At 36.2% G+C, this 120,740-nt stretch overlaps 9 protein-coding genes and 2 long non-coding RNA genes across 11 annotated transcripts; 4 read left to right on the forward strand and 7 right to left on the reverse strand.

Moving 5' to 3' along the window:
- Positions 1-1,028: 1,028 nt before the first annotated feature.
- Positions 1,029-17,882, reverse strand: LOC146158046 (synergin gamma-like). Its single transcript, XM_083383706.1, has 12 exons — positions 17,631-17,882; positions 16,391-16,631; positions 14,885-14,973; positions 13,947-14,328; positions 12,861-12,976; positions 11,726-11,911; positions 10,000-11,217; positions 9,422-9,563; positions 8,607-8,879; positions 4,884-5,090; positions 3,140-3,288; positions 1,029-2,205 (listed from the first exon to the last, which is right to left on the reverse strand). The coding sequence occupies exons 1-12, from the start codon at positions 17,766-17,768 to the stop codon at positions 2,038-2,040; spliced, it is 3,309 nt and encodes a 1,102-aa protein (XP_083239832.1). The 5' UTR covers positions 17,769-17,882; the 3' UTR covers positions 1,029-2,037.
- Positions 17,883-18,273: 391 nt separating this feature from the next.
- Positions 18,274-49,388, reverse strand: LOC146158047 (immunoglobulin-like and fibronectin type III domain-containing protein 1). The gene is made up of 26 exons (XM_083383530.1): positions 49,275-49,388; positions 47,719-47,881; positions 46,657-46,722; positions 45,596-45,765; positions 43,426-43,564; positions 40,776-40,924; positions 39,885-40,115; positions 38,871-39,081; positions 36,857-37,020; positions 35,770-35,899; positions 34,713-34,861; positions 32,452-32,602; positions 31,414-31,566; positions 30,014-30,157; positions 29,113-29,267; positions 28,711-28,861; positions 28,224-28,325; positions 27,262-27,462; positions 25,270-25,457; positions 24,097-24,211; positions 23,535-23,623; positions 22,152-22,344; positions 20,738-20,859; positions 20,029-20,206; positions 19,614-19,775; positions 18,274-18,756 (listed from the first exon to the last, which is right to left on the reverse strand). The coding sequence occupies exons 1-26, from the start codon at positions 49,359-49,361 to the stop codon at positions 18,584-18,586; spliced, it is 3,936 nt and encodes a 1,311-aa protein (XP_083239656.1). The 5' UTR covers positions 49,362-49,388; the 3' UTR covers positions 18,274-18,583.
- A 4,379-nt stretch (positions 49,389-53,767) lies between these two features.
- Positions 53,768-56,920, reverse strand: LOC146158048 (uncharacterized). Its single transcript, XM_083385674.1, has 5 exons — positions 56,806-56,920; positions 56,519-56,683; positions 56,084-56,206; positions 55,059-55,622; positions 53,768-54,905 (listed from the first exon to the last, which is right to left on the reverse strand). Exons 1-5 carry the CDS (start codon positions 56,854-56,856, stop codon positions 54,765-54,767), a joined length of 1,044 nt encoding a protein of 347 aa, XP_083241800.1. The 5' UTR covers positions 56,857-56,920; the 3' UTR covers positions 53,768-54,764.
- Positions 56,921-57,731: 811 nt separating this feature from the next.
- Positions 57,732-61,599, reverse strand: LOC146158049 (uncharacterized). Its single transcript, XM_083384588.1, has 7 exons — positions 61,493-61,599; positions 60,162-60,283; positions 59,408-59,971; positions 58,947-59,255; positions 58,464-58,766; positions 58,178-58,315; positions 57,732-58,106 (listed from the first exon to the last, which is right to left on the reverse strand). The coding sequence occupies exons 2-5, from the start codon at positions 60,231-60,233 to the stop codon at positions 58,545-58,547; spliced, it is 1,167 nt and encodes a 388-aa protein (XP_083240714.1). The 5' UTR covers positions 60,234-60,283; positions 61,493-61,599; the 3' UTR covers positions 57,732-58,106; positions 58,178-58,315; positions 58,464-58,544.
- A 6,728-nt stretch (positions 61,600-68,327) lies between these two features.
- LOC146158050 (uncharacterized) lies at positions 68,328-69,070 on the reverse strand. The gene is made up of 2 exons (XM_083383709.1): positions 68,711-69,070; positions 68,328-68,629 (listed from the first exon to the last, which is right to left on the reverse strand). The coding sequence occupies exons 1-2, from the start codon at positions 68,991-68,993 to the stop codon at positions 68,328-68,330; spliced, it is 585 nt and encodes a 194-aa protein (XP_083239835.1). The 5' UTR covers positions 68,994-69,070.
- A 3,542-nt stretch (positions 69,071-72,612) lies between these two features.
- On the reverse strand, positions 72,613-78,861 carry LOC146158051 (uncharacterized). Its single transcript, XM_083383711.1, has one exon. The coding sequence runs from the start codon at positions 78,859-78,861 to the stop codon at positions 72,613-72,615; it is 6,249 nt and encodes a 2,082-aa protein (XP_083239837.1).
- Positions 78,862-81,049: 2,188 nt separating this feature from the next.
- LOC146158052 (uncharacterized) lies at positions 81,050-82,917 on the reverse strand. The gene is made up of 3 exons (XM_083383712.1): positions 82,563-82,917; positions 82,228-82,481; positions 81,050-81,250 (listed from the first exon to the last, which is right to left on the reverse strand). Exons 1-3 carry the CDS (start codon positions 82,843-82,845, stop codon positions 81,050-81,052), a joined length of 738 nt encoding a protein of 245 aa, XP_083239838.1. The 5' UTR covers positions 82,846-82,917.
- A 3,784-nt stretch (positions 82,918-86,701) lies between these two features.
- LOC146158053 (uncharacterized) lies at positions 86,702-89,367 on the forward strand. The gene is made up of 4 exons (XR_014494648.1): positions 86,702-86,798; positions 86,937-86,955; positions 88,255-88,374; positions 89,192-89,367. It is a non-coding gene; the product is annotated as an uncharacterized LOC146158053 (long non-coding RNA).
- A 5,823-nt stretch (positions 89,368-95,190) lies between these two features.
- LOC146158054 (uncharacterized) lies at positions 95,191-101,991 on the forward strand. Its single transcript, XM_083383714.1, has 9 exons — positions 95,191-95,990; positions 96,371-96,454; positions 97,116-97,226; positions 97,892-98,072; positions 99,020-99,146; positions 100,054-100,199; positions 100,480-100,629; positions 101,080-101,224; positions 101,485-101,991. Exons 1-9 carry the CDS (start codon positions 95,870-95,872, stop codon positions 101,989-101,991), a joined length of 1,572 nt encoding a protein of 523 aa, XP_083239840.1. The 5' UTR covers positions 95,191-95,869.
- Positions 101,992-106,037: 4,046 nt separating this feature from the next.
- Positions 106,038-109,112, forward strand: LOC146158055 (uncharacterized). Its single transcript, XR_014494644.1, has 4 exons — positions 106,038-106,186; positions 106,715-106,746; positions 106,905-107,011; positions 108,976-109,112. It is a non-coding gene; the product is annotated as an uncharacterized LOC146158055 (long non-coding RNA).
- Positions 109,113-112,042: 2,930 nt separating this feature from the next.
- LOC146158056 (uncharacterized) lies at positions 112,043-113,595 on the forward strand. Its single transcript, XM_083385889.1, has 3 exons — positions 112,043-112,503; positions 113,213-113,244; positions 113,567-113,595. Exons 1-3 carry the CDS (start codon positions 112,194-112,196, stop codon positions 113,579-113,581), a joined length of 357 nt encoding a protein of 118 aa, XP_083242015.1. The 5' UTR covers positions 112,043-112,193; the 3' UTR covers positions 113,582-113,595.
- Positions 113,596-120,740: the final 7,145 nt, after the last annotated feature.

Raw genomic sequence — 120,740 nt, forward strand, 5'->3', positions numbered from 1 at the left:
CGGACGAGTATCGATACTACCACTTGGCATCGGGTATCGGCTCCGATCCGATATTATCGGACGAGTATCGATACTACCACTTGGCATCGGGTATCGGCTCCGATCCGATATTATCGGACGAGTACCGATACTACCACTTGGCATCGGGTATCGACTCTGATCAGATATTATCGGACGAGTACCGATACTACCACTTGGCATCGAGTATCGGCTCCGATCCGATATTATCGGACGAGTATCGATACTACCACTTGGCATCGGGTATCGGCTACGATCCGATATTATCGGACGAGTATCGATACTACCACTTGGTATCGAGTATCGGCTACGATCCGATATTATCGGACCTCCCTAGTAACATGTGACAAAAATATTTCGAACAAATTCTGATGGACCAGGTTTTTAACAGATTGGAATGTAGGATTCGGAATATCGCGGATGGACAAATAAAATAAAATGTACAGCATTGTCACACGCATAGGGCCTGAGCGTGCATTTAAAACTATATGATTCTCCGAAAAAAGTAGGCAATTTAAAAGGAATTTTAATTTTGTCCTCTTAAAAACTTTTATTTTGGTGTAAATGGGAGCACCATAAAAATAGCTCATTTTATTGGATTTTTAATTTTTGTATTTGGATTGTTACTGTTTTAGCTCTTATTTAAAAAGTGGCACCAAACAAACAACTTTAAAATAATATAATAGGTCTTTGCAATTTTTTTTATGTCCCAGTTAATATGAAAATATGGCAAGATACATTATCTATAAATTATTGAATCATACTTTTTAAACAATAAAAAAATCTAGGCCAACGTATTGTAAATCCACTGTAATGTCACGAGCCTATATATAACTCGAAATGCAATGTTTTTTTCAATAACTTAGACCAGCGGTTCTCAACCAGTGGGCCATGGCTCACTGATGGGCCAAGAACATTTAAGGTGGACCACACACCAACTTAAAACAAACTAGATTTAGTTTCATTTGTTTCACTATATTTAATTTGTAATTCACAGTTATTTATTTTACAGAAATAATGGCTTGGGGAAGAATTAAAAAGGAATGTAAATTGATTGTTAACCGCAGGTATCTCACTAATGCACGGTTGAATAAATAATCTGTTTTGAAATATGTTCTGCTGTGTTTTGTTCTAAACCTATTTTACAGTTTTTTCTTTCATAAAAATTTATTTCCAAGAGATTTTTTTTGCAACGTTAATGGGCCACGAAGAAAAAAGGTTGAGAACCACTGACTTAGACATAAGAATTGTGTAAAACTGTAAACAGTTTTATATGGGTGTACGGAGGGCCATTGTAACACTGTAATTTCTATTACAAGAACCTTAAATATATATTAGGTAAACGCGAAAGGCGACTTTTCCTCAAAAATCTAATTTGACGGGCGCGTAATTCAAAATTTTCCGAATTTACCTTTAAAGTCTAAACCGCTAAGTTGGATCACAAACCAATGATGTAGCGCCCAATTAGTCTGGCTTGGGATTACTACAAATACCGCCCTAGTAACAAAAAATAAATAAAAGGAAATACTCGTGAAAGTTTGCCAAATTTTTACTGAAGCTTTATATTATTGTAAATCATTTAACAGACAATCTCTATCAAAGTTCACAAACTTTATTCTCCTAAAGTTTTCACTTTATTGTGGCAAATTTATAGTGTACGAAACTTTAAGTCTAGCGCTCTAGTTTGTTAGTCGCAGTTCCAAGTTCGCACACGAAAGACGGAAATGTACTTTTTCTAAACCGTTTTTATTAATATGGTTTTAATTTACCCAACCTTTTTGGCTTGACATTTATTTTCAAGATACCACTTGGCATCGGGTATCGGCTCCGATCCGATATTATCGGCTATCACATGGTATTTAAATTTTTGTTAACAACTAATTTTTTAAAACCGCCCGCTTATAGAATTTCACATTAGAATTTTTTATCCAAACGCCAACTCTACCAAACTGAAATTACGGCCTCAAAAACACATAAAAATGTGGTCAAATTGAGGGCAAACCTTCACCTTACAGTGCATCAGCGAACACGCAAGGCAGGTAATATTGAAGCGACGCAGTTGACCCAGAAATTGGCGCATGGTGCGTGATAGTGACTTCCAGCGTAGCTCAGCTTGTCTTGGTGGATTTTGAGAAGACACACTCCGCAGAAATCGCTGTTTTCTTGCGACAAACTAGATTCGACGTCCTGCAGAAACAAAAGAAAATTAACAAAACATTGTTTTTTTTTGTGCTTAATGGCTGAAGGTTGTAGTTAGACATATATTAAGTTTATGACCATACAGAAGTAGGTATCATTTTATGAATGTTTCGACTAAATATAAAGATAATGGATGGAGGTTGTAGTTAGACGTAGAATTAATACCAAAGCTCATTCAGAAGTGAGTAAGAAATCTTTATTCAATTTTGCCACTTCCATATTGGCATTTGTATTATTATCCCGTCTAACTGAATGTTGAAAATAAATAAGGGAGTTATTCGGAACTTTCAAAATGCTACCTTCTTCTAAATAGGACTTTTTTTGCTATTCTTACTTTTAGTATCAATATATCGCCTTGGCAACACTAGGTTTATTAATTACTTTCCCAAGATTAAGTTAATACCGTCCCGTAACACTTTTTGAGGCCGACATCCCAGGGGAACACGATTAGTCAAACCACAGGTATTTAAATTTGCCAGGAATCAGACCAACACACTTATTTTCGTTTTGGCAAACGTTTACACCAAAAGAAGTGAATATAAAACAATACTACCTTATTCTAAAATAAATTCATTTAAATATACACGAATTGTTTATTTAAAAATAAACTCAAAATTTGGCTTTTGTATTTGGATTTATTTGCCGTGTGTTCTTGGGTAAAAAAAAACATTCTTGGGTTCTTTAGATATGACGTATTTCATTTATTAAAAATTCAGGAAGAGTCATAACGTTAAAAAACTCCTCCACTACAATCAGTTCTCTTTTTGTGTGATGAAAAGGCACCATCAAATAGGGCACGATTTCGAAAAACAAAAAGGCTTCACTTGCAACATTGTAGCTTATGATAAAATTATAAATTAATGTATTGGCATTGGCAAATTTAGCTATCAAAGGAGTTAAAAAAACAGCCAGAACCACTTACGTTTGCAGGAAGGCCAGGACAGAAAGCAATCAAGTTGTTCCAGGCGAGCTGGATTTGTTTGTGAAGATGTTTCAGTGTTTTCTTTTGCAGATCCAAGTCCTGTGCACTCTTGAATACTTTACAAGCAACTCCATAAACCTCACTCAAGTCTGGAAAGGTAAAAAGTAAATAAGTATAATATCAACTAGGGATGTCTGATAATATTAACAATACTTGTCTGTTGTCTGTATATTAGCGTTTAAACTTCGCTTTATTCAATACAAGCCAAAGCATTTAAATACATATTTTTGACCATGTTACAAATAGGCTGCAGGCTTTTAGAGAAACAAATCCCGCCCAATTTTGGTGGTAAGTAAGAATTTCTGTAAGCAGTTAAAATAAGCGAAACAAAATTCAACCTAGATTCTGTTTTACAATGGTGAGCCACAAAACCTTATTCAAGTGGCAGCATCCGTACTCGTCCGAAGGTAAACTTATCAAAAAATAGTAGGTTAACAACTGATTGCAATTCAACTTCTTCGCACTAAAGCGACGTTTCACCTAATTAGACTATTTTATTTGTTTTAGAATAGTTATGATGTCATCGGTATAGAATCGCATTGCAGTACTTATATATCCAAGACCATCTTCAACAAAAATAAAAATATAATGAAAACCAAAATCTAATAAAGGTTTTTAGCTTGCGAAGAAAAACTGTTTGCATTTGCGCGTTTAAAATACTTAACGAAACGCTTTTAGGCCAGAATTTTTTAAAAGTATTTATTCGTCAAACAATCATAGCTTACCAGGTAGGGTTTTAAACTGGAATAGCTAAATCAAATTTTTATTAAAAAACGAAGTATAAAAACTGAAAATTGGTTTTGAATCCATGCTATTGCTCATATAAATTGCTATGCTTTGCAATCCAACGCAGCTGTTCTACTTTGAAGGGCAAATTTATAAAAATATGATACATTGACTGTAACTGTAACTAAACTTAGGAGCATAATGGTTGGAGATTGTAGTAAGACGTAATAAGAATATCATGGCACATACAGATATAGGTATCATTTTAAACGTTTGAAATAACTCTTATTCATTTTCAACATGGAGAGAAGGCACTGATAGTAAATGTATATATACCGCTGAGGCAGACGTCTGAAAGAAGGAAACGAGAGATGTACATGCACTATTATAGTATATACACTTACTATCAGTGCCTAGTAACCTAAAAACACAAAATTAACTTTTAATTGCATCTAATTTCCTTGTTTGAACATAGTACTGACATCATTTGGTATAAGATCAAGATACCGTTAGTAGAAAATATCAGATTCAAGCAAAACCACAAAGGTTGTAAAAAGATCCAAAACAACTTTATTCAACAAAAGCACAACGAAACACCAAAATTATAATTATATTATATAATTTTGGTGTTTTGTTGTGTTTGTAGAATATTAGCAGAACTGACGATGCTTTTTGCGTAACTATATAGTATTCTGCTCTTGTTGAGTAAAGTTCTTTTTTATAATCTTTGTGGGTTTGTTTGGATCTTATGATATGGAAAAAAGATCAACAACTAGAAATGTCGGAGCAGGCTTAGATCCCGATATTAACAAAAATAATAATAATATTCTTATTATTTCATCAATTAAAAAAAAAATAGAAAAAATCAGGTATCAGAGTAAAACAGTTAGTATCAGGCATTCCTAGTCAGCATGTTAACAAGTAAAATATTCATTTTATCACAAAATTCCTGTTCTACCTGCAATGAATTGATGCCCGCTTGCCGAGTTTATGACTTCGCTACAGAGATTCGGAGATTGGATCGAGCTGAGTATTTCGTTGCTGCTGGCAATTATGTTGTAACAATGGCTCAAGCACTTCTCCCATTGGTCGACGCACTCGTCACGGTTGGCTGCCTCGGAAAGACCATTGGCCGGCGATGCGCGATCAATCCCAGTGAGAGTTTCTAGATAATGACAAAATTGTTGTTAGTTTGCAAATTGCAATGGAAATACTTTTTTAAAAGTGTATTTTTAGTGAGCTTTATTGCATAGTAAACAGCATATTTATAACCACTAGAGTTTCTACAGAAAGTTAAAATTGTTGTTAAAATAGTTAACTTATCTAAAAAAAATTTTTTGTTAAATGATCATGGTGCTTCATTGCATACATGCGTAAACAACATAAACTTTCAGAAAAAATATGTAACTCCTAACACTAATCAATAAAGTTAGAGTATGACAAAATAAGACACAACATAACTTTGTATACGCTCCAAACCTTAACAAAACACCACAGTCCACAAGGGGTGTAATTTCAAGAACATAAATCACTCCTACTAAAATAAAAATTGAAAAGCGTCCGAAATGTTGGGCATAGAATCTAATCTGACAATATTTAAAAATTACAACTTGTTTGGTCTAGTTATATAAACTACACAATGCACAGGAATAACAGAAATATTTGATACACTAAAATCTTTAGCATAACACCACATACATGTTAAGATAACCTGTAAAATCACAAAAAAACAGTGATGAAAAATATTAAAGTTGAATCTGTTTGACAGTTTGTTAAATTGATAAACTGTTTGTCTAAGAAAAGAACTTCATTCAACACAATGCCTTACAAAACCAACAGGTAGATTTAACCAAACTATATAAAGTTTGTGAGCACTTTGGGGCATAATGGCTGGAGGTAGATGTTAAAAAGATATCAAAGCCCACAAAGAACTATATTTATAAAATAATTAAATAATTTTATAAAATAATTAAATAATGCTACAAACTTTTTAAGGGCTGTGATATTCATTCTACATCTAGCTATAAAGTTTTTACCAAATCCTATAAAAACAGCCAAAAAACTTACCTTCGAAGTAATACTTTCTATCCATTACACCCAACGCTCACAACAGACAACAACGCAAACTACGACAGCAGTGTGCCCCACATAAGCACCACTGAACTAGAGCAAACGTTTGTATTGTGCGGCAAGCAAACAAGGGCACTTGAGCATAAAAGCACGCTCCACCGACCGTACCACTGACGATACTGTTTAATTTAAAAGTTGACAAAGAACAGCCGGCAAAAAAATAAACTTTTTGGAGTGGTGCCTAGGCGATAGCGTGTCTTTGTAGACTGAGTTGGATAAATTACCTTATTTTGGTGGTACATGGTTATTGTTGGGGTTAAGACCGAATTTTTATATATGTTTACTTATTGGGTTGGGCCTGTCTGTGAAACATTGTGGTTAAGCTGTGGGTTTATCATGTTTTGAAGAGGATTTTTGGTGAAATATTTGCAGAATGGTAATCTTTAAGGGCACACAAACAATCTTTGCACAACAAAATAACCTTTTTTTTATAAATAAATAATTAAAAAATAAGACACATTCTGAGGAATTTTACGAACTGATCCAATTTAATTAGAATACTTAATTATAAGTAACACAAAGCACAACAATTGGTTTTACCATCACTCAGTGTGCAAAGAGAAGCAAGTAGTTTTTGTTTGATTAATGTTGTCGGGGTGTCTATGCAGACTGAGTTGAATAAATGACAATACTTTGTGGGTGAATTACAGGTTCCGAACTGAACATGAATTTTTATTTTTGTTTACTTTTGGGGTTGGGCCTGTCTGTGAAACATTGTGGTTAAGTTCTGGTTTTATTGTGTTTTTAGGAGAATTTTTGGTGAAATATTTGCATATTGGTAGCCATTAAGGAAAAAAAATCTTTACACAACAAAATTAGGGTTTTAAATAAAAAAGTAAAGTGTGTAAAAAAAATTCAAAAAAATAGAATCTAAAGAATTTTATGAACTGCTGTCAAAATTAATGAAAACTTTTAATTTGAAAAGCACTGCATAGCACAACACTTTGTTCAGTCATTGTTTGTTGTGCAAACAATAAGGAGTGCATTTTGTCTTGTATTTTATCTTTAAGGAGTGCATTTTGTCCTTTAATTTGTTCTAGAAAACATCAGTTGTAACATTGTAATTTTTGCTGCCACATAGTTACAGGTTTATAATTACAGGAACTAAATTCAGCTTTGTCAAATCAAAATTTGAATGCTTGGCAAAGATATTTTAAAACAGTTATTGGCATGAAAATGTCTCAAATATAAATTTTATATTTTTTTACATTTTTCTAATTCTTTAAAGCATTCTAAGAGTGTAGGTACTGAGCAGCAAAATATCCTGGCAAATTATTACCAACAACACTGCATTGCATTTCAACACAAGCATACACTGTAAGATTATTAAGTGAAACATCACATAAAAAAAAAAAAAAAAAAACATTTCCACTTTCACATCTTATCTTTGCCCAACAAAGAATGTTTTGAATATTTGTTGCTAGCATTTGTTTATGAACAAACTAAATTAGCTTTGTCAAATCAAAATTTGAATGCTCGGCGAAGATATTTTAAAACAACTTTAATGGGCATGAAAATATCTAAATATAAATTTGTTTTTACATTTTCCTAATTAGTAAAACATTTTAAAAGGTGCGGTTATTTAGCTGCAGACCCAATCCTGTTAAGTTTCAAATTAAACTACCAGCCACACCGCATTTCGTCAAAACACGAATACTGTAAGATTAATAATAACATGTCGTAAGAAAAATTACCAAAAAACAACATTTTCACTGCTCTTATTTATCTTTGCCAACAAAGAACGTTTTCCTGATTTGCCTAGTCAGGAATATTTTAAACAAGAAAAAAGACTGTTAGCCACCATAAAGTGATAATGAATGTTTATGTAAGGTTACTGGGTGTACAGCTGTATGCCACCAAAGCACTAACCGGACAATTTCACATTTTAGTCAGTTTTTTTAAATGAGATATAGAAGTATTCCAATTCTTAAAAACTATAAATTATACTAAAATCTAAATTAACATTACTTTTTAATAAAATCCTATTTTGTGGAAAGCTGAGCGAATTTCAAAGATTAGAACAACAAGTTTGGCATTTTTAGGGCTATTTAATCACGGACATGCTGAAAATTTGTTCCATTTTTGTCAAAAACTAAATTGGATTAGAATTAGAACATAGTATCAATTCACCAATTATATTAGAATTAAAATTCGCAACAAATTGCTCTAATTCTTCGAGTCATTTAGCCATATTCAATAAATATATAAGAATTCTCAAACCATTCAAAACTTCCACATATAATTTAAGAATTTTACAAAAAAATTAAATACTGAAAATCAAAATAAATTGAGCTTTGTCCCTTTGCTCTTTGTGATATAAATAACCAACAGCAAATCGAATTGTATTGGTGGTTACTTACAGACAATAAAAAAGGCTGGCTCTTAGATATCATAATATGTACAATGTACTTTAACATTTACAAAGTTGCACATTACAATTTTGCCAAAATATTATGACATCAAAATCAAAATCAAGCAAACTTAATTTGCCTTTGGCTTTACGTGGTATAAATAACAAACAGCAAAACTAAAAATTTTATTGGTTACTTACGAACAATTCTTTTCTCCAGTTCTGACACAGGAGATTCATCTTCGGTTGCAACTTTTGGTTCAAAGGTTGCTGGAATTTCTTCTGGTGCTGTCACTACAGGGTCAAAGGTCATAGGTTTTGGTTCCACAATTGGATCTTGAAAATCCGACATGTTGGGGACAATTTTTAACTCTTTTGGGGGTGATGTGTTGGATTCTTGCTCCGATTCTTTAATCTTTGTGGAATGATTAAAAGAAAGCTTCACACTTTTATCTTCATCTGGGAGTTTTTCGTCTAAACCAAACAAATAACATAAAAAATGATTTTTGGGAAAAGAAGTGTTTCAAGCTTTCTATAAAAGAAGTACAGTTAGAGATAACCAAATGTGTTTAAGAAATATTTCATGCAAGGCATACTAGTTGAAAAGTAACACATAAATCAAGTGTTTTAAAAAAAACGGAGATGGCATGGATCAGGCTTGGCATGACAGTTTTTCAAGATGTTATAAAAGAAGTGAACTTAAGAAACCTGCTATTTTCAGTGGAATGCAGCCAAAATATGGAACTAAAACAGAGTCTGTATAAGTCATAGGACAAAACTATTTTTTTCTTTTTATTAACTTTGTTTAAAATTAAAGTGTCCCATTTTTCAAATTATACACATTTGTTTTACTAAGTTCTTCACGGACACCCAAAACTATTTCACAGGGTCCAGTTTAGGAACACCTCACATAATCAAAATATAAGTCCAGTGGTGGCATTATTAGTTTTGTAACTTTATTTAGTTGTATTTGACTGTCAGTATAAAACGAAATTGCTATTGATCAAAATTACTACCTTTAGTTATCTGTGGTGATTTAGGCATCACAATTTTTGGCGGTGGCTTTTTATTTTCCTCGTTATATTCGAAAGCGTCAAACGCAGCCAGTGTGGAATGGCCATCCTGGAAATCGTCAAAATCATCGTCGTACGAGTCAGGCTGCAAAAGAATACATAAATGTAGATATATACCACTTTCTTATTAAAAAACTACCAACGACAAAGATTTCTGTGCGCAGCTGGGAGAAAAATGGTTGCGGAATACAAACAAATACATAAAGCAGTTTTGTAAAGAAGTCATTTTATGATGCAAATTTATCATCAAAAAAATACAAAAAAATATTCGGATCACTGCTTTCCAGCTTTTTTTGGTTTACGGCACCCTACAAAAAGAAAATTTGTACACAAAAAATGGTATCAAAAAGCTCCGAAATAAAGCAAACTAGAATCCCAAAGAATCAAAAATATATCTTTGGACCGATCGAGAATTGGAAATTCTGTTTTGGTTGGGAACCACTGATTTAGATCTCTATTATTTTGCTAATATTGACACAAACACCTAACGCCTTTTACAATCTAAACATTGTAAATCTTACCACTTCCGGGGGCATTGCGAAGTCGTCGAAATCATTTCCCACATCGAGGCCGTAATTAGTGTCTGGTTGCAGTACGTCGCCATTGGCAACCGGGTCTTTTTCTGCCGTGGCCGTCCCCAACGAGGCTTGCAGTATAGAGTGCGACAAATTTGTAAGTTCCAAACTTTTGACCGAGTTTGTGTCGGATTTTATCGAGAGAGTGTCGCTTTTGAACGGGGAATCAATTTTGAAGGCAGAGTATTTATCGTTGGGGTGAGAATCTGTTTGTTTCGGCGAAGCGAACATCGATTGATTGGAAACGCCGAGGCGCGTCAAACTTTTGGGAAGTTCAATTGTTGTCGGCACTCTTGTCGAACTCACATTTTCCGTTGAAGGAAATGTTTCTTTTGATTGCAAGTTAGAGTTGTTGCTTTGCGGTGGTTGTTCTAAAATGGCGCTGATATCAAAGTGCGGCCGCTTCGATGTATTTGCCGGTACCGGGGCATTTAAAACGGATTTGAAATCGCCAAAATCGTCATTTGACGGATCGTTTTTAGGCGATTGACTTTCAACATTCAAAGCAGTTGGTGAAGTTTTGAAAAGTGTCTGATACGACGGTGGATTTGATTTTGGAAACAAAACGTTTTCTTGATTGAAGGTAGTCGCGTCTAACGATGGTTTGGTGAAAGTATCGTCCGCTTTTGTTGAAAAACCTTCAAAAGCTGAATACTTATCGTCGCTGAAACTTGAAACCTGACTAGTCTCAGATGATTGTACTTTAAAGTCAGTTACCGTCGCCTGGTTTTCATTTGTTGCAGAAGAAACAACTGGGGTTGAAAACGCAGCAAAAGCGGAATACTTATCATCTGAAGAATGGGAGAAATCTTGCCAATCCGTGTTCTGAGAATTCGCGTTTTCATGATTTAAAGGTGTCGGTGGAGAAATAACGGCAGGAGGGTTTAAAATTTTAGGGGTAATATCGGATTTTATGTTGGATGCAGTTGGATTCACGGAATGGTTTTGAATGTTGGCAAAATCACCGGCCACTGATTGGAAGTCTTGGAAATCATCAAAATCATCGTCAACTTGCGCTGGTGCTTGAGAATAATTGGTTTGTTGGGGTGAGGCGCTAAAACTTTGCGGTTTTTCGTTGTTTTTGGAAGGAACGACGTTGAAGTCTGGGATTGGAGCTTCTTGGAAGCTAAACACCGACTGTACAGAGATAACTGGATGTCCTTTCTGCAAAACAGAATATACGCTACACTTCAGACTCTAAATTAAGGTTTTTACCAAAAATTTATGATACAATATTTTTTTCCCAAAAAATTTTTTTTCGTAGCAATTAGCGGCATGATATTAAACATTAATTTTGTACAGATATAGAGAAAACATTTTGAGGTCATATATTCCTATTTTTACTGCCAAACCAATTAATTTTTTTAAAATATACATCTGACTAGTGACTGGTATTAATCGGCAATTAGGAGCACTATATGAATTTTCACAATTAAAAACCGAAAGTAAATTTAACCAAATAAGTTAAATTGGCCAGGGTTTGAAATAGAACAGATATTATATTGTTGCTTTGACCGAGTGGTTATTTTTTCATATATAACCATTTTGCTGAAGTTTTTGTTTCTATAGTGAATGACATGAAATATAGTGTTTAGTTTATTGGCTTTAAATATCATGTTTTAAAGAACTGTATTTCTAGTTTCCACTGGATTCATCTATAACATAGAAATACCTGTGTGAGAGCGATAAGTGCAAGAAGGATGTTCATTTCTTGCTGGTTTAACCGTCCGGGAACAGACTTGTTTGCCATCGACCACAAATTACCAAGGACTTCGTTTGAGAGCTGCGACTTCAAGAGGATCGGATACAAACGACCAGTGTCCAATAAACCATCAGGAGTAATACAAGCTTCAAAAACCTGAAAATTTTAATAAAAACAATTGTAGTTTAATGTAAAATCTAGTGCTTTCCAATTTTTTTATGTATTTAAAAAATCGTACAATAGCGCTATATGATTTATGATTTAAAATATTTAGATAAGTGTGTCTATTTTATTTGGGTTGTAGTGGTAAAATGTTTGTGTAACACCTAAATTTTGAAAAATTAAGAAAACCACGGCTAATTCAGGGGGCACCAGGCAATTACCCTTCTAAAATTATTTTTTTTGCTAACTTGGTATACAAATTTCAACAGGATGAGATATAATCGTTCGGTGTCCAATAAACAGTATGGGGACAAGGTTTAAAAATCTGCATAGGTTCATGAAAATAAAGGTAAGTGGATGTTGTATTGACTGCCTTTTAGAACTGCTAGTTAAAAACCTGCACATTTTTAAAATCGCTACTTTTGTCACAATAAATTGAAATACAGAAGTTGAATAATATTTAAAACTCAAAATTTCAGAAAAACAATTTTTTCAAGCACATAAATTAGGCACAACAAAACAACGCATATTTGGAAATTCTAAATTCTATTTCCATGAGCCTTTATTTATTTTCCATGCTTGCTGCAAAGTAATTAGGTTTGCATTATTAAGAAAAATACAATATATATCGTGGAGCTATGTAAAAAATATCTGGTAGACAGTAAAATTCAAAAAGAAATTACTTGCAACAATGTATGAAACTTTTATTTGTTTATCATAAACAAGAAAATACAAGAAACATATTTTTAAAGACAGGAAAGGTGTATATAATTTGCATCAAAAAATGAATAAAATATCTTATTCAAAAAGATTGTAGCAAATACATGCATAATGGTGCCTAACAATGAAAAAAATATGTTTGATAATTCAGAACAATACAATGGCGGTCTTGTAGCTCAAAGTTGAATGTGTTCAAAAGCAGGAAGTGGGTAAAAGTGCTTACCTGTTTATAAATAGTGGGCGAATGTGTTGCATCAGTAATCCAGAGGGGAACTGGCTTTGTTTTATTAGTAGCAGGAGAAGGTGAACTTTCAACGACTGTAGGAAGTGCTGGGGCTACTATAAAAACAATACAAGTCGATGAAACAAGACTAGGAATGAGGGGTTCTTTGTATTTCATTTTAAAATGCCTTTACCTTTTTTTAACTTTAAATTAGAAAAAAAACATATATAAATATTATAGAACTTTTATAATCATGAAAAAAACTGAACTTTTAACAGCTATTAAAAGGGCTGGGGCAACTTAAAAACAATATAAGCTGTTGGAACTAGGACTAGAGTGACCTATGTTTTTTTATACCAAATCGACTTTTCCATTTTTGTTCAGCCAAATTCTAAACAACAAGTTCTTATTAAAAGGGTAAAAAAGGTAAACTTTCACTGACTGTAGGGAGTGTAAGGATAACGGATAAAATAATACAAAGTGGTACAAAAAGGACTTGGAATGACCAATGCTTTGTATTTTGATACTGATACACAATTTTGTGGGCACTGACATGCAATACTGATAACTATGGTATTGGTTAAATAAGCAAGTGTTAGGGTATTATTTTGCATGTTGTTAGTGCAGTGGTTCCCAAGCGAGGTTTGTGATACCCTGAGGTGCCATTTCTAATGCTTAAATGTGCTGCAAGATATTTAAGAATATTTTGAAATGAAAATAAATCAAATTGTTGGAAATCTTTAGAGAGTACGATAAATCAAATTATGTTTTCCTACGTTGGTAGAGTTGATGTGTGTAGTTCCAGTTCTATTTATTGTAACATTATAGAGAATTACAAAATTCTTTCCAGTAAGCAAGCGGATTTATCTTAAATTTTTAATATAAAAACAAAATGGGCTGTTTGGCAATTTTTCTTCACTCAAATTCCAACCTCCAAGTTAAAAAAAATTGAAAAATATTACAGGACATGGTATTATCATGTTAAAAGCAAAAAAAACTATTTACCGAAGGATAGATTAACTAATATTGCAATAGTATTTGGGGACCTATCATACTAATGACATAAAAACTTATAAATATATGTACCATAAAAGTCATTTTGTTCCACATTCATATTGGACCAATCAGCCGCTTTCATGCTCGCTTGGAAGGTCTTTCCCTCCGTTTTCGATGTAATGTCAACCAACGACGGCTTAAACTTGCGAGACGCTTGCTGCATTGAATTTAAATCCAATGAGGCGAGCATTTTCGATTGAAGGTCGACGCTAGCTTGTGGTTGTTTCACAGGCTTAGTTTGTTCTGTGTGGGTTACACTCAAGTTGGATGTATTGTTGCTTGATGGAGCAGGGGTTGGAGTAGAAGGGCTTGTACTGTTGTGTTGTACAGGTGCTGGTAAGTTGGATGCGTTGGGTGATGGGCTGGGGGAAGGATGGACCATCGGAGCTTGGAGAAAATCACCAAAGTCATCCTGTATCAAACAAAACAACATTACTTCTAAAACCTTTGTGGTAATCCAGTTTAGTCGTAAACAAACAGAGGCATTATCGGTTATAATAACAAAAACTTCCACAGTAACTTGTGAACCACAACCACAGTAACTTGAACCACAACCACAGTAACTTGTGCAACTTATTTAAATCAATATAAAACAACAATGCTATATTAAACAAGTATATATAATAATGATAAACCATTTGAAATCAATTTGTTAATCTGTGCTTTTAAGGTTCTATAATTGCGTAAATCGCTAACATTATTCGCTTGCTATCGACAAAAAAATAAACAAGTGCAACGGACAAGGTTAGCAGTCCTATGCATTCAATAGTACGGAAAACAACCAAGGCCCCTATTAGAACTATGTAAAAGCACAGAAGCTAAAGACAGGTTTGATCAATGATTAATGATTAAACAACTAGAACAAAAATTACAACACAGCATTGCAATATTTTTAGCAGGTGCTAATTAATAGACCATCAGCCGCCTGGCGAGTGCAAATTTTAATTTACTGTCAACCCTCTACTTACCGATTCTTTTTCTGGAGCAGGTTTTTTCGTGGAAGTGCTCACAATGTTGTTTAACATGGAATCGATACTTGTCTTCTTATATGATTGACCTGAAAAAAAAGGATATTAAGTTTATATTAACAACAGCTTGCAACATATTGCCATTTACATTTGTCAATATTGATTCAAAATTAAAGCCAAGTGGAAAAATAGATGTCTAAGCAAAACAGGTCGAATTTAAATAGACAACCATCTTCAGTAAGATGTTTCGATATATACTTTTATCATCATTAGTTAGAATAACTGGAATGTTTTTAATGCTAGTTATAATTAGGTGGAATGCAATTCTTAACACTGGAAATATCCTTTTAAAAGTGGTCATTGAATGCATTGCAGTCAATTCTAACTGATGATGATATAAGTGAGTATCAAAATATCTTTATTAAGTTAGATATCTAGACCATTTGGCTTTGAGGTTTACATTGAGGATACCTAACAGTTCCGTGTACTATATAGTGTACCCAAAGCAAAGTTTAGTTAGTTCTCTATATTCATTTTAAAGCTTTATCTACATAATAAAAAAGAAAGTTTGTGAGATGTGTGTATGTGTGTGGCAAGATGTTCGCCCAGTGTTACATCACAATGGAAATGTTACGTCACACTCGATGCGATTTACAAAATGTTTTTACAGAAGTTTAATTTACCTGCCGGGAAATAAAAAAATAAAACTAAGTACATTTCCTTCATAAAGTAAAATTTTAATGTTTCCAACTAAGACTTATTATGTTTAGGAATTAATTGATGCCTGTTTACGCGTAAAATTTAGGTAGAGTTCGCAAATTTACAAATAATTGAAGTTTTAAGTCGTTTGTTAGCGATAGTAATTGAGGCCAAAGCCTAATGACTTCTTACAATGTGTTTACCCACGCAATACTTAGCAGAATTCGCGAAAAAAGCTTTATTGCAGCAGTTAAGAGTAAGCATTTGTTTTTTCAATGAGCATTTTTTTTACGTTTGACGCAGTTTAGCACCGGGATTACGTATTTGCTTACATATGACGCTATTAAGTAAGTCTAAGCAATTGCTGCTTCAACCTAAAGTTTTACGTTTGGGAGTTATTCTCAATTGACAAACGTCACGGGTTTGCGTTACTTAAAAGATATTGCATGCTTAGCCAAGTGTTGTGCGCTATAGTTAACCCACTTCACATCACCTGATTTGAAATTTCCATTTAGTGACACTTAGTTTAAACGTTTAGGCAAAAGCAAATTTGTTATGACATTTAAAAAAATATGTTTGCATTATTTATGTAATATACGAAGATCTTACAAATAATCGGTAAATATTCTATTTAACCTGGGCAACGCCGGGCATTTCGTCTAGTTACATAAATGTACATAGGGTAGCGAAAACAAAGTTGAGTAGAAGTCTAGTTTTTCAAATAAAATTTGCTGCATAACCATCAATACATAGATAAAAATACCTAGCAATGATCGAAGCAATTAAATGTACAAAACATTTTCAAACCTAGATTTCGAAACTTCTGTTGCTGTTCCATCTTGTATCGCTGATGTTTATCCGGAGGTGGCTGCCGTACTGGTGCCACTGGATGGCGCATCGAAGCATTACCAGCCATATTTGCATTGTTGTGCACGTACCCAGGGTACCCTTGTAGTGGTAAGCCCCCTTGTATACCAACGTGTTGTTGGTTGTACTGCTGATATCGTTGAACCCCTTGTAATGGATAGTTGTTGTATGCCATGGCACCCTAAAGAAACCATGGTTGTAGATTTAAATTAAAGATAATATGAACAGCTTTCAAGGTTTTGTATTACACAATCGGACAAAGGGATGTCCGACAATATGGAAGTTTCCAACAGTGATCTAAGGTACACAGTTAATTTATCACTCCTAATTTAACTAACTTTCCGTGCAGGTAAATAGCCAGCCCTATCCCAAAGTAATATAGTGAAAGCATAAAATGGACTTTTTGGGATGCTACACTAGAATCTTAAAGTTCAGCGTGTAAACAATAAGAATTCAACGCGTAATATTTATGTTAGGCCTAAGGTTACGCTTGGGTGTTATAATGAGGGTGGCTCAAGTAATATTATATTTGGGTAGACTATGCACGGATCTGTAATGTAGCTTAATAATAAATTTCAAAGCCAAAAAGGTCGAGTAGATGGACATCATCTTGATTAAGACGTTTCGATACGAACTTGTATCATCTTCAGTTAGTGTGACTGAAGATGTTCACTAACTGAAGATGATACAAGTTCACATCGAAACGTCTCAATCAAGATGCTGTCGATCTACTCGACCTTTTTGGCTTTGAAATTTATTATTAAGCAATATTATATTTATTATTAAATATTATTGCTTAACCTACTCAAACCCAAACTCGCACCCTAACCAAAATATTAATTTTTGCTGTGGTTGGATTCTAGACGTCCTTTGTGGCTGTAAGATTAGACAGAGGTTGGAAGTTTTGATGAATTGTGCTAAGAGGTGTGCACCCAAAAAGGTTAAGAACCTCTGGTTTACACCAAATTGTCTAATTTTTATATTTGAACAACATTGTTTGCAATATGAAAAGAGAATACACTACAAATACGTGTGCAGTTTCACAAACATTCAAACACATATGTGTGCACCAACCACTGTAATCTAGCGCTTCTAGAGTCGCTTTTTGACCAGCGTATTATTACAAACTATTACCACAAAATCGGCTAACACTTCCATTAAACTTTACAAGTTAACTAACCTGCGGCATTTGCATTCCTTGATTCATAACAGGCGGCATTGCACCGAATGATTGTTGTCCATAGGATTGAAAACCGTTTGCATTGGGGACGTTATTAAAATGCTGGTAATTTCCACTAAAATTGTTGTTGGGCTGCATGTTCTTTTTGGGGGGTTTGTAGAGGTTAAATGAACCTCAATTTTTTTACACAACTTTTCTACATTCTATTAGATAAGCTTTTAACTAAAACCAAAAAACGCTGACGAATTTCCAATTGACAGTTTCTAATTGCAACATAAAAATACTTTAACATATCAAAAACAGTCTGAATCTAAAATCATACTAATTCGTAAAACAAAAACAAAAAAGCTTAACAAGATATTTAAAAACAGTCTTATAAAAAATGTGAATTTTATGTTAAATTTGTCTTTGATTTGACAAAGCAAGCTAAATGTTAATCTAAGTTACATTAAATGCCATACAACCTCAACAGCTTAAAATACGTACATGTAACACGTACGATGTTTCTTTTCGGGACTAATTTACAAAGTCAACAGAGTGAGACAATTACATCCACTATTTGTCTGACCTTAATCTACTTTTTATGTAAGCTACACTTTAATAACAACAAAAAGATTAAAACCTCTTTGAATAATACAAAACAAAACGTGTTTTTTTATTTATTCAAGCATTTCTTGTTCATTGTAGCAAAGTATCTAAATTAAGTTCAAAACAGCTTTTAACGAAGTGATTGCATTTTTACCTCTCAATAAGTAGCCTAGTTGAAGTTTTTTCAAAAAATATACGCGTTTATTTTTATTTTCAAGTTCTTGCAAACAGCGTGGCAACGCAATTCTATCGTCAAAAGCGGCAGATTCACTATTGCAAAAACAAAGCAAAACCGAACCGTATATGCGGACTATATCAACAACGACAGCACAAAGAGAGCAAGCAGAAGGCAAACAACAGACACACTATAAGGTCAAAACGGCCAAATTGGCCTCGCTAACGGCTTTTCCAGTCGGGTTGGTGACCTCAACCTTGTACATTGCAGCATCTCTAGCCCTGCAGTCGAATATAGTCAGGGTGCACACCCCGTAGTTGTTGATCATTGAGTACTTGTTGTTAGCGTGTATGCGGACGTTATCTGCAAGAAGATTTATAAATTGAAAATAGTTCTTTATGATTGACAAATTAACAAAACTTTGTGTTTAGAACTACGATACCGGTAGATCGACAAAAGTTGGATTGGCTTCACTGCATTTTAGTCAATTAAGCCATTGCTTTTTTATATGATTTCCTTTGGTACACGAAGTGTCTTGACTGAATACATTTTTGTTAAAATTTACGGTGCTTTACGTAAAACAGTTTACATGATATTTCTTTAGGTTTGATGATTGAGAATATTTTTAGAGATGAAACGAGTTCACCAATTTCTTTAAAGCATTTAAATTTGCTATAGCAATGACCTGGACTGGAATTTCCTCGCGTAAGTAGCATAAGTACTTGGGCTTTGGATTCGATGGGTATTCGTTGAAATTACTTGAACCTAAGTTGTTTGCAACAGACTTGACTGTGGCTTAAGTTGCTTTATAAATGACTTAACTTTGACTTAAGCCAATTAAAATGACTCAACTACAACACTGACACTAATAGCATCAGAGAACACTTACCCTTCTACCAAACGACTAAAAATGCAAATGCTTCAACTTTGACTTAAGTCAACTCAAACGACTCGTTACTACACTGACAATAAAAGCACCAGAGAGTGACCCAAGTTGTTTTTGCAAATGACTTACTGTGTCTTAAGTCAAACTCAAATAACTCGTTTTGAGCACTGATGATAATAGCATCAGAAAAGCACTTACCCTTCTACCAAACGACTTAAATGTGATGACTTAAGTTGTGTATGCAAATGCTCTAACTGTAACTTAACTATGACCTAAGTCACTTCAAATGACTCGCTTGTATCACTGATAATAATAGCCCCGGAAAAACACTTACCCTTGTACCAAGCCACTTCCGGGTCTGGTTTTCCCACGGTGGCGCACGTGAACTTGGCCGTGGCGCGCTCTTTCACTCTGATCGGCTTCAAGGCCAAGTTGATGTTGGCGCCTTTGGTCAGATTCATCTTGTTGTAAGACATCTTCTCAATCTTTAGCGGCCCTGTAAGCGGTTGAATTTAGTGTCGTAACAACGTGTTTAGTGCATTTAACTTAAGTGTACCGATACTGCGGTTAGCGTTTACCGGTAATCTAAGCATTTTTGACAAATGACTTGACTTTAGTCTATTGCTTAAATGACTTGACTTGGACTTAAGTATTTTAGCAAAATATTTCACTGGGACTTGAGTCATTTTGAAATGACTTGTTCACAACACTGTCATATTTCGAGGAAAGCAAAAGCCCTCATTTCCTACCTCTCTTTTGCACGACAGTCAGCAGGTTTGACTGGCTTCCATCCCCCCGTCCCATCTCGTTCTCTGCGATGATGCGGAAGTAGTAAGTACAACCCGGCTTGAGATCGCGCACCAAGTAACTAGTTCCCGTCACCTTGTCCTTAATCGTCTGGAAGCTTCGCGAATAAGCGTCGCGTTTCTGCACGGAAAGTTGGTAGAAAGTTGAAACAGATTGCTGGGGCGTTGGAATAGGTTGGTAAAAAGTTAGAATAAATTGATGGGTAGTTGAAATTGGCTTTTGGGAGGGCATTTGACAGTTTACCATATTCTTATAAAGCAGTTAAAAATTAAAATACCTTATTTAGAAAGTTCTGAGAGAGAGATTTACCAAGTTAAAACGGAAAATTTGTTAGTTGTACAGCATGTTGAATAGTTAGAACAATTTCAGAGAATTTGAGCAATTAATTTAGAATTATGCATATAAAGGGGAACTTAGAAAATTTATCAAGAAACTGGAAAAGGTTTCCTGTTAATGATATCAGTTTAAGAAAAATATGCGTCACTGTCTTAAAATGCTTCAGTAAAAGTTCCAACAGAGGTAAAAGTTAGTTAAAGTTAAAAAAAGGAAATAAAAAAAGTTAAAAAGATAGTTCAGAAATTGAAAAACGTCGGTTGACATATTACTAAAACGCAATGAGTGAAAACAATGATGAAAAGTACACTGAGTTACCTGAATGCAGTAATGCTTGATTGCATTTCCTCCGTTATTAGCCGGAGGATCCCAGGAGATGAGAAGAGATCCGTCATCTTGTATTTCTCCCAACTTGATGTTGCAAGGTGGATCAGGAGCGTCTGGGAGAAAAAACAACAAACAATTCTAAATAGAAATCCATCAGGCTTTCCTGTCTTAAATTACGAACTTATTAATGACTGAATAATAAGAATAAGACAGAAAAAAATAATAAGACAGAAAAGTCTCTTGATTAGGACAGATTTTTTTATTTCTAGCAGTTAAGATTTAGCTTCTAATCTTTTTAAGCTTCGGATTTTAATCCGGAGCGTCTGAGAGAAAGAAAAACATCATTATTTGTCACAAAAACCCTTTAGACTTTACTTTCTCAAAAAAAAGAACTCATAAAGGTATGACTCTGATTAAGACAGAAAGGTATTTTGATTAGGACAGTTTTTTTACTTCTAGCAGTTAAGATTTAACTGCTAATCTCAGGCTTCGGATTTTTAACAAAATAATTTATTAGTCTACGAAGGGGAATGTTTGTAAATTAATCTTTAGACTAATATACGCATACTAAGTCATGTAAAGCACATCGCTAAGTATTCTGGGAGAACGGAAAATATCAACCTATTTACACAGAAATCCTTCAGGCTTTCCTGTCTTAAATTAAGAACTTATAAATGACCTTTAAACAAAGGTATTTTCAAATGACTTAAGTCCAAGACAAGTCATTTGTAAAATAACTAAAGTTCAAATACTTGTTTGCAATACTGCTGGGAGCGAATAGGACACCTCTTATTTTCCTAAAAGACCTAAATTAGAAACAAGTCACCTTGCAAATGACTGAACTCGGACTGAAACAATATGACTTATTACAAAACTTTTGTTGCCAAATGCCACCTTTGACCACAAGATTAAAAATTCAAGTAAAACTTTTGAAAAGTGCTAATGTAAGCCACTGTGGAAATGATTTGAGTTTACTACATATAGGTCACTTAAACATTTGATATACAGGACTTAAATAAGACTTAAACAAAAATACCTTAAATGTACATTTTTGTTGTTTGCTAGAAATACCATTAACATCGAACAATATTGTTTTCTGTTGCTGAATTGCAGCATTTACTTTTCACCCCGTGATTGACTAAAATTATCTTAGGTGTACGTTTTGTTGGTTGCTAATAATCAAAATATAGACAGGATTAGACCAAATGAACATTTCTTCCTAATTTAATTTTGTATTTTTTCGCAAATGATTTGGATTTAAACTGCTGTTGGCAAAACGCAGCATTTATCTTTGACCACTATATTGAAAATTCAAGTTAAACGTTTTGAACTAGGCTAATATAAGCCACTGTTGAAATGATTTAAGTCTACGACATTTAAGTTGACTTAAAATACCAGCATTTACCTTTGACCACAAGATTGACAGCTTTCCTGATGGTTCCACTCGGGTTGTCAGCTGTCAGTTCGTATGTGCCAGAGTCGCTCTTAGCAAGGTTGCGAATGGTGAGCGTACAAACTCCATCTTGCACAGAAATCAATCCTCGCTTATCCAAGTCTATTCCCTGCTTGCTCCAACGTATAACTGGTCGGGGGCGGCCCTGGAAAAACATATTTCGCACTTGAAAGTCTTATAACTAACGTACACATTGCAACAAACTTTTATCAATTATAGGGTTTGAATTGCCAGACAATATTGAGTACGGTCCTGGGAAGTTTATTTCAGCATTTAAACGTCTTATCCAGTATTGTAAACAAGGCATTTTGAAATGACTCAAGCCAAGGTCAAGTCTTTTTGAATACATACCAAGTCAAGTCTCAGTCAAGTCTCAGTCAAGTCTCAGTCAAGTCTCAGTCAAGTCTCAGTCAAGTCTCAGTCAAGTCTCAGTCAAGTCATCTGTAAATTAACTTAAGTCCAAGTCAAGTCTTTTATAAAGTAACTTTACTCCAAGTCAAGTAATTTTGATTAAATACCAAGTCAATTGCAAGTCAAGTCCGTGTCAAAAAAATTAACGTTACCTATTAGTTGGTTAACTCGTCCGATTATGAGTAATAACTCAAATAAATAATAACAGAAACGCACCATATGGCAGTAAAACTGTTATATGTGCTTTTAGCACCAATGTCTTATGACTATTTATGAAAGTAAGCTGGAAAAAAACGGCGTTCGGCGTTGCGGTACGCTGTAAAAGTAAAATAACTGTTTTTTAGTTCTTTTTTACCAGGCAATATACCAAATGCTCTTTTTACCATATCCCTTAAATGTTCTCCCAGGTAATATGCGCCCACTCACCATTTCTTTTAAATATATATTTAAATTAAGATTTTCAGAACATGAAATTACCTGTTTTAGGCGTTCCGTTATGACGTTAATTTGTAAAGTCATCTTTGAATTTTTGCAAATTGTTTCGGTAAAAAAATATTTTACTTTTAACTTACTAATGACGAACACATCGTCACAATTTTAACTGTAAGGTGCAAACTGGAAGAATAGCAGTGTTGTAATGACATAAGTCAATTAAGTTACTGTTTTCAAATAACTTGACTTAAGTCATTTGCGCAAAATGATTATTGATACTAATGACGTGGGTAAAAATAACCGTAATCATAAAATAATTTTATAAAATTGTGCTTCTTATTTTAACTTGGGAAACTGATGAACCGGAACTTAAGTTATAGTCACTCTTTTATTTTCTAATTTTTTGCTGAAGAAAATCAGTTATAACAAATAAAATGCAAGTTATACTATTGTACAAGAGGTTAAAACGAAGCCCTTGGTCAGGTTTCTTACCGATATAGAAGCAATGAGTCTGAGTGTGCTACTGGCTTGTACTTCGACAGTCTGCTTCAGGGAAGAGTCAAACGATATCTTCGGCTGTTCTGCAATTTTAACACGTTTGTTTAGCTATACGGCATTTCTATTTTATAAGATTTTTTCGTCTAAAACGTAATTCGAGGTTAATCAATATCAATATGGCGTTTTAAAAAGCACAACATCATTTTTAAATGACAAACCGCCTAACAAAACATCTGAAATATTGACTTCCTGCCATATTAAAGTGTATGCTATTTTGGCTGCTATAGTAGAATTGTACTTTACGAAGATTTGGTTTAATTTAATTTTTGAGTTAGGCAATACATCGTTTTTAGCAGAACAGTTTGTAAATTGAAAAATAAAACACTTGTAAACAAGTGATAAAAATGGAATTGTCTGATTTTTTAAAGCATACTTGTGGAAATCTTGAAAACCATGATGTTCAAATATCTATCAAACGGAACGACTTTGCATTTTACAGCTTGACAAATTTACAGAGTGAGGGAGATCTTGTTGAACAAATATGGCGACAACTTACCGTGCCATTGCTTGATTTCCCTGAAGCTTCCAAACCCGCAAGCTTGTCCATGACCTCCATCGTTGACTGGACGGATACGGAAGTTAAACTTGGAGCCAGTTTTCAAACCTTCAACCTGCAAGAAGAACAGAAAGTGTTAAGTTTCTCCACTTCTGCAGCTTTGGATTGCAAATCATGCCAAAATTTTCTTACTTTGGTATCGGACCAGCACCGATACCACCCTAGTATCAGACGAGTACCGATACCACCCTAGTATCGGACGAGTACCGATACCACCCTAGTATCGGACGAGTACCGATACCATCCTAGTATCAGACGAGTACCGATACCATCCTAGTATCGGACGAGTACCGATACTACAACTTCGGGTATCGGCTCCGATATAATATTATCGTACATCCCTAGTAAAATAAGACAAACAAAAGTGACAATATGTAAGAACAATCATCTGTAAAATTTCAAAGCGATTCTTTCCTATTTTTTTTTCATTATTACAACTTTAGACTTGTTAGATGATATTGAATCGGAACCTATACCACCCTAGTATCGGACAAGCGCCGATACTACTACTCCACATTCGATATTATCGGACATCCCTATAGTTGCAATAATTAAGGATCACTTTGAAAATTTCAATGATAAAAAAACGTTTTCGGAATTTGTTCTGGCAAAGATAAGACATGGACACGGGAGATTGGTTCAAGCGCATAAAACAACCCTGAGGCGCCGATCTAGGATTTTCGATTGGGGAGCATAAATTTATTTTCGGAGATGACGTCACAAAGTTACGTCACAACGTAAAGTCACAATATTACGCGTCAAAAAGTAACATTTAAACGTGATGTCATAAAAAATACCCTGAAGAACAACAGACAGTTCGTTTCGTTTGTGAAAGTGTTAAGTTGTTACCTTCAATACAAAAGCAGCATTCAAAGATGTTATCGATTCACACAAAGCGAAAAAACGCCTTTAAATAGTTTATGTTGCAAAACGATTTATTGGGCGCAATGTGACGCACGCTGCCTAAAACCATTAATCAAAATTGGAAAACATTCTATAAACACCAACAAGATTTCGCGAAAATTTTAATTTGCGTAGGCCTAGAAACATAAGGAAAAATACAGTTTGTGGCCACGTGCCCCCACCCCTGGACCCGATAATCTCAGCCCTTACCTTGTAACGTGTGCTCCTGATCGGAAAATCGTTGCACGCAATCCACTTATCGGAACCTTCTTCGCACCTTTCCACGAAGTAACCGTTGAACAAGGTCGGTTCAAGGTCCTTTGGTGCCTGCCACTTGAGGGAAACTGTCTTGTCGGTCATGTCCTCGACCTCGAGGTCGGTAGGGGGCGGTGGTGGGGCTAAATATTTAAAAAATAGGGGTCTTTTTTAAATAGTCAAAGAATGCGGCCAAAAGTTGTTTTGGCAGCCAAACTTATTAATTTTGTACGGAGAAAATAACACACCTTATTTATACTAAAACTTGAAGTAGAATTTTAAACCAACTTTTATAGTGACAATAAAATCAGCATATATTTGAAAGTATCAAAACTCACTGCGTTAATTGCAACAATAATTTTGTGGTCTAAACAACATAACACCAAAATCTTCTAACCTAATTAGATTGATAAATATTTTTGTGTATGCCTAGCCACAATGTTAAAAGGGAAACCCTTTCGGCGAAAATTAAATAAAACAGGTTTTTAGGTAAAAAATATTACCCATATGAAGGTGTCAACTTAATATAACATATAAAAGGAAAGAAAAGAACATAATTCATGTTTTAAAAACAATTATTTGTAAACGAAGTAGCAACTTTATTTTTGTCGGTCATGTCGTCGATCTCACGGTCGGTAGGTGGCGGTGGTGGGGCTAAATATTAAAAAATAAAGGGGCGTTTTTTTAATGTCTAATATTAGTTTGTAAGACCTTTTACTGGTGATTGGCAAAATGTGGGCCTTTGGCATTTTTTTAGTGGGCCATGGGCCAATTATTATGGTTGGGGTTTTAAATCAATTTAACCTAAGTGTGTTGTGTGTACTAAAGTATGCTGCGCGCTGTGACCTAAAAATCTGTAAAGTACAAAAAATCTTGAATTGAATTGGTGATGCCGTTATTTCGAGCAATATTACAATCTTTTATAAATACGTGATTATATACACGCAGTTGTAGTTCGCTCGAGAATAGCAGGTGTTTAAAAGATTAATTGGTTTCTGGTATAACTTTGTGACGTTGTACCAGTGTTGTAAACAAGTCATTTAAAAATAACATTAAGTCCAAGTCAAGTCGTTTGTAAAATAACTTAAGTCCAAGTCAAGTCTTTTTGAATAAATAACAAGTCAAGTCCCAGTCCAAGTCCAAGTCATTAGTTGCGCAAGTCAAATTTAAGTCACGTCCTTGTTATAAATATAAAATGTTTTATGAGAAATAACTGAACTAAAACAAAAACAAAAACGCAACACACAGCAAGAAAATTGTTTTATGTGCAAACATTTGGATAAATTGCTCAATTTTATCAAAAACACCTAAATAAAACGCTTCATTTCAAACCCAAGTTATTTGTCCAAAAGACTTAAGTCAAGTCAAGTCATTTTGCCCAAATGACTTAAGTCAAGTCAAGTAATTTGAAAACAGCTACTAAGTGCACTTAAGTCAAGTCATTGACTTAAGTCATTACAACACTGCGTTATACCATAAGTTTCCAAGCCACCCAAGCAAAACTTCTGGTTTGCCACCGTTGTTGGACAATTTCCATGAATATTAGGCCTTAAATAGTGCTTGAAAGAGTATTTCGGGACAAAACGTCTGTCCACCACTGCAGTATAACTAGATATGGAGTGAAGGATGTTTGTTTGTTAAGGCTCAAGCTGTAGGACACAACGTTTTATCAAACCTATAATGTGCGCTATAATGACATCCATTTAGTTATTTATAACATAAATCGATTATAATCTATTTTCATTGCAAACGTATGGAAAAGTTTTGTCAAACTTATATTGCCGCAAAATTACTAAATAACTGTAACACAACTCTATAAACACCTATTAGGACGTGATTTATTAAAAATTAAGATATATTGTTACAAAGATCATCAAAACCATTTAAAAAAACTTTTTTAAAAAACAATCCAACACAACATGAATTTAAAAAAGAACTAAAACTCACGAATTGGATCCTTAGCCATGATGACGTCACTCTCTTTTCCCGTGGGTCCCGAGCCCCCCTCGTTCTCGGCTGCCACGCGGAACTGGTACTCGTAACCTTGACTGAGATCTTTGACCTTGAAAGTTCGATCGCTGATCAGTCGTCCGCCATGTTGCGGAATCCAGTTTCTTCTTCCGATTCGCTTCAGTTCCAGAATGTAGCCTGTGGACAAACAACGTGTGTGACGTAATAACAGACATTTGTGACGTAATATTGGAGTAAAAATGCGCCGTTACTGAAAAACCGTCAGATTACTTAACAGAAAAGACTTTAAACATGAATTTACTTCCACCATACAACATATCATTAGATAGGAATCGCTCTTCTGGTGTTAAAATAAGTAATAAAGCGACGTTTCGGCAGCAGCTGGCCTCATCAGGGTTAGTAATTAAAAACAAGAATTCGTGAGCTAGGTTATGTATATAAACACTTTTTTATATGTTTTTTTTTTGTATATAAACTGGCTATTGCATCCTCGGCTACTGTTTAATTTATCGCTACATGCTGCGGAAATGCTGAAAAAGGTGTCGCCAGTTTAGAAAAACGTTAATTTGCAATACACTAAAAAAAACACAATTAAAATAAAGTCGAAAAAAAGTAAAAAAAAAAAAAAATTGAGCAGAATGTTGTTTAACAAGATTAATAACAAAAAAAATGTCATACAAGAATCAAAATATTTGTAATCGACTTTTACAGCCCCCTGTGGCCTAATATAAATTAAATGATACGCATGCACAGTAGAAAAGTACTCAACCGTGAAAAAAACATCAATTAACTTTATTTAAAAACTAAACAGATAATGTTTAAAAACTACAAAGAAATTAAAAGCGGATTTTAAATATCACAGCATAGTCAGGTTAGACAAAAAATATTACTTTTAATTGAATTTCACAACCACGATCAGTCAAGATCACACAACTCACCATTAATTGCGCTTCCTCCGTCATCGGGTTCTTCCCACGTGACCACGCATGACGTTTTCGTGACGTCACTAACCACGGGGGCGCCGATCTGCGCAGGGGGCTCTATTACGAAACAAAGAGGCGGGGGTGTTTGTTGTTAATGTGCTAAAAAAGCTTGAAACGGTCATTAGGCCATGTTGTGTTCTGACGTAATTTTTCAAAGACTTAAATACACACTATTCATTACATATTAATAATTTTGAGACATTTACATATAGTTTGTCGCGTGTTAAGGGCGATCGTAAAATTACTCAATTGTTGTTCTGTTAAAAGTTTGCCGTGAAATAGTTAAGATTTTTTTAGTGTGCCACGAGCCAAAAAAGTTTGGGAATCACTGGCTAGGTGGTTACACTGTATCTTTGCCAAAAAGCCACGTATCATCTGTTAATGTCTTAATGATAATTATGATTGCTAAAAGAATCTGCTTAGACACGAAAAAATCGCTCACTGTATTTATCGTCTGCTGCAATCTCGTTAGATGTTAGGTATGGACTGTTGCCTATCGAGTTCTGGCAATTGATGCGGAACACGTACGACTTTCCCTTCTCAACGTGGTCGGTTGATATCTTCAAATCCTCACCGGGAAACACCTTTCCGACCTGAAAAATTGATGTTTTGGAAAACGGATTTGCTGGTTTAAATGATCTTAAAGCATTCATTTTCAGATTATTATTGTTTTGTTTTTTTATTTTATAATCTTTCCGACCTGTAAAAAAATTACATGTTTTCTGAAACAGTCCCGCTGGTTTAAATCATTTTGAAGCATTCATTTTTTAATTTTGGAAAAAAAAATAAGACAAAACATGGCGGACACAAGTTTTGTCGCGTAACAACGAGTAAGAACGCTCACCCTTGTCCACTCGTCATCGCCACAAGTTTGCTTCTCGATCAAATACTGGACGAGACTGAGCCCGCCGTCGTCGCTAGGGGGCGCCCAACCCACCGTGAGCGACTTCGAAGATGCCTTGATAACTTTTACAGGGCCGCCAGGGGCCATCGGCACATCTGGGAAAAATTAGAGAACCGTGTTGTCTTAAATAAAAAAATTAACCCTTGCGGAAAACAAGGAACGTTTGTTAATTTAGAGAAATATGTTTCCATTATAAATACGCTTCTTAAGTACACAGTGCACGGATCTGTAATGAAGCTTCGAACACTTTTACAGGGCACGTCTGAGAGAAATATGTACATTTGCGGGATAAACCCAAGATAGTTATTTCTACATAACATTTTTATTATTTGGAGCATAATGGTTGGAGGTTTTAGTAAAACGTAATCAGAATATCAAAGCCCATACAGAAGTAGGTATCATTTTGAACGTTTCGAATAACTCTTTATTCATTTTTCAAGATGTTGAAATAAAGGAAATATAGTATGATTATAAATAAAATTTGTTATGGATTTCCCGAATCAATACTTTAATAGGCACATTTGCGGATTAATTCAAAGATAATATATATATAATAGGGCAAAGTAGTTTTTTTCATTTCAAAATGACTTAAGACCAAGTCAACTATTTTGTTAAAACTCCGCCCTAGTCAAGTCATTATTAGAGGAAGTCATTTTTAATTCAAGTCATTAATATAAAAGTAAAACGCCGCCCAAAGTAATTTCAAAACAGTAACTCACGTGACTTAAGTCATTGATTTAAGTCGTCACCAAATTGTGTCAGGATTTTAACCTTTAATTTAACAAAACAAACAAAAGCGCACTTATCGTTAAAAACCATGAGTCTAAACACATTTCCCCACCTGTAACTTTCAAAGTGACGTCAGCAGCTGTCTCGCCCTCCATGTTTTTCAGCTGCACAGAATATTTGCCCGAATCTGATCGTTTGGCGTCAGGGAAGGCAAGTTGAACTCCAGCCTTTGACACAGTTGACACGAATCTCCCGTCTGAAACAAAACAATATGATAAGGTTTGTAGTTTATAGACTGAAAGAACATATAGAAATAGGTAGAAATGTTTTAAACGATTCAATAAACCTTATGACTGGAGGTTGTAGTTAGGCCTAGTTAAGGCCCGTTTACACTACAGCTGCACTGAGCTGAGCAAAGCGTAATTTGCATTTAAATTCTATTGTGACGAGAGTTTCAAGCTTTGCTAAACTCAAGCCCCGCGCAGCCCTGCAGCTAGCTTAAAGTTACGCTTTGGAGCGATTTTCACGCTTTGCTAAACTCAAGCCCGCAGCGCAGCTAGTGAAACATGTTACGTTTTGGGGCGATTTTTACGCCCAGCGCAGCTCACTGCAGCTGTAGTGAAAACAATTTCACGCCCAGTGCAGCTCAGCTCCGCTCAGTGCAGCTGTAGTGTAAACTGGCCTTAAGAATAACAAAGCCAATACAGAAGCAGTAGGCATTTTATGAATGTTTCAAATAAACTTAAATGATTCACGATCGTGATCCGATACCAAATGATGTCAATATTATGCTCAAACAGGCAAAATTGTGAAAATTGAAACGTTGAGAAGTATTTTTCCACGTTTAAGGCCACAATTTGTTTTCAGTTTGAGATGTTTAGTTACCATTAGTTAAACCTACTAATTTTTTGATAAGATACCCTTTAATATCAATAAAACTAACATTTCTTTATACTCAGTTACCCCATTACTTATCTTTCAGTCTAGACTCAGTAAAAACATACTATACAATATTAGAATTTACACTCTAAGTGATAATATCGTTTAAAAAAATTGCACACAAATTGCAGTTTAATTTTTACCCACAATTAAGTCCTAATTTTTTATATATAACTAATTCCGGATATTTTTACAACATTTTTGGGCCATATTTTGGACATATTGGGTATAACCTGTATAGGTCATAAATTAGCTGTAGCATGGCCATTATTTTGAACCAGAGGTGAAAAGGGAATAACCTTCCTACCGAAACGCTTGCAAATTTTTAGTTATGACGTCATGAAGTTACGTCATAACGAAACGTCTAAAACAAGTAAACTTCGTAACCTGAGGTTTTGATTTTAAGGCGTGCACTAGTATCAATCGATGACCGGCTTAAAAAAGGACTGTAGTGCCTGTTTTTTTTTTTCAAAAAAAAAGATTAGCCAGCTTGACAAAACATATTTACCGGAACATCATTGTTTTGGACTTGACGTTGAACAACAACGATTTATAAATGGCAAATCGTCAAACCTTCAGGCTTAAGTTCTTTGCCCTTGTAACTCCACACAGCAGTCGGCTTGGGAATCCCCGAAACAGGAACCTTAATGATGACGTCATCACCAGTTTTGAAGGTCACAGGGGTCGCGAGGTTCTCCCTGGCGGAGTCACTTATCACTGGAGGCTCTGGAAGTTAGTAAAAAAAACTTTAAAGTTTCCACTGAGCAACAGTAAATACAAGGCTGGAAAGCGGTTAGAATAATGGCAAATAACATCAGATTCGTTTAGAAATCCTTTACAGTTATAACAAGCAGACACGCTACACTTATCCCAGGGGGCCCTTGGAAGTCAGTTAATACTAAAAATGTTGTACATCTCTTGGCTTAGACCAGGGTTTTCATAGCTTTAAAGCCTACAGGTTATCCTGGCAATAAATGTTCTTCGCGATCCAATCATTACCGGGGCAACATCAGTGAAGACACTTACAAGTTTCTCCCATTTAATATCACTGTTGTCAAAAAATATGGCTACAACTTTAAATACATCTTCTGCTTTAGTAGTCGATTCTAGGGGTCGCTGCAAAGATAATTGGAGTTAATGAGGAACTGTGAGGCCCCAAAATGCATAAACAATTAAGTCAGGTAATATAGAAAATGGTGTACATCTCTTGGGGTAAACCAAGGTTTTCGGAGGTTATGTAAAAAAAATGACAAAACAAAGCAGTTTAACTCTTAGCAAGCAATTATGCTTTTGTGAACGAAATCAGCATTTGTGCCAAATAGTCTCCGTGTATGAAAAAATACATATAAGTTAAAGTTAAGTTGAGTTTTAACAAAACTGGCCATTTTTAGCCTCATATTTAGTTTCAGTTAATCGTAGTTTTTATAGTCCTCTTCTATGGAAAGCAAAATCATTGTTAGTTTATCTCAGAATAGCTTGAGAAGCGCACCACTTTATCTCAAAATGCTCTAAAAAGGCGAACAATTGTGAAGCGAATCCTGCATTTAGGTCCAATAGACTTCCTGTTAATTAAACAAATACATATGAAATAAATAAGATAGTTATTTGTACCTGGTGCGTCCATTGCAGTAATAGGTTTCTGAGTTTGACTCCAGGGGCTTTTGCCAGTCGAGTTTTTGGCGCAAACTTTGAACTCGTAATCGCTTTCTGCTGTCAAGTTGTCTCTCTTCGCTGTCAGTCCATCAATGCCAGAACTTCCAATCTAAACGAACAGCGAAACAAGAGTTTTTATGCTCAACAAGCACATTAAAATAATTTTTACCGCTGCAACATTTTTACACATCTCTGGTTGGATAAGCCTGTCTTTTCAAGAATTGAATACCTTACACTGACATTACCAATATACACTTAATATTATGTACGACATTTGTCTAAAAGTGTTCAAAGGCTGACACTACCACTTGGCATCAAATATCGGCCCGGGACCGGTAGTTTTGGACATAATGATGTCTAGGAATTGTACGATACTTACCCGATATCGGTAATTTTGGGTAAATCGTACAGCGACCCAAACCAATACCAATTTGGTCATTAGTACAGTATTTTACGGACAATAAGCAGGGTTGCCAGATAGAAAAAATAAAAAAAGCCAAAATTACTCTAAAAAAGGCCAAAAAAAGCCAAATCTACTACCAACTCTAACAAGCCTATGTTTTTCCTTAAATAAATAAAAAATGCAATAAATGGTCATGCTGGTACTCTGAATTTCTCTTTTTGTGGCAAATTTTCTTAATTTTTTCCTTTTTTGTAAATTTTTCTTGCCAATTTTTTTCTCTTTCTGTAAACTTTTCTTGGCAATTTTTATCTTTTTGTAATTTTTTTGGAAATTTTTTCTCTTTATGCGTTAGTTTGATATCTTCTTAACATAACACTCATAACATTTTTGAACAAAACGAAAAAAGCCAAATTTCATTAGGATTATTTTTTTGAAAAAATAAAATCCAAAGAGGTTAAAAAAAAGCCTAAATTTTCAAATTTGGCTTTAAAAAATCCTAACTGGCAACCCTAATAATAAGGCGCACAGTCAAGAAATTGCTGTGATTAGATTTTTGTTCATACATAAGGCGCACTGGGCTATAGAACGCACCCATTTTTAACGAGTAAGAGTTACCGTATAAAGCTCATTAAACAAATATGCTTAATATTTTTGATGGTTATTGTATTTTATTCAAAGAAACAATCCAACGAACAAAAATTAAAAACTCAAAACAAGTGCTTTTACCGCAGTTTATTGTGTTAGACGGTGGTTTATTTATATGATAATAGTATCGGTACTGGTTTTGAGTGTAGGCAATAAAGCACTACCGTGCTTGATCCATACATTAGGCGTACCGGCTTATAAGGCGCACGATCAATTTATGAGGAAAAAAAAAGATTTAAACTGTGCCTTAAGGTCCGTAAAATACGGTGCGCTAAAATAAAGATAAAACGGAAGCGCTATAGTGGGTCGTTTTTTCAGGTTTACTGACCAAAATTTACTTACATCCAGTTGTTAACAATGATTTTTAATACATTTAAAGTTGAAATGGCTGCGTTGGATTCATTGATGAAATCCCCATATTGATTTATATCGGATCGGCACCGATACAACCCTAGTATCGGAATTCTCGATACTTCTACATACGATCGAGTATCGGCTTCAACCCGATATTATCGGACAATCCTAGTACTGACTAACACACATTCTTTGTACTCTTTAGCTTCAACCTTGACCTTCAGTGACGTCATTTGTGACGCCGGATCGAAATTAAGATGCAAAATTTAGGGAATTGATATCGAAATAAAACGTCAAGCATCGGACACCCGCAGTGTTTATGATATTTTTAACACTTTAATAAGTTTGCCTTCGAAGATAGAAATCGTTGCTTCATATCACAAAGCATAGCTGAAATTCCTATACTAAATGATATCGGACAAGTACCGATACCACCCTAGTAGTATCGGACAAGTACCGATACCAGTGGCGTATCCAGGGGGGGTTGGGGGGCTCTGCCCCCTTTTGGTAACTGATTAGGTTTGCTTTTACTGGACGTTAATAGGCTGTTTATACGATTTTTTTTTATTATTTTATGACGTCATTACCATCGCTATTTTATGACGTCATATCCGTCACTATTTATGACGTCATTAACGTCAGACGAAAAACGGGGAATTCCCTAAGTTGAAAATTCGGGACCTCCCCTTTTTGGATTCCTGGATACGCCCCTGACAGATACTACCACTTGGTATCGGGTATCGGCTCCGATCCGATATTATCGGACACCCGCCATGATGACGTTGCACCCCCCTCAACAATGATGTCATAAATCTACCACGTTCCAGTCTCCCCCGACTTCTCTGTACTCGGCGTAGTAAGCGGTCACCGCGCTCCCCCCGTCGTTAGAGGGCGCACTCCACTTCACCTCGATGCTTGATGACGTCACTTTGCTGGCCACTGGCGCCCCTGGTGGCCCGGGTGGTCCTGGTTCCAACGAATTGTTTGGGTTAAAAAATAGACATTGAGACGTTTTAAAACTAGACATTTTCGTTTTTTCCCCCAAAAAAAAAAAATTAACCAGCTTTCTAACGAAATTATTTAAGAATTAATATTTGTTAAAACTAAACATAATAAGCTGTTTTTAAAACTAGACATTTCATTTGTTTTCCAAAACGAAAAAAAAATGCAATATTTACGATTAACTCAGATTCCTAAAAAATTTGTTCTAACCTTTTGAAAAAATATATACATATTTGTGTTAAATTTTGTTTACAAATATTGTATTTTTTTTTTTATTTTGGGAAGAAAATGAAATGTCTAGATTGTAAATAAATATTTTGTGTTAAATTTTGTTTTCTTCGAGTCGTTTAGAGTTTTAATTTTAAAATTGAAGGAAAACAAACAACTATGACGTCACATACCGCTGGCGAGAGTCTGGTTAAACGAAATGTTTAAGCTAAAAACCTAACACGATTAGCTGTTTTTAATCAGCTTAAGAACTAAAAGTTTATCGGCCCATTTGTTCCAAAAATAAAAAATGAAAATAATTAAGTAGTTGAGTAGTGACTAACAACGCATTTTAATTTATCGAACAAGAAAAAAATACTCTTAGGTTATTCTACTAAAGGGGGGGGGGGCTTTTTCTTTAAAGTAATCACATGGAAAAGCAAATCCTAAAAAGTGTAACAAATTTTTTCTAGTTTGAAATCGGTTTAAAACTAATGATAACAGCAAAAATATATAAAAATTAAAAAAAAAAATATTTCCCTGATTTTTGAAACGACAGTAAAGTTTAATCTACAACCAAGTATCAAAAGGTTTCGTGAATCTAAAGTCGTTTGAGTTTGAGTTTTAAAATTTGAAGCAAAACAAACACTTGTGGCGTCACTTACCGCTGGCCAGAGTCAATTGTGACGTCAGTGGCTTGCTCTCCCCTTCTTCGCTGAAAGCTCTGATGCGGAACGAGTACTTTAGCCCCTTGGTGAGTCCATCACTCGTATAACTCAATGTGTCCGGTGAAACCTGCGAGTCGGTATATTTGTAAACTCGTTTTACGCAAGTACTCGACACGAGTAACCCATTCTACAGTATTGATATTTTGTTATATATAAATAAGCAACTGGTAGAGGTATTTTTAGGTTTATTTTCAGACTACCCTTCCAAGTTCTGTTGACGCCGGCAAAAATAATCATATAAAACTACTTCAGTAGACCTCCTAGGAAAACAAAAAATTACCCAAGTGCTTTAAATGTAAAACGCAACTGTTAAACAACGTTTTCAGATAATTTATTCTAACTAAGTTAGCAAAATTAATAAACTTGCAAATGTAACGTTTCTCGAACTATTATTAGGCCAACATAAGTTGCGCAATATGGAGCTTAGTTACTTTTGATTGACAGATCGAAAACCTCGTCTTAAATATATCGGGGAAATAAAAATAAAAATAATAAATTTAAAACAATTTAAACAAACTTAAATTATAAAAAATCTAAAACGTTAAAAAGAAATAAAAAAATGACTAAATATATTGTCGACGAACATATATCAAGATATGCGATCTCAATATTATGCGCGTTTCGCAAAAATAATTGTTTACTTTTGAAATTGCGTCATTACTACGTCACAAAGAGCGAACAAATGTCGACAAATAAACATTCAAATATGTTATCTCACCCTCCCCAATTCAGTCCACATCGGCAAACCAACCAAATTAAATCGCGAATTGCTATGAACATTTTTAAGAGCATTGCTCGGTCTCTCGATTTCAAAAAAACGAGTCATTTCTATCTGTTCATAACGACTTTCTTTTCTGTTCAAAACGACTTTCTTTCTACTTAAGAGTATATCCTTCCCTTGTTCGTCTTGGTTTCTTGCGGCTAACTTATCGACGGAATTTGTTTACTTTTGAAATTGCGTCTTTTCTACGTCACAAAGAGCGAACAAATATCGACAAATAAACAATAAAACATGTCATCTCACCCTTCCCAGCTCTGTCCACATCGGTGACTTTGAGTCTTTCCTGTCCACGATAAAACCTTTCAGGGGACGCCCCCCGTCCGACTTGGGGGGTTTCCATGCAAACGTCATCGCCGTACTTGTGACGTCACTCATTTCAACCGGACCCCCGGGCTGCGAGGGCACATCTGTGATGTAACAATAGGTATTTGTTGTGTTTTGGCCTTATCTTATCTTACGTTGGTAATAAGACCATGGAACAGAACGTTCAGTGCTTGTAAACTAATTACTACCGAAACACTATGGCAAAGATTAGAAAGTTTAATCATACAAAGTACGATAATATCGGATCGGAGCCGATACCCGATACCAAATAACCACAAAAAATTAGCCATAAAACAAAAAATTAGCCATAAAACTATTCTACTTTGAAAAAAAATGGTAGAATAACAACTGGAGGGAACTCTTTTTCTTAAATATAAAGAAATTACCAAACATTAATTTGGAACAATTCCGTTAAATTGCAAATTATAGATAAACATTCCTATATTAGTTTGGCATCGGATTGACATCGATGCCAGCCTAGTATCGGGCGAGTACCGATACTACCACTTGGCATCGGGTATCGGCTCCGATCCGATATTATCGGACGAGTACCGATACTAACACTTGGCATCGGGTATCGGCTCCGATCCGATATTATCGGACGAGTACCGATACTAACACTTGGCATCGGGTATCGGCTCCGATCCGATATTATCGGACGAGTACCGATACTAACACTTGGCATCGGGTATCGGCTCCGATCCGATATTATCGGACGAGTACCGATACTACCACTTGGCATCAGGTATCGGCTCCGATCCGATATTATCGGACGAGTACCGATACTACCACTTGGCATCGGGTATCGGCTCCGATCCGATATTATCGGACGAGTACCGATACTACCACTTGGCATCGGGTATCGGCTCCGATCCGATATTATCGGACGAGTACCGATACTACCACTTGGCATCGGGTATCGGCTCCGATCCGATATTATCGGACGAGTACCGATACTACCACTTGGCATCGGGTATCGGCTCCGATCCGATATTATCGGACATCCTGACTGTATTTATTGCTGGAAATCAGACTTTCCAAAAAAATCGGCTTAATCGAACCTTTATTTTTGTCAAAAAACTTAAAATTTGGGCGGCACAGTTTTTAGCTATTTTACAAATGTTTACAACATAATTTCGACAAAATCTCCGCGAACAGAAAAAGGGGCGACAAAGTGCGTCATAACTTAAGTAATCAATCATAATTGTGACGGTTAATCACAAGACCGCACAGTGTTTTATCATTGATATGCAGGGCGTAGACGACAGGGCTTCACACAAGCTATCTGCACTCTTTCAAGCTTAAAGGCGACAGACAAACAATGACTAAGTCAAAATATAGACGGCATAAAGCAGATTAATGTCATGGGGGAATAACAAACATTTTAAACTGTGTTTTTGTTCTTCGTGTACTAACTACCATTTAATGGTACTTGCTTCTAAGCTTAAGACTATAGATAAATAATGGCTAAGTCAAATGAGCTACCCCTGATTTTGCACAACATTTTCTAGGAATACAAGTAAGCAAATTACACTGAGGCATATCCTAAACGTTGCCCTCTTTTGAAAAAAAATAATAGTTAATTTTATTTGGCAAGTAATGCTAAGTGAATTTTAATTCACACAATGTTGCCTGCAATATAATTAAGTTATTAGCGTTGGACCAAACGTCCTCTAAACTTACATTCAAATTTGTTTTTCCAAAAGCGAAAAACAAGATTATACCGTTCTGTAAGTGCGTTTGAACAATGTATAAACACTTTGTTATTAACACAAACTTTCATAGGGAAAAATCAGTCGTCAGTACCCGCTGACGCAGTTGCATGTGTCCGTATTCCAGCCATAAGAAATCCGCCACAATTCTTTCTCAAAATTCCCAAAATACAAAAACCGCCCCCATTTTTTTATAAAATCAATCCACTACCGCCACCTACCGATAATGACGATGTTGACCTTGGCGGTTGCACTTCCGCCCTTGTTCTTGAGCACGAGGGTGTATTCTCCACTATCATCGGCCCCAAGGCCCGAGATGGCGAACATTGTGTCTACGTCACTCGTTTCGCTCGCTATGCGCCCCCTAGCGGTGATCTTCTTGCCGTTCTTGGACCATTGCGCAATCGGAAGGGGAAAACCCACGTAAGGGATCTAAAAAAAGCGGGAGTTTTAGGATTTAAAAATAGGGCGGGAAAATAATGCTATAGCTTACATCGTGCAAAAGGACTAAGAAGTTATTTGATTAAGACGTGTAGTGCAAGTATACCAGGCTAGAAAATACCAAGCCTGTGGTGAGGTTCGAACTTATGACCTCGGCCATACTGAAAACGTTTCTCTACCAACTGAACTACGCAGGTTTTAACAGTTTTAATAAATTAAATTTACAGATTATTTTATAGCAAATTACTTGACTGATTTTCAAAGCGACTCGTTTGCAACACTGGTAGCTGTGCACTATAAACTTACCACACACGCAAAAACAAACAATCACGGCCTTTCGAAAGTCTATCCAGACTTGAGAAACTGATCTTGCAAATTTTGCCTCCCATTAATACGCTTTTAAGGATTTGGAGGTTACAAGACAACCCGTTAAAAAAACGCACAATAGCGAACAACAGTTTTCGGTTCTGGTCTAGAATCCTACCACAACGCATATTATTTGGGTTAGGGTGCGAGCTAGCGTTTGGATTTGGGTGGGTTAAGCTTATTAAATAATAAATACAATAATAATTGACTAACTCACATCCAAACGCTAACCGAAATAAGTGCGTTGATTTAATGATTGTTTTGAACTCTGTGATAGGATTCTAGACCAGCGCCAATTTTTCTACTACCTTAAAGCGAAAATTATTTGCTTTAGGCGGATTTTTTTCAGTACAACGTTTGCTCAAACAGCTAACGCCATAAAAGATCCGCTGGTAGAAATGTATATAACAAAAACAGTTTCCTCTTACCTTGAGTCGAAAATCTTTACCAGACTTGAGAAACTGGTCTCCTTTCATCTTCTCCAGCACTCCAGCGTCCAGCACCGGGCTCTGGGATGGTTTCTGGACAGTCACAGCTCTCGATTCCAACCCTTCGCTCTCCCCAGCCGCATTTGTAGCCTTGATCCTGAACGTGTACCTCTTTCCCACTTCAAGGTCAGAGATTCTTACCGCCTTGTCGCCCGGTCGAAAGGTGGCGCACTGCGGACGAAATATTTTTTGTTTAAGGGGGGTCGAAACTAAAATTGAAAAACAAGGAGTGTTTTAAATGTTTTTTTTACTAATGGTTGTGGATTTGCGCAAATAAACCTATATATTTACCAATTGGAAAGAGCGTTCAATAACCTTTTTTTTGAGTAAAAACCAGGCTTTAAAATCTGCGTTTAAATGTCCATTAAATTTAAACAATTTATTTGTGTATAAAAACCAAGTATTTACGCTCAATACTTGTTTTCAAAATTGTCCAATTAAACTAAAGTGACTCTGCCTGGTTCAGTTTTTACACAATTTAGACATTGGTTTATATAATCGCTTACTGCTGCTTATCAAAAAGTGAATAAAAGCCTTAAGATCTAGAAATAAAACCAGTTGATTTCGACACCGGACTTTTAGGTCTAAATTAATGGTACAATGTAGTACATGTTGTTGCGTGTATGCTTGCACTAACTTAGGAGAATGATGTAGGGCGATTTTTAGGTAAAGTTACAATCTAAAATAATTTAAAAAAAATGAAAAAACAGTCCTAAAAAATATTGTTAAACTGCAAATAGTTGGTATAAATTTGCTTTTTCGGTAACACTTCATATTGCCAATATCTTATGTATTAACATGCCAAAATATTTCCAAGTTATTGGCCAACACCTTATTCCACCCAGCTCCTCCATTCGCTTCGATGACGTATTCGCTGACGTCATCGCCCTTGCTTGTGGTGACGAAAGTGATGGCGAAAAGGTTGGCGGCCATGTTGTCGAACTTGATGTTGCCGGACGGTTTGGACGGGATTTCAACATCTGGAAACACAAAACACATTTTTAATTAAAAGAATTAAAGAAAAAAGCGGGCAATTTCTTTTTTGAATTTTTGTGTGCTATCTTTGACGGGTTTTCATCATCTGGAAATTCAATCAGAAAAATTATAGGCATTTGGGAAGACTAACGTTAAAACTCTATGATTCACAAAACTGACAAAAAATACCCCAGTTCTGATGTTCGAACGATTGTAAACGCACTGAACGGCCATTTAACAATAATTAACTTGCTGATAAAAATGTCTCTGTGTGAGTTATCGCGTTTTAAAATGTACGTTTTCAAAGTAAAAGATTTAACATTCTGCAAAGATGCTGGCGCAAAAAAGAAAAACAGTTAAACACTGTGTTTGCATTAAAAGAATTAGCGAAAAATGCGGCTAATTCAAATTTGTTTTGTGATTTTTTCGTGCGCTCTCTTAATGGAGATTTCGACAACTGGAAACATAAAAAACCTTTTTAAATAAAAACAATAAAAGTTTATTCTGAGTTGATTTGTGTGCTCTCTTAGACGAAATTTCGACATCTCAACACAAGGCTTCGTTTTTAATTAAAGCGAATTTTAAAAAGTACACTTCAGAGGAGATTAAAAAAACACACTTGCAAAAAATACCAAGCAAACTTGGACAAATAGATGATTCGAGTTTTTTTATTTCAAAGAATGTTAGCAGGGGTCACCCAACTATACGGTAGACAGAGTTAATTTACTGGCCAGCGATCTGTTATCATGGAAAATAGCGATTTTGTCGTATTTCTAGACTTATGTGAAGCCAAATGGTTACTGGAAAGAAAAAGTAAGCATTTTAATTGTTATTTAAAAGGAGCTTACCAACAGTATGCTGCGGAAAGATTAACTTAAACTGTTAGGTCAATTTGTGTTTTTTAGAGACTTCAAGGTATAAGTCTTTCATTAAGAAGGTTATGGTCAGAAACATTCCATTTTTTCTTCAGTTAGTAAATTTGGTTTTGTTTGGGTCTCCAGTAATGCTTAGCTTAGCATATGGCTGTAATCAGTTCAAATCTTGAAACTAAAAAAATAAATTTACAAAAAAACTTAGGAGTTTTGAATTAACGCGAATACTCAAGTGCCTTTTATTGACTAACTCAAGAAATTATATTAGCATCAAGCCACTAAAGCCTTCATGTACGTGATATAGAAAAGCGTCGTTTGAATCACGGCAGCTGTGCGCGAACACTACTGATTATGACGTAACACACGCTCTGGAAAGCGCGTCCCTCGAGTGTCTCGCAGTATATCAGTGTCATGACGTCATGACGTCCAGATGCAGTTGTCTGCGTGGCTTTGGGTGGGTCGGGAAAGCAAATGAACTGGGCTAATGCTTTGGCTTATAACCAGCACTGTACGCGCTAATGCTGATTGTAGAGGATTTAAGTCGATTCAGATTTACATTGCAACGGATTATAATTTAGTGCCTCTTAAATTTTTTTTGCTCACAACGTCTTTGGAAAAATTTTTTAGACTTACAACGCACTCAGCGATATAAATTTCACTAAAATTAAACACCAAATCCAATTCATGTAGTAGTTTGTAATTTTTTTTCTAATTTGTTTTGCAAACATATTCTTTTTTGCTCATTTGTGAATGTATTTATTTGTTTTGTAAAATCATAATTCATGTAATAAGAATATCAAAGCCCATACAGAAGTAGGAATCATTTTGAACGTTTTGAATAACTCAATAATTCTCAACATCATAAATAACGAAACGTTGAAAATGCTTTCTACTTCTGTACGGGCTTTGATATTCTTAATACGTCTTACTACAACCTCCAACAATTTTTCTTCAAAGATAATGTTGCAGTTTTTGTATTTCTACAAGCATTTTATGAACGCCATTGAGTTAAGATACGAAACAGAATCGTTTAAGAACCACTAGATAATATTAGTATTACATTCCTTCATATACAGAAAATCGCATAACTCAACAAAACTGTGACTTTATAATGACAAAATATCTTTTCGGGCGTAAGTTAAAAAACATTTTTCGATTTCAGAGTTTTTATACTTTCTTTTTTGTTGAGCATAAACAAGACGTTTGCCTTGTGTTCGCCACCAGTGTTGTAATGACTTGAGTCACCTGAGTGCTCTTAAGGAACTGTTTTCAAATGAGACTAGACTTAAGTCTTTTGAACAAATTACTTGACTTGGACTAAAGTCGTTGAGTTAAATGACTCGGGTTGAGAGTTAGTGTTTTCATTTGGAATTTTTTTATACAATTGTGCTATTTATCTAAATTTTTGCACCTAAAACGATTAGCGTACTATTTATCTGGTATTTATTAGTTTTTGGTTCATTTATTGTTCAAAATCGGACGAGTTTACCAATTTTAATAGTTTAACGCCCAATTTGTAAATTGGTGGTTTGACTTGCTGTAATAACGACTTGACTTGGACGAAAGTCATTTTAAAGTGACTTGTTTACAACACTGGTATTCGCCAGTAATTTAGTATCAAAACAAGGGCTTACCTCCTCCGATAACCATGGTGCTTGTTTTCTGAACAGTCTGTCCAGGTACGTTGACAGTTTCGAAGCTGACCTTGGAAGTTTCGGACAATGACACATCGACTGGCACCTTCATCTCGCCAAACTGGTTCTTCAGAGTTGTCTAAAAACAAGCAGTAATAGGCTAAACCAGCTCAAGAAGTTGTTTTATGGTGGCTGCGGAGTCGGTAAAAACAACTCGAGGCCGGCCAAAAAAATCCAACTTCTGCCGACTCCCTAGTGCCTAGTTCAGGGGTGGGCAAATGTATTCAATGAAAGAGCCATTTGCAGAAAATACAAGTACCAGAGAGCCTCAATTATTTCAATACAAAAACGTAAATAATCAAGTTCGGCAATAATAACATAATCCTAATAAAACAAAACGGTAATAATTAAACAATATTAATAACGGCAATAACAAAATTACACGCACAATATTTATCAATATCAGTCTTTTGTTTGATTTGCTAATCTCTGAAACCTTAGGAATAAAAACTCTTCGGATTCTATGTCTAGTGTTACGTCATAAACAAAATTCTGGCCTAACTAAAGAAACGAAAAAGAGAGAAACGTTCATAAACGGTATCTTGGTAGCCTTTACATTTTTTGGGGGGACGATTCGACTAGAAGAGCCACAAAAAACATGCCGGCGAGCCGCAATTTGCCCACCCCTGGAATAGTTCATGTCCGACTCTATGTACAGCCTGTATTTTACACACTTACGTAACTAAACTATGGCAGATATTTAGACATCCACTCTTAAATAGGGGTTTCAAATAATTTATCCAATAACAATGCATATTCCAAAATATGCTATTTTAATACTCCACCATATGCTATTCCACATTTACAATTTCCAGTTTGCGGCCTTATCACTTTAAAAATGTGCTACTTCGTATGCGCACGTCGGACTCGACAAGTCCCGAGTCAGACTCCAGCGAAATAGCTTTTAACAAAAAATGTGTTGTGATTTATATTCCACAAAAAATTAGGCGGTATTAGCCAATTTGAAGAAACATTCTGCGCTTTCGTCAAACGTAGCACAAAATATTACCAATCTTGCTTTAATTACATAGTTAACTTGACTATAGCTCCGACGTGATTTTATGATTAATAGACAATGTTGGTCAACTAAATGGATTTGATAGTGGTAGTCCCTAATACACCGAATGCCTTCAGGTACGGTAAGCTTACCAAAATTAGTCAGCTTGATCAGGATTTTTATGCATGCAAGGTCAGGTTAAACAACTAGCCTGTGGTGAGGTTCGAACTCACGACCTCGGCCATACTGGGACCTTCGCTCTACCAAGTAAGCTGCAAAGGCTCACAGAGAAGCGAGTCGAGAAACAGCAATACCCCAATGCTTGCTAGTTGCTACATTATGTTAGTGCAGGGGTCGGCAACCTTTTTCTAGTCGCGGGCCAAAACCAAACTCAGAAAGGTCTCTGCGGGCCGCACAAAATGATAACTAAGAATTGTGTTATTTTCATGTGAAAACAATTGTGAATCAGCCGGATTTCGGATCGTAATAACATTTAAGAAGGCTGTAAAGTGTTGGGCAAAGAGCGAAAAAAAGCGTTTGTTTGGTTTAAATGTCGAGTTGACACGTCGTCATCCATACTACTAACGAAAAGTGTTATTAAACTAGTTTTAGGTAACGTGCTCACGTTTAAAATTAATCTAGCTGAGTGTTGGCACACCTGGCGAGCGAAGCGAGCGCAATTTTTTTGGTATACCGGTATTTCTTTTAAATTTCTTGCAAGTTTTTATTACATTGCCGAAAATAAAAAAAATGTTAAAAAATATACGTCCAACATTTTGAATACGTTTTCCGTGACGCACTTGGCTGTCTTACACAGCGGAACGGTAAAGAAGCGCTGATCTAGGTGAAAAGACAACATCAAAACGTAAACAAACCGGACGTAGAATGATGTCGCGCGGAGAGCGAAAAATTTTCGCACTTACGTAGTTAAAATAGTCAAAAAGTATGTGAAACGGACTCGTGTCTTATTTGTCAAGAAGGCGGCGGGCCGGGCCGTAGGTTGCCGACCCCTGTGTTAGTGCAAGCAACTTCATATTGAAGGAGTTCTACAGTGCCAAATACCTGCAAACCAATTACTTTTCAACATTTTACATTCTTTATTCCCAGACCAACCTCATACGTTCCACAGTCTTCAGCTTGGAACGAGGCGATGGTCAGTTTAGTCTCACTGTTGCTGGATTCAATCTGGTACCGTCCGGAAGAAACTGGTTTGCCGTTGAACTTCCACGATGCTGTTATCGGGGAAGCCCCACTGAACGGAACCCTCAGGACCATCGGGGAACCTTTGGATAAATTACGTAAAAAGCTTATTTATCGTCTATAACTGTTTTTAATGGACTACAGCCTTAAGATCGAAATAAAAACAAACTTAACGTCGGAAAAAGCATAGTTTAGATTAGAATAAGGCCAAATTAGATATAATACCAAATAGTGGTAATACCTTCTAAATCGGAGTAATCTAAATCCGTCGGAATTAGATCTAAATTGTCAGAATCGTGCCTAAACAACACTTTACCTAACTCCAATGCCAGACTCTTAAATTCATCACTACCTCGCCTTATAATTTCAACCCTAACCCATTTTCTAACCCCACCTATTACCAACTAATCACCCCAAACAAGGCTAAAAATCCGTCGCCAAAACAGCGGCGCCCTAACGGCTATGGTGTCCCAATGTTGACACCAAAACGGCCGATATCTGACCGCCGCCCCCCGATCGTCCAATACCCTTTCCCTAACGTTTCAGACGTTATTTTTGGCCATTTCGGCCTTATTCCGATGAAGTTAGGCCTTATTGCGAAAAGTTCAGGTCTTATCCTGTCGTGAATATTACTGCGTATTTGGATGTATAATGTCGTTGGTCTTAACACTGTGGTATTTATAGATTATTCTGCTTTAGGTATTGTTGCTTTTTATAATAGAAAAAAGAAACGATTAGTGACGAAACGCTCCGAAAGGCGAAAGTTTAACGTTTTGCATTTCTTTGTCTTTTGATTTTGCGGCTGCTTTAAATAGCATTCGAAAAAGGGAGCTTTTAACAGCATTCGGAAAGTTAAACCTGGCCTTAGCGCTTTGTACTTTTTTGCTTAAATTATTTATACAAAGTGTTTCCCAGACGTTTATTTAGTAACAAAGTGTACATTTAACTATAGGCCTATTGACAAATCGTTTTACCTATTTTAAGTTGTCCCAAGGCTTCGGCGCTTTTCTGGAATTCTTCTGGATCGATAGATGGAGGTTCTAAAGAAATGTAAGAAGCAAAGTTGAAAAAGCGGTTGCAGATTTTTATGCTGACAATATAAATCACGTTGTAATGTTTTTCTAAGGTAAGATTTTCACCAAATTTTTACAAAGAGATTATCTCAAAAATATGTGAGAGTTTTTTCGGACGATTGACGACTGACAGTCTGACACAAAGGCTGCACTCATCGGAGGTAAAACTTAGAAATGGAATATAACCGTTAAAACATTTACCCTTGGATATAACCTCTGGGGTAATTTAAAACCAAAAAGTCATATAGTGGTTGGTAGATTTTCATGCTGGCAGTAAGTTTGCTTTTAAATACTACCAAGCGTTTGTTTGGAGAAATTTTTGTTAGTGTTTTTAATCAATTCTTTAGACAAATTTAATTTGACCAAAAGAGTGGATACCAATAATATATACCTATAGGTAGGTTATGCACGGATCTGGAATGTAGCTTAATAATAACGAATGTTAAAGCAAATTAGGTCGAGTAGATCAACAACGTGTTTAATAATCTGTTTAAGATATTCTTGAAAGTTCACATTCCTGTGTGATGGTAAAATGAATGCGTTTTTGTATCATGATAACTGAAACCATATGATCAGCGGCGTTTAACCTATGTGGAACTAATTACCAGTGTTATAATGACTAAAGTAAAAGAGCATTGAGTTGCTTGTATACCCAGTGAACAAATGGGTGTCGAAACGTATTTATTCAGATTATGTCGGTTTACTCTACCCATTTGGCTTTGACATCACTATTATTTTGGCTTTTGTTTCAAAAGGTTTTACTGCTTTCATCTACTTTATATTAGTACCTACTTAACGGTTTAAACTTTAAAGCAACAAAATTAAAATGATTTGAAAATGAATGAAACAAAATACAAAGTTTTGAAAATTCTTACGAACCACCACCAAACAAAAACCTCAACAACTAATAATGTACCAAAACTCCTGAAAACACTGAAGAAGCAAGAAAAGGGAGCATTCCACCTGTGACAATGAGTTGAAATGGGACCTCCACCCCTCCAGTGTTGGTCTTGAACACAATCTTCCCTTCATCTTCTTTTTTGGTGCCGCTTATCACGAGTGTATGCTCGCCTCCTGATTGGCTGATCACTATTCTCTTCCCATCGTGTTGCATTGTGGAACCATTCTGGGTAAAGACAAAATGTTTTTTTGAATGTTTTGCAACGCATTAGTCCTGTATTAAAACTGTACTACTGTTTGGCAATATATATGATTTAAAAATGAAAACTATTATATATCAGTTTCAAAAAAAAAGTTATGAAAAAATAATAGTTATCGAAAATAAATGAGGAAAAACATTCTGGTTAAAGTAGAATGCTTTTTTAGAATTTTCTGCAGCGTTTTATTTTTAAATGCACCTAGATCGCGTTTGTGCTAGGCTCAACCTTTTTCGTTCGCATACCACCTATAGTGCAATGGTTTCCAACCTGTGAGTCTGAAGTCATCATGAAAACCACAAATTTTAGTTCTACTAACTAATTAATTTTTTGTGTGAAAAAGTAGGAATTATGCTTATGATGTAATAAAAATATTAAAGCCCATACAGAAGTAGGTATCATTTTTATTAAAGCCCATACAGAAGTGGGTATCATTTTGAACGTTTCGAATAAATATTTATTCATTTTCAACATATTATAGTACCTCCTACTTCTGTATGGGCTTTGATAATCTTATTACGTCTTACTACATCCTCCAACCATCATGCCATATACTTATGATGGTTTCAATAATACTACACGTAGGCTACATTGTAATTCGATTAAACACCAAAGAGCAGCGGTCGATGAGAACGATTAATCGAATGACAATGCACGTGTAACAATATTAAGTCACCATTAAATATAATAAAGAAATCTAAAAAATAACTCAAAATAACACCTGAAAAGGCTTCGCGAACCAATACCGGGACGCTTGCCACAGTTTTTGAGAACTTTTTTACACGCCCCAAACCTATTTTTGGTTTATTTAAACCAGGGACAGCATAAAATTTTCAGAAACATTAAGGAGACTTAAGAAACCAGCTGTTTCCGGCCGAACTCATGCGCAAATATAAAGTTAAATCAAGTCTGATAGATTCGAGAAGAAGTCAAAACGTTTTTTCAATTATTCTTTATTTTTTGACAATATTACTTCATTTAAATTAGGCTTTGATGGGCCCTAAACAATTAGTCTACGTACCCCAAAATGCCACGGACCCCAGTTTAAGGACCTCTGCCTTAGCGGCTACCACAGGCCTGCAGCTACTAACAGTGTTTTTAGGGTGATTTTAGGAACCTAAATGGTGTCTTCAATTTCTCAAATGTTTTCTCAAAATATGGCTTAATTCTGTAAATACAGCAGATAGTTAGCACTTGGTAATTTGATTAAACAGCTGTAGTCATTTAAATGTCTTAAGAACTCCTGTTCTAAAACTACAGCTATAGCCGTGCTACTTCAAATCTTCTTGATGTTCACCAAAGTACAACCTTAACAAACTGCTAGTTGCTAAAATTTTCATTATTAAGTGAAAAAGTTCTTACCCCGACCCATACGCCCTGGTATGATGCATCTGGAAGCTCACAAGAGAAGGTAGCCTTGCCACCCTTTGACACAACTATTTCCGACATCTTTCAAGCACCAATTCCGCTAGCGCTAAAAAACAACAAAGAAGAAAAAATAAAAAACAAGTAATTTCGACAGAAAACAACAAAAATAATTGAAAACCTGTAATTCGGAAAAGACATGCAATTAAATCTGGACATTAAACCTTTAATTTTTAAAACCAACAGTTTTCACAACCTACGGCTTTCTGCAAAGTACCTTTTTAGCAAACCTATTTTGTTGTCTCTTAACTACTTGTTCAGCGACTTTTTATAATTTGACTTCTGCTAAATTATTTTTCAGAAACTTTACATAGTTTGACTTCTGTTAGAATTGTTAGATACATAACAGACCAATAAATGTATTTTCTAATGTAAAGACAACAAATATCGTTTTTATGCTAATAGTTGCAAATATTTTATTGCCTAATACTAAAAAGGGTAACATTCAAACTTTAAAATGTAGTGCAAGGCGACATTAAAGAACTATATACAAAGCTGTCAATCACCTCCAAAGTCTGTACTTTGTTGAAATTAGCAGTAAACAAAGAATAAATAATGCATTAGACCTATGTACATCACTTTTAAAGCAAATTACACTTCAAAGTTCAAACTATGCAAACACCGGATTAGGATTTTTGGATCTCTAAGTTTTATGATTGTTTTTCAAAAGGGCTAGTTTATGACGTAACAAAACCTGTAGTCTAATAATAACGTTCTGAATAACTCTTTATCATCCACTAAAAATGCCTAAATGCTTCAACCAAGCATAATTAGAACTGCAAATGGTTAATTTTCTTCAGATTAGCTCGACTGACATGATAGACTCAGATTCCTAAATAACAGCCTTACTGAACAGTTTTTGGCATTTTGTAAAATAACGGCTTAAGGTTGTTTTTAACGAATATAAGAGCCAATACAGAAGTCGGTTTGAACGTTTTGAATAACACATTTTTCATTTTCAACAGACCAAGTTATTCGAAATGTTCACAAAATGCTTTTTACTTCTGTATGGGCTTTAATATTCATTCTCCATCTAACTACAACTTCCAGTCATTATCTTCAGATTTGTTCAAAACGTTTACAAAATGCTTCCTACTTCTGTATAGGATTTGATCTTCGTTGTAAGTTTAAGGCAATTTACTTAGATTACATACCACCTAATACAAGATAAGACACCGGTATAAACGACTATAGCCTGTTCAGTCGATTACGGGTGAAACGGCGTAAGGGTCTTCTATGACTAAAAAAGGCAAGCCGTCTGTCTCCCAGGAGAGCCTGGCTATTCTGGTAGCGCGACCCTTGGCATTGCAATACGCACAAGTTTGATGCACGCCTTCAGCTGATGAACGCTAGGCTTGTCTAGGCCAAAGCCTGCTTGGGTGAGGCTAAAGCTTTTCGTTTTCACTACTTTAATTGTGAGCTGGAACACTTTTGGGAGTAAGAAACCTCCCGCAGACAATTAATGTAAAAGAAAGATTCTTACTTTCGTTTCAGATGATCTTAAGACTCTTTATAAAAACAGATAAAACATAAAAAATTTACAGAAATATCTATTTCGCCTATAAGGCATCGTTTTTATTATTCATATAGAATCTATTTGGATCTAAATCTTTGATTTTATGCTTAATTAGTAGGGCGATTATTTTTTGACCTAAAAAATAAGAAATTTTGACAAATTTTGACCAGAAAATAATTTATTTTGACAAAATTTTGACCTGTTAGAAATACATTGCTTTTGATAACCTAGGCGTCGTTAATCACGCGTTTTTTATAACGTATATTGCTCTAATAAAGATATAATACGGTTAAAATGACTTCGAACATATATTAAAACTAAATTTTTTTGATAAAATGAACGATAAATTTCAAAATAACTGAACGACCAATTTCAAAATGCTTACTTTAGTTTAAAAGCGATTTATGTGCATTTTTATTCGATTTTGACTTGAAAATTTTAGACATAACGTGTACATTTTGTAAAGTCAAAACATATTCGCCTTTTTATTCAGTTTTTATAAACAGTGTTAAGATCATTTTCAATTTTCTTGACAATAGGATTTATACCGTTTTGTTTTTTACTTATGTTAAAAGAATAACAAGTGATTCAGGTCTTTTTCTTGAATATATCCCTTTGCAATTGCAGTTCTACACGTGTTGTTTTCCCTATGTTCAGATTTTATTTTGTTTACGTTTAAAAAATATAGACCGGTCTTAAGACGGTGGTAAAAATTTTTTTCGAAAAAATTATACGTAAATAAGTTTATTTTGGCGTTGAAGTTATCTGCCAGAAATTATTTGCTGACTAGCCTACGGCGGCGGCATTTATACTATTTTGTATTTATTATGTTCAAAATGTCAAGAGACAGGTTTAGTTCTTTGAAATAATGTTTTGAGTGTCTTGAATATAATTTGCTATAATTACAGGCATGCATCATAGGCGTAGCCAGGGGGGCCTGAGGGGCCATGGCCCCCACAAATTTATAAATATTTTACTCTTAATAATTTTTTTTTGTAGCATTTATGAGCAGTACCCCAACATTTGATCACAGGCATGCCATGACTTCAATTGTCATGCATTGTTACGTGAAAAACGATGTAGTTAATATAACATTTACTATACATTAATGTAGTTTCACTACTTTCAGACAGTTTTTGCTCTTTGAATGGTTTTTGAGTATTGCGTCAATACTAAGTCAGTTGCTGCTCGAAACGGTTTGCTAGCATTGTTATTTGGGTTCGTAACGGCAGCTAATACGAAACAAAAAATTCCAACTTGTTGCCCCCCAAAAAAAAATTTCGGCTGGCTACGCCACTGGCATGCATGCCGTTAACCTTTTTCGCGGCGACCCGATTACTTCAGAGTCTCAAAGTAATTTAAAAAAACTCTTTGCGACTGAAAGAAAATATAAAGGCGTTTTTTCTTACTTTGCGCAAATCAATAAGATCTTTGTAGTGAACTTAAAGAACACCACCAACCCAAAACTTGAACTAAATAGGACTAAAAGAACCGTGTGGTGTTTATAAGGTTACTTTGTATGACGTCACGTTTTTAGTTAACTTTATCTATAATTTTTGAGTTGAGGTAATTGACAAATTAAGTCACTGTTGTTAAATGACTTGACCTAACTCTTTTGAGAGAAATCACTTCACTTGACTGAAGTTATTTAAACAAATGACTTGATTTATACGTCAGTCATTTATGTAATTGACGTGACTTATATTTAGGTTTTCTAATTAAAATACTTTTTAGTAAAATTAGGTTATTTCAATCTTTGTATATGGCCGTATTTGTCTAATTCTAAATAGAGGAATCAGGTGGTATAAAGACAAATTGTATTTGAAGATGGTCCAAAGGTAAGAGTTTGAAGTGATTCTGTGTTTCTATTATTGACAGCGACCTCTAGTGTCGTCACAAGATCATTTCTCTCCTCGTGAAACCACAAAGATTTCAGATCCCTTCATTCCCAAAATGTTTGCCACGGCACTCTAGTGTGCCTCGAAAGATTGTCAAGTGTGCCGCGAAACGGGCAGTCGAACAACATTTACAGTTTTTATTAAAAACCGTGAAATATTAATATATATTCAAAACACTGCACCCATGAAGTAAGATCATTTCACTGAATCATTACCAGCAGAACAAGGCAGTTTTACTACAATGCACACTATGACGCAATAATGGAGGTTCAGTCAGTGTGATGCGTTCAGTTTGACGTACCAACAATTCCGTTACAAAAATAACTTAGAAAAGTATTAAAAATGAATGGGCTACTTGATGGAGTCTGTGCGGGCCACGTAAAAAGGTAGCGCGGGCCGTATGTTGCACGCCTCTGGTATAAAGACAAACTGTATTTGATTCTCGACAAGCTTTCGCACAACCGTGCTCATACTTTGACCTGATGAAGCACGGTTGTGCGAAAGCTTGTCGAGAATCAAATACAATTTGTCTTCATACAGTGCCACCTGACTCCTCCATTTAGGTTATTTCAGTTATTTATTAAATGAAATAAATATCAACTTTGAACTGATGAACCACGGTTGTGCGAAAGCTTATCAAAATTTAAATATAACGACTAAACAGTCACTTTTCAAGAAACGCGTTTTTATTATCAAACTGTGATCATAACGATCGGAGATTAGCACCGTGCAACATTTTACGTTTAAGATATTAAACACGGTAAATACTTTCTAACCGGGTTCTTTATATTTGTTCAACGAGAACCCCCTAAAATATTTTCGGGAGGTTTCTGGGTCTCCGTGGATTTTTATAGAATACATTAGAACAGTGTTTCTTAAACTGATGAATGGTTCACCCCAGTGTGAATAATATTGTTTCAGGGGTTAACCAACCAAAAGGGGTGAACAAGGGTGAACCGTCAGAAATAGATGATAGCTCTGCAGTAAATCGACTACTGAACTGTCGGTTTTTGGTGTTTTGTTGCTTATTGTAAAAGTGAAATTGGTTTGCACTGAGTGTTTAAGTACAAAATTTGGTGACTGTGTTTTGTGCTTTTGTAGCTTTCGATCTCTTGACTCGAGAAATTGTAGATTTTTAATGGTTAAACTTAGCTTGAGTTGATCTTAACATAAATCGAAACAACCTAAGTCATTTTGTGCTGAAGTCATATAGACGAGATAGTTTTATCATATAATTAGACAAGGGTGAATGAAATCTTGAGATAAATGCTAGGGGTGAACGAAACTAAAAAAGTTTAAGAAGCACTGCATCAGAAAACCACTTTAGAAACCTGCTGTTGTCAGTTTAACAAATATGAAAATTCTTGGAACCACTAAAAAAAGGTCCACGGACCCCAGTTTGAGAACCCCTGATCTGGGCATAAGGAAAAGGCAACAAATCAAAATGTGCAACAAATTAAAACCAAATGTTAAGTTTGTTTAGTGATTCACAACCTGGGGTTGCCTGGGGATTAGTGCTGTGCTATTTGCTTAAGGAAAATCACAAGTAAAAAAACAAAATAAACTGGAGGAAGTGACACATTTAGATTTTTTACCTTGGGCATAGAACGAGTATGAGATATATTGTTCAATTAAACAAAATATGACACATTTTTTCACATTTATGTTAAAACATTGATTAGTTGAATAATTATTTAAAAAAAAAAACAATTTATATTTGTTTCAAACTTAATTTACTTGAAAGAAACAACAAACTATTAACGGTTTCTAGGATTTACAATAGTCTTGACTTGAGAAAACACATGTTGAAACGAATATTACAATAGCACGAAAAAAAACAAAAATATAAAACAGCCAGTTCACAATTCAGCAGAAATTAACCACGTCGAAAACAAAATACAAAAAACCTACCAGTGGGTTTTAGATGTGAGCAATTAATTGCCTGATAATGTTAGGTAACCTGCCTGCCTCAAAAATACAAATTCAATTTTTATGCAAAAAAGAAACAACCTTTCAGCTCAATGTTTCAGGTTTAGAAATGGCAGTATTTAGAACAACTGTAGTTGTTTCTTTAGTTATTAAGTCTTTATTTTCAACAGAATTATCTTCGGTACTAGATGAAAATACTTTGTTGTTCAACAGTTTTGGAACTTTCTAAAAAAATATTAAATTAACTAAATAAATAAAAGAGCAATATTTAAATAAGTATTTGTATCTTAGCTATTGATATCTAAGAAAAGGTGTATTCACTACTTAATTTTTACTTTAGCTTTTTTTAATTTTCAGACCTAAGTTTAAATTACTTACTGGCAAAATAAGTAGATTTTCCTCTGAATTTAGACGTTTTAATGTTCCACTTATAGCTTCTTTGTGATGTAATGTTGTTGTCAATGCTACAGAAGAATTAACTTGTATATTTGAATTGTCACTTTCAATGTCGCTACAATTATCGGAGAAAAGTTGCGGTGGGTCCAAAGTTTTTGGTGACAATTCAAGTTCAAGTTTAATTTCACACTGTTCTGAACGCAAACTGTTTATTTCCACATTAGGGAGGGGTTCATTTTTCACCTTTTTCATGCCGTTACACAACTTTGAAATTATGCAGTTTGCAATTTTTTCTTGTGCTGCATTTTTTGTAATTTGACAATCGGAAGCATTATCAGTATTTTCAGACGAAGGCTCTTCAGCGACCTGATTGGAAACAATATTTTCAACATTTACAGGTTTTTCTACTGTTGTGGTATCACAGTTCTCTTTGTCACTTATCGCTTCGTTTGGTAGGTTTTCTATGATCGGTACAAAGTCGGGACGCTGACGACAAATGTATCTCATGAAAGGGTTGGATTGCAAATGCCTTCCTAGGTTGAACATCTGCAGAACAATTAAAACTTACCAAGCAGAATTCTTTAATTTAATAAAATGGTATTACAATGGCAATTACCTCTTGAATAGTAAGCTAACATTACAATCATTTATCAACAAGGTCACAAACTAATTCCAATAATAGATATATCACAATATAAATTAATAAACAAGAAATATAAATTAATGTTTGCAAAGGGACATTTTAATTTATATAAATAGCAATAAGGTAAGCAATTATTTCATTGTAGTTATAAATATGTGGTGATTCAAAAACAGAAAGCAATGTACAAGTATATTAATTAAACATATTTGTTGTACTGGTATGCAATGTATATCTCCCTAAAACTTAGTACAATAGTTCTATTTATTTCCTAATGTCTGCTTGAAAAGAAGAATAGAATTAGATGACAAATGTTGAAAAAAATTCATATAAAAATGTTGGTTAAAAATAATAAAAACAAACTTACACTTTGAAGATGTTCTTTTGTCATCATTTGGACTCCATGAACTTTTCCAGTGTAGATAAACTCGACAAAACATTCCAACGTCAAACGAGATGTTAAAACTTGAAGCGAATGTTGGTCCATTCCCTTCAAATTAAAACCCATAGCAGGAACAACAAAAAGACAGTATTTTTATCAAATATATTTCAAAGTTTACAACTCTAGCACATTTTGGGACTACAATTATTTCATTATACATTTTTTTAAGATAAAGAACTATATTAAAACAACAAGAATTTGTCAAAGGTGGGCTATGCCTTGCTACATTTACAATTTATAAGCGTAACATCAAAAAAGGTCATATATATATATATATATATATGTATGGATTAAATCACACATATCTCTCAAGTTTAAGAATATCGTGACCTCTGCTTTTATATGTTGGAGTTGCGTTACCTTATCTTTGACCAGATGGGAAACAGCAGCCAATAAACACTTGTGGACAGGATACGAGACGCTGACACCTTTGTCCACTGCAACCAGCGTAAAATCACAAAATGAACTCTCGAAGCGTTGTTGCAACAATGCCTGCATTATTGCAGCACAGTGCAGTACATCAATCTAAAAATATATCTAGGATTGCAGACCAGAGCCCAAGCTTTTGCAAAAACATGAGATTTTCTTTTTGCATTGGGTTGTAACTTTTAAAGTACACGTCAAATATTTTAACATTTTAGGCTCACCTGAACTGAAACGTTTCCCATCAGATCAAACAAACTCATTTCACTTTCCATAACGACAGTTTTCGTGCGAATTATTTGAAAGTTTACTTTTGTGTTTAAAATGTTTAAAAATATATTGAAGCAAGCCAAGACCGGAAGAACGTCAAGAAGCTAATCAGGTGTTTCGAAAATGCATGTAAAACGTTCACGCTTCGCTTGAGTGAGTTTTAAAACGTCCTTGTAAACTTCAAGTTTTTATAAGAAATAAATTAAATGAGAATTTTTACCGGGGCTTTCCCAAAATTAATCGCGCGCACAAAAATAAATCATATTTATGTGGCACAAAGTTTTTGGAATTTAAATCAAAAACTTACTCAAATGAAACCCAGAAAAATATTCCGTGACTTCTGTGGGGTTTTGTATGTGTGAAAGCAGGGGTGCAATCATTTCTCGACGGAAAAAGGGAGAGAATAAATGAAGGTCAGATGAAAGCCCGCCTGCGAATGTTTTAATGATTATGGGGAAGACGATCTTTCTTCGTTCTTCAATTTCGTTTTCCACTTTAAATGTTTGTTTTTTTACGCAAAATGTCTCATTTGTTCTATTTTTATACAAAAATGTCGTTTATTATGCAAAAAATTAGTTTTTTCGGCAAAAATCTCTTTTTTTAGCTGAAGAAATTCAATTTTTGCTGTGCATTTATTACGCCTGGTGGTAAATATTGCTCCACGTTGTGACACAAGCCATATTTATTTTGTATTGTACGCAATTTGGCCAAATAAACACTTGAAGGTCCTAAACAGTTGCAAATTTCTTCAACAGCTGAAAAAAACCCTACTCCCCTACCTCAACGCCGACTTTACCCACTGCGCAGAACCAGAGGTTTTATTGAACTGCGCTCAAATAACGCGAAAAATCACAGCTGAAAGATACACAGTGGGGGAACAAATACAGAATAAAGAAAACACAGTGGGGATACATAAGACGAAATACGAGAAAAAACAAGCAACAACAATACAAATGAAAGCCGCGTTAATTGGACGAAGCTGCCAGCGTCAACTCTGCAGTTTTGCGAGCTCGCCGCCTGTCGCGCATTTTAACCAGCCAATCATCCAGCGGGATTTGCCCTGGCTCATTGGGGCAGTACGCCAGGCCGTAGTACTGCGAATGGCCGTTTATCTTTATAGCCGCTACCCCGCACTTTTTGCAGTCGTACTGCTTGCGAGGCAGCGCGGATGGTTCCGGGAGGCCCAGGCGGGCGGCCTCGGCCCATTGCTGCTTGCGGCGCCGGTAAAAGGTGGAGCGCGAAATGTATTTGCTCCCTGAAAAAATAGGAAACAGTTGCACGGTAAAAATGACTGAAGTTATGTCAAAAAAACTAACAGTTTTCAACCTTTCGTTTCAGGTTTATAAATTGCAATTTTTTTTGGACGACTGTAGTTGTTTCTTTAGTTGAAAATTGATTATTCCTCACAGCTTGGTCTTTGGTACTAGATGATAATGCTTCATTGTTCAACAGGTTTGGTACTTTCTAAAAATGAAATTTCAATTTTTCAAATAAAAGGACATCTTTAATTAATTAGTTAGCTGTAAGAATAACTATACTTATCGTTTGTTTTTAATACTATTTTTTACCATTTCAGTAAACTTTTATTTTAAACATACTTTAAATCGCTTACTGGCAAAACAAGTAGATTTTCCTCTGAATTTAGATGTTTTAATGTGTCACTTGTAGCTTCTTTGTGAGGTAATGTTGTTGTCTATGCTTCAGAAGAACCGACTTCATTAAGTTGTGTGTTTGAATTGTCAGTTTCATTGTCGCTACAATCATCCAAGACAAGTTGCGACGGGTCCAAAGCTTTAGAAATTGTAGTATTTAAAATAACTGAAGTTGTTTCTTTATTTGAAACTTCATTTTTCTCAACAGATTTGTCTTGGGTACTAGATGATAATACTTCATTGTTCAACAGTTTAGGAACTTTCTAAAAATAAAGTTTGAAAAAAAAACATTCCAATTTAATTTTTAACTAAAACTACAATATTAATTATTAGTTAGCTGTAAGAATAACTATACATATATAATATATGTATATCATTTGTTTGTAATACTAAATATTTTTACCATTTCAGTAAAAGTTTTTATAACTACTTTAATTACTTACTGGCAAAATAACCAAATTTTCCTCTGCATTTGCACGTTTCAATGTGTCAATTGTAGTTTCTTTGTGATGCAATGTTGTTGTCAGTGCTACGGAAGAACCGATTTCGACAACTTGAGTGTTTAAATTTCCACTTTCAATTTCGCTACATTTATCCGAGAAAAGTTGCGGCGGGTTCAACGTTTTAGAAATTGCAGTAGTATTTGGGACAACCGAAGTTGTTTCTTTATTTGAAAAGTAATTTTTCTCAACAGATTTGTCTTCACTACTAGATGATAATACTTCATTGTTGAACAACAGTTTTGAAACTTTCTGAAAATAAAATTTGAAAAAAAACTTCAATGTGTTAAATAAAATTAGTTTATTTATTTTAATAAAACAACCATAATTATTAAAGTAGTTGTATATAAGTTGTTCACATCTTTTACAAACTTTAGTTTTTAGACTTACTTTAAATTACTTACTGGCAAAATAACTAGATTTTTCTCTGAATTTGGACTTTTTAATGAGTCACTTGTAGTTTCTTTGTGAGGCAATGTTGCCATTGCTATAGAAGAACAAACTACGACAAGCTGTGGGTTTGAATTGTCAGTTTCAATGTCGCTACAATTATCTAAAAAAAGTTGCGGTGTGTCCAAAGTTTTAGGTGACAATTCAGGTTTGACTCCACATTGTTCAGAACGAACGCTGTCTACTTCCACAATAGAAAGGGTTTCTTTTTTTACCATTTTCATGCCGTTGCACAACTTTGAAATTATACAGTTTGCAATTTTCTCTTGTGCTGCTTTTTTCGTCATTTGACAATCAAAATTATTATCAGTCTCTTCAACTGAAGGCTTTTCAGCGACCTGATTCAAAACAATATTTTCAACATTTACAGGTTTCTCTACTGTTGTGGTATCACAGTTCTCTTTGTCACTTATCGCTTCGTTTGGTAGGATTTCTATGAGCGGTACAAAGTCGGGACGCTGACGGCAAATGTATCTCATGAAAGGGTTGGATTGCAAATGCCTTCCTAGGTTAAACATCTATAGAACAATTACAAATTACTCTTGAAAAAGAAATAAAAATACTCTTAAAAAATAAATAAAAATACTTTAAAAAAAGAAAGAAAAATACTATTAAAAAGAAATAAAATTACTCTTTTGAAAAGACAGAATATAATTAGATTACAAATCTTGAAAAACAAATCGTTTAAATAAGTAAGGTGGTACTCACATTTTGAAGATGTTTTTTGTCATCATTTGGACTCCATGAACTTTTCCAGTGTAGATAAACTCGACAAAACATTCCACGGCCAAACGAGAGGTTAAAACTTGAAGTGAATGTTGGTCCATTCCCTTAAAAAGTTAGAATTTACGATTTACCACAACTAAGGACTACAATTATTTAAATTTTTTGTAAAAATAAAACTAAAGAGCTATATTAGAAATTTGCAATTTATAATGCATGCAGATGTCTATGATGACTTAAGAACAGTGGTTCTTAACCCCTTGAGGTTCGACGCAGCTGTTTCAAGGGTTCAGCGAAAACGTCCACTGAAACATAAATGCGGTCATTTCAAGCTAAATTTGAATCTCTTTTATGTGCCAAGATGTCACATAAAAAAATTTAACATATATAAATGCAAGTTAATAATTAGATTATGTCTAGTTTCAGCTGCTAGGAGGAAGAAACTAATACTGAGCGAAAATTTGGTGGTTCGACAAATGCTTGCAGAATAACACAGGGGTTCGACAGGTTACCAAAGGTCAAGAACCACTGCTTTAGAACAAGATCACATGCACACCTGTATATAAATGGTTTATATTTTGGGGTCTTCAAGACAGTTTAAATTTGGTTAGGGTTGGGTATATCATTTAGGTTGGGGTTATTAAATTTAATTTCCTTTGCATTATTCTCAGGATTTACTCTCTAATCTAAAATTCAAATTACTTTGTTAGACTAGCAAAGTGAGGCTATTTGCCCAGCTAACAAAATAATACAATTAGTGAGTAAATCAGGAAGATAATGCAAAAGCTTGCTCGGGAGTGCAGACACCCCAGATTTTGCGCGGGGGAGACGATTTTGCAGCTTGAAATTGCGCGTCTGAAATAACATTTCCGCCCAAATTTGCGCGGCTTTAATAACGTTATTTGCAAAATTTGCACAGCTGAAAATCGAGCATCACACTGAAAACTATTTGCACGAGGAAAATTTTGCGTGTTTAAGCGATTTTTCGCGGCTGACCGCATTTAACGTTGATTTTACATGAAATGCGCGGCTATGACCGCGGCTGGTAAATTGCGCGGGGGACAAATCTAGGCCTTACTTTTCCAACCTGGCAACCTTTTCCGACCTTTCCAACTCCCATTAGTGATTATTTATCAATTTTAAATACTTTGTTGTCAAAAAACGACAAAAAGCCTCTTTCAATATTATATACTACTGAGCAAATTTGTTATTTCACATATCAAACTGAGTGTCCTACATATAACTCAATACCCATTTTGTAGCCACCAGGTTTAAAAAGGTTAGTGACCCCTGTTCTTTTATTAAAGTTGCGTTACCTTATCTTTGACCAGATGGGGCACAGCAGCCAATAAACACTTGTGGACAGGATATGACACGCTGACACCTTTGTCGACTGCAACCAGCGCAAAATCACAAAACGAACTCTCGAAACGTTGTTGCAACAATGCCTGCATTATTGCAGCACAGTGCAGTACATCAATCTAAAAAATAGCGCAAAAAACGAGAAAAATAAAAGAAAGTGTCTAAACAGGTCAGTAAATGATGTTTATCAAATGATTCATTTTTTTGCAATTTTTAAAGTTTGCAAATTACGTAATTAAAATGCTTAAACAATTTCGTACACCGGCCACAAATGCAGACTGGGTCCAAATCCAAAGTTACGACTAATATTCTAACATTTTTAGGTTTATCTGAACAGAAAGATTTCCCATCAAATCAAACAAACTCATTTCACTTTCCATAACGACAGTTTTCGTACAAATTACTTGAAAAATTACTTTTGTGTGTAAAATATAAAATAAAGCAACGTAAAACTGGAAGTACGTCAAGAAACCAATCAGGTGTTCCTAAAAATGCATGCTTAAGGTTGACGTGTCGCTTGAGTGAGTCTAAAACCTCCTTGTATACCTTAAGTTTTTATAAAGATAGAAATTTTAACAAGAACTTTTATCGGGGCTTTCCCTAAATTAAACGCGCGCACTAAAATGAAATCAGAATGTAAAAAAAAAACTTTTATTTTTAGTAGGTGAAAAAACTATTAAGTGACATTTGCAAGGTTATATTTATGTTGCATTGACAACTTTTATTTTGTATTTGCCAATTTAGCTGTAATAACGGAATTCCGAAAAAAAAAACTAGTTAAAAACGCTACACAAATTAAAATTTGAAGAACACTGATGTTCACTTTCTATGCAAAGGTGATTGGTCAAATTATCTTTCTCTTCGAAGCAGTTTAACAATTTCGATCAGAATGACAAATAACTTTACTATATCTTCACTTGATAATGGCGGGTATTACACAAAAACATAACGAGATATTTTGCCGAATTTTGCTACTATTTATCCCCAACAGCAATTTGAATATTTTTTGCATCCATGGTACAGTACTAGCACAGTCCAGCATAATAAAGTCTGTCCGTTACATTATTTCAGTTGGTTAAATTGAGATCCAGTCAGTTCCAGTTACGTTCAGTAGATTCCGTTAAGATGCCGTCTCGTTAGGCTTTTGTACACACGCCTGGCCATCGATTAGCAGAGGCGTGTTTACGGAATGCAAATAACATCTTCGTGTTAATTTACGAGCAATCGTAATTAAATAACAATAATAAGCCGACGCGCTACACTTTAACCCTCTGGACTGTTTTTTTCTAAATGTTTACAGTTATCTAATCTCACTATGAATGAGTGACTGAACTCTTGGTATAGGGGTGTCTAGTTTTTTAGCGGCGCTGTAAGCTCGAAAGTCGTGTCGGTTCCAGGATGTGACATTCGCTTTTCGGACTTTTGTTTTACTCTTTTAAATGCTTACAGTTGTCTTGTGTGCGTCATTGTGTAGACCAGTGGTCGGCAAACTTTTTGTTGCAGCCTAAAGTACTCGTTTCAGAGCTATTAAAGGCCCACTACGTTAAAACCACCACGAAAACAGTGGCGGATTCATGATATTTGATTTTAAGGTAGAATTTTACACGTGCTTTGATTGCCCAAACACTGCCATGCTTTATGTAAACATAACTTACTATTAAACGAAGTATATACGCACGAGGCGCGAAAATTTTGCGTTACCATATAGTTAAATTTGGCCAAAAATATAGTTCCTCAGGCTCTCATGACCACATTTGGCACGTGGGCCTTTCCAAGCTGAGCAAATTTCAAAATTCTACGCCACAATAACTTTTAAAATAAAGTGCGGTTAATGTACGGCTTTCTCGCGGCCCACAACTACTTAGTAGCACTAAGAAACTCAAAATGACCCCGCGGCTCACTTAAAATGGCTGTGCGGCCCACATTTGGGCCGCGGCCCACAGTTTGCCGATCTGTGTAGACACAGAGATAAGTGACTTTCGAATTTGGGCAAATCTTGGTGGCGAAAGGTTTGACAAGTTTTTAAACGCTGATTCATTTCAATATTCGTGTTTTTTCTTTTACAGTTGTTTTTTGTGCGTTATTTTTAGACAGAGATATGTAACTTTCGAACGTCTGCCTAAATTTGGGTGGCTAAATGTTTACCAACTATTTCGTATAACTGTTTGAAACCGGATGTGCCTTTACCTCTTTAACTATTCTTGACTATTTTTTTAAACTGCTTTTGCCTCAACTGTCTCGATTATTTTTTCTAAAGTGTTTAAAATTGTCTTTTGTGCATCATTTGCAGACAGAGATAAGTGACTTTCGGATTACCTAATTGTCAAAATTCCAACATTTTTATTATTGGTAATTACAAGACTAATAAATATTTTTTACAGTTTTGTGACATTACAAAGCTACAAAAGTCGCTTAATTAAATATTTTGCTATTTTAATACTTAATATATTTAAAACAAGTTCGCCTTCTCATTTATCGTAATCGATAAACAGTAAAAAAGGAAATACGTCTTATTATCACAAAACAAAAACGCGAGTAGCCTCTGTGTTTCACGTAGGCTATAAATCAGCTGTTCCCAAACTGGGGTCCGTAGAGCAGTTTCAGAGGATCCGCAAGGAGAATTAGTCTTGTCTTTCAATATTAGGCGTTAGCAAATGTATTTAAACACTAGTCTATGCTTTAAACATTATTATCTGTCATCATTATTGTCTTTATTATTCCATCATATAGCGTGCTTTATGGTGTTTCTTGTGACATCATAAAGTATCTATTATGTCGTTTTAACTGCTATCAGCGAATCGTATTTGTTAGAGTTGTTACATTAGAAAGATTCGAGACTGTATTAGTGTACTACTACAAGAAACATGGGTCAACTGACCCTTGATTTTTTATAGGGCCGCGAATTTTTAAAACAATTGCAACGGGTCCACCAGGAAACATTTTAGAAAAGTTTTTGGAACCGCTGCTATAAATAGTGAAACAACATATTAACAAAACCCACAACTGTAAGATGTTTTGCCTACTCAATATATAACTGAAAAGTTTTATATAACTGAAAGAAGTTTTGCCTGCAATAAGCTCCAATTTAACACATTCAATACTTTGAAGCAGCGTAGTTAATTACAAGTCTCATTAAACTAATTTTCCTCGACCAATCAACCTCACTATTACTTCAAGGTATTGTTGTAGTCTGATTACAAATCCACACAGTTTTTGTTGGCTGGTATGGGCAAGCCGGCCAGGCCGACAAGCAACAAAACCTTTTTTATTTAACTGGCGACCAACTGGTTATATCGAAACGCCAACACAAATATATTTACACTTCGCATGACGAAAACACGTTACGTGTCATAGCACGAAAAACATTTTTTAGGGCAGCGGAAATGTGTGTCATCACAGCGGCGCGTTTTGCTGGGAATGTTTTGGTTAGCAAGTTCTTACGAGGGGCAAAATAACGGTAAATTTCCATTACGTCATAGCGATAAAAGACAGGTTTTATGTCAAAACAAACGAGGTAAAAATATGCAGTACGATAAATTCCAAATTATCCACTAATTATTACTTATGACGCTACAACTTCTTAGACATCATTTCCGAACTGTTTTCCAAACCAGCCTTTTTTTTTGGTTAACCGTTAGGGTTAACAAGAATAAGGGTTAATTAGTCTCAATGCAAAGCTAATATCGCAAAGTATGTTTTTAGACTTCTACATTGTTGAAGAAAACTCAACAAAGTCTACAACTAAGTCAGGGGTTCTTAAACTGGGGTCCGTATACCCATTGGGGGTCCGTAAGCTAGTTTTAGGGGTCCATGAAGGCCAAATTGAAATATTAGTATATATTAAAGAAGAAATCAAATTGTTAAGGAAAACAATTTAATCAAAAATAAAACGGTTTTGCACTGAATGTATTTAGACTCCATTTCACTTTCACATTTGTGGACCAAAATCAGCAAATTTATGAAGTCTACTTGTATTGTGACGTTAATTTATGACGTCATTTTTTAATTTTTTTTGCCTACAGTGGTCTACGCGTTTAAGAACCCCTGATTACTAAATATTGTTTTGCCTAATTTGCAAGTTTTTAAACAATCGGGTGTTTACGGTATTGAGTACGTTATTTGCTTATTTATTGCAAAGTTTTTTGATGTTGTTTAGACATTTCTAAACTGCTCTGAGCATGTTTAGGCGGATGGAACTTTAATAAAACTATTACCTCAGTCAGAAGTCATTAGTGTTTATTTACATTGTATAATTCACATAACAAAGCAAGCACTTGAAACGATCAAAGCACTTTACTGCTCAAAATGCGGTAACCAAGTGGTTAATAAACGCCATATTATTGTCGCGCGACAGCACGCCTCCTGTCAATCATCTGTAAGGTTCAATAATGCACAAAACAAAGCAAGCACTTAAAACGATCAAAGCACTTTACTGCTCAAAATGCGGTAAGCAAGTGGTTAATAAACGCCATATTATTGTCGCGCGACAGCATGCCTCCTGTCAATCATCTGTAAGGTTCAATAATGCACAAAACAAAGCAAGCACTTGAAACGATCAAAGCACTTTACTGCTCAAAATGCGATAAGCAAGTGAATTAATAAACGCCATATTATTGTCGCGCGACAGCACGCCTCCTGTCAATCATCTGTAAGGTTCAATAATGCACAAAACAAAGCAAGCACTTGAAACGATCAAAGCACTTTACTGCTCAACATGCGGTAAGCAAGTGGTTAATAAACGCCATATTATTGTCGCGCGACAGCACGCCTCCTGTCAATCATCTGTAAGGTTCAATAGTGCACAAAACAAAGCAAGCACTTGAAACGATCAAAGCACTTTACTGCTCAACATGCGGTAAGCAAGTGGTTAATAAACGCCATATTATTGTCGCGCGACAGCATGCCTCCTGTCAATCATCTGTAAGGTTCAATAATGCACAAAACAAAGCAAGCACTTGAAACGATCAAAGCACTTTACTGCTCAAAATGCGGTAAGCAAGTGGTTAATAAACGCCATATTATTGTCGCGCGACAGCATGCCTCCTGTCAATCATTTGTAAGGTTCAATAGTGCACAAAAGAAAAAAACGATTATAGAATCTGATTTGTTGCTCTAAGCAAAAACGCAAAAATCAACTGACTCGATTTGTTACTGAAGTGTAAAACATAAAAATTTAATTTATATGAAAAGAAGGCATACGTTGGTGTTTCTTATAATTCAAAATCGAAGTAGAAATTGCTTTGCAGGCAAGCATATTGTGGAGAAAATCTTGTTGTATTTATTATAGTTGACCAATGATATTAGTTTGATGTTTTAATACGACAAAACGCAACAGGCAATCGGAAGTTGAGACCTGCTATATTATGCATGCCAATATTAGACGACCCCCATATTGGGGTTGTAGCAATAACCCAAAAGGATGCTTGACCCGAACCGTATGGATATCCCGGACGCCAACGCACGTAAACACTTCCACCAGTTGAACTTCGCAGCTCTCCATTCTGTGCAAAAAAGCGGGAATTTATTTTGCCTGCCACAATGTAATGATTAGGGCGATTATTTAACTTGCCAAACGAAGTCAAAATTTTTGGTATAATTTACACGTTAGGTCAAAATCGTTTACGAAATGCGAAAATGCCGAAAAATTATACAAAATAACAAATACTGCAATAATCTTTTTGAAATTGTTGTTTAGTTTTAAATTAACCTCATCGAAACTTAGTTTTAAATTACATCCAACATCAATTTAACTGTACTGTGTTAAATTTGTATTAGAGCACTATGCGATACACGTTAAACGTGTAAGGTTGATTCAACTTCGATTTTGCTTTTAGATAGTAGTAAACCTCCGAATTAGACAAATGTATTAGTAGTAGATGTTTTTTTTGGTGGTGATTTTAAAATACCGCGATGGCTTTTTTATAGTATAATAGCTCTTTGTTATTTTTATGAACTTATTTAAACAACTAAACCAGGGTTAGGTAATTTGTTTTTACCGCAGGCTGCATGGAAAGCATAAAATAGTGTAGAAAAGGGATAGCGTGACGCATCGAGCACAGATATAGGGGGGCGTCACAATTAAAAGTTAATTTTGTGTTTTTTCTAATGTATTTTACAAAAAATGAGCCGCGGGCCGGATTAAATTGCTTGGCGGGTCGTAGTTTGTCCAGGTCTAAACTAAACTTTACCCAACACATTTCAAAAATAACACATTTTTAATTTATTGTCTTTTTGTTATTTCAAAAATAACCCGCGTCTTTTTTCGCATTTTTAAAGTTTTTGTCTTTTTGATATGCCAAAAATAACAGCTAAGCATTTTCAAAGTTTTTGCATACAGGTAATTTGTTTTTACCGCAGGCTGCATGGAAAGCATAAAATAGTGTAGAAAAGGGATAGCGTGACGCATCGAGCACAGATATAGGGGGGCGTCATAATTAAAAGTTAATTTTGTGTTTTTCTAATGTATTTTACGAAAAGTAAGCCGCGGGCCGGATTAAAATGATAAGCCGCGTGTTTTTTTAGCATTTTTTAAGTTTTTGTCGTTTTGTCAAAAATAACAGCTAAGCATTTTCAAAAGTTTTGCATAACCCGAAATAAGAACTGAAAAAACGAGAAAAAAACGCTAATGCAGTTCTTCATTCAACAATGCGTGATTTAAATCGAAGTGTTTCTGATTGTCTTTCAAAATTCAGTAAATTTTAGAGTTTTTAGTGGATTTTCACTTTACACAAATGCAGATGCATTACCGTTTGAAGTCGTATTGTTTTAACTATAAAATGCATTTATGTATTAGCATGAATCGCAACGTTTAGTAAGTTTCAAGTTAGAATCACCCACCTCGTAAGTTGACGCCAACCAAACTTCTACAAAATTGTAAGTTGGTTGGTCCACGTACATATTCCAGGCCCGCTTGATGTACGAATACAGCGTCTCGTACATTTGCTCACTTTCAATATCAACCAGAGTTCCGTTGTGAAACTGGCAAAGACGTTCTGCTGCAGCTTTGCCTTTTCCGTCCTTTCCAGATGCAACGGTTTGTGGAAGCCAGAAGCAAGATCCGTTGAATACAACGCCAGGGCATTGGGACAATTCTGAAACATAAAAAGAATACTTACAAAAGCCAAAAAATATATATTTACGTTTATCAAATTAATTTGACTGAAAAATCTTACCTTTAATTTTCTGGTCGATTTTTTGTTCAATTCTGTTCCAATCAACAGTTGGTTGTGGTGCTGTGGGGCCAATCGGGCCAGCTAAGCCCCTCGGGCCTCTCCGGCCTGGAGGTCCTGGACTTCCCCTCATGGTTGTCGAGTCCCCCCCGGTGTTGGATTGTTGCATCTCGAACAAGCTGCCAATTGGTTTGCACACCAAGAAGTCGTTGGACTGAGCTTGTCCGTAGGCAAGCGCATTGCAAGCTTGCAGTAAAACTAGAATTGAAACGCCAAGTTGAAGCATTCTTCTATTATAGCAGTTCTTCCTTCAGATGAGATACCTTGAAAGTTGTGTGTAGGTTCTGTCAACAGCCGTTCTTATATAGCATTCGAAAACCTCCCACTTTTTCTCCGCGTTCCTTTTTCGTCTCCCATTGCAACCCAACGTTGGTTCGGCGGCCATGCGGTCGCCAGCCGTCGCCTGTCGATCAGACGCAACGTGGGGTCGCAAGTAGTCGCAAGTTGCTTTTACCGTAGTTTATTGTGTTAGACGGTGGTTTATTTATATGATAATAGTATCGGTACTGGTTTTGAGTGTAGGCAATAAAGCACTACACCGTACTTGATCCATACATTAGGCGCACCGGCTTATAAGCCGCACGATCAATTTATGTGGAAAAAAATGGATTTAGATTGCTCCTTATGGTCCGTAAAACACGTCAATACTTTCACTACATAACGATAAAATGTTTGCATAACGATAAACATTCCTAGAAACATCGCGTTTCCCCTACCACCATAAGAAACCAATATTTTTACCTAATTTTGTTTGTATAAGCACTCACTGGAGTAAAACATATTTTTATATCAGTAGCACTTATGTTTTCGCTAGGAAATAATAGCAAACTGTACAAAGGTTTCGCAGAATTTCATTCCAGCAGTGTATAGCTCTGAAAACAGCTACTTTGGGCCGCGACAATAAAAGTTTGCCGACCACTGCTTCAACTGAGAGAACAACTTTTCTCATTAGACAAATTTCCACCATACCAGCACGCCTTTCTCAGCACTTTCATTATTTGCATTTAACAAAACAATAAGTTTTCTCCCATCGCCATTTAATCAAGGTCATTTTGAAGGTCAGGCTAGGTGTGGTTATTGTACAATTGCGACTTATCAATTTCCTGGGTAGCCTAATTATCTAATGTAAAATTAATTTTAATTCAATTTTAAGCGATTGTATAATTTTAACTTTTTTATCCGGACTCAAAATATGTGCTAATTTAACTGTTACTTTAAATTGCACGTCTCAGCAACTGAACGATATTTGAAATTATACTTAGTATATCTTATTGCAGTGGTTCTCAACCTGGGGGTCGCAAGGGATTGTCTTGGGGGGTCGCCGTGTAGAATTTCAAAAAGAAAATAATTATAAGAATTAGGCAGAATGAACTAAAAGTTTAGCAATATAGAAGGAGCAAAGCAACCGCCAGTCTTACATTTGTCTTTGTGTGGCTTTTGCGGCAGTGAACCAGTCGCGTTCATGACGTCACGATTACACCTTTCAATTAATAAATCAAGCGTAGCTTCAGTCAAACAATGTCTAATAAAAATGAATGGACGCTCGAACCAGGGTTGCCAGAAGGCCTAAAATTTCAACCAAAAACAATAAATTGTCCTAATTTCAACTGCTATGAATTACATTTTTTCTAGTTAACGAAATAAAGTAACTTTTTTCGTGCGATCTCTTTGTAAAGTGAGTAAAAAAGGGCCCATTCATTTCGTTCCATGTGTGTAAAGTGTGGCTCTTTGCGGTTAACCAAGTAACAGATGCGGCTTTTGATATTCGATTGGTTGGCCACCTCTCCACTACAGCATTATGAGTCACAAGAGACATCATAAAACACGCTATAAATCGAATAATAAAGCATAAATAAAGACTTAAATGACTGGCCCGGGACCCAAGTTTGCGAACTGCTGTACCAAAGAAAAATAACAAGACAAAAAATAAAAAAGTCAAGTTTCAGTTAAGTCAAGAGCAAAGTTAAGTCAAGTCATTGATATACAAAAATAAACTTTAAACTATTATAAGGTAAACTCGTCCGATTATGAGCAAAAACACACACCTACAAAAATAACAAAAACGTGATTTACAACAAACAAATTGTTTTACGTGCAAAACTTGAAATAAATAACCCAATTGTACTGAAAACAGTTGAATCAAATCATTTAATTTTAATCCAATTATTTGACAAAATGACTTACGTCCAAGTCAAGTAACCCAAAACATTAGGTCAAATCAAGTCATGTTGATCAAAAGACTTAAGTCAAGTCAAGATATTTGAGAAAAGTAAATTTTAAGTGAACGTAAGTGAAGTCATTGATTTAAGTCATTGCAACACTGCCAAGTATGGTTATAGTTGATAAGCCCTCGCACATTCATATGGCCCTTAAGTCAAGTCATTGGGCCCTTAGGCCTTAAGTAAACACATTCAGTGAAGTCATTGCAGCACTACCAAGTTTAGAGTCAGTTTACATCAAGCCTTTTTACACATTTTTCCCTCGTATAAACTTTGCTAAACAAAGGTCAGCAACACACCTGTTGTACCCGCGCACACAATTAATCTCTTTTGAACTATGTTGTTGTGCAAAGCAACATGACAAAGTAAGCTTTTAAACCCAGCCAAAGTTACATCCACTGGTGCACGTTAATGTGGTTCGAAACCGAATGCACCTGTACGAGTTTTATTTGCCGAATAAGATAATTTGGACTTAAATGACAGCTGCTTGTTATGGAAACACATGTTTTTCACTCTATTTGTTTTTAATACACGGTTGTTTGTAATAAAGCTTTTCGTACGGAAGCAGCAGTGTACTAAACTTCATTTGCGTAGACCTATACCAGGGCTGTTAAATTAGCTCAAGCTCAGTCAGCAAGGTTTAAAACTTGTAATATAAATAAGCATTTAAAGTTGTAAACCTTGCTGACTGTTGTTGTTCAAAGCGGTGCACTTTTCAAGCTATTATTAAATTTTAGAACTTTTAGCGTCAGCATTGTGTGTTCTGTTGGAAGGCAAGATGTGAAAACACATAATGAGCGTTTGCAAAACGATTTAAAGTCATTTTTTGTTCTGTTATTCAGCTCGTTTTGAGGAAAAAAATGATCTTTTTAAGTTTTTTGCAAAGTAGTTTATCTTTATAAAGAATGTCAAAGCCAAAAATGTCGAGCAAATTACCATCATCTTGATAAAGACGTTTCGATACGAGCTTGTATCACTATCTGTAGAAATCAAGCTTTGCAATACTCAGCACTTCTTTCTATTATTACTTGCGTCTACAAGGACAATAGCGAACGTACAATTTTCGCACGGTACAAATCAAAACAGTAGAGAAATCGGTGCAGGTTTTCTGAAAGGCGAAAGAGGAAATTGTTAGCGCACAATACTTCATAGACAAACAAAAAAGGTTACGAAATAAATAAAACATACCAAAGTTTGATGTCTGGCGTGTATAGTGTCTTCAGTAATGATGCTGGTGATGACTGCACCAAGCACCGCAAAACAAAGCTTTATATATCAACTAAATTGGCCCCAAAGGCTGGAAGCTAGTTGCATTCTTTACGTGAGAGGCGCGCACTACCACGCCTAATTAAGTGAGTGTGCGTGTGCGATGCGTCGCGCCATCATGCGCGCGCAAAAAACGAGAAATGGAGCAATAGCGAAAGGCAAAAAACTAACAAACTCCCCCCAAAAAATAGGGTACGATAAGTAACCTATTTTTTATACAAAAACAAAGTTTTGCCACTCGCGGCTAGCGTAATGTTCGTTGCTACGGAGGTAGCGTAGATATTTGCTACTCTTGGAGTAGCATGGATGGACATCGGGGGATCATGGATGTACATCGGGGATCACCGTTGCCGATCATCGTCACTGGTCATCGTCTGCGGCTGCTGGAAGGATGACGCAAAGTTTTGCGATTGGTCTGGTCAATGTTGATCCGGATGTGGTAACATCAACGCTGCGGACAACTCCGTGTTTGTCCGGGTGCAATTTAACGATACGGCCCAAAGGCCAACGACCACGAGGAGTGGAGTGGTCCATTATTAGAACGATGTCGTTCTGTCGTAAGTTTTCGTTTCTGTCTAGCCACTTTCCTCTTGCAATTATAGTACGCGGATACTCGATTACCCAGCGCCTCCAAAATGCGTCGGCGGCGTACTGTACAAGTCGGTAGCGTTGTCGGGTGTAGCAGTCGCTTGCATCGGTGACGAGCGGGGGAAGGCTGATCGCAGGGTTAATCTTCAGCAAATGATTTGGAGTAAGAGGAAGGTCTTCTCCGGCTTCCAATGGAACTTTCGTCAATGGGCGGGAGTTCACGACATCTTCAACTTCTATGAACAGTGTGTGTATTGCGTCGTCGTCAAGTTGCTTGTCGGACGCCACTGCCAATAGAACTCGGCGTACCGATCGAATCATACGCTCCCAAGCGCCTCCAAAATGACTAGCGCTCGGAGGATTGAAGTGCCAATTAATCTCACGTTGCCTGGAGAAGGTCTGTACGTGAACCAGATTCCATTCTCGTATTGCTTCACGCAGTTCTCTTTCTCCTCCCACCAGGTTAGTTCCGTTATCGGAATATATGTTGGTGACTGGACCTCGTCTGGAAATGAAGCGCCTCATCGCGTTGATAAGAGAGTCCGTAGTGAGGTCTGGGGCGACTTCCAAATGTATTGCACGAGTGGTCATGCACGTAAAGATACATCCGTATCGTTTCAAAGTACTTCTTCGATGTTTAACTTTGAACGGTCCGAAGTAGTCTACTCCGGTATGGGAGAAAGGTGGCTGTCGGATTTGAAGTCTAGCAGTGGGCAAGTCGGCCATCAACTGCTCCCCTGGTTTGGCACCTCTTCTCATGCAAAACAAACACTCGCGTATGACGCGACTGACTTCTACTCTGGCGTTCAAGATCCAGTAGTATTGGCACAAAGCATTCAGCGTGTGATTGACGCCAGAGTGACCGGTTATATTTCGATGTGCATGGTCGATGATGAGGTATGGGAGACGCGAAAGCTGTGGGAGAATTGCTGGGTGTCTGGAATCGAAGGGAATTTGTGCTTTTTGCAGCCTTCCTCCTACACGTAATACCCCGTTTATCAATTTTGGGTTAAGTTTGTAGAGAGGCGTGGGCTTTCCCATTCGTCTAGGCACCGCGGACTTCATCCACTGCGGGAAGTTTTCGTGTTGTACATATTTCACTAGAGCTTCTTCTGCTCTCTGTAACTCTTCAACAGGAAGGGGTGAGCAATTAAGGCTGGCTTCGGGTTCGTTTCGTTTTCGGGACAATAGAAATGATTTCACTCGTAAGAACCACGCTGCGGCAACCTTCAGACGGTAGAGCGAAGAAAAGTGTAAGATTATGCGATCGGTAGCCGGGACGTCGGACGTACACAGGAACACTTGCTTTGGTGTCTTATCGAGGTTGAAGCTTTTATATTGCGGGGAAGCGGTCGGTGGTTGGGCAAAACGGTTCGGCCAATTGTCGGGAGAAAGCTGTAGGAAAGGCGGACCGTTGAACCACATTCCAGACTTTACCAGAGCTTGGGCGCACATTCCTCGTGAAGCTTGATCGGCCGGATTTAATTCGGTTGGAACATGCATCCAGTCGTAGGATTTCGTATGTTCGAGGATTTGCGATAGACGGTTTCGTGCAAATGTCGGAAAATTCTTGGTTTCAGCTCTTAACGATTGAAGTACAATTGAGGAATCTGTCCAAAAGATACATGGACAATCGTGGATTTCCAATTCTTCCTGGATACGGCGGGATAGCTTTACGGCATCCAGTGCAGCCTCCAATTCCAGTCTTGGAATAGTGTGTTTTCCAGCACCCGACAGCAAGGACTTTCCCATAACGAGTGAACATTTGACGTCACCTTGTTCATTAAACTTTCGTAAGTAGCAGACTGCGCCACGTGCAGAATTGGAAGCGTCAGCGAAAAAGTGAAGTTGAGTTCCTGTCCAAGGACGGATATTCGATGGTTCGAAGCAACGAGGAACCCTTACGTCATGAAGATGACGTAGGCTGTGGCGCCATGTATTCCATCGCTGTTCTTCGGAGCCTGTTATTGGTTCGTCCCAATCTACCTTCTTATGGCAGAGGTCTCTATAGATCAGCCTTGCTTCGAGTATGACCGGCGCTACGAACCCCAACGGGTCAAATAAGGAGTTCGTGATGGACAACATGACACGGCGTGTTAGAGGTTGTTCGGGGAAGCTGATTTCGAACTGAAACTCATCGGCCTTTACGTTCCATATTATTCCCAATACACGCTGCTGCGTTGCTTCGCCCAGTTTTACTTCCTGTACAGCCTTTGCCCTTTCTTCAACGGGAACGGATTCCATGACGTCATTACTTGTTGACAACCATTTTGTCAGTTTAAATCCGCCTTTAGCAAGTAGCTTTCGTAAGTCTTTTACTAGTTGGACTCCTGTAGTCGAGTCGTGTGCTGTGGCAAGGCAGTCGTCTACGTAAAAACCCTTCAATACGGTTTGCGCAACTCCAGGGTGAAATAATTTGCCGAACTGTTTGGCGGTTTGGCGCAAGCAAAATGTTGCACAGCTGGGAGAAGACCGGGCGCCGAAAATATGGACGGTCATGCGATGTGGGAAGGGCGTTTTGGACATATCTCCTCCTAGCCACCAAAGGAACCGCAGAGCGTCACGGTCTCGAGGCGCGACAAGTACCTGATGAAACATGGCCTCTATGTCTGCCACTATTGCAATCCGGCCTTTCCGAAATCTCATCAGTACACCAACCAGTGAGTTCACTAAATCAGGACCTTTCATTAGCATATCGTTGATGGCGATTCCCTGGCATCTTGCAGCGCAGTCGAAGACGACTCGAACCTTGTCCGGCTTCCGTGGATTTATGACTGGATGGTGCGGTAAATACCAAGTGCGACTCGTTGTATCACTCTGATCGGAGGGTACTTCTTCTGCATATCCTTTATCGAGTAGACACTTTATTTGTTCGATGTATTGTTGGCGAAGCCTTGCGTCGTTTGATAAGCGTTTCTTTAAACTTGTCAATCGTCGACGTGCCATCTGTATACTGTCGGGGAGGATTGCGGAGTCGTTCTTCCATGGAAGAGGGAGCTGGAAATGGCCGTTTACAAGTTCCACCAGTCTGGACATTATGTTGTAAGCTACAACGTCTTCTCTGGAATACTGTAAACCGAATTCGGCCGCTTCCTTGTGGTTACTTATCCAGCGCATGAGAGAATCCACGTGCGTTACGTCAGTTTCGTGTGGAGAGGGAATAACTTCTCCCTCGTCATTGACAATAGCGCTTGCAAGTTCGTCTACCTCTCGTGGTATACCCGATGTTCTTAACAGGAAGTTAGCGCTATCCTCGGTTGATCGAGTTGCGAGTGAAGGTCCCTTTAATAGCCATCCTAAGGGTGTCTTGATAGCGTCTGGAAGATAACGAGGGTTTGGTGCGAAACGACTCTCCAGGCAACGATGAGCAAGGGCGTTGTCGTTGCCGATCAGTAGCATTACCGACCCGCCAGTAATGCATGGCAAATTAACACCGCGAAGGTATTCATGCCGATCCAATTCGTATTGAGGTGGGGCAACAGTTGGCTTTGCGGGGATTTGGTCGATGAGCAACACATCCGGTAAGAAGATCTCCCCACTGCCATCCAAGGGGCGTATTGATAGAGATATAGACGCTGTATTGACTTCCCGCTTTTCGGAACCCAACGTGCTTCGGTGGATGCTTGTTGACCTTTCAGTAGATGTAGCGTTCAGTAAGCTGGCCAACTTTCGTTCGCAAAACGTCGTGTTAGAACCGGAGTCTAACAGCGCATAAATTTGAACTTCTTTTTCTTCATAACGAACGCATATTGGAACCATGTCTAGATAAGCAGAAAGTTGCTTCGTATCCGCATCCTTCGATAAAGAATGTAGGCAGTTACTTCGTGCAGAGCTTTGACGAGCTGCGGTCTTTTCTGTGATATTGGGACGTTCAGTCTTGACGAAATGCAACAAAAAATGATGAAAACGGCTTCTACAGCCACTTTGACTGCAAGTGACGTCACTGCGACAGTTTCGAACAGTATGGCCGTGGCGCAAGCATCTGTAGCAGCGAAATGCAGTTCGCAAGTACTCTTTTCGGTCGGAGATGGCCTTTCTACGAAATTCTTCACAATTCTCCAGGCGATGGGATTTTTCACAAAGTGGACATTGTCGAACAGCCTCGCTCTCAGTAGAAGTTGGTGCGACGACGGTGGTGTAAGTTGTAGCAAATTGTCGCTTAGACTTGGAGGTGGCAGCTTTGTTGCCATGCGGGTCTACATCTTTGTTGTATTGATCCGCCAAAAAACTTCTTCCATAAGTTGAGTTGGCCTCCTTACTCTGAAGGTTGACGAATTCGGAAAAGTCTGAAAACGCTGCAACTCGACCGGCTGTATCTTGTACTTGTAGAGAAAAAGTCACCCAACGGTCCCTCAATTTAGTTGGCAATTTTGCTGCTATGGCCGTTATAAAGCCAACAGAATCGACTGTAGAGGCGCCGCGTATTTGCTCAAGAGCTGCGCAGCAGTTGGTTAGAAGGACGGCGAATCTCTCTAGACCTTCGGCATCGTTAGCAGCTAGCTTTCGTTGTTCGTTTAGAAGGCTTTCACAGCGACGAGCTACTATGTGTGGCTGCCCGTAGCGGTTGTATAAATCTTGTAGAGTACTTTCGAAAGCATCCTGCGGATTCCGGTTTACAGCATGATGCTTTACCTTATCGCAAACATGTTTTTGGCAGTGCTGCAGAAGGTAGTGGAGCTTCAAGTCAAACGAATCGACCTTCCTGCCAATATGTATGGTGTATCGATTGATGAAGCTCCAATAGTCCATCGGATCGCCGTCGAACTTCTCCACTATAGGTTTCGGTAGAAAGCGTTCGCCCACTTCACCTCTGCAACAATGATTCGTGTGATCACGTGGATGATTCGTGTGATCACGTGGGCGTGACCCCGTATTGTACAAGCTTTTCGAGGGGTTTTGAAGGTGTCGGGGTTCATTCGTAGGACTATAACGAAAAGTGTCGACGGTCGGGTGAAATCTGGTCGAGCGTTGGGTAACGTAGCGGAAATCCGGTGCGTGGCTTGTTGTAGTGAAAACTGGAACTGTCGACCGTTCTGACGTCGTAATTGCAACGGAAGCAGAAAGAGTTGAACGGGGGGCATGGCCAAGACTAGCCGGACCGCTCAATCTGGGAGTAGAAGAAGATATGTGCGGAAACTCGATTGCGGGAAGAAGCGGAGTTATAGAACCTGAAAAGTTGCGTTGCAAGAGCCCTCTTCGGCGAGTTGAACCACAGTTGGACTCCGCAGCTTCTTCTTTTCTTGACACTGGAGGGTTAATCGGATTTATGGAATCCGAATAGTTACATAGAGAGAGCCCTGTTCGACGACTAGAGCCGCAGTTCGATTCTTCCTCGTCGCAGGCAGCTTCTAGCTCCGATAGCTCGTGGCGATGACGAGTCTCGCGTAAACTTTCTTGAAACTCAAGCTCCAATGCCTCTCGTTCACGTTGGGTCTTCCGCTCAGCCGCTCTTTTCGCCTCCTCGTTCCGACGCCGGGCCTCTTCTACCTGACGTTGAGCCTCCTCCTTCGCCTCTTCCTTTGCTTCTTCTGCCTGTCGCTGAAGTTGTCTCTCGGCGGCTTGCTTTTGCGACGCGAGACGTTCCTCTTCGTGTACTCTAGTAAGGCGTGCCATTTCCAACCTTTTTCGGCTCTCCCGCTGTCGAGTGCTGCTTTGCCTCGACGATGCTCTTGTTGTGATGCTTCCTCGGACTGAACGACGAGCTGCATCATCAGCGGGGCTGTCAGGCAGCGGCGTATGCAATGGGCCTGCGGAAGAACTTCTCACGAGGTCAAGCCACTCTTGCACGTGCTTTTGAAATTCTGTGTAGCCAATAATACACTGTGCTTTCGTAGAGCTGGATCCTGGCACGACTTGGTTGTCGAGGATATTGCCACATAGAGACATAAGGTGAAGGTATTGGGCGTTGACATCCGGTAACAACGAGATGACTGTAGGGCGACCTTCGGCTTGCTTCATCTCACTTTCGACGTCTACGTACAATCGGTTTAGCGCTTGCCATGCGACAATAATGGCATCCATGGTGTATGCGCAATGTGCTGTACTTCAGGTAACAATGGAGAAGCCTCGGGTCAGAGCGTGCAATGAAAAACTTAATGCTGCAGGAAATTAAGCAGAGCCCTGCAGGCACGATGCGTGGTGACACAAGACGACGGACGTTGTGCTTTACTACAACGGAAACAAAGAGCGCAAACGGCACAACGTGCTGAACTTTGAGCGTGTCGAAAGCACTGATGCTGCACTTCGGTGCAACGGGACAACAGGTGTCGCAGGCACTTATTGCCGAGCGACGGTACTTCGTACGCTGCACTTCGGTGCAACGGGACAACAGGAGTCGCAGGCACTTATTGCCGAGCGACGGTACTTCGTACGCTGCACTTCGGTGCAACGGGACAACAGGTGTCGCAGGCACTTATTGCCGAGCGACGGTACTTCGTACGCTGCACTTCGGTGCAACGGGACAACAGGAGTCGCAGGCACTTATTGCCGAGCGACGGTACTTCGTACGGTACACTTCGGTGCAACGGGACAACAGGTGTCGCAGGCACTTATTGCCGAGCGACGGTACTTCGTACGCTGCACTTCGGTGCAACGGGACAACAGGTGTCGCAGGCACTTATTGCCGAGCGACGGTACTTCGTACGCTGCACTTCGGTGCAACGGGACAACAGGAGTCGCAGGCACTTATTGCCGAGCGACGGTACTTCGTACGGTACACTTTGGTGCAACGGGACAACAGGAGCCGCTGGCACTTATTGCCGAGCGACGGTACTTCGTACGCTGCACTTCGGTGCAACAGGACAACAGGAGTCGCAGGCACTTATTGCCGAGCGACGGTACTTCGTACGGTGCACTGCGGTGCAACGGGACAACAGGAGCCGCTGGCACTTCTTGCCGAGCGACGGTACTTCGTACGCTGCACTTCGGTGCAACGGGACAACAGGAGTCGCTGGCACTTCTTGCCGAGCGACGGTACTTCGTACGCTGCACTTCGGTGCAACGGGACAACAGGAGTCGCTGGCACTTCTTGCCGAGCGACGGTACTTCGTACGCTGCACTTCAGTGCAACGGGACAACCTCACCAGCTGTAAGACGGGAGACTTTGAAAACTTTTGTAGAAATCAAGCTTTGCAATACTCAGCACTTCTTTCTATTATTGCTTGCGTGTACAAGGACAATAGCGAACGTACAATTTTCGCACGGTACAAATCAAAACAGTAGAGAAATCGGTGCAGGTTTTCTGTAAGGCGAAAAAGTAAATTGTTAGCGCTCAATACTTCATAGACAAACAAAAAAGGTTACGAAATAAAACATACCAAAGTTTGATGTCTGGCGTGTATAGTGTCTTCAGTAATGATGCTGGTGGTGACTGCACCAAGCACCGCAAAACAAAGGCTTTATATATCAACTAAATTGGCCCCAAAGGCTAGAAGCTAGTTGCATTCTTTACGTGAGAGGCGCGCACTACCACGCCTAATTAAGTGAGTGTGCGTATGCGATGCGTCGCGCCATTATGCGCGCGCAAAAGCGAGAAATGGAGCAATAGCGAGAGGCAAAAAACTAACAGTGACGTTAATTTATGACGTCATTTTTTAATTTTTTTTGCCTACAGTGGTCTACGCGTTTAAGAACCCCTGATTACTAAATATTGTTTTGCCTAATTTGCAAGTTTTTAAACAATCGGGTGTTTACGGTATTGAGTACGTTATTTGCTTATTTATTGCAAAGTTTTTTGATGTTGTTTAGACATTTCTAAACTGCTCTGAGCATGTTTAGGCGGATGGAACTTTAATAAAACTATTACCTCAGTCAGAAGTCATTAGTGTTTATTTACATTGTATAATTCACATAACAAAGCAAGCACTTGAAACGATCAAAGCACTTTACTGCTCAAAATGCGGTAACCAAGTGGTTAATAAACGCCATATTATTGTCGCGCGACAGCATGCCTCCTGTCAATCATTTGTAAGGTTCAATAGTGCACAAAAGAAAAAAACGATTATAGAATCTGATTTGTTGCTCTAAGCAAAAACGCAAAAATCAACTGACTCGATTTGTTACTGAAGTGTAAAACATAAAAATTTAATTTATATGAAAAGAAGGCATACGTTGGTGTTTCTTATAATTCAAGATCGAAGTAGAAATTGTTTTGCAGGCAAGCATATTGTGGAGAAAATCTTGTTGTATTTATTATAGTTGACCAATGATATTAGTTTGATGTTTTAATACGACAAAACGCAACAGGCAATCGGGAGTTGAGACCTGCTATATTATGCATGCCAATATTAGACGACCCCCTTGTTGGGTTTGTAGCAATAAGCCAAACCACTGCTTGACCCGAACCGTATGGATATCCCGGACGCCAACGCACGTAAACACTTCCACCAGTTGAACTTCGCATCTCTCCATTCTGTGCAAAAAAGCGGGAATTTATTTTGCCAGCCACAATGTAATGATTAGGGCGATTATTTAACTTGCAAAACAAGGTCAAAATTTTTGGTAAAATTTACACGTTAGGTCAAAATCGTTTACGAAATGCGAAAATGCCGAAAAATTATACAAAATAACAAATACTGCAATAATCTTTTTGAAATTGTTGTTTAGTTTTAAATTAACCTCATCGAAACTTAGTTTTAAATTACATCCAACATCAATTTAACTGTACTGTGTTAAATTTGTATTAGAGCACTATGCGATACACGTTAAACGTGTAAGGTTGAACTTCGATTTTGCTTTTAGATAGTAGTAAACCTCCGAATTAGACAAATGTATTAGTAGTAGATGTTTTTTTTGGTGGTGATTTTAAAATACCGCGATGGCTTTTTTATAGTATAATAGCTCTTTGTTATTTTTATGAACTTATTTAAACAACTAAACCAGGGGTAGGTAATTTGTTTTTACCGCAGGCCACATGGAAAGCATAAAATAGTGTAGAAAAGGGATAGCGTGACGCATCGAGCACAGATATAGGGGGGCGTCACAATTCAAAGTTAATTTTGTGTTTTTCTAATGTATTTTACGAAAAGTAAGCCGCGGGCCGGATTAAAATGATAAGCCGCGTGTTTTTTTAGCATTTTTTAAGTTTTTGTCGTTTTGTCAAAAATAACAGCTAAGCATTTTCAAAAGTTTTGCATAAACCCGAAATAAGAACTGAAAAAACGAGAAAAAAACGCTAATGCAGTTCTTCATTCAACAATGCGTGATTTAAATCGAAGTGTTTCTGATTGTCTTTCAAAATTCAGTAAATTTTAGAGTTTTTAGTGGATTTTCACTTTACACAAATGCAGATGCATTACCGTTTGAAGTCGTATTGTTTTAACTATAAAATGCATTTATGTATTAGCATGAATCGCAACGTTTAGTAAGTTTCAAGTTAGAATCACCCACCTCGTAAGTTGACGCCAACCAAACTTCTACAAAATTGTAAGTTGGTTGGTCCACGTACATATTCCAGGCCCGCTTGATGTACGAATACAGCGTCTCGTACATTTGCTCACTTTCAATATCAACCAGAGTTCCGTTGTGAAACTGGCAAAGACGTTCTGCTGCAGCTTTGCCTTTTCCGTCCTTTCCAGATGTAACGGTTTGTGGAAGCCAGAAGCAAGATCCGTTGAATACAACGCCAGGGCATTGGGACAATTCTGAAACATAAAAAGAATACTTACAAAAGCCAAAAAATATATATTTACGTTTATCAAATTAATTTGACTGAAAAATATTACCTTTAATTTTCTGGTCGATTTTTTGTTCAATTCTGTTCCAATCAACAGTTGGTTGTGGTGCTGTGGGGCCAATCGGGCCAGCTAAGCCCCTCGGGCCTCTCCGGCCTGGAGGTCCTGGACTTCCCCTCATGGTTGTCGAGTCCCCCCCGGTGTTGGATTGTTGCATCTCGAACAAGCTGCCAATTGGTTTGCACACCAAGAAGTCGTTGGACTGAGCTTGTCCGTAGGCAAGCGCATTGCAAGCTTGCAGTAAAACTAGAATTGAAACGCCAAGTTGAAGCATTCTTCTATTATAGCAGTTCTTCCTTCAGATGAGATACCTTGAAAGTTGTGTGTAGGTTCTGTCAACAGCCGTTCTTATATAGCATTCGAAAACCTCCCACTTTTTCTCCGCGCTCCTTTTTCGTCTCCCATTGCAACCCAACGTTGGTTCGGCGGCCATGCGGTCGCCAGCCGTCGCCTGTCGATCAGACGCAACGTGGGGTCGCAAGTAGTCGCAAGTTGCTTTTACCGTAGTTTATTGTGTTAGACGGTGGTTTATTTATATGATAATAGTATCGGTACTGGTTTTGAGTGTAGGCAATAAAGCACTACACCGTACTTGATCCATACATTAGGCGCACCGGCTTATAAGCCGCACGATCAATTTATGTGGAAAAAAATGGATTTAGATTGCTCCTTATGGTCCGTAAAACACGGTAATACTTTCACTACATAACGATAAAATGTTTGCATAACGATAAACATTCCTAGAAACATCGCGTTTCCCCTACCACCATAAGAAACCAATATTTTTACCTAATTTTGTTTGTATAAGCACTCACTGGAGTAAAACATATTTTTATATCAGTAGCACTTATGTTTTCGCTAGGAAATAATAGCAAACTGTACAAAGGTTTCGCAGAATTTCATTCCAGCAGTGTATAGCTCTGAAAACAGCTACTTTGGGCCGCGACAATAAAAGTTTGCCGACCACTGCTTCAACTGAGAGAACAACTTTTCTCATTAGACAAATTTCCACCATACCAGCACGCCTTTCTCAGCACTTTCATTATTTGCATTTAACAAAACAATAAGTTTTCTCCCATCGCCATTTAATCAAGGTCATTTTGAAGGTCAGGCTAGGTGTGGTTATTGTACAATTGCGACTTATCAATTTCCTGGGTAGCCTAATTATCTAATGTAAAATTAATTTTAATTCAATTTTAAGCGATTGTATAATTTTAACTTTTTTATCCGGACTCAAAATATGTGCTAATTTAACTGTTACTTTAAATTGCACGTCTCAGCAACTGAACGATATTTGAAATTATACTTAGTATATCTTATTGCAGTGGTTCTCAACCTGGGGGTCGCAAGGGATTGTCTTGGGGGGTCGCCGTGTAGAATTTCAAAAAGAAAATAATTATAAGAATTAGGCAGAATGAACTAAAAGTTTAGCAATATAGAAGGAGCAAAGCAACCGCCAGTCTTACATTTGTCTTTGTGTGGCTTTTGCGGCAGTGAACCAGTCGCGTTCATGACGTCACGATTACACCTTTTAATTAATAAATCAAGCGTAGCTTCAGTCAAACAATGTCTAATAAAAATGAATGGACGCTCGAACCAGGGTTGCCAGAAGGCCTAAAATTTCAACCAAAAACAATAAATTGTCCTAATTTCAACTGCTATGAATTAAATTTTTTCTAGTTAACGAAATAAAGTAACTTTTTTCGTGCGATCTCTTTTTAAAGTGAGTAAAAAAGGGCCCATTCATTTCGTTCCATGTGTGTAAAGTGTGGCTCTTTGCGGTTAACCAAGTAACAGATGCGGCTTTTGATATTCGATTGGTTGGCCACCTCTCCACTACAGCATTATGAGTCACAAGAGACATCATAAAACACGCTATAAATCGAATAATAAAGCATAAATAAAGACTTAAATGACTGGCCCGGGACCCAAGTTTGCGAACTGCTGTACCAAAGAAAAATAACAAGACAAAAAATAAAAAAGTCAAGTTTCAGTTAAGTCAAGAGCAAAGTTAAGTGAAAAATAAACTTTAAACTATTATAAGGTAAACTCGTCCGATTATGAGCAAAAACACACACCTACAAAAATAACAAAAACGTGATTTACAGCAAACAAATTGTTTTACGTGCAAAACTTGAAATAAATAACCCAATTGTACTGAAAACAGTTGAATCAAATCATTTAATTTTAATCCAATTATTTGACAAAATGACTTACGTCCAAGTCAAGTAACCCAAAACATTAGGTCAAATCGAGTCATGTTGATCAAAATACTTATGTCAAGTCAAGATATTTGAGAAAAGTAAATTTTAAGTGAACGTAAGTGAAGTCATTAATTTAAGTCATTGCAGCACTGCCAAAGGTGGTTAGTTGATTAAGCCCTCGCTAATTCATATGGCCCTTAAGTCAAGTCTTTGGGCTCTTAGGCCTTAAGTAAAGACATTCAGTGAAGTCATTGCAGCACTGCCAAGTTTAGAGTCAGTTTACATCAAGCCTTTTTACACATTTTTCCCTCGTATGAACTTTGCTAAACAAAGGTCAGCAACACACCTGTTGTACCCGCGCACACAATTAACCTTTTTGAACTATGTTGTTGTGCAAAGCAACATGACAAAGTAAGCTTTTAAACCCAGCCAAAGTTACATCCACTGGTGCACGTTAATGTGGTTCGAAACCGAATGCACCTGTACGAGTTTTATTTGCCGAATAAGATAATTTGGACTTAAATGACAGCTGCTTGTTGTGGAAACACATGTTTTTCACTCTATTTGTTTTTAATACACGGTTGTTTGTAATAAAGCTTTTCGTACGGAAGCAGCAGTGTACTAAACTTCATTTGCGTAGACCTATACCAGGGCTGTTAAATTAGCTCAAGCTCAGTCAGCAAGGTTTAAAACTTGTAATATAAATAAGCATTTAAAGTTTTAAACCTTGCTGACTGCTTGTTGTTCAAAGCGGTGCACTTTTCAAGCTATTATTAAATTTTAGAACTTTTAGCGTCAGCATTGTGTGTTCTGTTGGAAGGCAAGATGTGAAAACACATAATGAGCGTTTGCAAAACGATTTAAAGTCATTTTTTGTTCTGTTATTCAGCTCGTTTTGAGGAAAAAACTGATCTTTTTAATTTTTTTGCAAAGTAGTTTATCTTTATAAAGAATGTCAAAGCCAAAAATGTCGAGCAAATTACCATCATCTTGATAAAGACGTTTCGATACGAGCTTGTATCACTATCTGTTATTGTTACTAAAATATGTCGATTTACCCAACCTTTTGGCTATTGTAAAGCTACATTACAGATGCGTGCATAGTTTACCTTTGTTAATCCTTTTTTTGCCAGTAAACTGGACATTTGCGTTACGCAGTCAGCCAGTTGACTATTTAGTAAGTTTACTGGTAGTCAGCGGTGTAAACAAGTCATTTTGCTTTGTAATTTATTATCAACCAAAATTGTTTCAATTGAGAAAAACAACCTAATTTAAAAAAAAAATGTAATGCCAACACTTAATTTTAACCAAAGTTCGGCAAAATTAGTTATCCAAAACAAGTCTTATTTCAAAATAGTCAAATTAAGTCATTTTCGTTAAAAGACTTAAGTCAAGTCAATTCAATTGCAAACAATGAATAAAGTCAAGTCATTCACTTAAGTCATTAAAACTGCTGCTGGCAAGAAAGTTTTGATGTTTTAGTTATTATAATCTAGTTCAGGGGTTCTAAAACTGGGTTCCATTGACCCCTTGGAGTCCGTGAACTAGTTTTAGGGGGTCCATGAAGGCCTAATGGAAATAGTCGTATACGTTTAAAAAATAATATTTTTTTTAAATAACTTTAATTAAAATTAAAACGATTTGCACTGAATGTTGGCTCCATCACACTTTCACATTTTTTGGACCGAAATCGGCAGATTTCTGAGGTCTATTTGTATTGTGACGTCAATTCATGACGTCATTATGGGAATTTCTCGCCTACCGTGGTCCACGCCAGGTAGAATAAAATTTTAGGGGTTCGCGGTGAAAAAAGTTTAAGAACCCCTGAACTAGTTAAACACGAAAAAACTTTACACTCAACAGTAGAGATAACAGTTAATAATGCAACTATTATCGCAATTGTGGAATGCTCTGTTTCACCTTTTCAGTGTTTAGTTCTAAAGCAAAAATAAATAACAAATGTATGCATTTCAACTGTTAAAATGGATGATGTTGATTTATATTTGTCTTGCATCATGCAAAGGTAATTATTTATTGGAAAGTCACAACAAAACGAAGCTTACACATTTTTAAATATATATTTGACTTAAACTGACACACATTTTTTTTTATATTTTGGCTGTTTTTACTTCAAAAGCTTAAGCGTTCCTTTTTATTTCAGGCTCGTCGGCAAATCAAATGTGAGTTTATACGTTTGCCATTATTTAGTGTGCATGCCAGTGGTTCTAAACCATGGGTTCTTAAACTGGGGTGCATGGACCCCTTGGGGGTACGTGAAAGCCTTAATAAAATATTAGTGTATATTTAAAAAGTAATAATTTTTTTATAGAAAATATAGTTTAATTAAAACTAAAACGTTTCGCACTGAATGTATTTATACTCCATTACACATAAGTCTATTTGTATTGTGACGTAAATTTAAGTCTATTTGTATTGTGACGTAAGTTTATAGCGTCAAAAATTTCCTTTGACACTGGTCCATGCGAATGCAAAACTTTTTTTTAGGGGTCCGCGGTAAAAAAAGTTTAAGAATCCCTGTTCTAAACCCTTTTTAGTTTTTTTATTGTTTTTTTTATCTTTTTTTTCTTGCGGCACCCTAATTTTTTAAATATTTCGCGGCAAACTTTTAGCAGAACAACAATAGAATAATTTTACAATCGTCCTTAACACACGACAAACTAATGTAAATGTCTCAATATTATTAATCTGTAATGAATAGCGCATTTTTAAGTTTAAAATGCTTGCGTGTATGTATGCCTCTTGGTAATATTAATAACTTTTTTTTCAAAATTACAAAAACTTTCGCGGAACATTTGACAATCTCTCAAGGCTCACAGTTTGGAAATCACTACACATGTCTTAGCGTAATTCATCCAGCCCGCGGTATAAATTCTTAATCATCCCAATATACGCCAATCCATACTTTATTACCGGGAATGTTTATCTGGTGCGAATCCAAGCAAAATGTTAAAGAAATTTTACACTAAACAGCGATTTCATGAAGCTGATTTTTTAACCTGGAAAATATTTTTAATGTAGTTTTGGCCTAATGACGATACAGTCGGATAAATCATTACAAAATATTTAAATTGCCTGCGAAAATATTGTTTTTTTTTCAGTTTGTTTGTAAAATGTAGTTTTCAACTTGTTCGAAAAATGTTGTTTCAGTTTGTTTAAAAATTCTTTTTTTTAGTTTGTTTACAAAATATTTTTTTTAGCTTGTTTGTAGGCTAAATTTGTTTTCAGCTTGCTTGAAAAATATTATTTCATTAGTTTGTATGAAAAATATTGTTTCAGTTTCTTTAAAAACATGTTGTTTTTGAGATTTGAAAAATATTATTTCCAGTTTGTTTGAAAAAATAATGTGTTCAACTTAAGAAATGGCAAATTCTCTGTAGCACCGGTATTGCAAATTCTCTGTAGCACCGGTATTGTTGCCTATTTATCAATCTTTCGTGATTATAACCAATTCTTTTCAGCGCCACGTCGCAAATAACGACCTCCATACGCTGCCAGGGTATCAGCTCATTCCTCAGGTGCGACTGCAACACTGTGATCAAAGTGCTGCAAGCCAATTATGGCGTCACCTTCAACTATCTGTAAGCCATGCCCAGGGTTTTCTTTAAGGTTTGGTTTGGGTGACCGCTAAGTAGTTTTAAGAGACCGCAAGTGTTTCATTTAAATAAGTCCAAAATTTGGAAAACCGCTGGAGAAATTTGGGGGACCGTTTTGGGGTCGCCGATTCGTGGTATGTTTCCTTAATCAAGATAAAGTACAATTAAAATGTTTTTGGGTGCAATTTCAAATATCATTTAGATGACATTTGAAGCTCACTACAGTGTTGGCGGCGTATATTTATTTATGTTTCCTTCCTTTTAACGACATTTTATTAAAATTTATAATCAAAGTAGATATAATCAAGTTAGTCCAGTTTTATCCGGCCCACGATCGCAAGGCCTTACAGTTATCCGGGTCCTTTTGACTAAAAGTTTGTTGACCGCTGACCACCGATGTAGTTTATGCATTATTCGCTGTGTGTGTATTTTGCGCATTCCTGAAGTCATGCATTGGACCTCATAACATGTTTGATAACGTAATATTCATAAATGCAATTATATCGAGCAGTTATATTTGATTGGCCAATGTCTTCGTTCAAATTAAAAGGTTTGCCAGTTAAGGCAAATAAAAGTATTTTCAGCGCGCTATGCACGATTATACTTAAGTGTTGAATATTTACATACAAGCTGGCTCAAGAAAGGCAGGTTTCTAAAGCGAATTATTTTATAGCAAACACGTTCTGACTTCGCCCAATAACGTCATACCCTCCAAAATGTCATTACCCACATCAAACGAACCCTAGACCCGTACTTGAAAGCGTCTTGTTTAAAATATCTGAGAAACGAATGCTTTTCGCAGGCATTGCTACATCAACAAGGCGTTCGAATGTCTGAGTGACTCAAGCGTGTTGGACACAATCCGTGAAGACTGCGACGGTAAAAATTCCTGCAGACTGACCGCAAAAGACTGGGCATTCTACGACCCATGCCCCAACTTTTCCAAAGAATTCCTGGAGGTCAACTTTACTTGCCAAGCCCAAGGTTGGTTAAAGTGTTTGCTTGCGTCTTTGTAATTGTTTGTGTGTGTGTTTGTTTTGTGTTTGTTTTGTGTTTGTTTTGTACCAACTGGGCTTTCTACGACCAATGACCTAACCTTACCAGGGAATTTCTGTAGGTTAATTATACTTGTCAAGCACCAGGTTGGTTGAAGTGTTTGTTTGCGTTTTTGTTTTGTGTTTGTTTGTATTTTTAGTTAGTGTGTTTGTTTGTGTGTTTGAACCGACTTAGATTTCTACGGCCCATGCGCCAATTTTACCAGTGAATTCCTGGAGGTTAACTATACTTGTCAAGTCCAAGGTTGGTGTGTTTGCGTGTGTTTTTGTTTGTTTGTGTGTTTTTTGTTTGTGTGTGCGTGTGTGTTTGCGTACTTATGTGTGTGTGTGTGTGTGTGTGTCTGTGTGTTTGATTGTGTGTGTGCGTTTTTACGTATTTGTGTGTGTGTTTGTGTACTTATGTGTGTGTGTGTGTGTTTTCGTGTACTTATGTGTGTGTGTGTGTATTTGTGTGTGTGTGTTTTTGTGTACTTTTGTGTGTCTCTGTGTGTTTATTTATGTATATGCGTGTTTGTGTGTCTATCTGTGTCTATCACTGTATGTACTTATGTGTGTTTGTTTGCGTGCATGCGTGTGTATTGTATGTGTCTGATTTTTTGTGGTTAGTATAAGGTTAAGTTGCTTTTCAATTTTAGGAAATGTCATGACTTTAAACAAAAGAGTATTCCACATTAGAAGTTAAATGGTACAGCGTGGCAAAAACCTGCCTGACTTGAAATGTAATGTTATTTTGCAACGGTTTTTGTTTTTCTTGTAAAAGCTACAACAACATTCACGCCCACCAGTTCTGCCCAATCACAAACGCCGTATATGGTCACGTGGCTAGCTGCCACTGTAGCCTCGGGTGCAGTCTTCGCCGTGTACTGCGTCATCGGTTGAAAGGAAAACTTCGGACACTTTGGATAACCATTCTAAAATCGAACACAACAAGATCTCTATATTGTTTTACTTCTGCATTTATTCGACATTTGGTTTTAGTCTTTACTAGTTTTAGCCTAGTATTTGTTTATCCGTTTAAAAATGTACTGCACTGTAACGAATCTACGCAGCGCTAAACGTCACAGCCAACCGTTTGAGTATCGGAATAAATGTGTTAGTTCAAAGAGATTAAAAAAAAGATCGAATGTTTGTTCTGAAGAAAGCGTTTTAAACTCTATCTATTTCCAGACTTAATGCGTTTATATGGAGTAAAAAGATTTTCTTTTTTATTTTACACTACCTAAGGTTCTTACGGCATTTAAAGGCAGAACTGCCAAAACATTTATATAATTGACAAGTACAAATAGTATTTTATAGCTCCCAGCTTTAAGTTAAAAAAAATCTATGGTCAACGAAATATCAACTTGTGTCAAAAAACACAACTTATGTCCAAATACATTAGACTACATGTTTTTTTTTTGCAAAAACGACATATGTTCAGGAAACTGTAACCAAAATATGACCATAACGTGGCACAGTGCCATGAAATCAAAACAACATTTCATGCTGCTCTGTAGCACTGAATATAGGATAACATTGATAATGGAAATCACCTTGGCCCTTACAAGACAAATGTCGACCTTAATTTTTTATTAGTAACAGCAATAACAAAGCCAGCAATAAAGAAACTATTAAAAAATCTTAAAGTGTTGTGAACAAGTCATTTTAAAATGACTTAAATCCAAGTCCAAGTAAATTCTTTGTCATGAAAATTAAACGTTTAACTTAGTGACAAGGAACGTGTAAGTCTAGAAGAGACCTAGGAAGCCGTTGCAACTCGCCTTACTTACCCGTAGTATTAAAGCATAATCGTAATGACATACCGGTGCCTCTGGAACTGTCCCGGTATGGCTGAGGTCGTGAGTTCGAACCTCACTCCATGCTGTTGATCGTTTTTTCGACTAACTTTGCTTTGCACTATGATCTGAATGGCGAGGTTGTTATTTACCCATTTACTGAAAAGTGTTATTTGTTTTTTTAAAGTGTTTTTCGATCAAAGATCTCCCAAAAGTTGTTTTTCTACCCTGCCTTGCTTGCTTCATTGATCGACAGATTCGGTTAAATTGAAAGCCACTGTGAAGTCGCCACAAAACGTGCCTGAGTTTGATTGACAGTCGACTATAGTCGTGCAAAACGTCGGTTTTAATGCGGGTAACGTCTTGGTTGCAATGGTGCTTGACTGGGCAATAGTGCACTGTCAAGCTGCACGTACATAAAGCTGTTTTTCAGCTGAATTGAACTAAATAGTGCTTTGCGTCTTTTTAAAAGATAAATTTGTACAGAAATTTTAGTAACTTGAACATAACGAATACCTTTATGTTGTTTTTCTTAAATATCTTCTTTAAACAGTGAAAACTGTGTGGTTTATCTACAGATACAAGTGGATTATTTGGGGGTCATTGTAAGAAACAGTTTGCCGTCCTTGCATTACATGATAACCAAAAGTATTTCTGTTGTAGTTCTGCTGAGTAAGTGAAAAACATAATTTCAAACATTTAAACCAGTGGTCGGCAAACTTTTTTTTGTCGCGGCCCAAAGTACTCTTTTTAGTGTTATGGAAGGGCCACTACGCGAAATCACTACGAAAATAGTGGCTGATGCAGGGCGTTTGATTTTAAGGTGAAATATAACACGGCGCCTTGATGCCCAAAGGTCAAAACACTGCCATAGCATAATGTAAAACATAGTATAAAACGAAGAATATACGCACGTAGGGCAAACATTTTTTAGTTTACATATAGTCAAAGTTGCCAAAAAATATAGTTCGATAGGCTTCCATGGCCACATTTGGCACGCGGGCCTTTTCCGCGACCCACAACTACATGATAACACTAAGCTTTTCAAAAGTAACCCGCGGCCCACTAAAAATGGCTCTGCGGCCCACAGCTTGCCGACCACTGAATTAGGCAATACTTTTTTGTTCCAGACTGTCTTTGTGATACGATAATTGCAGATAATTAACAAGACCTAGCATATTATCAAAATAGGAAATTGGATAATTGCAAATCACAAGAGAAAAAGACAGCAAATACTGTTCAATACACTTCACCAAATTAGATATAAACAACTATATAAAGCAAAAGCTCGCGTATACCGTATTGCTCTAATGAAGATATAATACAGTTAAAATGTCGTTTAATATAAATCAAAAACTAAATGTTTTCGACATTTTAACGTTTACAATGACTTGACTTTGAGTTGACTCACGCTAATAATGACTTGACTTTGAGTTGACTCACGCTAATAATGACTTGACTTGGGAATCTGGTGACTTGGACTGGGATTAAGACTGTTTATTTATTAAAACAGATAAAACATAAAATCATTTCTTAAAATCTTACAGAAATATATATATTACGCCTATAAGTAGCATTCTATTTGAATAAGAAACTGATGATGCCTTATTGGCGTAATATATATATTTCTGTAAGATTTTAAGAAATGATTTTATGTTTTATCTGTTTTAATAAATAAACAGTCTTAAGATCTTTGGATACGAAGACAAGAATCTTTCTTTTACATTTTATTGTCCGCGGGAGATCCTTACTTTCTAAACCGTTTCAGCTTGGACTGGGCTTGTTATTTTTTTTAAATGTTCGACAGGGACTTAAGTCATTTCCATTTGGTTCACAAAACCGCCATGATATTATAACAGAAAACCCTTCCGTTGTTGTTCTGCTGAGTAAGGTTACGCCCAGCTTAGAAACCTGACACGAGAGAGGTCACGTGATCGCGGGTATAAAAAGCCGGCCTTTTTTTCTTTTTTTGAGGAACGAGAGAGATTGCAACTGTCCAAGTATAATGTTTTGATGATTTTTGACTAGTTTTTCAAGCTGACTGGGTTTAGCGTTATTTCTTAGGTAGGTTTGGAAAAAGAATTTGTGCAGGCAAGTGTATACTTGATATCTTTACTGTCAAGTTATACTGCGGTCATTTGATTGTTGTTTTATAAAAAATGCAGACGAAAGTGTGCTGGTAGAATCTTACCACTTTCTTAGTTATAGTAACGAAAGAAGGACAAAGTTGAAATAGCAAACTAGGACAATAAAACAAAGTACTAAACCATTGTAGGGCGACTGAACTTATTTGGTATAGTTACGGCTTTGCGGCGTTAAATAATAACAGTTGGTATAAGTTTTAAATTTCCAACCATCTCTCTGTGCCTTTTCTATGACCAAAAAGTAGGGTATTGACATGTCGCCTGAAAGAAAAAGTAAGTCAAAATGCTTTTAATTTGTAAAAACCCTTGATCGCTGGATAAGGTAATAAGCTACTATTGGAAATAGGAAAAAGTTTCAGCCGGCAGCACTTTATGGTTGATTTTTACAGTCGGACTTTCTAAGCTGCTAGCTCGCACTATCCCAAATAAATTAGTTCTAATCTACCTAAGAGATTTACCAAAGGTTATTTTTGAAGGCGTGACTTCTTTGTAATAAGCGGTATGCGTTTAATAGCATTTTGTGGCATGAGATCGTACTTTTTTTCTTCAAATTACTTACGTTGGTGCTGCTACTAGTCCTGATTGTAAGCACCTTGTTATTGTAATTGCTGCGAGAGTTGTAGTTGTGTAGGAGTTTGCATTGATACAGGACCACGTAACGTGTAGTTATGACTGTGCAATTCTAGCCTATTGTGTTCAGCTGAGCTATGTGCGTAATATCCGGACTTCAACCATTCAGTAGTGCAAAGCAACAGTTCACGTAGGTTATAGCGCGTCAGGCATGCTTTAGACTGCGTCAATTTCACAACTCTGCACGAAAGGCGTAATTCAGGGCTAATTATAACAAGTGAATGGCGTTTTTGACTGGATAAGTGTATGGTTACGGTACTTTGCAGGCACAATTCGATATGCATTTCACCATTCGACCCAAAGTCATTATACCACTTTGTAATCAATATGGAATAGGCCCCTATGTAGTTAAGAATATCAAGACCATACAGAAGTAGGTATCATTTTTAATTTTAAACTCTTTATTCATTTTTAACATCGTTCAACATGCTACTTACTTCTGAATTGGCTTTGATAGTTTTACTACGTCTTACTACAACTTTAAACCATTGTGCTCCATAGCATGGAATAGGTTTTAGAATCGAAATACGTGACAAATACTCAAAACGCGTCTCTTACCTTTTAAAAATTGAAATGATAAATAAACATCGCGTCCTACTAAATTTGTGCTAACTGTTGTGCACCAATCCATACGTAAGTGTTTTTTGCAAATGTTATCCTACAGATGTATCGCAATTGGATTTGCTTGAAATGAGCACTCAAGGTCACAACATAAATTCAACATCAACTTAAAAATCATCAAAGTTTTAATAAATGAAGTACGCGGGATCTTACACCTAACTGTAAGAAAATAACATGGTGCCAAACCAATAATTGTGAAAATTTTATAGCCGAATTGATCAAAACTTTTAATTTAAGATGCCTAAGGCTCTTGACAACCTTCCACCTCCTTTCTCTAGACTGGTTATGCCCTTAGTTCCCAGTGAAGCGAAACGTTAACAATGGGTAGCACAGGTCAGCTATTAGCTGCTAAATAACGTTGGAGAACTACAAAATAGTAAATATATAAAAGGGCGTATCCTAAACAATTTGCAGCAGGTTATTGCTTGTCGATCTCTGTTCCACTGACGCGTATATTACCAATAAACTCGTGTTTTTAAACTTTAGGTTATTGTTCACAGTAGTACCGTAAATGTACTTTTGCCGCTGCTGAATCAGCAACAGCCAGTGAAGTTGACAGTCGTGCTATCTTACTATTAAAGAATCATCGTAATTCTATGAATGTGTAAGTAAGGCGAATGGTTGTTGCCGCCTACTGTTGGCTTGTTTAGATAATTTTATAACAGATTATTTCAATAACCGAAAAGAAATATAGATAACTGTTTTGGCTTGTCTGGTAAACCTAGCGGTTGCTCCCCGATAGAGTAAAGACAGAGTTTATAAGCGGACACAAAAACAGGGCAATTAATACAATACAATGGAGATTTGGTTCGGCAAATACAGTTACCGCTAGTTAGCGATAAAGATAAACTTAATACGAAAATTAAAAAAGCAGATTGTTGAGATGGAAGACGATACATTTATTTCACTCTTGTGAGCATCATCAGCATCTTATCCAAATAGAATAAAAATGATATGCAACAAGAATCGTTTGTTTTTCACCATTCGGATTCAGGCGGGTTTTTTTATTCGAAAAATAATTCTGACGGGGATGTGCCCATATTCACTACGGAAGCATATGTTTAGATCGTGGTTTTACGTCTATGTTACCGCAATTCTATAAAACTAGCTGTTAAGATAAAGTAGGACAAAGTGTTTTTATCCCGAGGCACGCAGGCTCCTTGAATAGCGACAATTTCAATATGAGTGTGTTTCTGTAAGTCTTTAAACCCACCAAGGGAAGGCTTTTGTTAAAAATTTTGCAAAAAAACGCAATATGTCATCTGGACATACGGAGGATGCTAATGGAAATGGCAAATTAAGTGAGCCAAAGAATTCAACATTAGGCCTATCTACGTTGCCCGAAACCAATGGGAAACGTCAAGAAACAAAAAAGTGTAAGTATATGTTATGCCAATTCACAGGAACGTACGAAATAGTACGATTATCAAAGCCCATAAAGAATTAGGTAGCGTTTTAAACGTTTCAAATAATTTTTAAGATAATGGCTGGAGGTTGTATAGTGATATGTAGAATGAATATTAAAGCCCATAAAGAAGTAGGGAACATTTTTAAAAAGTTTGATTTATTTATAATGTTCAAAAAATGCTATGGTACCTACTTCTGTATGGGCTTAGATAATCTTAGTACGTTTTGCTGTTTACTGCGTAAATTCCCCTGGCCTACTTACAAGCTTACGTTGTTTATTAATGCCCTCTTTTGAGCAATTACTTTCGCCTTATTTATACGATCCTTCACGACTGTAAAATACTTTTAGGTTGCGGTTGGCGCCAGGATGTAATTGCGTGGATGACGTCGATGCTATTCATTGCTGTTCTTCTAATCGGAGTTTGGGCCTGGGGTAAGTCAAAAATCGCAAAGAGAAACTTATACTTAAGTATTTGCGATTAAAGATTGTAGTCATTTACGAGTGAAAAGGTCCTTCATTTTACATTTTAACTAAAAAACGTATAGACCTTGGTACAAGTAATCAATACCTTGCTGTGTGGGGATATTGTGATTACAAGTGGTGAGGAATTAAACACTCATGCTTTGATACAAGATTCACCAAACTTCGCGTGAAGAGCCGGATAACTGTAAAGATTAACGACTCTGGCCGGATAGAAAGTTTTGTATTATACTTTAATGCAAAAACGTCACATTTTTTATTGTTTCCTGCTCTTTTAATAACTGCCCTTCAAGGACAAACGGTGTTGTATTAACGTCAATCAAGCGCCCGTTGTCGATATACGGAGCTTTCCAGGAGTAAACGACGTTATTTGGAAAATGTGCTTAATACAAAAATGGTACTAAGCCTTTCGATCATAATTATGGGAAATGTTTTGCTGTTATTTCTACTAAATGCCCATTGCTTCATTAAACTAAATCACGTATACCAGGCGATTTCCATGCAATGGCTCCAACATTAACTAACTTTTCTAAATTGTGATATCGGTCGATCTCTAGTTGTTTTTTACCAGCAATCGCCACGTATAGTTACAAGAAATACACGATTATTCCAGGTCATTCTATTGGCTGGTACGCACCGTCCGGTGTCAAGCATAAAGTGGTTAACAGCTCTACAGACCGTTTCCTACCTGAACCGACTTACTGTAATGAGACGTCCAAGCCTGGTAAATTCATTTTGATATAACTTTTTATTGTCGATTGCTTTATTGAAGGTTGTACAGTTCAAAAATCACTTTCAAGGTTGATATATTTTTAGTTTTATGGCAGATACAGCAATGTATTAATGACTTAAATGCACTGAAGGCTCTGTTTTAAATAAAAGTCTTTTGCGCAATGGTCACATTGGTACTCGACCGAGTGTTATCGTTTCAATCAGAACTGTCAAAGGCATTCAGTTATGATTTGTACTCCAATCGTAAAAACTAGTATGTTCACCAAATCGGAATTGAATTGTAATTTAGCTAAAAGCTTTTTGAACCAAAGCAGGTATTATTCTAAAAAAACGATGCTTTTTAACTCAACAAATATGCTTTTGGGACCGTATGATGTAATTGGTCTCGGGTTGGGAAGCCGTAATTTTGCCCATAGTTTTAAGTAGAATGTAAAACATCAGCACCAGGCATCAAAATAAGACATAAACTAACGGGTTCCCTATCTAAAATTGAGTTTTTTGTCAGGACGTTACTTACGGCTTTGAATAGGAAAATTAGCATACATTTATTGCTTCAAAATAATAGTTGAGAAAAAAATTGACAGTCAAGTTTTTCAATTTAGGGGTCACAAACACGTTTTCAACGAGCATCTTCAACTTAAATTGCGTTTTTGTCAGGACGTTACGGCATCGACTGCACGTACCGCTGGTATTACTGGAAGCTGCCTGTGGATGACGTTACACCTCTTACGCGCGCCATCGTGTGGTTGTTCTACTGCTGTCATCAGCTGCTGATCTGGGGACTTATCTACCGCGCACAACTAGTCACCAGTATGAAGGCTCGCGGCGAAAAATACAGGTACAGCACTATTTAGACTTTTTTGTTTAGGAAAACAGGTATAGACACCAGACCAGTGGTTCCCAAACTTTTTTTTTTCACACTTGAAATAGTAACTATATCGCGGCACAGAACAACAATATCAAGAGTAATTTTACAATCGCCCTTATCACACGATAAACTATATATAAATGTGTTAAAATAATTAATTTTCTAATGAACAGTGCGTATTTAATTATAAAATGCTTGCGTGTATGCCTGTAATACGAATACTCTCTTTTCCGAATTACAAAAAGTTTCACGGCACACTTGACAATCTTTTGAGGCACACTAGTGTCACAGTTTGGGAATCACTGCACTAGACAAAATGAGTAACTATAGAGTTATTCGAAACGTTCAAAATGCGACCTACTTCTGTATGGGGACTGATATACCGCGCACAGCTGGTCACCAGTATGAAGGCACGCGGCGAAAAATACAGGTGAATCAGTGGTTTCTAGACTTATTATACGCCCCTTGTGTGCCTATAAAGAAAGTAATAAAAGGACAATGAAGCGGAGAGTTGAGAAACGTATTCAGTATTTGGCCAAGCGAGGCCAGGTTTTCAGTTTAGTTGACTTGGGCAATGGATGACTTAAACTGGGACCGAACGTGTTACTTTTAGCAAATGGTTCGGCTTGTATTTAAGTTATTTTTTAAACGACTTGACTGGGACTTAATTTGTTTTAAATGACATGTTCACAACACTGCCCATTGCCTTCCGTAAGTCGATTTGTCAGAGGTTGGTGTTTGTTTAACGTTTTGTATTTCTAACACGTTTTGCTTCGTCTATGGAGGAGTTTGAAAACAAGCGTACTGCAACGTTATTATCTTGTTTCCGTACAAAGTCAGCAACTGAAACGCACATGAACGCAATGTGTATTCTGTGACCAAGCCCTTGAAGTCGTACTCGTTTTATCTTGTTTCAGCACGGACTTGCGTTGGTTCAACTGGTCGATGCTCGCAGTAAACGGGTTGTTTCATATTCTGCACTTGGTGCAAACGCATTGGACTTACGATGGTCTGGCGCAAGACTTGTCCATGATTTCATCACAGGTAAAAAAAGAAAACTATTCCATCTTTTAAGTTATTAACTGATTGGGTCTGTAATGTTTGTGACTATCACTTTCAATTTCAACGCTGTTAGTTGTTTCATTGCAATGACGCTTAACCAGGGATTGCCAATGATTTCATCACAGGAAAATTTTGTTTCATCTTTTAAATTAATCACTAATAGGACTCCATGATCCTCACGAAAAAAACAAACCAAGTACTCCAAAGGGGTCCACTAACCCCAGTTTAAGACTCCTGGTCTAGCCCGACATTTTACGACGGAATGGTGCAAGAAATGTCCATGATTTCATCACAGGTAAAAAATCATGTCCCGGTTCTAAAATGCGAAGTATTTTGTCACAAGTTGTTTCCTTTGGTGCATTTTAGCCTTTTTAGTGAAACGTACCAAAAATCTGGCCCGCCAGTTTATATTATTTGGCCATCGATGTATGTTTTAATGATCCCAATTATTTACCTTGCAAGGGTCAAGGTGATTTCCAATATCACATATTCAGTGCTACGTTGTATAAATAATGCCTGACGTGAATTGCTAGCCTTGCTCAAGTATTGAGCTGTTACTGATCAGGAATTAAGGTCGACATTTATCTTGCAAGGGTCAACAAGGCGATTTCCAATATCACATATTCAGAGCTCTAGAGCAAAATATATTCAAACATAAGCAAAAAATACATAAGCAAAATAAATTCAAACATTTAGTTGGCATCTGAATTTTAATCTCTCTTATTTGATCGATCAAACCAAAAAGTGACTGACCATGCACTATTACGCAAAATACAAAGTTTGACCAATACTTGCTACTATATTCAAGTTATTATGTAATTTATTGTCAACGCGATATTTCTTAATACACATTTGGTTAGCAGCTGATTTTCAAACCCTTTGCTTTCAGTGTTCTGTGATAATGATGATCGCCTTTATAATGCTGATGGAATACAGGGACCGAGGCTTGGCTTTCATGTGGCCCAACCCGAGGTCGAAAGATCGTGTGGCAAAATATCTACGCCTCAACATGGCCCCGGTGAACCTAGTTAGAAAGTAAGTATGGTTGTTTTTTTCTGTGTGGTTTGGTCTTTACTTGAGACTGGTAAATTTTGCAAATAGTTACATATGGTATAATTATGTGTATGTGTTTCACTTAAGAAAACCCCTGTTAACCTAGTGGGAAGTAAAAGATGCTCTACAAAATGTTTAGAGGTCTATACATGTGCCCAGAAGTACAAATAAAGCATCATTTCTTTAAAAACTCAAAAATAATGGTTAAAATGCATGAAAACGACATGTCATATCTTAACCAAATGCATACTATTTGCTTTAGGTACCACGGTTTTGCGTTTTCTTGGGCGGTCATCTACACTTTCTGGTACCACCCGATGGAAAACACGGTCGGACACATTCTCGGGTTCATGCACACAGCAATGGTGATGCTGCAAGGATCGCTGGCTTTCACCGACATCCATTTGAACAGGTCGGTGTACTGTAAAGGGTGTTTAAAAATGACTTCAGAGCGTTAAAAAATAACCTTAGGGTGTAAAAATAACTGCAGGGCGTTTAAAATTAACTTAAAAAATAACTTATGGGCGCTTAAATGATTTTAGGTCGTTTAAAAATAACTTAAGGGTGTTTAAAAATGACTTGAGTGCGTTTAAAGATAATTTAAGGGCGTTTAAAAATTACTTGAAGGCGTTTAAACATATTTTTCACCGTGTCGCACGGTGGCGCACGAGTGTTTTGCGTGTGACGTATCATTAGATGTATTTTATATAGGATGACGGTTTTGTGAATAATAATTAGCCGAAGCGCTGGACAAACAAATAAATACGAGAGGAATTTAGTTTTAGTATATATTATGCCTGGTAGCAACAGTATTTTGGACATTTTTACTTGTTCACCACTCAGTTTCGTCGCACTTGAACAGGTACTGGCGCCTGCTGAATGAATGCTGGGTTCTGGTCCATGCTACGGTGGTTGCCGTACAAACTGGTGACCACGAGGTAGCGGGCGGGAGTGTGCTCTGGCCCATCTCCACGTTGGGATTCGGGCTCATATTTGCCCTAACCCAGGTACAAATTTATTTTTGTGTTATTTTATTTATATTTATATATATATAGGTACACTTATACACGGATGGATAGTAATGTGTTTATGAATGAGTTGTTGCCCTAACTTAGGTAAAGTTGACTTCACTTAAGCCTTTTGACCGAAAGGGACTTAATTTGACTTATTGGTATCATTGAGTACCGAACGTCGTAATTTCGCCAAACATTTTCACATGAAGAATTTGGTCTTAAATAGTAACTTAACAGTTTTGCGCTTCGTTTAGATTTTCAGCATTCCGCTATGGAAAAGGGTATCCCCCTACTTCCGTCCGACCACGCTGGTCATCTACCTGGCCATTGCAGTGGCCCTGGCCGGCACCGTAATAAAGGGCCGGAACCCGGGCCAGACCGGTTTCGGTCGCCTCTACGAGATGTGCTTTGTCCCAGCTCAACTCTACCTCACAGTGCTAGCAGCTTGGCTGTGTATTTACTTGCTGTTGAAATTGGACGCTTGTTTTCCGAACCAAGGCACTTCGCCCACTCAGCAGGCTTTCTCACTTTGTGGAATCGTATTTCTCTACAGCTTGTTCGTCCTAACTTCCTACCTGGTGCGTCACTTGGTCATAAACGGTACTATCCTTTCGGTCATACTCACCACATTGTTCTCTATTGGAGTCGGGGTTACCACGTTGCTCTTTAAGCGCGCGCTAGGCCCGTTTCGCAAGGTCACGCCGGCGACTGGCAAGGTCAACGACGACGGTGCGACACCTGGCGGAGAAAACGCAGAGTGAAACACATTTAAAACTCTTTTTATGCGTTGATTGCTTTAATCCAGGGTTTTTTAACTAGGGTCCATGGACCCCATGGCGGTACGTTGACTAGTTTTAGGGTGTTCATAAATCCTACTTAAAATCTTAGTGTATAACTTGAAAAAATGAATAAACTTTTAAAAGAAAATGATTCAATTCAAAAATGCTTTGGCCTCTTTCTTTATTTGCATTTACACTTTATTTCAGTTTCACAGTTTTTTACTGAAATCAGCAGGTTTCTCAAGTCTAATTGTTTTGTGACGTCAACTTATGACGTCACCAATTTCATGCCAAGCCCAGTCCAAGAGATTAAAAAAGTGTTTATGGGTCTGCGTTAAAAAAGTTTAAGAACCCCTGCTTTAATCAATAATAACCCGTACAACTTTAGGGTTTATTTCTAATAAGTTTCTGAATTTTGCGTTCATTAAACTCAATTATTCAATAAATTAACGCGTACATGAAACTCAAACAAATATGGAACTCGTGTTTAATAAAAAGTATATGAAACTCACGCTTTGTTTTCCTTATTATCTTTAGGCTTTAAACGGTTTAAAAATTATTTTTTTTTACTTTTTTAAGACGCTTTTAAACACAGTTGGAATATAATTTTTTACTCTTGGTTTTTCTGCACTTCATCTTCGTTTTTTTTGAAATTTTTGTTTGTATTTTTATCTTACAAACCCTATTTTTTAACATATGCAGATCTCTAACTGTTTAAATGCCTTTTTCACATAACAAAAATGTGTTAAGATCAAAACATGTTTAAAATGCTTTATAAAATTAATTTTACTGCAGCCTCTTGCCAAATTGTATAAAAATGAATAGACTGCAAACATTATCATTATTACCTCTATAACGTTGTGTCGTCTTTATGGCATCTTTATATATATATTATTTTTTTAGATTTTTTAAATAGTTAAACCAACACGAACAACTGTATGCATCGTATTATACTCCTACCTTTTTTTATCAAATATTTTCCTTCTCTCTTTCTCAGCAAAGTTCTTTTACAAAATATTTTTACCTCGTTTTAATCCATCCCCTGATTTTTTGTATTTGTTATATGCGACGCAAAGCCGTTTCTTTACTGTTTTGACTTTTGCGTTGGATGTAGCCCATGCAGAAGTAGGTTACATTTTGAACGTTTCGAATATCTCTTTTCTTGATTGGAAACGATCAAAATGCTTCCCACTTCTATTTCGACTTTGATATTTATTCTACGTCTAACTACAACCTCAAGCCTTCATCTTAAGATTTATTCGAAACGTTCAAAATCCTTTCTACTTCTGTATGGGCTTTACTTTTCTTAATATGTCATAATAAACATAAATTTAAAGCCCAATATGTTAAGTTTTAAGTACCAGATTATAAACCCTCAAAACTGTCTAAGGCGCAATTAACATCGCTTCGCCGTGAACGTGAAAAAAAAACAGTAATTTTTTCGTACGGCCCGCCGGTGGGTCACAACGCAGTGAACGTGAACAGCAAAGCGTTTTAAAATCGATTGTTTACGTTACGTCATGACGTAAATTTGTGACTTCATCATTACAATTTCTTTGCCCCCCAAATAAAAATCCTGGGACCCCCCCGCAGCTGGTCACTGCAGGTTTTTGGGACGTTTCCAAAGACCCGAAAATGTTAGAAGTTATGGAGATCACAAACGCTTCAATTGGTTTCAAACAGGAAATCGCATTCTTTAAGCAACAATGTTTGGAAATTTCCAGCCATTTGTACGAAACTGGAAACTGGCCTGGATAGAAATGATCAGTTTGTTTTGAAGAGTTTCGATATTACAGTGGGTGGTTAAATAGAAATGTTTTTGTATGCATGAAAGTGAAATAAATCGACGAATACTCGCTTGGGTTGCGAAGCAGTGGACTGGTGTTTTTTTACTTGTTTGTTGTGGCGATAATTGGGCCTGCCATGATTTTTTTACCAAAAATAGGACAATTTCGCCCTAAAAAATATAAATAAATGTTTTTTTTTTACGTTTAAATTTACCTCGTTTTAAATAATTTTACGCATGTTCAGCAATGAATAGCAACAGCAAAAAGACACAAAACAGTCAAATTGAACTGGAAGGTTTACACTTTCAATATTTGGTGTTTCACTTTGATAAACTCAATAGGAAACATTAGTACAAACTATTAAGAAAAATATATTTAGACCTGACCTTTGTCATAAAGTCGTTTGTTTTAATGTTAGGCCTAATGCCCAACTGTCACATCAAACTATAACTGTTTTCAAATTATAAGCCAAGCGAAAAATGCAAAACCAAGGACATTTACATATTGTCAGTGTCGAAGGTGTGCTTTTCCTAAACGTTTCAAATGGGATTTCCGAAGAATGAAGATTGACAAAACAATTTTCAATTAATACAGAATGCCTAAACGCCCTAACGAGTTTCGAAGAATACAGTGTAACTAAAAAATTGTAAAGCATGAAAATTGATAAAAGAGTTTCAAAGGACGTATATTTAATAAAGAGATTCAAAGGATACAGAGTGATTAAAGAAAGGTTAAGCATGAATATTTAGGAATAAATTCAAAGGGTGTATATTAATTAAAGAGTTTACAGAGTGATTGTTATAGACGACCAGAGTGAAACCGCCATTATACCCGTTTGAAAATGGACTTTTCCTAATATCCGGACCACGGGAATATCCGGACATCCGGCTTTTGCGCTCTGGTGGTTTTTAATGAATACATATTTCAATAATTTCAAAGCCTATAGATTGCTAAAAGAGTTTCGAAGGATACAGAATGATTACTATAGACGAATCAAGTGAAACCGCCATCCAAAAATCCATTTGCAAATGTGATAATTCCCGGAATCACGAGATCCCTGCTATTGTACGCTGGTGGTTTCCAATAGCAGATTTTTAGCAGCTCTATACAATCATTTTTTAACTAACAATTGAACTGCGTGGCGCTAATAAGTTATTGTTAGAAGCTATATTGAACGATATAGGCTACTGCTTAGTGATAAACGGCTGTATAGTCTAGATTTGGCCGGACTACAGCTTTCAGTTTCTTTCTGTTTCTTCAGTATAACTCAGCAGAGAAACTGCATTGTTATGTGGCTTTTTTATGACGGTGTATGAAATTTGAGATGTTGAGCCTTACGAAGGGTATATAACTGGGCCCAATGGTTTTGTTGTGTCAATTGATAACTTGTATGCAGGAATGGGCTACATTAAAATTTTTAAATTTAATTAAAATCAGCTAACTTTTCAGAATTTATATTGTACATGGGTACACTATTCACGGATCTGTAATGTAGCTTGATAACAAATTGCAAAGCCTAAAACGTCGAGTAGATCAACATGATATTAATTAAGACATTTCGATACGAGCTTGCATCATATTCAGTTAATGTCAGACGAAGAGGATGCAAGCTCGTATCGAAACGTCTTTATCAAGCTGATGTCGATTTACTCGACCTTTTTGGCTTTGACATTATTATCAACTATATTGTACATTGTGTGTTAAAAACATAGTAAAGGGCATGAAAATATAGACTTATGTTTCTTGATTATAAAAACTATTGCCTGCTCTCTCTCAGAACCGTTAAACGCAGTACGAACATTAAAGGCAATAAAATTTAGATCACATTTTTCTACCTTTTGAATACCTTTTAGAAACTTTTTAAATGTTACCTGTATGAATCAGTTCCACCTGATTTTCAGATTTAGAATTAGACAAATACGGCTACCGGTATTAACAAAGATTCATGTATCATAGGGAAGATTTCAGAAGTTTCGAATAAGTCGTTATTCATTTTCATCATCTTTAATTTCACTTCAGATAGTGACGTAAAAAAAATGGTACTTATACAATATGAGCTTTGATATCCTTACAAAGGCTAATTCAAACGCCAAATGGAACAGAAAAAAGTTCTCATATTCAAGAAACAAATTATGTTTTCATGCATTTTAGTGTGTTTCACACCTATAATATCTCTAACAGGTCCAATTAGTTAGGTTATAAGAAAATTTCAAAACCACCGAAGAATAGCGCCTAAAAACCATGAACAAGCGCAAGCAACTAGTCTTGGCTCTTTGCTTTTTGCTGCTGGTTGGTGCGGAGGGGAACAGTCGTCGTCGTCGTCGTCGTCGGTCGTGGTCGTGGGCGCATCACGTGGTAAAATGGGTCAAAAAGGTTATTCCTTTCATTGGGTGAGTTTCTATAACCGCCACATGTTTTTTCCTAGCTAGAGGTTTTATAGTTGGTGGTAGAATGCATATCGGAGCCCATGCAGGAGTATAGGTAGCATGTTGTGATAGTTTTTTTAGGTAAAATCTTTTTTTTTGTATTAAGCCTTTTAATTTTGTTTTCAAATTATTACATTCAAATTTAGCGAATTTGCGAAAACTGGGAATTAAACGAAATCCTATCTAGAATTAAGCTGAAACACTTTAGGTAGTAAGAGATCTCCCGCAGACAATAAAATGTGAAAAAAAGATTCTTGTTTTCGTATCAGATAAATTTGGCATTTTTATATGTTTGCTTTTCCAACAGCAACTGATGATGCCTATGTATAAGGCGAAATATATACTTCAGTTAAAATTTAGGAAATGATTTTATGTTTTATCTGTTTTTACACAGTTTAAGATTATCTAGAATTACATTTTTTTTTTATAAAATTGCTATGAAATTGCAATAAATGCGAAGTAGCCTAAATGTATCAACGATATGTTTTACAGAGACGAGAACATTGAAGGCCGACAATACCCGGGTAAGAAAACTTATTTTAGCTTTTTCAAATTAAATTCAATCTCAAATTAAATCCTTTTATTTTTACGAATTAGATTAGAATTAGATCCATGTTTTCTTAAATGACGTTAGAATTAAAATTTTAAATCCTTGAAACTAGAGTATAACTAATTTGTACAGAAATGGATTTGCTAGAAGCCAATCCTGGTTTGTTGGATGCGATTCTTGACGAAGAAGCGGACCTTAAACCGGTAGATGGCGCTCAAGATTAAATATTATTTTTTCGGGTAAGTGCTGTTGGTTCAAGAATGTCCGATAATATACATTTTTTTTTCAAGTTGGCAAAAGTTTACTTTTTGTGAAAAGAAGTTGAATTTGTCGTCAGTAACCTTTAAATATTTTGATGAATTTACATTTAAACGTAGAATCGTAAATCATAAATAAATCTACCACAATAATTTGGTATCGGATCGGCACCGATAACATTCAAGTATCGGACGAGTACCGATACTCCACTTGGCATCGGGTATCGGCTCCGATCCGATATTATCGGACGAGTACCGATACTACCACTTGGCATCGGGTATCGGCTCCGATCCGATATTATCGGACGAGTAGCGATACTACCACTTGGCATCGGGTATCGGCTCCGATCCGATATTATCGGACGAGTACCGATACTACCACTTGGCATCGGGTATCGGCTCCGATCCGATATTATCGGACGAGTACCGATACTACCACTTGGCATCGGGTATCGGCTCCGATCCAATATTATCGGACGAGTATCGATACTACCACTTGGCATCGGGTATCGGCTCCGATCCAATATTATCGGACGAGTATCGATACTACCACTTGGCATCGGGTATCGGCTCCGATCCGATATTATCGGACGAGTATCGATACTACCACTTGGCATCGGGTATCGGCTCCGATCCGATATTATCGGACGAGTATCGATACTACCACTTGGCATCGGGTATCGGCTCCGATCCGATATTATCGGACGAGTATCGATACTACCACTTGGCATCGGGTATCGGCTCCGATCCGATATTATCGGACGAGTATCGATACTACCACTTGGTATCGAGTATCGGCTCCGATCCGATATTATCGGACGAGTACCGATACTACCACTTGGTATCGAGTATCGGCTCCGATCCGATATTATCGGACGAGTACCGATACTACCACTTGGTATCGAGTATCGGCTCCGATCCGATATTATCGGACGAGTATCGATACTACCACTTGGTATCGGGTATCGGCTCCGATCCGATATTATCGGACGAGTACCGATACTACCACTTGGTATCGAGTATCGGCTCCGATCCGATATTATCGGACGAGTATCGATACTACCACTTGGCATCGGGTATCGGCTCCGATCCGATATTATCGGACGAGTATCGTTACTACCACTTGGTATCGGGTATCGGCTCCGATCCGATATTATCGGACGAGTATCGATACTACCACTTGGCATCGGGTATCGGCTCCGATCCGATATTATCGGACGAGTACCGATACTACCACTTGGTATCGAGTATCGGCTCCGATCCGATATTATCGGACGAGTACCGATGCTACCAATTGGTATCGGGTATCGGCTCCGATCCGATATTATCAGACATACATAGTTTCAAATAACGTGATTCATGGGGGTGTGTAGCCTGCGGTCCACGGAATGAAAATATAACAGTTTTATGCCCATGACCAAAAATAGTGCGGCTAGTAGTCGTGTGGCCCATTTAAATGCAAATCGTGCGCAGTCAATTTATTAAGCTATCTGTCTGCGAGTCTACCAAGAAAACAAGCACGCACTAATTCTGTTACAAGCACGCATTAATTCTGTTACAAGCACGCACTAATTATGTGTTTTTGCTCCTAATGTTCTTGATTCAGAATATGACATTAGCAACTATAGCTGTTGTAATTAGCTTCTCAACTGTTACATTGGGTAAAAACAGTATGTTTACTGTCTTTGCGGCGAAAACGAGTCAATAGCTATTTAAGTATTGTCAACAACATGTAGTTTATTAAAGGTGATATGTTCAGGCACAGGTGCAATGGTACATGTAGATCATGCGATAACGATCAGAAATGCGTTTTCTAAAATAAAGTAGAAACGGTTTCAAAAAGTTGCTGTAAAATCGCCTAAAAACTTTCAATTAAAGCTTGTTTCATTGCTTGCTATATGAATGCAGTTTGCGCTTCGTTAAACCGAGATGTTTTCCTTCAACAGATGACGTCACATATTACGTCACGTCCGACATATACCGGAAGAAGAAGCTTCACATTCAAAATGGCGTAAATAAAATAAAAAATGAAACGACTGTTTGTGCTTTTTGGAATCAAAATATAATTTTGGGCAAATCTGTTATTGTCATTAGAAAATATTAAATAAATAATTGTCATAAGAAAATATTAGATTGTTAATTGTCATGAGAAAATATTAAATAAATAATTGTTATAAGAAAATATTAGATTATTAATTGTCATAAGAAAATATTAAATAAATAATTGTCATAAGAAAATATTAAATAAATAATTGTCATAAGAAAATATTAGATAATTAATTGTCATAAAAAAAAAAAAATAATAATAATTGTCTTAAGAAAATATTAGATAATTAATTGTCATAAAAAAAATTAAATAAATGATTGTCATATGACGCACTTGTGCGGATGAAAAACTTGTAATGCGGGTGACTAACGTCGTGCGGATTAATGTGCGGATGAAAATAGTGCATTATTATTTATTATTATGTGTAATACAGTAATCAAATAAGCTGGTGTGCCCACTTTTTTGTTACAGGTACAGTAATATAGTCTCGTATAGTGGTTCATTGCAGCTTAAGCCATCTTTTATATCGGTCAAGACTAGGCTCACGGTTTTATTACACAAACCTTTCATTGTATTCACAAATAAAAATAAAGGATGCAAACTTGCTGTGCTTGTTTCGTGCGGATAGAAATTTTCCGAAATAAAAAAGTGCGGATAGAGATTTCAAAAGTTTGAAAAGCACTGACCTAAACAAAAGGACAATTTCGATTTAGCAAACGTTACAGCAAAATGACAAAAAAAAGGTATTTTTGCAAAGTCAATTCCCAGTCCAAGTATTAGTGAAAGCAACGTCAAGTCAAAACACCGATATAAAAATAAAACAGTAAACCATTAAAATTGATAAACTTTCCGATTATGTAAGAACTGAACTGGAAAATTACAAAAAATACATATGACAAGCTAATTGTTTCACACACAGAATTTAAGATAAGAAATCCGTGAAAAATATTTAAATTTAACAAAAGTCATTTGACTCAATGACTTAAATTTATTAAAGAGTTTCGAAGGATGCAAAGTGATTCAAGAATTGTAAAGCATGACAATTGACAAAAGAGTTTCAAAGGATGCAGATTTATTCAATAATTTAAAAGCATAAAAATGGATAAAAGAGTTTTAAAGGAAGCAGATTTATTAAATAATTTAAAAGGATGCTTATTGTTTAAAGGATTTTAAAAGGTGTATATTAATTAAGAGTTTACAGAGTGATTATATGAACGACTCGAGTGAAACCGCCATTATACCCGTTTGAAAACGTGCTTTTCCTAATATCCGGACCACGAGATCCCCGATATTGAAATCTGGCGGTTTTCAATGAAGATATATTTCAATAATTTCGAATCATTCAGTTTGCTAAAAGAGTTTCGAAGGATGCAAAGTGATTCAAGAATTGTAAAGCATGACAATTGACAAAAGAGTTTCAAAGGATGCAGATTTATTCAATAATTTAAAAGCATAAAAATGGATAAAAGAGTTTTAAAGGAAGCAGATTTATTAAATAATTTAAAAGGATGCTTATTGTTTAAAGGATTTTAAAAGGTGTATATTAATTAATAGTTTACAGAGTGATTATATGAACGACTCGAGTGAAACCGCCATTATACCCGTTTGAAAACGTGCTTTTCCTAATATCCGGACCACGAGATCCCCGATATTGAAATCTGGCGGTTTTCAATAAAGATATATTTCAATAATTTCAAATCATTCAGTTTGCTAAAAGAGTTTCGAAGCATGCAAATTGATTAAAGAATAGTAAAGCATGACAATGGACAAACGACTTTCAAAGGATGCAGATTTATAAAAGAGTTTCGAAGGATACAAATAAGTAAAGAGTTTCGAAAATTTTAGATTTATTAAAGAGTTTCGAAGCATGCAAATTGATTAAAGAATAGTAAAGCATGACAATTGACAAAAGAGTTTCAAAGGATGCAGATTTATAAAAGAGTTTCGAAGGATACAAATAAGTAAAGAGTTTCGAAAATTTCAGATTTATTAAAGAGTTTCGAAGGATACAAAGTGATTAAAGAATTGTAAAGCATGAAAATAAATTTCAAAGGATGCAGATTAACTAAAGAGTTAACAGAGTGAATATAGTGAAAACGCTATTATACCCAACACACGCTCAATCCATTTGCAAATGTGCTAATTCCCGGAACCACGAAATCCCTGCTATTGTGCGCTGATGGCTTCCAATATCATAGTTTTAGCAGCTTTATACAATAATTTTCTATCTAACAATTGCACTGCGTGGCGCGACTAAGTTATTGTTAGAAACAAACTATATCGAGCGATATAGGCTACTGCTTAGTGATGAACAACAGCTGTATTGTCTTCATTTGGCCGGACTACGGCTTTCAGTTTCTTTCTGCTTTCCTGCTGTTGCTCAGCAGAGAAACTGTATTGTTATGTGGCTTTTTTGAAGGAGTTTGTTTAAGATACTGAGCCTTCTGAAGGGTATATAATTGGCTCAATCGGTTACTTGTTGGCAGGACAGCAGAGGTAGGGATTTTTTGGGGGGGCCTGGGGCATTTAGGAGATTCAATTTTTTGCTCGAAATAACGACATTTATAAACGAATTTGTGAGCAAATATTCAACTGAAAGCCAATACAATCGCAATTTAAAACGATCAACAAAAATCATATAATATAGGCAACATTTTAAAAGTTTCGAATAACTCTATTAATTTCGATCTTCAGATGTTAAAAATGAAATAAGAGTTATTCAAAACGTAAAAAAGTGGAACTTATACTATATGGACTTTAATATTCTTACTACGCCTAATTTAAAATTTCGCCATTCTGCTTTGAATGGAACAGAAAGTATTTCTCATAATCAAGAAACAGTAGGTTTCGTGCAATTTAAAGTGTCTTAGACCCATAATATTCCTAATCGATCCAATTAGTTACGCTAAAATCACACCTTAAACTCTCAAAAGAAACAATTTATGTTTTCATGTATTTTAGTGTGTTCCAGGCCTATCATATTCCTAATAAATCCCATTTGTTAGGTTAAAAGCACATCTTGAAATCTCAAAACCACCAAAAAAGAGCGCCTAAAAGCCATGAACAAGCGCAAGCAACTAGCCTTGGCCTTTGGCTTTTTGCTGCTGATTGAAGCAGATGGGTTCCTTCGCCGTTTTCGTAGCTTCAGTCGTTTTCGTAGGTACAGTCGTCGACGAAGCTCCAGTCGTCGACGAAGTTACAGTCGTCTTCGTACCTACAGTCGTCTTCGTACCTACAGTCGTCGACGAAGCTACAGTGGTCATAGTAGCTACAGTGGTCCTAGTAGCTACAGTGGTCCTAGTAGCTACAGTGGTCATAGTAGCTACAGTGGTCCAAGTAGCTACAGTCGTCCAAGTAGTTGCAGTCATACTAGTTCCAGTCGGCGTGGCTGGAGTTCCGCGGTCAGATGGGCAAGAAATTTCTTGGGGTAAGTTTTTATAACCGACTTAGGTTATTTTGCACCATAATGGCTAAAGCTTGTACAGTATAGTAGGACGTAGATAAATATTAAAGGCCGTGCAGGGGTAGATAGCATTTTGAGAACGTTTCGAATAAATCTTAATATAATTGGGTTTGTTGTTAGACCTATTAGGAAAATCAAAGGCCATATAGAAGTGGGTAACAACACTTGATATTGAAGAAACCCTTAATATAGAACTCTGAGGTTCCCAGCCATTTATGTCTTACTTAATGTCTTTCAGTTACTTCTTCCTAACATTCAAACTAAAGAGTTGTGACCTAAAATAATTGCATTAAATGAAATGCACTTAATTGACGATAAAAACGTAAACTTTGAAGGCTATTTTTTGCTATTTACGGCTTAAAGATGGAATCCTATATAATTTTCAAAACTGTTTACAGGTCAAGAACCACTAATTTGAATTAATATTAAAGCTTCACTTTTTTGCCAAATTAGAATAAAATTCGACTGCCGAATTAAAAAAAACGGTAGGAGTTAAGCAAAAATGCGAATTAGAAAATACCTAAATCCATAATACACCTACATTTTAGGTAAAATCGTAAATTTTTTATTTAAATTCGGATTCGCGAAAACCGAAAATTAAACTAAATTCGAGCTAGAATTACATATTTAAAACAATATTATAAAATTAATATATGGAATATATGTTTTACAGAGACGAGAACATTGAAAACCGACAATACCCGGGTAAGAAAACTTATTTTAGCTTTTTTAAATTAAATTCAATCTCAAATTTAATCCTTTTATTTTTACGAATTAGATTAGAATTAGATCCATGTTTTCTTAAATGACGTTAGAATTAAAATAACTGAATCATTGAAAACTAAAATATTAAACAGAACTTATACATTTCATCATTTAACAATCAATTTAGTTACAATCGCAATATACTTTTATAAGAATATGGCAAATATTGCGGTGTCAATTTCTACACATTTTAGCATTGCCTTTGCTCGTCCGACCAAATTGATTTACTTCTCAATCACATTAAGTTTTGTTAATTGCACAGAAATGGATTTTCTAGAAGCTAACCCTGATTATGCGATTCTTGATGAAGAAACAAACTTGGACCTTGACCCGGTAGAGGTCGCCCAAGAGTAAATATTATTTTCTCGGGTAAGTTCGTGCGCGATCCGTAACCAAATGACTCCAACAGTAGGTTTAAACAAAAATATAATTGATTTAATTAAAACGCTCAACGATATAAACGTTCAGACATGCGTTTTCTAAAATAAATAAAAACGGTTACAAAAAGTTGCTGTAAAATCGCCTAAAAACTTTCAATCAATGCTTGTTTCATTGCTTGCTATATTTTTGTGATTTACACTTCGTTAAACTGAGATGTTTTCCTTCAACAGATGACGTCACATATTACGTCACGTCCGACATATACCGGAAGAAGAAGCTTCACATTCAAAATGGCGTAAATAAAATAAAAAAAGAAACGACTGTTTGTGCTTTTTGGAATCAAAATAGCAGCTTGGGCAAATCTTTAATAATTGTCATAATTGGAATAAAGGCTTTTCGATTCAGTTGACGGTGATTTTTTAGGTCTAGGTTTTAGGTCTAGGTTTTAGGTCTAGGTTTTAGGTCTAGGTGTACAGCAAATATACAAGGCTGCCGTTCAGAAAACGACATAGTTAAATCCATGATGTAGTGGTGTTTTCCAAACCCTGGCAGTTTAACTCTGTATTTCCGAAAACTTTAAGCCAGTGGTTCTCAAACTTTAAAAAAAAATTACGCAACGGTCCCTTAGAAATGTTTTAATTGCTCACGGTCCCTTAAAGCGGGTAATAACGTGAATGAACAACTAATGATAACAATCAGCTTGGTTTGGAAACGTAAATTGCCTGAAAACTTTATTATTGCACAAATTATTTTCTCCTTTAGGAGAGTCGTGTTGATTTTTTGTTAGGTGCTTCGCGGTCCCAGAAAATTGTCTCGCGGACCCCAAAAGAACCGCGGAATACTTAGCGTAATGTAGAGCAGGAAAGCTTTGGCGCGCCGAACTTTTTGTAAGCGAACAAAACATGCGACTAATAGCACAAGAAATGTTACCCAGAACCCGAGTTGGATCGATTGAAATTGATGTAATTAATTAAAGTTTTTATTGTAATTGTAATGTAATTGAGGTTTTTTTTTTCTGTGTAATTGTAATTTGATAAAATTTTGGCTCAATACATAGATATGGAGCAAACTGAGGTTTTAATGCCGAAAATTGTAATTGATGTAATTAATTACAGTTTTTAATGTAATTGTAATGTAATTGAAATATTAAAGGGAGTAATTGTAATTGAGCTCAATTGATGTAGTTGATCCAACTCTGCTCATACCCAATCACAACAAATCTACCTATATATACCTACAAAAATATCTAAAAAAAATATCCCATCCTCGCCGCCAATGTTGTATTCTCGATCAGAACAGTGAAGTAATGGGCAATGAAACAAAACCAACCACGGTTTAAGTAGCAAAGAAATCAAATAGCATAGCAGCACAATAGCACTGTAATCAATCAGCAATCAGCACAAGAATGCGAATAACGTAATTAAGCCGCAGGGTGCGAAACGACTACAGTACATGGCTCAAAATGCGTAATACTTAACACCTACTACATTCGGCCACCCCACCAAATCAAACAGTGACCAATGAGTTGAGAAACAAAATAGGCAATCGCATAAATTAGTTCGAACTTAACTATTATAAGCTATGTCTTCGTATTGGTTCCGTAATTTTCTTAATTTCTGGAAAAATCTCAGAACCAATCTCAATAGATCTAATAAGTCGGCAAACCAACAAAATAAAGCCGCCACCGATTTTGCATCGTGACCCATGGGTTAAAATATACATTAAGTGAACTGATAAGGCCGTAAACTGTAAATCGTTTAAAGCCGGAATAGCATAGGGCATTGGTTCTCAACCGGGGTGCCGCGGCGCCCTGGTCTGCCATTTCTTATACTTAAGGGCGCCGATAGGTATTTGAGAATTTTTAAGAATCTGATTTATGCTCAAATGGTGAGCTTCTTGATACAACTATTTGTGCACGATTAGAGACCATTATATCAAATGACATTTTCCTTTATGTTTATAGTTGATTGTGTTGTTCCAGTTCCATTTATAGTGACATTTCAGTAAAATACTAAACGAAAATTCCAGTCGCGGTGCCGAAATTCTATTTATTATTTTTTAGCGGTAAGCCATAAAATAGAATCACTGGCATAGGGTGGAATATTTGACAGTCTTGTCCCTATGAGTGGATTGCTGTTTCTCCACCCTACTTTTGTTGATTTTAGTAGACTACCCGAGCCGACGTAAAAAAGGCTAACAAGCTGTAAACCAAAAAGATGGAATATTAGAACATGGTCGAATATGTTCCAACCATGTATTGTGGGTGGCTGAGTTATATGAACATTTATTCCGATGACGATACCCAATATTTTAATCAAAGGGTATTGCGATGAGATAAAGCTCATGCAGAAGTAGTTTGCATTTTTGAACGTTTCAAATAAATCTTATTCATTTTCAACATCATACTACTTTTTCGGCTTTGATATTAATTCTACACCCAATACAACCCCCAGCATTTTGCTACAAATTTGATTTGACTTAATATTACGACGTCTATTCACTTATTATGTATTTTCTAACAACCCAGACCCGAAAAACGTACTGGTACTTCAAACTTAAAACTACTAGCAACAACATAGTGCCTCATTTCCGTCCTGAAGTGAGAGTTTAGGAAATTAGTTAGCAGAAACAGGAAGTAGCTAATAACTAGTAGCACGATGTACTAACTCATACGTCCTGCTATGAACCCTTAATGCTCAAATGTAACTGGAGAGTTTAATTTTTTGTATACAAATCTTTAGCACGAAGGAAACCCCATCTATACAGCTAGCAACTGGTTTTAATTGTTATTAAATGAATTTACTCATCAAAAATATAAAGCACCATCACTAATGAATTTCCGATAACACTTCACTAATTAATTTCGGTGCCAGTTTTTAATAGAAACTGTCTACGGCATGCTATTTATTAAAAAAAACAATTCTGATATATTTATTTCGGCCAACGACATCGCATGTGCGTGCCATAATATATTTAGTGCTTCGAAACGCTTTACAAGGCTTTAGAACCAAATTTGTGCTCCGAGCACGTTTTAAAACTTTAAATAAAATATTACCTATTTAACCATTACTTGAATTTTGTTAACCGAGGACAGAGTTATTGCTATTCTTGACCTAACAATAAAACCAAATTAAGACGTTGGCCAAAGGCAATTAATTTCAGTAATACAGTCAATTAAAATATTAACGGAACAGCCATATTAGTAAATACAATAAACTGAACTTTAGATTAGAATTGTAATTACCGGATTCCTAAAACTTACATTTAGAATTAATAATTAGTAATTATTCACAATCACTTAATTTTAATTTGTATTTTTCTCATAAGAATGCAAACGGTAAATTATTGTGCTAAAATTTCTACGTTTTAGTCGTTCCGAAATTTTCTGTTTCCACTGAGAAAGTACAATTGCCGTTGGACAGTAGCATTTTTGGTAAAATCCGAAAAATAATTATATTAGAACTAGAATTTGACCACACAAGCAATTCAGAAATTCGTGTAGAATTAAAATTATAGTCGTATTTTTTGCTAAACTATTAAATGACAAAACGAGAATGATCTAGTTGTCCAAGCCTGGTCTTAGAACAATAATATTTAGATTATACGAAATTTCTTTTAGCACCTTGGTTCCCAACTTTCGCATTTACTTAACCAGTGTTTCGCAAAGTGTAGGACGCGCATCAGAGACGAATTCAGGCTAAATCCATAAATAAATGTTCGCCATTTTAATTTTTTTTAAAGCAACTCGTTTGCGCTTTGGTTGAATTACATCTCTCGTTTTCGATCGAGCGACAAAGTGCGTCTAGAAAAACTTGTTGTCTGGTGAAAAACAACTTTGTGTTATTTAGGACTTTTTGCACTTTTCAGCGAAAAACACTAAACTTTGAAGCAAAGAAAAAGTAAGTTTTTAAAATTTTCTGTTGTGACTTTTGCATTGTAAGTTTAAGGGACTTTGGTGTTAAAAGTTTAACACCTCTCCAAGCTTTTAAACATTTTAACAAAATAAAACGAACCGTGTGATATTGTTAAGGTTACTTCTTGTTGGGTCGCATTTGAACGTAACTTTATGACGTCATCTCTAGAAAAAAATTATGCTCCCTTAACAAAAATCCCTGAACCAGCCCCTGACCACGAGTATTTAAAGGTAGATCGAACCTTTTTTCGTTTCACACAAAATGCTACATTTTTTGCGATTTTGAAGTTATAAAAACGACTGCGGGACACATTGTTTAACTCAGTTATTCGTCACTGTAACAGATGCATTTAAAAAAATAGTGTTATTACTGCTAAAACGTTAAAAAATTAAAAAAACACATAATAAGTTTGTAAAGCCCTGTTTTAAACAAATAACCGCAATAGCTTAACTTACAAGTAAAGTACTATACATAACAAAAATAGCTTAGCTAATTTAACGTGCACGTTAACTGAACCGAATTATACAATTAAAGGCGGTTTTGTATCATGGTTGCCAGTTAGGATTTTTTAAAGCCAAATTTGAAAATTTAGGCTTTTTTGAACCTCTTTGGATTTTATTTTTTCAAAAAAAAAATTCAAATGAAATTTGTCTTTTTTCGGCTTTTTTCGTTTTATTTAAAAATGTCATGAGTGTTATGTTAAGAAGAGATCAAACTAACACAAAAAGAGAAAAAAAATCCAAAAAATATCACAAAAAGAGAAAAATTGCTAAGAAAAATTTGGGAAAACAAAAAAAATTGCCAGGAAAAAATTCCAAAAAGAGAAAAAAATTAAGAAAAATTGCCACAAAAAGAGAAATTCAATGTACCAGCATGACCATTTATTGCATTTTTTATTTATTTCAGGAAAAACATAGGCTTGTTAGAGTTTGAAATAGATTTGGCTTTTTTTTTAAGGTAAGTTTGGCTTTTTTCATTTTTTTCATCTGGCAACCCTGTTTTGTATAACAAAATATATACCGTTTGTTTGTTGGTGCTTAATGCCAGCTTTTTTTGTAAAATCTTGGCTTTACATTGAAATCCTATAATGCCAAAGTAACGATGTTGTCTACCGCTTTTGCAAACATCTCTGAAGGAAATGTTCATCAAATGAGTTTGCTTGGTAAACACAAAAATCATACGTCCTGTTATTCCAGTTAAAGCGAACCCTAATAACAGCACGAAAGGACCGTACGACGTTTTATGAGTCAAGCCTTCCGCATGAGATTTACATACAATATCTGGCGATAAGAAAATAGCAGGATGAGTAAAACGGTTGCTGCAAACTCTTCCTGTTTACCACACTTTACCATATGTTGTTATGATCTGATTAATGTTAATCAAGAAAGATGTGATGGTTGATGAAAGACTCCATTTTTTTCATATAGCTTTTGCAGTAAACAGCTCATTTTAAAATAACATAAGGCGCAGTAAGTCGTGGAAAGATGTTGGAAATGAATAGAGTTATTCGAAACGTTTAAAAGCTGCCTACTTTTGTATGTCATTTCAACACTTATAGCTACGGAGCTTCAAATTAGCTTAATAGTTACAATTTCCTGCATTAAAATACATTCTTATCCCAAAGTATGTGTGTTTTGTATTAAAATTTATTTAAAAAAAGATTTAAAAAAAAAAAAATTAAAAAAAAATTAAAAAAAAAAACATTTAAAAAATTTATTTAAAAAAAAAATTTTAAACATAATAATAAAATAATATTTTTTATATTGGTTGGGTCTTTTTCAGAATAGTACTTTTTTGTTTTGTTTAGAAACAAAATTTGTCTAATTAACAAAAAATTTAATAGGAGATTCTTAAAGTCTTCTCAAAGCCGCAATACTTTCAATTTGTTTTTCTACACAATGTTTTCATATCCTACCTAGCGTAAGGTGTAGGTTGAAGTGGCCAACGGCGAAATTAGATTCGTCGTTTTTCTGGAGAAAGCCACCAAAAAAATTTTTTTTAACTTAAATAAAAATAAATAACAGGCTCACCAACAAAAATCTGCCCAAATCGCATGGAACTTGCATATACGCGACAAACGCTTTTTTCTTGAGGCAATAAAACTATTACCACTTGTTTGATTGTTTGCTGATCGGATTTATTTTCAGAAAATTCAAAAATAAAAATTAAATATATATATATATATATACAGAAATTTTTCACAGAGTTAACGCTTGAAAACGAAGCCTGTGTACGTGACAAAAATGAAGCTTGTATACGAAATAAAGAAAAAAATATATACGTGACAAACGGGTTTTTCCGACAACAATGTTTATCGAAAAAAGAGTCATTTCAGTCAAATCGTCAGACCATTATATTTTCTCTCCTAATTAAAATCATGAAATTTCTAGTTTGCAGCGGCACTTTTAAAATTAACCCTTTTCTTGTGAAACATAGCGCACAGTAGGGCGGGCTATCTTAACTCATCTCAGAAAAGCGGTTATCCAGGAGACATTTTCCTGTTTACAGATATTTTAAACCGCCTGCTGTTCTCATTGAGTCATACTGGTTTACTCGCGTTAACTTAAAACAATTTTTTAAGACTTATTTTGTAAACCACAAAACAAAATCTTAAGCAGGACAGTGTTTTCAAAATTAATAGGGTTGGGGATTCAATATTATTTACAATTTAATGTTTATTAGTAGTGTGATTATTTTTGGACCTAAAAAAAATAAAATATTATTTAAAACAAGTGTAAGTGTTAATGTAAGTAATAATTTTATTGTTTTACTGCCCGAAAGACTCGGCAGAAAAAAAATGTCACGGTACTGCAGTCAAAGATTTTTTATTTTTTTATTTGGACAAGTTTGTGACCTAATAATAATTTTTTGGGAAAAAGTTTTCGTCTGTTAAAAATCCATTGATTAAAACACCATATTGTTGATTTGAAGCACCGCATAAGGGTCTTGGCGTCGTTAGTAGTTAAACAACTAGCATTCAATGTAGAAAGAATTTAAATATTTGCAAGACAATTTCAACTTAAAAGACTATTTTTAAGACTTATTTTGTTTTTGTAGTGACATAAAAACACTGCAAACCACAAAAACAAAATATAGTAAACTTATAAAAAACAAAATCTTAAGCAGGGTGGTATTTTTAAA

This window comes from Ascidiella aspersa, chromosome 3 (genome assembly GCF_963924565.1).
Source record: "Ascidiella aspersa chromosome 3, kaAscAspe10.2, whole genome shotgun sequence".
NCBI classification, from domain to species: domain Eukaryota; kingdom Metazoa; phylum Chordata; class Ascidiacea; order Phlebobranchia; family Ascidiidae; genus Ascidiella; species Ascidiella aspersa.

What these genes read in the sequence shown, in the direction of transcription:
- LOC146158046 (XM_083383706.1), bottom strand. Translation starts at nt 17,768, where the DNA reads ATGCAGCCCAACAACAATTTTAGTGGAAATTACCAGCATTTTAATAAC. An exon ending in ACAGAAGTTTCGAAATCTAG is followed by an intron (nt 14,974 to 16,390) that starts GTTTGAAAATGT and finishes CTTTTTTTTCAG; the next exon opens with GTCAATCATATAAGAAGACA. An exon ending in TCGCAATGCCCCCGGAAGTG is followed by an intron (nt 9,564 to 9,999) that starts GTAAGATTTACA and finishes ATTCTTTTGCAG; the next exon opens with CCTGACTCGTACGACGATGA.
- LOC146158047 (XM_083383530.1), bottom strand. Translation starts at nt 49,361, where the DNA reads ATGTCGGAAATAGTTGTGTCAAAGGGTGGCAAGGCTACCTTCTCTTGT. An exon ending in TGTGGACAGAGCTGGGAAGG is followed by an intron (nt 35,900 to 36,856) that starts GTGAGATGACAT and finishes ACCGACTCGCAG; the next exon opens with GTTTCACCGGACACATTGAG. An exon ending in CGTCACTTTGAAAGTTACAG is followed by an intron (nt 29,268 to 30,013) that starts GTGGGGAAATGT and finishes AATTTTTCCCAG; the next exon opens with ATGTGCCGATGGCCCCTGGC.
- LOC146158048 (XM_083385674.1), bottom strand. Translation starts at nt 56,856, where the DNA reads ATGGAAAGTGAAATGAGTTTGTTTGATCTGATGGGAAACGTTTCAGTT. An exon ending in TGGGAAACGTTTCAGTTCAG is followed by an intron (nt 56,684 to 56,805) that starts GTGAGCCTAAAA and finishes ATATATTTTTAG; the next exon opens with ATTGATGTACTGCACTGTGC. An exon ending in CCCATCTGGTCAAAGATAAG is followed by an intron (nt 56,207 to 56,518) that starts GTAACGCAACTC and finishes TTTAATTTGAAG; the next exon opens with GGAATGGACCAACATTCGCT.
- LOC146158049 (XM_083384588.1), bottom strand. Translation starts at nt 60,233, where the DNA reads ATGTTTTGTCGAGTTTATCTACACTGGAAAAGTTCATGGAGTCCAAAT. An exon ending in ACAAAAAACATCTTCAAAAT is followed by an intron (nt 59,972 to 60,161) that starts GTGAGTACCACC and finishes ATTGTTCTATAG; the next exon opens with ATGTTTAACCTAGGAAGGCA. An exon ending in AAAATTTGGTTATTTTGCCA is followed by an intron (nt 58,767 to 58,946) that starts GTAAGTAATTAA and finishes CTTTATTTTTAG; the next exon opens with AAAGTTCCTAAACTGTTGAA.
- LOC146158050 (XM_083383709.1), bottom strand. Translation starts at nt 68,993, where the DNA reads ATGCTTCAACTTGGCGTTTCAATTCTAGTTTTACTGCAAGCTTGCAAT. An exon ending in AATCGACCAGAAAATTAAAG is followed by an intron (nt 68,630 to 68,710) that starts GTAAGATTTTTC and finishes TTTATGTTTCAG; the next exon opens with AATTGTCCCAATGCCCTGGC.
- LOC146158051 (XM_083383711.1), bottom strand. Translation starts at nt 78,861, where the DNA reads ATGGATGCCATTATTGTCGCATGGCAAGCGCTAAACCGATTGTACGTA.
- LOC146158052 (XM_083383712.1), bottom strand. Translation starts at nt 82,845, where the DNA reads ATGCTTCAACTTGGCGTTTCAATTCTAGTTTTACTGCAAGCTTGCAAT. An exon ending in AATCGACCAGAAAATTAAAG is followed by an intron (nt 82,482 to 82,562) that starts GTAATATTTTTC and finishes TTTATGTTTCAG; the next exon opens with AATTGTCCCAATGCCCTGGC. An exon ending in GGTTGGCGTCAACTTACGAG is followed by an intron (nt 81,251 to 82,227) that starts GTGGGTGATTCT and finishes TTTTTTGCACAG; the next exon opens with AATGGAGAGATGCGAAGTTC.
- LOC146158054 (XM_083383714.1), top strand. Translation starts at nt 95,870, where the DNA reads ATGTCATCTGGACATACGGAGGATGCTAATGGAAATGGCAAATTAAGT. An exon ending in TAATGAGACGTCCAAGCCTG is followed by an intron (nt 97,227 to 97,891) that starts GTAAATTCATTT and finishes CGTTTTTGTCAG; the next exon opens with GACGTTACGGCATCGACTGC. An exon ending in CCGGTGAACCTAGTTAGAAA is followed by an intron (nt 100,200 to 100,479) that starts GTAAGTATGGTT and finishes TATTTGCTTTAG; the next exon opens with GTACCACGGTTTTGCGTTTT.
- LOC146158056 (XM_083385889.1), top strand. Translation starts at nt 112,194, where the DNA reads ATGGGTTCCTTCGCCGTTTTCGTAGCTTCAGTCGTTTTCGTAGGTACA. An exon ending in TGGGCAAGAAATTTCTTGGG is followed by an intron (nt 112,504 to 113,212) that starts GTAAGTTTTTAT and finishes TATGTTTTACAG; the next exon opens with AGACGAGAACATTGAAAACC.